Source organism: Nicotiana tomentosiformis, chromosome 4, assembly GCF_000390325.3.
Source record: "Nicotiana tomentosiformis chromosome 4, ASM39032v3, whole genome shotgun sequence".
NCBI lineage: Eukaryota > Viridiplantae > Streptophyta > Magnoliopsida > Solanales > Solanaceae > Nicotiana > Nicotiana tomentosiformis.
In genome coordinates, this window is record NC_090815.1 from 15,790,739 (window position 1) to 15,934,520 (window position 143,782).

The 143,782-nt window shown below is 36.2% G+C and overlaps 10 protein-coding genes across 17 annotated transcripts; 6 read left to right on the plus strand and 4 right to left on the minus strand.

Moving 5' to 3' along the window:
* Positions 1-19,200: 19,200 nt before the first annotated feature.
* Positions 19,201-23,837, plus strand: LOC104105745 (hsp70 nucleotide exchange factor FES1). The gene is made up of 8 exons (XM_009614133.4): positions 19,201-19,546; positions 20,068-20,159; positions 21,011-21,161; positions 21,601-21,728; positions 21,887-22,045; positions 22,132-22,317; positions 23,173-23,379; positions 23,450-23,837. Exons 1-8 carry the CDS (start codon positions 19,360-19,362, stop codon positions 23,468-23,470), a joined length of 1,131 nt encoding a protein of 376 aa, XP_009612428.1. The 5' UTR covers positions 19,201-19,359; the 3' UTR covers positions 23,471-23,837.
* A 12,391-nt stretch (positions 23,838-36,228) lies between these two features.
* Positions 36,229-41,841, plus strand: LOC104105746 (DNA repair RAD52-like protein 2, chloroplastic). The gene is made up of 4 exons (XM_009614134.4): positions 36,229-36,683; positions 37,397-37,434; positions 39,711-39,802; positions 41,485-41,841. The coding sequence occupies exons 1-4, from the start codon at positions 36,307-36,309 to the stop codon at positions 41,614-41,616; spliced, it is 639 nt and encodes a 212-aa protein (XP_009612429.1). The 5' UTR covers positions 36,229-36,306; the 3' UTR covers positions 41,617-41,841.
* An 8,136-nt stretch (positions 41,842-49,977) lies between these two features.
* On the plus strand, positions 49,978-59,776 carry LOC104105748 (transcription initiation factor TFIID subunit 15). Its single transcript, XM_009614135.3, has 8 exons — positions 49,978-50,115; positions 51,761-51,920; positions 52,057-52,421; positions 52,553-52,747; positions 54,268-54,351; positions 57,598-57,679; positions 57,775-57,904; positions 59,338-59,776. The coding sequence occupies exons 2-8, from the start codon at positions 51,801-51,803 to the stop codon at positions 59,529-59,531; spliced, it is 1,170 nt and encodes a 389-aa protein (XP_009612430.1). The 5' UTR covers positions 49,978-50,115; positions 51,761-51,800; the 3' UTR covers positions 59,532-59,776.
* A 5,896-nt stretch (positions 59,777-65,672) lies between these two features.
* Positions 65,673-70,428, plus strand: LOC104105750 (BTB/POZ domain-containing protein At3g19850). 2 transcript variants are annotated; one of them, XM_070199581.1, is made up of 3 exons: positions 65,673-65,855; positions 66,076-67,224; positions 68,361-68,524. In XM_070199581.1, exons 1-3 carry the CDS (start codon positions 65,787-65,789, stop codon positions 68,373-68,375), a joined length of 1,233 nt encoding a protein of 410 aa, XP_070055682.1. In that variant the 5' UTR covers positions 65,673-65,786; the 3' UTR covers positions 68,376-68,524. The 2 variants fall into 2 exon arrangements, with proteins under 2 accessions (XP_070055682.1, XP_009612434.1); XM_009614139.4 differs by lacking the exon at positions 68,361-68,524 and adding an exon at positions 69,807-70,428 and having other exon boundaries at positions 65,676-65,855.
* Positions 70,429-70,608: 180 nt separating this feature from the next.
* On the minus strand, positions 70,609-79,497 carry LOC104105749 (uncharacterized). 4 transcript variants are annotated; one of them, XM_009614137.4, is made up of 12 exons: positions 78,759-79,497; positions 78,238-78,354; positions 77,956-78,148; positions 77,625-77,791; positions 77,363-77,534; positions 75,968-76,029; positions 74,115-74,196; positions 73,844-73,901; positions 73,569-73,669; positions 72,351-72,434; positions 72,189-72,259; positions 70,609-71,101 (listed from the first exon to the last, which is right to left on the minus strand). In XM_009614137.4, exons 1-12 carry the CDS (start codon positions 79,217-79,219, stop codon positions 70,975-70,977), a joined length of 1,695 nt encoding a protein of 564 aa, XP_009612432.1. In that variant the 5' UTR covers positions 79,220-79,497; the 3' UTR covers positions 70,609-70,974. The 4 variants fall into 4 exon arrangements, 3 of the variants coding, with proteins under 3 accessions (XP_009612432.1, XP_009612431.1, XP_070055681.1); XM_009614136.4 differs by having other exon boundaries at positions 75,968-76,032; XR_011415278.1 differs by having other exon boundaries at positions 71,069-71,101; positions 72,351-72,462; positions 75,968-76,032.
* Positions 79,498-80,416: 919 nt separating this feature from the next.
* LOC104105751 (histidinol-phosphate aminotransferase, chloroplastic) lies at positions 80,417-87,523 on the minus strand. Of its 3 annotated transcripts, XM_070199583.1 has the most exons (11): positions 87,354-87,460; positions 87,202-87,297; positions 86,871-87,112; positions 84,816-84,899; positions 84,544-84,698; positions 84,318-84,415; positions 83,589-83,697; positions 82,034-82,191; positions 81,579-81,721; positions 81,301-81,441; positions 80,417-80,986 (listed from the first exon to the last, which is right to left on the minus strand). In XM_070199583.1, exons 3-11 carry the CDS (start codon positions 87,090-87,092, stop codon positions 80,855-80,857), a joined length of 1,242 nt encoding a protein of 413 aa, XP_070055684.1. In that variant the 5' UTR covers positions 87,093-87,112; positions 87,202-87,297; positions 87,354-87,460; the 3' UTR covers positions 80,417-80,854. The 3 variants fall into 3 exon arrangements, with proteins under 3 accessions (XP_070055684.1, XP_070055685.1, XP_070055683.1); XM_070199584.1 differs by lacking the exon at positions 87,202-87,297 and having other exon boundaries at positions 87,371-87,523; XM_070199582.1 differs by lacking the exon at positions 87,202-87,297 and having other exon boundaries at positions 84,812-84,899; positions 87,371-87,410.
* A 1,811-nt stretch (positions 87,524-89,334) lies between these two features.
* On the minus strand, positions 89,335-94,382 carry LOC104109347 (uncharacterized). The gene is made up of 4 exons (XM_009618613.4): positions 93,906-94,382; positions 91,735-91,899; positions 90,576-91,060; positions 89,335-89,844 (listed from the first exon to the last, which is right to left on the minus strand). The coding sequence occupies exons 1-4, from the start codon at positions 94,192-94,194 to the stop codon at positions 89,470-89,472; spliced, it is 1,314 nt and encodes a 437-aa protein (XP_009616908.1). The 5' UTR covers positions 94,195-94,382; the 3' UTR covers positions 89,335-89,469.
* Positions 94,383-95,208: 826 nt separating this feature from the next.
* On the minus strand, positions 95,209-100,143 carry LOC104109355 (uncharacterized). Its single transcript, XM_009618622.4, has 6 exons — positions 100,003-100,143; positions 98,105-98,396; positions 97,748-97,882; positions 97,274-97,330; positions 96,088-96,222; positions 95,209-95,562 (listed from the first exon to the last, which is right to left on the minus strand). The coding sequence occupies exons 2-6, from the start codon at positions 98,378-98,380 to the stop codon at positions 95,497-95,499; spliced, it is 669 nt and encodes a 222-aa protein (XP_009616917.1). The 5' UTR covers positions 98,381-98,396; positions 100,003-100,143; the 3' UTR covers positions 95,209-95,496.
* A 9,560-nt stretch (positions 100,144-109,703) lies between these two features.
* Positions 109,704-114,705, plus strand: LOC104109366 (protein S-acyltransferase 11-like). The gene is made up of 4 exons (XM_009618637.4): positions 109,704-109,913; positions 111,545-111,770; positions 112,349-112,647; positions 113,805-114,705. Exons 1-4 carry the CDS (start codon positions 109,833-109,835, stop codon positions 114,291-114,293), a joined length of 1,095 nt encoding a protein of 364 aa, XP_009616932.1. The 5' UTR covers positions 109,704-109,832; the 3' UTR covers positions 114,294-114,705.
* Positions 114,706-116,773: 2,068 nt separating this feature from the next.
* LOC104109370 (DNA-directed RNA polymerases II and V subunit 6B-like) lies at positions 116,774-119,755 on the plus strand. Of its 2 annotated transcripts, XM_009618657.4 has the most exons (6): positions 116,774-116,953; positions 118,741-118,774; positions 118,871-119,046; positions 119,136-119,187; positions 119,339-119,393; positions 119,481-119,755. In XM_009618657.4, exons 1-6 carry the CDS (start codon positions 116,922-116,924, stop codon positions 119,498-119,500), a joined length of 369 nt encoding a protein of 122 aa, XP_009616952.1. In that variant the 5' UTR covers positions 116,774-116,921; the 3' UTR covers positions 119,501-119,755. The 2 variants fall into 2 exon arrangements, with proteins under 2 accessions (XP_009616952.1, XP_009616963.1); XM_009618668.4 differs by lacking the exon at positions 119,339-119,393.
* The last annotated feature ends 24,027 nt before the right edge of the window (positions 119,756-143,782 follow it).

Sequence of the window (143,782 nt, forward strand, 5' to 3'; positions counted from 1 at the left end):
CCTGACCACGGAGGAATGTCTTCTTTTGATTGCTTGTTCTCCGGTCGGGGACTCCGAGAAGAAGCACTTGCACCAGAAAGCAAGCCCGGAGACACCAGTTCGAATAAAAGCCTCCTGAAACAGCCTCGCCGCATCAGTAGGATTAGTCAAAACGTTCTCCTCGGGGATGACAACTGAGCCCTGGGGTAGACCTGAATTCAACAAGAGAGAAAGGTTAATCAACTTCCTAATACAAAACGTAAAAACAAAATGAGTTCGATTTACCATGATTTTTGGCCTTCCACCCGTATTTAAGGGCTAGTTCTTTCCATGTGCGGGTCTTGGGCGTAGTAACGTCCAAAATTTTCTGGATCCACTGGTCCACTCCTTCAACCCTAGGTGGTACACGCCGAGTTGCTTAAATGAGCGAAAAAAGAAAGGTCAATAACGATATGGAACGATCTTTAATAGAAGAAAAGACAAATAGTGAACTTACGAGTGCGGTTCTATAATTCCGGAAAGGATGAAGCCGCGGATGGAATGATGTCACTGGTGGCAACTGCAACGAACCGTTCCATCCACCCACGGTCGTTGTCATCATTCAAGCTGGATAGTAGAGCATGGGGGCCACACTTGCTGAAATTTATCATTCTCCCTGTCACACCTCCTTTTTACTCCCCAAAAGAGATATAGTTTATGGATTGTTGTGGGTTAAAGAGTTTTCCAATTAAAGTGACAACTTTGAGTAGGGATTATTTTATTTACATAGTCGCCACTTGGAATTAATTTTTTAGGTGTTCTAAGTCACCTTTTATTTGAATCCCTAGTCAAAGAAAGGTTTGACTCTATTATTATTGGTCTGCGAAAATAAAGTCCGGGTAAGAAATTCTATTAACCGGGGAGAAGGTGTAAGGCATTCCCCGAGTCCTGTGGTTCTACCACGGTCGCTTTATTGAATACAACTTGGCTTGAATTAATTTTGGATAAATTATAATTTATTTGATTTTCATATTTTATCTATCCGCTTTTAATTATTAAAATATGGAATTATCTTTGAAACGAATCACGTGTGTGAATCCGTTTTGTTTACTGTGCCAAAATCATGTTACGCGTACGTGTACATAATTAATAGCATTTTATTATATTAAGATTGTTTTGGCCAAAGTTGCGCGAACACATACTTCGGTTTTAATTTTGGAAATCATAATTATGCCACGCGAACGTATACATAATCGCGATAAACTAATTAAAGGTGCGCCTAAAGCACTCTAACGATGTTCATTGTTCTTCCCAAACTTTGAGATTATTGTAAGGTCATGAATTATGGAATTACTTGTGGAAGAAGTATATGATTTTAGATATTTGAATAAATAAACCATCATATACCAATACCCTACGGCCCAGCAATTAAATACCATATTTCCAGAAACATGATTAAGCATATACCATATTTTCACTGGATGCACCAGAACTAACCCGATTAGCTTTTGAAACAAACTTGAATATGATTCATCAATATGGGTGAACTAATTTCTTCTGAGGGACTCTCTTGAGCGAAGAAAATTTGGTTGGGGATTATATGGAGCTCAGTTGGGACGTGCATTTTTGGGATGTGGAGCTCGGTTTTGTGTATAATGATGTGGCCGCATGTAAGGTTGCACGTTCATCACCGCATAGGGAGGCGGTTCCACGGCATAAGCAATATCTTGATGGGGATAATAGTATTGTGGGACCTTAGGAAGCATATATGATTGGTTGAATGGCCTGCGGGCCCCCTCGAGCTCGAATCCATCATGGCTCCCTCTTCCCTCCTATTTCTCTTCATCAACCCCTTCCCCCCGGAACCATTCTAAACGGTCTGTGATGTGGCCTTAAAGGCAGCATGACTCAAGATTCGGCCTCTTTTTAAACAATTTTCGACCATCTCCCCAATTTTGATAGCTTCGGCGAACGGATTACCCACAATGGGCATCATGTTCTAGATGGTGTCCGCCTCTTGGGCCTGTAGAAAGACCGTAACCATTTCTGTTTCTTCCATTGGAGGCATTACCCTGGCGGCTTGCTCGCGCCATTTGACAGCATACCCACGAAAACTTTTCGCGGTTTTCTTTTTCAAATTGGACAAAGAGTTCTCTCTTTTTTTGAATTTTTTCACTCTTGCTTTCTTCTTTTTTTCTTTTTTTTTTTGGGTTGTTTTTCGCTCTTTATTTTTCTTTGATATTTTTTTGTCACTCCTTTCTTTCTTTTTCTTTCTTCTCTTTTTTTCATTCGGTTTATTTATAGGCTATGATCGAGTCCGATGAAGATTGCCTACGTATCATGACACCACATGAATCAGATCATTACGTAGTTCATGATACCAGGAATGGAGTAAATAAACTAACTCTTTTTTTTTCTTTGTTTACTTTTTCTTAAAACTCAAACCATGAAAACTTTTAGAAAAAGAATATATATATTATTTTTTTTACTTTCATTTTTATTTTTGGAATTTTCGATAGAAAGGCTTTTAAAGACAAATGAAAATATTTTCGGTTTTTTGGTTTTGATTGTTTTGTCTTTGAATTTTTCGAAAAAAGGATTTCTAAAGAAGAAAGAAAATTGTTTTTGGATTTTGAATTGTATTATTTTTTCGTTTTTTTTTGTGCGTGTGTGGGGGGGGGGGGGGGGGGATTTTGAGAGAAAGAAAATATTATTTTTTTTTGATTTTTTTTTTTGAATTTTTGGGAGAAAGATTTCTAAGAAAGATACAAAATATTTTTGGATTTTGATTTGATTTGTTTTCTTTTTTCGAATGAAAGACTCCTACAAAAAAAATATTTTTGAATTTGATAATTTGTTTTTTGGATTTTCTGAGGAAAGAATTCTAAGAAGGAATTAAGGAAAGAAAAAATATTTTTGGATTTTCTTTTTCGAAAATTGGGGCCGGAACCGATGAAATTTGCCTACGTATCTCACATCCGGTGAGAATCAGACCTACGTAGTTCGATAATATTTCAGGAATGGGATGACGCTTTTTTTGGGGGGGGGGGGGAGGGGGGAGGGGGGGGGGAATACAATCTTATTTTGTAATAATCGTTTTGGGGTAAACTTTTGACATGATTTTTGGATTTTCAAATACCGAAATTTTTTACATACCAGGTAAATTTTCTCTCTCCTATTTTCTTCCTTCTGGTTTTCTCTCAATTCTTATTTTTATTTTTTAGAAGTCGGTCAACATGCACAAACAGAATCAAACATAATGTACATGTAGCATATAAGATGCATCAGGATGGTCTTGTAATTTTCAGGTACACCTGTCCTTGACAGACTCAACCCCTATGTTGAGTCCCCAAAGTCAAATGCATGTGATACAAACAAACGTTCCTACCAGGGATCCGGCATTAGGCTATGTTATTCTAGGTTTAAAATTCTGGGGGAGTGTTTTAGACTTGGCTTACCCAAGCAGAGAGCTCGAGCCGAGGTGGGGCAACGTACCGGGAGCACAAAAGTCTACCCAGCCTAGTTACTAATCCAGCCTCGTTAAGGTATGACCTTTAACAGAAAAGTGGGCCACGCGCACGTGTGTACCATAAATTCAGAAGACTCATAAGGGAGGCGTAAGAAGGCAGTTTATACAATTCAAATAACATCAAAGCGGTAAATGAGCTGTAATTAGCACATTGGGCCTACAAATACAGTAATATCAACAATCAAGAAAGCCAAGTATAGATCACGTTACAAGCTCGAATTCTGAACCCTGAACCAGAGATTCTGGGTTCGGTCCCCAGCAGAGTCGTTAGAGCTGTCACACCTCCTTTTTACCCCCCGAAGATATATGTTATGGATTGCTTTGGGTTAAAGAGTTTTTTCAATTAAAGTGATATTTTTTAAGTAGGGATTATTTTATTATTCAGAGTCGCCACTTGGAATTTGATATTTGGGTGTTCCAAGTCACCTTTTATTTGAATCTCTATTCAAAGGAAGATTTGACTCTTTTATTATTGGTCTGCGAAAACAAAGTCGGGGTAAGAAATTTTATTGACCGGGGAGAAGGTGTAAGGCATTCTCCGAGTTCCGTAGTTCTAGCATGGTCACTTTATTTACTACAACTTAGTTTGAATTAATTTTGGATAAATTGTGATTTATTGGTTTTCATGTTTTATCTATCTACTTTTAACTATTAAAATATAGAATTATCTTTGAAACGAATCACGTGTGTGTATTTGTTTTGTTTATTGTGCCAAAATCATGTCACGTGTATGTGTACACAACTAATAGCATTTTTATTATATTAATATTATTTTGGCCAAAGTTGCGCGAACACATACTTCAGTTTTAATTTTAAAAATCACAATTATACCACGCGAACGTATACATAATCGTGATACACTAATTAAAAGCGCGCCTAAAGCACTATAACGGTTTTCATTATTCTTCCTAAATTTTGAGATTATTGTAAGGTTATGAATTATGGAATTACTTGTGGAATAAGTGTATGATTTTAGGTATTTGAATAAATAAACCGTCATATACCAATACCTTACAACCCAACAATTGAATCCCCAAACTTATTAGGGTCCAAATCTTCCCAATTTTAAAGCAAGTTTGAATACCATATTTCCAAAAACATGATTAAGCATATAGCATTTAAGGACTAATTTATATTATTATTTATAAAGTTTAAAGGAAAATAAATAAAATCACACGACATAATATAAAAAGAACAGGGGAAAGAATAAACCTTTAATGAAAATTTTCTAATTAAATGAGTCTCCAAAAACAGGTACAATAACTCAGACGAACGTCGAACAAGCATAAGCGAAGAAGAACATCAAAGCTAGTGAACGGAGCTCCAACGGAAACCTCGACCTCGACTATTGACTCCACTGTTTGGCGTGTAAAAAAGGATGTTATGAAGTATTTTTGTTGGATTTTGGGTGATGAATTGCTGGATTTTTCGAAAGAACGACGAAGAAAGAATGATACGAGTAAAAATTTCCTTAGCGTAGAAAAAGAAAATAATTTTCTCTCAATTCCCTCCTCTCGCTCTCTTTGTTTTTTCTCCCCTCCTTCTCTCATTTTTCACTTCTATTTATAGAAAAAAATTGGAATTTTTAAAATTATTTTATTAGTTTTTAATTAAAAAATTCTCACTTCGCATTTTCCTTTTTTTTAAAAAAAAAAATCCCTACCTTCCTTTACTTTTATTTTTTAATTTTCTACTTTCTTTACTTTTATTTTAATTAAATTTTCACTTTCTTTTACTGTTTTTTTTAAAAAAAAAATCCACTTTTTTTTTTACTTTTCTTTTTAAAATTTTCACTTTCTTTTACTTTTTTTTTTTTTTTAATTTCCACTTTTTTTTACTTTTCTTTTTAAATTTTTCACTTTCTTTTCCTTTTGTTTTTTAATTCCCACCTACCTTTACTTTTATTTTTTAATTCTCTACTTCTCCTTTTCCTCTCTTTTTTAATCCCACCCGAAATTTTATTTATTTATTTTATTTTATTTTTAATTTAATTTTTTGGTTTTTTTATTCTAAAAAAATAAAGATAAAAATAAAATAATAATAATATTTGACATTTTTTAAAAACTAATTTCAAATTTTTACCCTATAAAGAAACAAAGCTAAAAATTATAGATTAAACCCCTAAAAATATTTATATAGTAAAATGTGAAAAAAATTTAAATATGGTCAAAAACTAGCTGCTCACACGCCCGCGAAAATTTTTGGGGGAATAAAGATTCATTAATCGAGTTAGGGTTAGCTCCTCTCCCGTCTCCTGGCACATACGCCGAAGACAAGCGACAATCCTCCATACAGAAGGACCTACTTGTGCCAGGCATACCTGGTAGCGGATGCAGAACTCCACAATGACGGAGTCAAGCTCTCCACTCAAAGAGAACGACCCCAAAGTGAAGGGGTACGTATAAAAATACGTAAAATTCTTCTTGGGTAAGGTTATCCGCTCCGCCAGATCATGAGCGATAATGTCTAAATCTTGACAATGGCAATCTTACTTCATAGTAGGAATACTGGAAGGACGGATGAAAGAAGGGTATACGCTAACGGCCCACGTGCGAGGGTGAGCGGAAGGATACTTCTCTTCGAAGTCCTTAGTTGTGACAAGACTATTTGGGATGATGGTGCTCACCGTAGGAGAAGCAATGTCATCAGCTTTACCTTTGTTCTTTGAAGAACTAGGGTTTCTGGAAGAAGAGGCCATTTTTTATCAGAAAAAGAAGGAAAGTTTTCTCTCAAGAAGAAGGTTAAAGAAAGTTTGAAGACAAAGTACGAGTTGAGTAAAGAGAGTTTGAGAAAGTTTGAAGAATTATGAAGTGTAAATGAAGAAGTTTGATGCGTATAAGTAAAGGAATAGGCGGCTTAAATCGTGGCCATAATTACCTCGATAACCGGTAAAAGTGATGCTGAATCGTGGGATGATGCGTGTTCGGGTCTTTAAGTGCGAAGAGACATTAGTCCAATCAACCGTTAGAAACTTTTTAGAGGGGGTCAAGGAATTTTTCGCCAAGAAAGGTATCTCTACCAACTTCCCGGTGACACAAAGTTATGCCACCGGAAAAGCAGGTGGACTATTTGTATGTGATAAAATATATTCATATTTAATAATCGCATGAGAAAGCGATACGTGGAGTCGAAGACAGAAGACATTCGAACCCGAAGGAAATAATCTCGCTTGTCATCGGAAAGAATGATATCCATAAAGGCAAAGTAAATGTCTGTCATCAAGTAGCATTCAATGAAGAATATTCTATAGCATTATGTGCATGATCCGTTACAGAAAATATGGTATTCACTGTCCACCGTTATACATTCTTCAATGGCCATCATAATTGTCATTAAAGAGGAGTTTGATCCTAGGACTTTGTTCCCTATGTACAACTATAAAATAGTGAGCTTTATCATCATTATAAGGCGACGGATTTTCTGACAAGCATACACTATATTCTATGAAAAGTTCAAATAACATTTTACTTTCTTGCTTATTAATATTGTTCTTACTGCCTTCGGTAGCTCTGCGCCCGAAATTAAGATATTTGTCGTTTCATTTCAATTTCAAGGCTAAGTCTTACATTTTTGTCTAATTCATCTATTATTTTTTGGATCAAATTAATTAACTTGTCTATAAACTACTTATAAATTCAACTGTACTATTTTACGGATAAACATGTACTCAATTATTTTTTCTCTAAAGTTGCTACTGATATTCGGTGCTCAGTTAATATATTTATATAAATTACTAGTTTTTCTATCTAAATAATAATGTTTGGTTCTAAAATTAATGGGTGCATGAGCACCCATAACCTTCAATGTAAATCCGCCATTGAATGAGCACCTTTTGAGCTGTGCTTTCTCACTCTACTATCTGGCTTAGCTTATCCAGAACGAAGGTGAATTAAAATATAAAGAAGTTTGCAATGCAAAAGAACACTCCTTCTTTCTGGAGGCCTCGGGCAGTGAACGATGAACAATCACCAAAGCATAACTAAAAGAAAGTGAAGTAATACTTGATCAATTCCCCATTATTCATTAAAGACTTAGCACGTATTCCTCTTATTCTTTTTCTAATACTATACTAATGTATTTAGTAGTTATGTCTTCAAAGTTATTTTGAAAAATATTTTTCTTAGTCGATGGTTTATCGAGAATAATTTTTTTATCTCATATAAAATAGGGATAAGATTTACGTACACCACACCTTCCCCGTATCCTATATTTGTAGGATCATCCAGGGTATGGGTATGTTGTTGTATTTTATAGTTATTGGTGAAATAGTACGAGAATTATTTTCTATGATACATTTTCAGTTGGTGTCCTACTTCTCCATTAACTTTTCCCTCCCTCATTTATCCTGCCAAAAGCCAAATTGCCAATATAATAACTAGTGGAGTACCTATTACTGTACCGCTTTAACATTCTTTTTGGTTTCTTTTTCCCGACGTTTAGTACTTCTCTATTACATCACGATAGCTTATGAGACAGAATGAACTGAGCTGCTTTTTTCTTGCAGATTACCTATTTTTTTGGCCTCTACTACTTATCTTCTTTTTACAATTCCGAGAAGTATTACTTTTTGGCCTCTATTAATTTATGTTTTACGCCATTCCTTCTAATTCGTCAAAAAAAAAAATGAAATCTATATGTTTGAAAATAATTTGATTTTAAATTTTAATTTGTTTTTCAATAAATTTTAATTTTATTTTTTAATGAAATTTTTTTATAGTTAAACAAAGGCTATGAGTCTATGACATTTAAAATCAAAGTATTTTAAAAAAAAAATCTATCTTATGCAAAATCAATTTATGTCACATAAAATTGAACACGCACCAACTTCTGTTTCTCAACTCTGCTAGAAATCAAACGCCCTTTTCTTTCTTTAAATATTTAAAAAAAATAGAGTTGAAGTTGAGGTGCTATTGTTTTTTTAATATTGGCTGACCTTTTGTTTCTTAAACTTACATAAGCCGCGCATCTTATGATACATCATATTTATCCACCATTTTCCTCTTTCAACTTTCTTTATAGTTTTATGTTGTTTTCCTCGTCAACTTTTGCTTCAATTTTTTTAGTGAGTTTCTGCCCGTTTTAGTCCTCCTTTTTCGCGAGGCTTACAATAATAACAATAAATATCAGTGTAATCCTACAAAGCAGGGATTCGGGAGGATAGTATATATGAAAATTTTATCCTATTTTGTAAAAATAGAAATGTTATTTTTGACAAATAATCGGTTCAAGAGAGATAAAAATAATTTCACGAGGCTTTATTCATCTTTTTTTTTTGTCTCCGATTCTTTTATTATCTTTGTTTTTTCCTAGTGGAGATTGTTGTATAACTTTTGGCTAAATTGTTAATTGGATATAGTAATTGGCGGAACTTGAATAAAATTCTGACTAGGCACATTTGTACTAAATGTTTAATTTAATGATTTTATTGGTGTGGATCTTAATGTATCAAACACAAAATGAAAAGTTCTATCCAGCCAGTCGTTTCATTGTAATTTACTCTTTAATTTATCAGCAAAGTACATTTAACAGCTCCATTAATACTTGTGACATTGTAACTAATCTCTTTAATTTATCAGCAAAGTACATTTAACAGTTCCATTATTACTTGTGATTTTCACTAATTAAGTGGCTTAAGTAGCCATCTATTAGCTTACCCGTAACCCAATGACCCTTGGGTTGCTTGTAAGGTTAAGGTCATTTCAACTTTAGATGGAGTTAGATTTTAAAAAGATATTGAAAATATTTACAAAACCAAAAACTAAAAGGTGTTCGATTAAAAATATAAGGTGAAAGGAAATTGTTTTCATTTTATAAACTTAAACCAGATGAATCAAGCTGATTTCATTCCAAATCCAACTCTAAAACCTCCAAAACCGAGAACATAAAATTTGATTTAGTTTATTACTTTGTGAAAATATAAATATGTAACGACCCGGCCGGTCGTTTTGAGTATTACAGCCTTGTTCCCTCATTTACTGCTTATTTTGTGCTATACAGTTGTTATGTGACTTGTCGGGGTAGTTGGTTCGGATCCGGTGAGGTTTCAGAATGAATTGAGACACTTAGTCTCAAGGATGAAAACTTAAGTTGAAAAAGTTGACTGGATATTCACTTATGTGTAAACGATCCCAGAATAGAGTTTTGATAATTTCAATAGCTCTGTATCGTGATTTTGGATTTAGGAGTGTGTCCGAATAATTATTTGAAAGTCCGTAGCTAAATTAGGCTTGAAATGGCGAAAATAGGAAATTTAAGTTTGAAAGTTTGACTAGGAAGTTGACTTTTTGATATCGGGGTCGGAATCCAATTCTGAAAATTGAAATATGTCTGTTATGTCATTTATGACTTGTGTACAAAATTAGAGGTCAATCGGACTTGATTTGATAGGTTTTCGGTATTGAATGTAGAAGTTGAAATTTGTTAGTTTTCATTAGGCTTGAATTGGGGTGCGATTCGTAGTTTTAGCATTGTTTGATACGATTTGAGGCTTCGACTAAGTTCATATGATGTTTTAGGATTTGTTGGTGTATTTGGTTGAGGTAGCGGGGGCCTCGAGTGAGTTTCGGATGGTTAACTAATCGAATTTTGGACTTGGAGTTTTGCTGAAGTTTTTCTGGTGCATTGTCTGGTTTCCTTCTACACGATCGCGTGAGAAGGTTCGTGATCGCGTAGACTTGACTGGACAGGGGGATTTTTTCTACGCATTCGCGAGAAGGAGGCTGCGATCGCGTAGTTATGGGATATTATGATTCGCGAACGCGTGACTAAGGTCGCGTTCGCGTAAAGTATATGATGCAGAAGCTGGGGCCACACGATTTGTTCATCGCGATCGTGTGGACAAGGCCGTGATCGCATAGGTCTGTAGAGCTGATGATTTGCGATCGCGTGCACTTATCCGCGATCGCGTAAGGTTAATTTGGGTGGTGGGAGATTTGTGCTTCACGATCGCGTAGAGTAAATGACTGGGCAGCATAACTTAAGTTCTAAAAATGGGACTTCGTCCCATTTTCTATTTTTGACGATTTGAAGCTTGGGGAGAGCCGATTTTCAAGAGATTTTCAAGAAAAACATCTTGGTATGAGTTCTTAACTCAATTTTGGTTAAATTGCCCGAATCTATTATTATTTTTAGCATTTAATTGGTGTTTTAAGCTGAAAAATTTGTGAAAACCCTTAGGTTAAATTGAGGATTTTAGGGTCGAGTTGATGTCGGAATTTGATAAATTTGGTATGGTCGGACTCGTGGTTGAATGGGCGTTCATATTTTATAACTTTTATCGGGTTCTGAGATGTGGGCCCCATTGACGATTTTTAAGTTGAATTTTCAGATTTTTGTTAAAAAATTAGTATTTTCATATGGAATTAATTCCTATGATTTGTGTTGACTGGATCAAATTAATTGTGACTAGATTCGAGGCGTTCTGAGGTCGATTCGTGAGGCAAGAGCATATTGGAATAAAGAATTACAAGGTTTGATATAGGTAACATTTCTAAACTTGGTTCTAAGGGTATAAATCCCTGAATTACGTGTTATGTGAATTGTATGGAGGTGAAGCACATGCTAGGTGACATGTGTGTGGGTGTGCACCATAGAAATTGTGACTTAAATATATTATGTGGAGTTGTATAATTAAAGAATCATGTTATTATTCACATATCCTCCACGTGTTAGAGGAAATTGAACTGAGACTCATGTTGAAGATCATGTTTAGGCTACATGGTGATATTTTAGGACCCATAGGTTCGTGTTGTTGTTGAATTATTTATTTGAATTTATAATTTTTTACTCAGTCGCATTCATCATTTTCTATCACATCTCAGCCTTTGTTGTCATTCATTAATACATCATATCATCATGTCAGGTTGATTTTCATGTCATTGAGAGCCCGAGAGACTGAGATTTTGAGTGACATTATATGGGATCGGGTTGCATGCCACAACATATTTTATTTATATGCCTGGATCTGGCTATTATAGCACTTGGGCTGAAGGAGCCCCTCTGGAGTCTGTACCCCCGACAGTGAGCGCAGTTCATTTATATTGAGGGATGGATCTTCCATTGACATGGATCTTGTTTGAATCATTTATATATGGGAGTGGATCTTTCCGGGGCTGGATTGGTCGTATACATTACTAATTGATTGACTGTTAGTTGATGAGTATATATATATAGGATGGATCTTCCCTAGGCTGGATTGATCATATGTAGTACTGAATGATTTAGTATTTGAGATTGTGAGAATACGAGGTTTCCACTGAGGTGCATCACATAGATCATGTACATTGGCATGTAGATATATAGATGCCATATTCCTCGTATCATTCAGAATTGATCTATTTTATTTGTACTGAATTTAACTGTTGAACTTAAAAGTATGCCTACATTTCTGTACTGTTATTTCTATATTAGACTGTACTTGTGGAGCTCGTCACTACTTTCAGCCCAAAGGTTAGTCTTGTTACTTATTGAGTACATGGGATCGGTTGTACTCATACTACACTCTACACTTCGTGTGCAGATCCACGTACTTCCGGATACGGCGGTTGCTAGTTTTTGGGAGATTATCTGTTGGAGACTATCGAGGTAGCTGCTTGACGTCCGTAGACCTTGACTCTCTTTCCTTTCAGTTATTTGTATTGTTCTACATTTTCAGATAGTGTTTGTATTAGTCAAACTATGTTATCATTTAGATGCTCATGTATTCAGTGACATCGGGTTTTGGGAGTGTATTTATATCAGTATGTGTGAAATTTTCTATTAAATTTAAATATTATATTTTCAAACTTTAAAAAATTATGGTTTGTTAAGGTTGTCGGCTTGCCTAGTATTGAGATAAGCGCCATCACGACATGTGAATTTTGGGTCGTGACAGAAAATAAACCTTCTAAAACCAAACATATAGTATATAATTAAATTTGGTGGTACCCTTCTTATTATAATGCTCCTTCATCTATTTTATGTGAAAGTGTTTGATTGGATATAGAGTTAAAAAAAAGATTAACTTTTCAAATTTATTGCTTTAAATATATTATAACATTTATATCACTATAGAAATCATGTCATTGAGGAGAAAAATGAGATGCTTAAAACTATATTCTTTTTATGTATATATAGATGTCATTTCTTTTGTACAGACTAAAAAGTAGAGGTGGATACATGATTTAAAGTTTATGAGTTCTGAACTTATCGTCGAACCCAAGCTTTTTTTAGTTACTGAATTGACAATTAAATATCATGCATATGTAATGTATTTACTAATCAAATGCATTGGGGTCTGAGCAAAAATTACTGAATTCTTTCGAATCTATACCTAATATTGTAGCTTCTCTCATGCTAAAGAGGAACGCGTGTATAGAAGGAGTAAGAGTGTTAGCGAGCGTTTTACCTGTAATATAAGATTTTTTAGTGTGAATCCAAATCTACTCGAGCCTCAATATAAATACCGAGCACCATATGAAATGAAAAGAAAAGAAAAAAAAGATAGGAAAAGTTGCTTGTACTGTGTGGTGGCTAATCAATGCTTATTTCCCACCATGTTATAGTGGAGGTGTTTTGATACGAGGATATGGAGTATGTGGTTTAATGAGTTTTAAAGCCTTAAATTAGAAGACAACTTCTAGTGTGCAAGTAAACAAAAAGATCCATACATTTTGTACACGTAAATATGAACTTTTGTAAAGTTCTGCATTATTTTATAATTAGATGTTATCTTTTTTTACCTAAATTGGATGGCCTAAACATCGTTCTTTATCATGACGATGTCGTGTCATTTTCATGTTGTACCTTTACTTTTTGGTGGCATTTGTCTTCGATTAATTATGCAAAAAGTTGCGGATTAGGTTATTTTCTCAAGAATAATTGGTTTATATTATATTGTTTTAAAAAATAAAACGTGTTTTTGAAGTTTATTTTAAGTTGGATAATTTGGTTTCTAAAATAAATATTACTCCTATTTTTTATCTTCTTCTGGGAAAGTTAGTTTTCTTCTTAATCAACGCCGCCTATAGATTTTTGTTTAATCGTGCACACCCATTACCTCTAAATTACTTTTAAAGTTTAATTTCCATTATTTTATTAGTGAATAAACTACTTTTAATTTTTAAACACAAGCATGTTTATTAGAAGCGTAACACCATTCACCTAAACATATATGTATGTTCATATTCTTAAATAATAAAAACGACAAAGGGCAAATATACCATTATACTATGAGAAAAAAATTTAAATATACCATTCGTTAAACTTTGGGTTCAAATATACTTTTGGCATAATATTATTTGTTCAAATATATTTCTCTTCTGTTAAGTTTGTCCAATCATACGTAACACTAATATTTGACGAGGTAGATGCCACCTCAGTGCCCCTAATCCATATATAAAAGACTAAAATTTAAAATACAATATATTTTATGGTAGCGATAATGGTGGCAATAGTGGTGGAGAAGAAAATTTTAGCGGTGGAAAAAAATAAAAAGGAAGGGATAAATTGGGTTAGGGGAGCTGAGGTGGCAAGCCATGTGCCATTCACCCCATCAAATGTCAGTGCCACGTAGGATTAGATGTCCACTTTGAACAACCACAATTGAAACGGGGTATATTTGATTTAATAGTATAATGACATGAGTATATTTGGACTTAAAATATAACGAGTGATATATTTAAATATTTTCAGATAGTACAATGATATATTTGGTTATTTTCCGTAATAAAAATAAGGAACAAATAATGAATATACAGGTTAACGTCAGAGACGACGTACCACTCCATATTAATTTCAGTGTTTTATAATGATCGTGCTTTCTACTTAATTAAATTTCATCACCCATGGTAATTATATATAAAAACAATTTGGTTAAGATCTATTTGAATTAAAATTTGTTAAAACTAACTAAAAAGCATGTAATAATACTTGAAAGTGTTTTCCTCAGTTTTTTAGCTCCCATTGGACCATAAATTTTGTCTTTATTTTTTTAATTTTTTTTGAAAACATTGTTTGTTTATGAAATATGATCATATTTTAGGGGAAAAATAATTTAAATATTTCCAAGTTCCTAGTTTTTAGATAAATTTTTTTCTTTCACTCATAAAACTTCAACTTTCTTCAAATAAAATGCATATTCAAACACAATTTCAACTTTTAAAATTTATTTTTCAACACAACTTTAAAAATTATTTTTTTCAAGTTTCAATCAAATTTATATTTAAACGCTAACTTTATTTGCAGTAGTTTTCACATTTTAAAATAAAACTTTTGAAGTAAGACAATAACTTTAATATTTTTGCGACTGAAAATTTTGATATCTTTTCCCCTTTATGATTGGACGACTGCCCCTTGGAGAATTCTAAAGGTAACACTTTCTTGTTTCTTATCCAGAAGAGATATGTAATACTAGATTACTATAATAATGTTGCTATTTATAAAAAGATAAAAAGAAACTTTTAATTTCTTATCCCACTCTAAGAGAGATTTATAAGAAAATCACTATCCTTTTCTCTTTGAAGATGAAATGGGACTTCTTCAACGTGCTATAACCCATAATTTTTAGAATTCTTTTTCTTCTCCAAATAGAAATTGTTTCGAAGAAAATTTCTAACCAAACCCAATAGGATTCTTCATCAACTTGCAAATTGGTGTTTAATTGTTGAACATAAATTGAAGTGAACTTGAAAATTATTCTTTTAAGTCGAAGTTAAAAATTTGAAGGTATATATTTAATGTCTATTTGTAGGTTTCCTTCGTAGATAATGGTATTTTAATTTTCAAATTGGCGTATTTTATGAAATTAATAACTAAATTTCAACTTAAACTTGAAAAAAAAATTCAAACTAAAATGGGTTTAAAAGTGGATTTCGATGAAGTTTATTATTGAGAAATTTTCACAAACCACTATTGTTTAGTGATTATTAGCTAGCTATAACTATCTTTTACTAAATTACTTCCTATAACTATGTTTTCAAATTTTATAGAGTGTATTCGATGTATTTAAGCTAATATATTCATGAATACAGTAGCAAAACTCGACGTAAAATAGGGGAGTCCAACTAAGCAACGATTGTATTCGACTGTATTCATGAGCTGTATTCGTGAATACAGTAACGTAAACTGCGTAAAAAAAGTCTTTTCAGCTGTTTAAAAATGGTAAGTGAATCAATTAATGCGATAGACTCCTAATATAACTCAACTAACTCAATTATAACACGCAGAATCTGTATTTCACGTTATAGAAAACACTTTTCAGCCGAAAAATACCACAAAACAGAGCAATCTCTAGATTTTCAATCCTTCATTTTTCTGTTGCTATCGTTCATGGAAGTTCTGTTTTCAACCAATAAAATTCGAGATTCATACAATTATATACAAAAATCGGTATAATTTAATTTTACATATGGCAAGTTTAACCGTGCTACTGTGTCATTATGGCAAATAGAACATTGAGAGTAACTATGTCGATTATTCGATCGAGGGGATACTGATAAAGGAGTATGCATCATACAATGATTTGGTTGCTTCAATTTCGAAGCAACTCGACATAGATTTAAGCTCAAAGTCAATTAAAATTGAATACAAAGTAGAAAAAAATTGCACGCCAATAGAAATACACAATGACATGGGTTACACGGTGTATGTAGAGTTGAAAAAAAGAGAACAAAGAATTCGGAATGTATCCTTTGTGTATAACAACAATGGACAAAGAAGTTGTAGCTGGAGCCGGTAGTTTAATTCAAGGCGACCTTGTGCTCAAATACATAAGTGCTCAAATACTCTACGTATGCCGCGACATGCAACTCACAATCCCTGAAAATGTAGATTGACACAATTAAATAAAACTCATATTATTAGTATTATAAATGATACAATAATACAAAAAGAAATGAATTCATACATGCTCCCAACCATTTATTGAGGCACATTCGAAATAAAATCAACTGCAAAGGGATCAGTTTGTGCCTTGTCATTGTATGATGGTTCACGAGACCAATCTATTCCTTTCTTATCTATGTAGAAACCACTGATCGATAGATACAGAGGTACAAGCTTAGCAAGCTTATCTATCTCAGTGCGCACATAAGCACCATGGCCTGCTGATCGGTAGGAGTCATATACCTTGATACATCTCTCCTTAAATGAGACAACTGCCAATATCCAATGAAGTTTGTCCTTCAAGTTGACTGGTATCAAGACATTATCAACTGTATGCCCTGATACATTAGCTAGCAATCTGTATCCCCTTATATATTCACATACAATATCTTCTTTCGCGGCTACACTTGCATTACTATCTGTATCACTATACTTGTCGAATATTTCGGCAACTCTTGTCTTGAATATACAATCAAGAGTTGTATATTTGAAGTTGGTGGTATGGTTGTACTTGCCCTTCTTCTTCAGGTGGTAGAAGATAACATCAATATGATGTATATAAAGTTGAATAAATAACGTCAGTAAATGTTGAATACATGTGAAAGTCACTATAATAACTATTTATTAGTAAAATACAGATGAATACATGTATTTGAAATACATAATACATTTATAACTACAACAGTGAAAGTCACCTAAATGCATCAAAATATATCTAAATACATCTAAAAACAAATAATGAAAGTTACTGCAATAAGTATTTATCAGTGTTGGAACTATTGAATACATATAAATACATTAAAATACAGAGAATAAAAAAATAATGTATATGGTAATAGTCGTTGTATTAGGACTAAAATACATATAAATATATCTACTGTTACCTTTTCGCTCAGTGTTTTCGAACTAATTCCTGTATCGACCTCTTTTCCCTTAACCCGTGAATCGTCACCCATGAGTTTCCTTCTCTTTTCTGCATCATGAAGTGTTGATTCTTTCAAAAATTTCTCAAATTGGGCTTGTTTCGATGTGTCATTGCGTATTTTTGTTCTCTTTTCCACAACTGTATTTACTGTTAAACCTGCAAATACATGTTCCGCTTGAGTGATTTGCAAATCGAAAGATGCCCCTTCGAATTTGAGCGCTTTGGTTGGTATACCTTGGATAACCCTCTTGTAAGGAGTTGAATCAACCATTGGAGAAGAAAATTCGAGTTTTCTGTAAAAGCATAACACTAGTGATTGTTTTTAAAAAAATAGTACAGATATACAGAAGAATACAGGTGCCAGCGAAAATCTAACAAGTTTAACACTTACCACAACCTTTTTGAGCAATCAATTTTGAAACTTGAGAGAGAGAAGCTTGATGAATCAGTTGATAATGGTGGTTGTATTTGTGGGGAATATACTAAGTTGGGAGAGAGATAGTGGAGAGAGAACGCGGGTTTAACAAAATTGTATACAATACCGGTGTTATTGGGAGAGAGAGAATAGAAAGTATGAGAGAGAAAAATATTTATTTCACAGCGTATTTAATGTCTTAACAGTAAAAAGTGACCATAAATACATAATTTGCTATAAAAACTAAAAGGTAGCTATAAAATATAATTTTATAAAAAATATATTTATTTATAATAAATAATGTGTAAAGATTTGCTATAGGAGGTAAAAATTCCTTTATTATTCTCCCACATTCAAAAACTTTTCTTTTCTAATAACGAATACAACCAACAAACATATTTTTATGAATTTATATGGGGAGGCATCAAAGGGTGGTACTACTGTAATTTGGGAACGCTTTGGGTCACTCATAAAAATTCTACACTCAATGCATGGAATACCAAAAGAATTCCAAATAGCCATAGCCTTAGAAGCGATATGGGCCTCTAAACATCTCGAACCTCAATTTGACTATTAAATAAAGACTTGTGCACGAACAATGACCAGAACTTCTCGAATATTTCATATGTTATTATTCATCCACTCTATAACAAATTCATGAGCTCTGTGACCGCTATTAGAATATAAGCTCATGAGGTAATAAAATATTTGAAGCATGGATATCCTACTACGAGGCCTTAGTAATATGTGAGCCAGTGTTTAAATTTTTCCGTCTAACTAAATTAAGTGAATTGCTTACGATATGAAAGATAGTACCAAGCCTTGTTAGTCTGGTAAAACTTGTAAATAATTAAATAACATAGACAAAATTTATCAGTACGGTAAGACTAGTGAACAATTTAACAAAATAAGTTAAATTATGATTGAACCAAAGTTAAACACGAAGCAAGGCAATATTTTCCAATCCTACAAGAATTCTAAACAAATTTAACAAAATAACTAGAATGAAGATCGTAACAAATTGTGCCCCATCTGACATAACGTATGAACAAGGCAAGATTTGCCGATCCAACACGATTTGTGAACGATTTAACAAGTTAGGTCCAAAGCTAACCCAACATAACTTGTGAAGTGTAACTTTTCATTCTTCCGGTTTTGTAGCGCCGAGGCTATTTTGGCACAAATTTCTTAAACGGCTATAAAATGTAAATAATTTCTGACGCGCTCCCTTATTTCAAGCTTGGACCTTAACGGTTGGGCCAATACCCTTCGACTTATGTTCAAGTTGGGTGCCCATAGCACTAAAGTAAATTGATAAGATTATGGGCCACTAACTTCGGCCCATTTGATTAGGGTCCATTTAAAAAGACAGTGACGAATAACGACCACGTGGATGCTTCCCATTGGACAAATTTGTCCGATTGACGTATATTACATCAGACTAATAACCCATAAATTAGATTAGTGTCCATTTATTATTATTATAAAACATAAACATGAATTACGACTACTTGGATCAAAGCCAATTGGCCAAACTTGTTAGATTGACGGCGAAACAATTATAAACATTTCTTTTTTGAAACATTTATATATATCAATTTAACAACCTAGATTTTGTACATTAATTAAAAAAAATTGTTCTATAGAATACACAGAGCTGAGGAGTGAGCAATGAGGCGGTTGATTTTTATAGCAGTTTTGTTTGTCGTAATTGCAGAAATTGCAAATACACAACTTGTTGAAGTACCTGTAGCTAAGGAGGAGGGAGATGAATTGGGGGATATGGGTTTTAATTTCAAAGAGGAGGAGATTGATGGTGGTTTCTCTTCTTTAGATGGAATGTTACAATGGGCTATAGGTAAGTACTTCCCCTTCTCCTTTTTACTCTTTTGCCTTTAATTTTAAGCTCAAATTTGCTTTTTTTTTTTGGAGTCAGTGAACTAATTACTTTATTATCATTATCAGTTTGAGCATTTTTATCGAAACACGTAATTGTTTACTTGTTAAATCAGTATTGCATATCAACGACTTTTAATCAGCTAAGGCAAACGGGCTCTTAGTTGGGTTGGATATCTATTCAAAGTCAAATCAGTATTCAGATGATTCATTCGTAATTCAACAAGTAAAGCTAAATCCTAAGCTAGTTGGAGTGAGCTGCATAAATCCTCAATACCCATTTGACCCCATTTAGACCTATTGCATTCTAATAGTAAAAACTATCTTTTTATACAGATAAGTTGTAAAAATCTTGTGTTTACTATATATTGACCCATACGACATTATGATCAAATAGAATTGAAAGATAAATTTCTTATGTAATTGCTTTTATGATTATCCATGCTAAGAATTCGGTTTATTGTTTAAATTTACATAACACAGGCCATTCTGATCCTGGAGTACTAAAAGAAAGATCAGAAGTTTTTCAACGCATGTCTCCCGAGGAGCTAAAGGAGCGACAGACTGAAATAAAGGTGTGGTTAACATGCTTGTGATTCTTCCCTGGTGTCTTAGTGTTCTTAATACCTCTTCGTTTTGAAGTAATGTGTCTGCTATGAGCTTTTTCTTTTGTTCTTTTCATATGTGCATTATTCATGATTTATGTGATCCTAGGACCACACAATTTTATATGAGCCTCCCAATGGTGACCACTGTTTATGTAAATGATGAAATAAAAGCCAGTTTGATGGAAGAAAATGCATATAAATGTGGAAAACATTCAAGCTCATATTGTTATACTCGGAACCCAATTAAGGGACTCTAACATCTAATTTAAGCACGGTTTCTCATACTATTTGTTTGAACTCATTACAATTTATTCTTGCATTGCCATTTTGCGTTGGAATAATAAATGATGAAATAAAAGCCAATTTGATGGAAAAAAATGCTTATAAATGTGGAAAACATTCAAGCTCATAATGTTACTTGGAACCCAATTAAGGGTCTCTAGCATCTAACTTAAGCACGGTTTCTCATACTATTTGTTTGAACTCATTACCATTTATTCTTGCATTGCCATTTTGCGTTGGAATAAAGGAGGGGATTATATTAAGTAGTATGGGAAATTATCTTGTTTCTTCCCTGATTCCCTCAGTATAAGCTAATTACAACTAGGTTTTGAGGTTTTAGAATAGAAAAATAATAAAAGGTAGTTTTGTGCTATTGGCTCTAATATGGTATATATAGTTGACGAAGACCGATAATGTTGCCCTTCAGCCACCCTCCAATTTGCTTGCCACCTCTTGCAATTGTATTGAACACCAAAAGGTCCTTCATGTTAATATGCTTATGTTTTTCATTTGGTCTTATTTTGTTTCTGTTTTAGGAACTGGTGGAGAAGCTAAAAATGCCCTCAGATGCGCAGTTGATGCAGATTGCAGTTAATGATTTAGATAATTCATCACTGCCTCTGGAGCATCATCAGCGTGCTTTAGAGGAGCTGTTGGTACTTGTTGAGCATATTGATAATGCAATCGGTATGTTTAGTTCTCCGCACTTCTTTTGTTACAGATGTTTATTTTGCCTCTTTCAATCTTGGTTTTGTGCTGCTTCTTCCGACTAATATCAACTGCAGTATTTGATTAGCATCTATTTTTACATAGAAACAGTATTCCAAAGATAACAGGCTTCCGAGACCTTATAAGACTGTAATCAAGTCTTTGGAGGCTCGAACTAGCAGCTGCGTAATTAAGCACCGACTCTTAGGGAATGAACTAGCAGCCTTTCTTGACCTTGGTGTTATGAACTTCTAAATGATGTTTTATGTGTAATGTGTGATCATTTTAGTGCTATGAGGATTCATCAATAGTGTTCCTTTATACTGGCATCAACAGATTTCTCACCATTCTTCCCATTCATAGAAACCTTGGATGCACATGTATATTTTTCTTGATGCTTACATGGTTTTGTTTCCAGATCTGCATAAACTTGGAGGCTTCAGTGTACTTTTAAGAAAGCTTGATCATTTTGAACCAGAAATTAGGACTGCTGCTGCATGGGTTCTTGGCAAAGCCAGTCAAAATAACCCAGTTGTTCAGAAGCAGGTATTGCGATAGGCATGTGTTTTTACAAGTTCACAGTATACAAAGTCTGGTCTTTGGTGCATCAATTTCTTCGTGGCTGTCATCTGTGCATTTTCTGTATTTATATTCGAAATTTATTGGCTGTTGGATTAATACTATGTCATAACTTTTGCATTCAGGTCCTGGAGCTTGGGGCATTGCCAATGCTGATGAAGATGATGAAATCTCACTCCACTGAAGAAGCATTAAAAGCCCTATTTGCTGTTTCAGCACTAATCAGAAATAATTTGATTGGCCAAGATATGTTTTATCAGGAAGCTGGACATACAATGCTTCAGGTGATCCAAGTGAAGATTGTGTCAAGCCATCATGCAAAACTAGTCTAATGCTGGCAGCCCATAATTATCTTTCTCTTTGTATGCAGGAGGTTCTTAGCAATTCAAAGCTGGATATCAGGTTGCATAAGAAATCACTGTTTCTTATTGCTGATTTGGCCGATGGTCAACTGGAGAATGAGAATACCGCGGCGGTACCCTTTTTCAGCAACCGGTTGTTACTGAAAGCCGTGGTTGATTCAATGGCGTCGAGTGATCTTGATCTCCTGGAAAAGGTTTGTGTAGTCTTTGATGTGAATGAGCATTAATTTCAAAATTAACATATTGTATAAACTTCAAAATGCCGGGTAGGTTTCATGTTAGGGCTGATCCTCGCCCTCGGCAATTTTGTCCCCTTTGTCAAGAGCAAGTGTTCTTGGTCTTTTTCTATATAAAGTCCACAGTTGGATCCATTATCGCGACAGTCATATACCTCCAAAGTTATAAACTGACATATCCTCCACAGGACCTTATTCTTTAACTAAACTAAATCACCTACCTTCAACTTTTGCAAATGGCTATATCAGTCTGTTGGACTGTTGGTTAGATGGGAGAAGTAATCAGTAAAAGAGATTTCTATCTCCAGGGTTGTTTTCATTGGGAATCATTCTTTTGGGTTAAATTCTTCTTCCGATAAGTTCAGGTCAAAGTCCAATCAGATGATAGTGGGTTCACTTCCGAAGAGGAAATTCTACTCTGATAGAAATTCAACTGTGATTTTCTTCGTAGGGAAAGTGTGGGTTGGTTATGCAGAAACTTATCAGAGGTAAACCTTAGTGGATACCAGTCAGCTGGGTGAGGAGGATATCTGTGGTCGTGATGGGGGCTCATTTTCATCTTTAATGGTGGAAAATATTCTTGTATTTTGGTGAAGGGTTAGGTGTAGACAAACAGAAATCATCTATTCATCTTTTGACTTTGTTAGGCAGGTCTTTCAAACAATATATATTTATGTCGATATACAACCTAAATGGGTGTTTGTGCATATAAAAACTTGTTTCATTTAAAGCTTGCTGGTGACATCTTTATCCTTTTATAAAGTATGCAAGGGGCTTGAGATGTAATCTATGTCTGATATTGTTAAATTGCAGGCTCTTTACGCAATTAAAAACATACTACTACTTAGATCGGCTGAAGTTCAAGTTTTCAAGGACTTCTGTAAATTGAACGAGGCACTTGAAAGGATGAGGCAACAGTTGCAGCAGTTTATGGTAGAAGACGACCTTAGAGAATACGCAACAGATTTGGAAGGTCTTCGAAGAGAAGTTGAGCTGACTTTCCTTCAAAAGCTGGATAAGGTGCGCAAAAAAATGAATTTACACTTATTTTCATTTGTACTTGGATCATTGCTAAAATGAAAATTGGCAGGTTACACAAGCTGCAAGATGATGATGTATTCTCATGGCAGTTTTTGGCTTGATCTGGGTTTTGAATTGTATGTTATTGTGTTCTGACTCGGTATGACATCTTCATGACACACCATTGGTTTAGCAGGACAGGAAAATTCTCACATGCGATTTTAGTATTACATAGGACTAACTGTTGAGTACATAGATCTGGATTTCGTTAATGGCGCATTGTATTGAATTTAAGCGTTATGAAAGCAGTTTTGGCGAATCATGAAACGCGGAACAAGTGAGAGTAACAATTTTACAGTTAACTGACACAATTGGTTGTTTCATTTGTCTGATGTAATTAACAAGAGTTACTGATTGATATGAACTATCGGAAACAACCTCTCTACCTTTCCAGAGTAGGGTTAAGGCATGCATATACATTACCCTCCCCAGACTCAACTTGTGGGATTTCACTAGGTTGTTATTGTTGTTGTTGATGATGAAGAACTAGTATTGGAATGGAATGGATCCGAATGCTGAAATTACTCTTACTGCTCCAGAAACTTGACCCTGCTATCTGGCACCCACCTATCACCCTTTTTAAATCTAATTTAGCTGAAGCCTCATTTTCCTATTTTTCTCCCCATGTATTTCCTATTTGCCATTGCATTTTCTTCTCAAATTGGAGGGCGGGCACCGTATATTGGATTAAATTTGAGACGAGTTTATCCCATGTTTGATTGAGATAAAATCGCATTATAACTAATTCCAGGATTAGTTATCTCTGGATTGTAGTGTTATTTTGGGAGGGTGGATAACAATCCCGGAATAATTAATTCTGGGATTACTTGTTTCACAACCAAACGACCCCTAAGGAATCGCAGTATTTCAATAGACAATAATACCATAATTCAATATGTATGGTGCCCCCCAAAAAACTTGCTCCATGTACAAGGAACATATGCACATTGAGATCTCAATATAGTATGATAACTACTACGATTCAATCTTAAACAAGTTGGGATCACTATTCTCCATGTATATTCATCTCAAAGCCAACATTATACAAGCTCGAGTGAAGGAGGATAATTATAGTAAATTGACAACCAATATAAAGCTAGTCAATTCTTAATGAATCTCCGAAGTAATGTTTTTAAAATATAAAAGTTCACTATCTTTCCAGGAATTAATTGTTAAACATGATTCCTTTTTGTATAATTATAAATTAATATGTCAATTTCTAGATATTCAATGGAACAATAGCTAGAAATAACTACTACTACCCGGAAAATTGAGTGTTCACTCCAATAAGGACCATGGTCCCCTCACCATTGGCAATGCCTCCAAAAGGTCTCTTTTTTAAAAAAAAAATTAAATCCCTCTCAAATTAAAAGGATCTATACAGTATTTACACTTCTCCTTCAACGTGACTTGAACTCAGAATTTAACGATCGTGAGCGTATGTGCTTTTGCCAACGGAACAAGCCTCACTTCTCCAAAAAGATTTTAACTTAAAGCATATGTGTGCGTGAACCTTTAAAAGTTGATTTTATGTAAATATTTATAAGGCCTATTTATAATGGCCCCACCGTTTACAATTCACGTGGTAGGTTCGAACTTCCATTGACATCCATTGCTTTCTTCCTTTCCCTCACCTACTCGTATGGCCTCGTTCCCAAAGATTTTAATGAAAAATAAACTTTTTTTGTTGATAATCAAAAAATAGTTTAAGTTATATATATTCTTTACACTGTTAGATCACTTTTACCGCACGTAACACGTCATCTCCGAAAAAATCCTCAAGGACTAGTGCATACAGTTTAAAACTTAATGAATAATATGTTTGTTCATTTATCGTTTTCCACTTAAATACATATCTTTTATTTGCAAAATAATTTTATCATGTAATGTGCGTGTTTACCCGACAAATCGGATATAGTTGAATTTATAAGTAGTTCTAAGGATATGTGATATATCCTAACATTAATCGTATGTAGAAGTGGAAATGTTTGGATTCTTGGCTATAGAAATGAGATATAAATTATTGAACTAGAAGAATGAGTATGTTGAGTAAAACAAACTTAAGAGATTTATTCTTCAATAAATAGTAGTAGCCTTTTCTTACAATGTGTCCGCCTCTTGTGCTTACAAGGATTCCCCTTTATAGTAGAGGGATATTACTTTATTTATAATAAAAAATATATAGTGGAGAACCTATGATAAATTGTCTCTTCCTTGAATCCTGCCAAGATTCTCTCCCCTAGTGCGGTTGCAACAACTCCTGTCTGCGATCTCGATACGGGCTCGAGCTCGGTATTGGATCGAGCTCTCGACCTTGAGTTCGAGTTCGACATTCGGGGGTGGGTGTCAATCGGTTTATGCATCTCCGACAACCTTCTCTTTGCCCTGCGGTTCGATTTGGTCATGGGCTTGATAATGATACCAAGCTGATTCCTCGATCGGTCTTGGAGCTCGAGGCTTGTATGTACTATCCTCGGAACTCGTCTTGAGCTCTCACTTTGATCGCTACCATTCAAAAACGTATGGAGGCCGAAATCTATTTCGACCGAATACAGATAGTCCCCTCGTTTCTCAGGAAGAATGTGGTGAGAAGCGATATGATTTTCGACGATTCGATCAGGTTATAAGCTGACGTTTTCACTGGGCTCGATCGTGACGTATGTGATAGCTGTCCCGTTGATTTAGTCTTTCAAGATATTTAATGCACGTCAGACGGTGGTCGGCCACCGCTGATACTTAACCGCCACGGTATAAACCTATAAATAGCCCTTCCATTTATCATTTACCGCTTTTACATCTTCAATCTCCCAAATTTTCTTACTCTTTCTGCCTCTATTTCGCCGCTTGTAGAGCCACCTTCATCGGCGTTTGGCGCCATCAACCTTTCATCTTCCTTCGCTTTTCTTTCTCTTACATCAATGGCAAAAACTTCAAAAATTGTACCTCAGAAGGAGAAAGCTTCCTCTTCACGGCCGTCCGGCGACAAGGAGCCGGTGGAGCCGCCTCCCCATGAGTACATTCCTGGCCCGTGTACTCTGAAGATCAATTTTAAGGTTGAAAATCCTTCGTCTGTTCCAGGTCGATGTGAGCATGTGCCGATGTACATGTGCTCGATAACAGAGGGCCATCTCGAGGATGTGAGGAAAGACTTCAACTGGGGTTCCGAGGTTGTGTTGCAAATTCCCTCCCCCTAAGAGAGCGGCATCACTCATGTGGAGGGGTTTTAAAGTGTTTATACTTACCCCTTCACATTGGATCCCGTCGACCCAGTGATCATTAATTTTTTGCAAAGATATCAGGTCACCCTCGGTCCAATTCATCCTTCTCTATGGCGTATAGTAACCTTACTTCGCTTCTTCTCCAATAAGGTCGGGGGGGCTAGATTTTACCCTAAATCACCTCATACGATTGTATCGGCCTCAAATATTTCAAGGACTAATGGAAGGAACCAAGTCCCCGGTCCCAGAACCGGGGAAAGATAAGAAGCGAAAAGCTGTCTCTCGGTCAGAGGACCCCAAGCCAAAAACTCGAAGGGTCAGGAGGAAGGAAATCTCTCTTTCGACGGACTTGGTCCAACGACTGAGAGAAGAAGAAGAAGAAAAATATGATTCCTCGGCTCTAGTGATCCGATCTGCGAAAGCTATCGAGGTCGCCAGACCTTCTGAGCCGATGACGGCTATACCAGTCGGGGTCGGTATGACATTGGGTCATTTGCCTTCTCTTCCGACCTTTTATGAGGAGGCGTTAAAGGAAGCTCGAGAATTGAAGACCCTCGATATGGGCGGAGGCTCTAGTGTAGGGAACCCTTTCGGGATTGCTTTACTGGAGTCGATGATGCCTCCGACATTAGTGACGCTTCTCCTCTCCTAGAAGAGGCCCAACGTTTCATTTCTCGGGTAATGATTTTACTGTGCTTGGTTTCTTCGTTCTTTTCTAAACTTGACTTGTATTTTTTCCCTACTGTGCAGGCCATTAGGAGGTTTCGAGTCGACCTCGGCCAGTGTGAGGTCGAGCTTCAGAAGGTCTCGGGGGAGAGAGATGCTCTACAACTTCTTTGAAGCCAAAAGAACGAGGCCAAAAAGGACCTCCAGGCAGATTTGGCTAAGGCTCGCGAAGAATAGGTCGAACTAGATAAGCATGTGAGCCTCGTTCTGTTAGAGTATGGGTTTGACCCAACTGTGGAAGCTAACCCTTCGTTATCTCAGCTGCAGCAAAAGGTTGAAAAGATTGGGTTGCTTCGGGAAGAAGTCGATCAAATCAAGGTCGAATGTAGCCGGTGGAAGGAGACTATCGACCGCTTGGCTGCAGAAAAAGAAACCATCTTGGCCAAATTATTATCGGCCGATGTTCAGCTTTGAAGCGTCAAGCAAAAAGGTCCGGCTCAGGCCAAGAGGATCGAGGAGCTTGAAACACGGCTTGCTGAGGCCAAGGCGGAGGTTGAGTCGTCGAAAGTCATGGCGGACAAGTCCATTGCCGTGTATCGGACTGATGTCGAGGCTGCTCAAATAGAGGCAAGAGAGGCGGCGGATACTACCGACACTCGAGCATATTGGGTTGCCGAACTTGCTAAGTGTCGGTCTCGGAGGGAGTCCCTCGAGGAGATACACGTTTAAGGTTTTGACCTTGCTGAAAAGATAAAAAGGGCTAAAGAGCTCGAAGCTGAAACTGAAGCCTTGTCTTCTGATGGCGATGATGATGGTGATGATGATGGTCGCAAGAGAGGGTCCGAATATGGGGGGGAGCCCGGTGGAGAAGAGACCGCTCTCGATGATAACCCAGAATCTTAGCCCTTAGCTTCTTCTATGTTACATTCATTTATGTAAACCACCCTTGTATATCTATATAAATATCTTTTTCTTTTACTGCCTTGCTTCGTGAAGATTCATGCCTTGCGGATGTTTTTATGAGAATTTAGGTGATTTCATCGAATGCGGCCTTCGTAGCCTTTATGGCCGAGTGAGTGTTCGCTTGAGCTCAAACTAAAAGTAGACCACAGGCTTACTGGTCGAGTGGGCGCTTGCCCGAACTCGAAAAATAAAAGTAGCCCACGGGTTTAGTAGTCGAGTGAACGTTTGAACTCGAAGCAAGATAGCCTTTAGGCTTTGGTAATTGAGTGAGTGATTGTTTCGAACTCGAACTCAAAGTATATTAGACCGTAGACTTTTATGATCAAGTGAGTGATTGCTCGGACTAGAAGTAAAAATAACCCTTAGGTTTTGATAATTGAGTGAATGATTGTTTCGAACTCGAACTCAGAATATCTTAGCCCGTAGGCCTTTTATGACCGAGTGAGTGATTTCTCGAACTCGAAGTAAGATAGTCTTTAGGCTTTAATTTGAGTGAGTGATTGTTTCGAACTCGTACTCAGAATATCTTAGCCCGTATGCCTTTTATGACCGAGTGAGTGATTGCTCAAACTCGAAGTGAGATAGCCCTTAGGCTTTAATTTGAGTGAGTGATTATTTCGAACTCGAACTCATAATATCTTAGCTTGTAGGCCTTTTATGATCGCTTGTATAAAAAATCCCTTTGATAACGGTTGGCCTTTAAGCCTCTTTGAATCATGAAGCAGGAAAATCTTTTCAAAGTGTGAGATATTTGAAAATGAAGTTCTCCTTTATAAGTCATTACACATATGTTTGTATCTTGTGTCAGAGTTCGAGCGAAACTACGTGGGCATGGTTCGTTTTGACCATTTGGCCCTTACACTTTTCTCTATCGAGACCACGTTTGTCATGAATTTGATATGGAGCAACTTTCTTGTGTCGAACTTGATTTATTCGCTTGGTAGCTCCCCAGTATTCGAGGTTGATTATGAAGGAGCCTCGGATACTATTGATTTTTCCCCGAGTAGCACATAGTTGTTGTCTTATTAAAAACCTTGTCGGAAAAACCCATTTGGGATAAAAATCGAGCTTGAGGGAAAAAGAGTACAACGCGTGCTTTGAAAACAGAGGTCTTGATGTTTTTCGTCGAATTCCTGCAATGAGTTAGTGTCGAATGTATGGATATAGACGATAGGGGAGAGAATCATACCTTAATAGTAATATCGTTTGAGAAGCGATATGTTCCAATTGTTTGGTAACGGTTTTCCATCCATTGCTCCAAGTTTATAAGACCCTTTCCCGACTATATCGAGGGCTTGATAGGGTCCTTCCCAATTTGGGCCGAGCTTCCCTTCATTAGGATCTCGAGTGTTAATAGTGACCTTCCTTAGGATCAAGTCCCCGGCCTTGAAATGGCGGAGGTTGGTTATTCTGTTGTAGTACCTTTTGATTCGTTATTTTTGTGCAGCCATTCGAAACAGTGCCGCCTCTCATTTTTTATCTAATAATTCGAGTCTAGTATTCATTGCCTCGTAGTTCGATTCTTCCGATGTATGTCGGAACCTTGCGCTTGGTTCCCCGACTTCGACCGAAATTAGAGCTTCAGATCCATATACTAGGGGAAATGGGGTTGCTCATTTACTGGATTTAGATGTTGGGCAAAATTTCTCTCCACTTTCCTTTAGCTTCGTTCAATCTTTTCTTTATGTTTTGGATGATAATCTTGTTCGTTGATTCGGCCTGTCCGTTCCTGCTAGGATGATATGGTATAAACAGTATTCTTTTTATTTTATGGTCTTCGAGGAATTTAGTCACTTTATCGCCGATAAATAGTCTACCATTGTCGCATGTTATTTCTGCTGGTATCCCAAATCGACACACGATGTGGTCCCGGATGAAATCTATAACCTCTTTTTCTCTCCCCTTTTCGAACGCCTGTGCTTCAACCCATTTAGAGAAATAGTCAGTCATAAACATAATGAATTTAGCTTTACCTAGGGCTGATGGTAGAGGGCCGACGATATCCATTCCCCATTTCATGAATGGTCATGGAGAAATAACCGAATGAAGCTACTCTCCGGGTTGGTGGATCATCGGTGCAAAACTTTGAAATTTATCACATTTTCGAACGAACTCCTTAGTGTCCTTCTCCATGCTATCCAGTAGTAACCTACTTCGATGATTTTTTGAATTATTGGTTTGGTGCCGGAGTGGTTTCCATAAGTGCCTTCATTAACCTCTCGTAAAACATAATCGGTGTCTCCTGGTCCCAAACATACCGCTAGTGGTCCGTCAAATGTCCTTCTGTATAATGTTCCATCTTCAACCAGCGTGAATCGAGCAGCCTTGGTTCGTAGAACCCTCGATTCCTTAGGGTTCGATGGGAGTTTTCCGTTCTTTAAATATTCAATATACTTATTCCTCCAATCCCAGGTTAAGCTCGTGGAATTTATTTCGGCATGCTCATACTCGATTATAGATCTTGAGAGTTGAACGACAGTCCCCGAGTCGATCTTATCTTCCTCGACCGATGACCCCAAATTTGCGAGTGCGTCGGCCTCACAATTTTGTTCTCGAGGCACATGTTGTAGGATCCATTCTTTGAAACGGTGTATAGTTACCTATAATTTGTCCAAATACTTTTGCATCCTATCTTCTCGAACCTCGAAATTTTTGTTTACTTGGTTCACCACTAGTAAAGAGTCACATTTGGCTTCAATGACTTTTGCTCCCAAGCTTTTAGCTAGCTCGAAACCTGCAATCATGGCCTCGTACTCGGCTTCATTGTTAGTTAATCTAGAGGTTTTGATAGATTGTCTAATAATGCCACATGTGGGAGGTTTCAGTACGATGCCAAGCCCGGACCCCTTTACATTTGAAGCACCATCTGTGTAGAGGGTCCAAACCCGACGACGTACCCGATTTTAACAAGAATTCTTTTTCAAATTTGGGTACGAGGGTTGGCGTGAAATCAGCCACGAAGTCCGCTAAAATTTGGGACTTGATGGTCGTACGGGGTTGATATTCGATATCGTACCTACTGAGTTCGATGACCCATTTGGCTAGTCGACCCGATAGTTCGGGCTTGTGCAAAATATTGCGAAGTGGGTAAGTGGTCAAAACGTATATGGGGTGACATTGAAAGTATGGTTTTAACTTTCTAGAGTAGTGCAAGTGCTAATTTTTCTAAGTGAGGGTATCTAGCCTCTGATTCCCCTAAGGTCTGACTTACATAATAAACACTAAATTGTGTACCTTGCTCTTCTCGAATTAGGATGCCACTTACCGAGATTTCCGATACCGCCAAGTATAAGTACAGCTTCTCATCTGTCCTCGGAGTGTAAAGTAGTGGTGGGCTCGATAGGTACCGCTTCAATTGTTCTAGTGCCTGTTGGCATTCCGGGGTCCAGGCGAAATCGCTTTTCCTTTTGAGTAGGGAGAAGAATTTGTGACTTCGATCTGATGACCTCGAAATGAATCGGCCTAAGGCAGCTATCCGCCGGGTCAGCCTTTATACTACTTTCACGCTATCCACGATGGTGATGTCTTCGATGGCTTTAATTTTGTCGGGGTTGATCTCAATTCTCCGATTCGATACCGTAAAACCAAGGAACTTGCCCGATCCAACCCCGAAAGCACATTTCTCGGGGTTAAGCTTCATGTTGTATTCCCTTAAGATCTTGAACGTTTCCTGCAAATGAGTCAAATGGTCCTCTGCGCGCAGGGACTTAACTAGCATGTCATCAATGTAAACTTCCATTGACTTACCTATTTGTTCTTCTAATATTTTATTCACTAGGCGTTGGTAAGTAGCTCCTGCGTTTTTTAGCCCGAATGGAATTACATTATAGCAATAGGTTCCGTACTTGGTGATAAATGAAGTCTTTTCCTGGTCCTCCGGGTTCATTCGAATTTGATTGTACCCGAAGTAGGCATCGAGAAAAGTAAGGATCTCGTGGCCGGCTGTGGCATCAATCATGCGATCAATGTTAGGCAGTGAAAAAGAATCTTTGGGGCATGCTTGTTTAGATCTTTATAATCTATGCAAATTCTAAGTTTGTTCCCCTTTTTAGGGACTACAACTACGTTGTCTAGCCATTCAAGGTATTTTACCTCCCAAATTGATCCTATTTTGAGAAGTTTAATTACCTCATCCTTTACAAATGTGTGTTTTACCTCAGACTGAGGTCTTCTTTTTTGCTTCACCGGTTTGAACCTGGGGTCTAAGCTCAACTGGTGTGTTGTTATTGATGGTGGGATCCATGCCATATCTAAATGGGACCAAGCAAAATAGTCTATGTTATCAATAAGAAATTGAACGAGTTTTTCCTTGAGTTCGGGGGTCAATCCCGTTCCCAGGTATATCTTTTTCTCGGGAAGATATTTGATTAATATAACCTGCTCCAGTTCTTCGATCGTAGATTTGGTGGCGCCAGAATCGTCGGGGATTATGAAAGCTCGAGGTGTCAGAAACTCTTCCTCGTCATCCTCTATTTCCTGTTCCACTAGTTCGGTTGAGATTGGTGGCTGTGATTGCTATTTGGTTGCTCGTCTATCTTTAGTGCTCGATCTTTCCGAGACCGATAGCATTGGCATATGTGTTACCTCATCGACCGCAAACATTTCCTTCGCAGCATATTGCTCCCCGTATACTTTTTTCACGCCGTCCGACGTAGGAAATTTCATTACTTGGTGGAGGGTCGAAGGCACTGCCTTCATATTGTGGATCCAATGTCTTCCGAGTAGGGCATTGTACCTCATATCCCCTTCGATTACGTGGAATTTGGTATTTTGGATGGTTCCAGCTATATTCACTGGTAGAGTAATCTTCCCTTTAGTCGTTTCACTGGCCATATTGAAACCGTTTAAGACCCGAGCTGCGGGCATGACTTGATTCTGCAACCCAAGCTGCTCCACTACCCAAGATCGGATGATATTCGCAGAGCTACCAGGATCCACTAAAACACGCTTAACTTGAGCTTTATTTAATATGATAGAAATTACCAGAGCATCGTTGTGAGGTTGAGAGATGCCCTCGGCTTCTACAATTCCGAATGATAAAGTGCCCTCGGGTACATAACCTCGAGTTTGTTTTTCCCCTGTGGACGGTATCTTGCAGTACTTGAGCAAGGGGCCTTGCGGAGTATCGACTCCACCGATGACCATATGAATGATATGCAGAGGTTCCTCTTGTTTATCCTTTTTGCTGGTGTCCCTTTCTCTAAAGTGATTCCTGGCTCGGTCACTGAGGAACTCTCGAAGGTGGCCCTCATCGAATAGGCGGGCTACCTCCTCTCTTAATTGTCTGCAATCCTCGGTCCTGTGGACATGCGTGCCATGATACTTGCATATCGAATTCAGGTTTCTTTGGGGAGGGTCAGTTTGCATGGGTCTGGGCCACCTAATATCTTTGATTCTTCCGATCGCCGATACAATACCCGATGCGTCGACGCTGAAATTGTACTCCGATAGCCGAGGTGCCTCTATAGGATCGCCATATTTTTCGAAGCCACTCTTGCTCATAAGCCCCCGAGAATTTTGGCCTCGATCACTCTTTTGATTGTTCCGAGCAGAATTGTGCGTTGAGCTATTGTTCATTCGATTTACGACGTATGGTTGATATCAGTCTCTATTCAACCTTCGTTATCTGTCGATATCCCTCTAGTTTTTAATAGTTGCCATGTTCTGGTGCATGGATCCGGAAGGAGCTCCCAACTGGTCGTCTTCGACCCTAATTTTTGACTGATATCGGTTGTGTACATCCGCCCAAGTCATTGTTGTACTCAATCAAATTTTGCTTCAGCCGACGTGATGCTATTAAACTTTGAACTTTCAACCCTTGGGTGAAAGCTTGGACGGCCCAGTCGTGTGTGACCGGTAGCAACTCCATGCGTTCCATTTGAAATTGGGACACGAACTCCCTCAGCATTTCATTACCGCTTTGCTTTACTTTGAAGAGGTCCGATTTCCTTGTTGCAACCTTTATGGCACCAGCATGTGCCTTTACAAACGAATCCGCTAACATAGCGAAAGAATCGATAGAATTTGGGGGCAAATTATGATACCAAATCATCGCTCCCTTCGAGAGGGTCTCTCCTAATTTCTCCAATAACATGGATTCAATCTCGTTGTCTTCCAAATCGTTACTCTTGATGGCATACGTGTAAGAGGTGACGTGTTCGTTGGGATCAGTCGTACCATTATATTTGGGAATTTCTGGCATACAGAATTTTTTGGTGATTGGTTTTGGGGTTGCACTCGAGAGAAAAGGCTTTTGGATGAATTTCTTCGAATCCAGCCCTTTTATCATTGGTGGAGCTCCCGAGATCTGATCGACCCTGGAATTATACGTTTTTACTTTTTATCGTTGGTTTCGACTCGTTTTGTGAGTTCCTCGAGTAATTTGGTAATTTCGGGAGTAGTCCCCGATTCTTGCTCGTTTGACTTCACTATGACTGGCTCCGTTCTATGGGTGATTTTCCGAAGCGGATCGGGCTCCGGCCTGCTTTGTACCTGAGTTTGGCTCCGTAACTGAGCTATCGCTATTTGCTGGGCTTGTAACATTTTGAAGATCATCCGTAAGCTGACTTCGATCTCCTCCACGTTATGGGCATCTCGAGCTACGGATCGAGTACCGCCTTGAATGCTCTTTTCCGGTTCAGAACGTTGATTCGCCTCAAGAGCCACTTGTGAATTGACATCTAGTGGTACTCCGACTCGGATTTTAGGTACTTCAACTCGAGCTTCAGTGACATCGTTAAGTGGCCTTCCGGCCCTGGGTATCAAGTTGTTGGTTTCATCCTGAATGTCGGCTTCGTGGTCGATAGGTAAAGCCATGAATCGAGGGTTTGCCATTACTGATTCAGAGTTGTAAACTGGTGCGTATTGTGGATTTGTATCAAATAACCACTGTTATCCTTAGACCCACGGTGAGCGCCAAACTGTTTACCCGAAAAATAAGATATAGTTGAATTTATAAGTAGTTCTAAGGATATGTGATATAGCCTGACATAAATCGTTCGTAGAAGTGGAAATGTTTGGATTCTTGGTTATATAAATGAGATATAAATTATTGAACTAGAAGAATGAGTATGCTGAGTAAAACAAGCTTAAGAGATTTATTCTTCAATAAATAATAGTAGTCTTTTCTTACAATGTGTCCGCCTCTTGTGCTTACAAAGATTCCCCTTTATAGTAGATGGATCTTACTTTATTTATAATAAAAAATATATAGTGGAGAACCCACGATGAATTGTCTCTTTCTCGAATCTAGTCAAGATTCTCTCCCCTAGTACGGTTGCAACGGCTCCTGTCTGCGAGCTCGATATGGGCTCGAGCTCTGTATTGGATCGAGCCCTCGACCTTGAGTTCGAGTTCGACATTCGGGGTGGGTGTCAATCGGTTTGTGCATCTCCGACAACCTTCTCTTTACCCTGCGGTTCGATTTGGTCATGGGCTTGATAATGATACCGAGCCGATTTCTCGATCGGTCTTGGAGCTCGAGGCTTGTATGTACTATCCTCGGAACTCGTCTCGAGCTCTCACTTCGATCTCTTACCATTCGAAAACGTACGGATACCGAAATCTATTTCAACCATATAAAGTGCGTCTAACCTACAAATTACGTGCATTGCGTATAAATGGTCGTGATTATTATGATTATATATTTTTATGAAAACCAAACACCACAATAGAATACAAGAAGTAAGTTATATAAGATTAGTGTAAAAGTAATATAAGTAATAAAAACATTAAGTTAATAATAAAAACATTAAGTTATATACACTGCAATATAGAATAACAATAATAAATAATTTAAGTTATATGCATGATATTTTAAATATTTTTACGATAATAATTAATTTTAACTTGTGATAGCTGATTAATTATTATTTTATATCAAATATGATGATTATAAAATTAGTCATAAGTAGTACTTAAAATAAGTAAAGCAATCCAAACATGGCTTTAAATTAGAAGTCCACTCGCACAACTTTGAAGCAACGTTTACTTTTCCTCGACGAAAAAAAAGGAACTCAAAATGCTTGCGCATTGCACAAAGTCCACCTTCCCATCGGCGGAAGCTTACCTAACAACTCTGCGGTTCCCAAATCCACGGCGGAGACCGGCGGCGGAACTTCATTTTAGTGCGCTCAACAATTTTCCTACTAGGGTATCGAAACTGCAAGTTAAGGCTTTGGACCGTAACAACAACAACAACAGCGCCGGGGACGGCGGCTCTAGTAAGAACGCCGTTTCATCGTCTTCGAATACGAACTACGTGGTGCCGTTAGATAAGTCTTCATCCTCTTGCATTACTCGTCCTTTAGCTGAGATCTTACGTGACCTCAACAAGAGAATTCCTGATAACATCATTAAAGCTGATGATGGTGATGATCATTCCACCTTCATCCCCTGGTAGTAATTTCATTTCTCTCTCTTTTTATGTGTAGCTTTTTGGTTTTTGATTTTTGATTGCTGATTTTTGCAAACACATTTTTAGATTTGTTTTTGGTTTAAGAAATTGTGATTTACATGATTTTTATATGGTAGTTTCTAAATGAGTTTTTATGTACACCATAAGGAATTTTTACACCATTTCACTTTTACCTGTTGTAGCAGGCTTTCTATCCGATTTTAAAGATTACAAATTCCATATCTCAAGGAAGCTTACTCGTAGATATCTTTTGGTGACCTAACAGTGTAAAAATTACTTTACATAGATGGTGTATATAACTTACACTTTCCAAATATGTACTCCTTCCATCACAATTTATGTGTGATTGTTTGATTAAGCACGGAGTTTAAGAACCATACTTTTGAAACTTTGTGGTTTTAAACAAGCCATAGACATTTGTTTGTCTATAAATCGATGTTATTAGGGGCAAAATTGAAAGCTCAAATTTATATTGTTTCTAAATATAGAAAGGTGTCATTATACTAATTGAAAATGAAAGTGTGACACATAAATTGGGACTGAGCAATTATCTAAAAATTAAGAATTCACACGAATCGTATCAGTCTTTTCTGAATGGAGGAAAGGAGTATTTAGTTTAAGCCTGTGTTAGTGATAAGTCAGCTGCCATGATTTCTTTTCTTGACCAGATAATGATGAAATTGTTATTCTTTAGGTACCACGCGAACCGGATGTTGAGCTTCTATGCTCCAGGTGCGGTAGCATTTTTGTTTAATTCTTCTATTATTTTATTGTTGTTGTTGTTATTTTTGTTGTTGTATGGAGTATAATTTATGGTTGTCTTATTAGTTGTATCATCAGTGAAATAGGATGGAGAAAGTGTGTAACTTGGTCATGCAGATGACATTTGCAATATTTTTTTTTGACAACCAAGAAATCCCCTAGGGTTAGTGGCGCACGGTTGGAAAGTCGGTGGATAATGTGCTGCCCCTCTACCCTTCTTCACTTAAAACCAAGCTTTTGTCCGTGGCATGTTTCCAACCCGTGATGTGCGTCTAACCCACACATTACAAGCTAAGCTCTTACCACCACACAAAAGCCTTGGGAGCGAGATTTGCAATATTTTTCTTTTGCCAATATTAATGGAAAAGTTTTGACATGAAATTTGGTGGAAAGGCTCTAATTATTTTGTGTGTCTGTGGTTTGCAAATAAATGCCGAGGGTCTATTGGAAACAACCTCTCTATCTTGACCAGGTAGGGGTAAGATCTGCCTACACACTACCCTCCCCAGACCCCACTTGTGGGAATATACTGGGTATGTTGTTGTTTGTAGTTTGCAAATAAATAGATTCTGTAATAAAGGAATTGAGATATTCTGAAGATGGTGGTTAAGGACCAGAAGTATCAATTCTTTGAGCATGGAACAGAGAAGTGGATTTAGTAGAGTACTACAGTAGAGAAAGGGTTTCTGTCATGTCTAAGATGCTTACCTGTTGCATTTGTTCATGTTGACTCCTCTCCTGGATTGACAGCATCTTAAAACTTGAATTGGAACATTTGTAGAAATTGCACTTCTCAACCTTAGAGACCTCTTCTTTTCTTTTCTTATTCTCTTTTTGTTGAAAGATGGCCTTCAGAAATTTCATTTACTTAAATTCTTCCACACGGCTACTTGTTTTTCTATATCTCCATAAGAAGATAATAAAACAAATAAAATAAGACTAATTCATTGTGCATCTTCATACCTGCAACAGGAGTAGCTTCCAAAGCTTTGACATTTTTCACAACCCAACTCAATGAGCTTCCTAGTATTCTGTTTCATGGTTCCTTCTCCAGTTCTGTATTCCTTTCCCACAGCATGACTGCTACCTTCAGTTTTGCCAAACCTTTGGCGAATTTAGGATCAGGGGCTTAGATGTTATCGCTCTTGAACTTATTCCTTCAATCTATGATAGTAACTTCCTCTGAAAAGCTTGTTTTGTCAAGGTTTGTTATTAACTGTTGATTGTATGCTGTAGAATGTCTTTTTCTGGAGTTGAAGCTAAAACTACTGGTTCTAATTAACAAAAAGTCACAAAGATCATATTGTTATGTCTTGGTTCGCACTTCTGATTACTCTCCAAATCCTCTTGCTTTTTAAATAGTTTAAGTTTCTGCAGATTTTCTTCAGTCAAAACAACTTTTGGCTAAACTGAACATATCCTGTATCTTGCAATCTTTAGTGCTTTTCAAAATTATGATACAGTAGTGTGGCTATCTTCATTTCATTTTAAACTCTAATATTGAGATCAAACTTCTTATCTCTCTGGGCACATGAGCTTGGACTAGATATAAAATTGTAGCTCTAATCTCCACACACCCCTCCCTCCCCTCTTAAAAAAGAAGAAGATAGAGAACATTTATTTGATGCAAAATACAAAGCCGAGAAGGTTCTGAGAGTATTACTGGTTGGAAGGGCATCCAAATTCGCAGCTAAACTAGCATCTAGATAAACTTCACCCTTAGACGTTATTTTAATCTTCTAGATGAATTGGGAAATATGGGATATTCGATTGGACAACAAGCAATCTTGAAATTCTTATCTACCAATATTTCATTAGAAACACCTAGAGTTGCACCCAAGGGCTAAGGGTATGGCGTAGTAGTCAATAAAGTGGGAGGAGAACTATAAAGTCTCGTGTTCTAATTCCAGTGGAGTCCCGTCTGCATCAGCCTTGGTGGGCGAGTTACCCGATATTTGTGCTGGTGGAAAGTAGCAAGTACCAGGTGGAATAGTCAGGGTGCATGCAAGCTAGCTCTTGTAACTACTATGACACATATTACCTTTTTCTTATAACATATATTCGGCAGATTTCAGCAGAATGGTTTATTTGTTTTGTAGCTAGCTTTATATTCCGTGAATTGTACTGGAAAATGCGAAAAAAAATATGTAGAATTGACCTCAATGTGGCATATCTGGCAACTGGTGTATACACTGAAAAATTGATTTTGATATTAATATATGTGACAGTTAGATTTCTTTTAACAGGCTGGTGTGGAGAAGTGAGAGATGTTATTTTCTCAGATAATGGAAGTGTAACAGTTGTTTATCGTGTCACTATACGAGGATCAGATGGAGAGGTATGATAATTCTTCCAAACAAGTGCTCTTCTTTTTTTCCTTTTCCCATTTTCCATTTTTTTCCAACTTTACCATCTCTGGATATGCTGCTATACACTTGAGTATCACCAGCTAAGAGGCTTGATCAATGAATTGATTACAAGTCTCACAAATCATATAAAGGAAATAGTTGTGTAGCCAATACGGCCTTGCTTACTTCTGTTGCTCCTACCTGAAATGTCCATTCTTTATCTTTCCTTTATTGCAATTCATTTTGATTGCCAATTGATGGAGTGGTATAGTAATTGAGAACAAGATATGTAAAACTTATGTCCCGCTCAAACTAAAACCTAAAGTACAAAATCATTCCCATTAGGATTTGTAAAACTAGTAAGTGGAGTAATATAATTAAACAACGGGAGTTGAGATGTATTAGGTCAAAGCTAAATAAAAAGAAAAGTATTACGCTATTAACAACCTCGAAAGGTCTTTTGATAGACTAAAGGGGGGATGGACTTCACCTACATTTTATAGTCAATATATCTATCAATACTAGTTTGAAGTAGTAACTTCCATGAGATAGAATCTTAATGTCCTTTCAGGTAGAATTGAGTCAGTTGACTGCCTTGAATAGAATTTTTTAACGTAAATTTTGATTAGTCTTCAAGTTGCATATGTATCTGTGGAATTCGTGTCAGTTAATCCTCTCTTGGTTGAGATTTTAACTGACCACGCGAATATCCTAAGGCCCCTTTTGATTGGCTAATTCTATTTATGGGAGGCCTTATACTTTATAGTTAGCTTCAGTGTTGGGGTCACATTCAAGAACCAATTTATTCAGAAATTTATAGATAGCTTCTTTTTTCGAAACTTCACTTTGCTAAACACATAAAAAGCATTACAGTCAATAAGGCACACTCTTCTTGAAAAATAAATGTTCAAAACTTATCAAAACAAAAATTTAAGTCGTAAGTATTGAGTCCATTTATCCCTAACATAAAAAGATTCTTCCACACTAGCATTTAACAAACTAAAGAGAAATTAAAAAGATGTCTCCATACTAAATACAAGAAGAGAACTAGAAGGAAGAATTCGAGTTCTACTTTTTTAACTCAGCTATTCTTCTCTTGGCCATCTTCTCCTTCTCTTGGTTTTGTTCCTCAAGATTTTCTCTCTTTTCTTTGAAGGTTTCAGCGGCCTTCCGCGATTCATTGATTTGCTAACCCTTTAGTGCTCTATTTATTGCGTAAAGAATTGAGATCCTTCCAAAATTATAGACCTTTACCGGGCAGACGTAGGTTTCCAGCGCCGTGATGCTGTCTCTTCCAAACTACCTTACCACCTTCTTCGTTTGGTGTGGCAGTGCCCACTCTCTGCCACGTCTGCTCTGAATTCAGCTTGTTGCCTTACCACCTTCATCGTTATTTCTTTGTCTGAAAGATATATATAAGACGAAACTCTTTGTTATGGTAATTGGTTATCAAGTTGTACACAAACAATTGATCTTGCTAAACTTTTGGAAAAATGTGCAACCTTGGTCTAGGTTCGTGTGCTCTCCAATTTTCATTTGTATGCTTTTCAATTTAGCACCTAAAGCTTCAAGTTTTAATAAACATTTATGCTGTTGAATTCGTCTTACAGTAGTCGCATTGGTTTCTCCTTTTTTTCATTACTTTTTATACTAATGTGATAAATTATTGTAGGCACACCGCGAATCAACTGGGACAGTATCACCAGGCAATGGTCCTAGCACAGATCTGGTTGCTGCTGCTGAGGAGATGGCATTTTGCAGAGCATGTGCTCGTTTTGGGCTTGGCTTATATCTGTATCATTAAAATAGTCGAGTAGATGCTACAAACTGGACAATTTTGAAAATGCTATTGAAGGTCCTTGTACACAGAACAAGAATCATGTAATATCTATTCCGCGGATGATGTAAAAATATTATTCATGAGGATGGTTATATGCACTGTGAAAGTATGAAAATATGGTCATGGACAATGAGGCATCAAAAAATATTTAAAAAAATAGTAAATATACAAAAGAGATATCAGATACCATCTGCTGCTTTATGTTTAACGTATTCTCTCCTGTTGTTCAACAGGATTGTATTGTGTATATTTGTTAGATTGTAAGGCCTCAGTAAATGGTACTACAACATATTATTTCTTCAGCATAACAATGTTATAGAACTTATGATGAGGCAATAATGTGAAAGGAGTGGTTTAAGGTTTATAAGATCACTAATTGTTTCGAGGGGAAGGATCTGAATTCTATCTAATAGTGGTTCCTGATTAAGGTAGCAGAGATGAGGATGTTGGCCAGTCAAGATCGCTCATGTACAGAAGATGAAGATAGCAAATATGAGGATGTTGAGATGGATGTGCGGTCACACCATGTTAGATAGGATCAGAAATGAGGTTATTCGCGACAAGGTGGGTGTGGCCCCTATTGAGGATAAGATGCAGGAAGCGCGACTTAGGTGGTTTGGTCATGTGAGGAGGAGGAGCACAGACGCCCCAGTGAGGAAGTGTGAGATGTGGATATTGGAGGGCCTACGGAGAGGTAGAGGTAGGCCAAAGAAGAAGTGGGGAGAGGTGATTAAGCAAGACATGGCGCAACTTCAGCTGACCGGGGACATGACCCTTGATAGGAATGTATGAAGGTCGAGGATTAGGGTAGTAGAGTAGGTACTCTAGAGTGTTCATAACAGTAGTATTGGTACGTAATCTTGCTTTTTGTTGGTAGTAGGTTTTTATGACTAACCGTTGTTTCTTTCATTGTTGATCACATTACTGTCTTGTTGTTTTTATTCTGTTTTTATATTGCTTTTTGGTACTGTCCCTCCTTGTCTATATTTTCATTAATGTGGTGCTTATGCTTTCTTGAGTCGAGGGTCTATTGGAATTTGGAAACAACCTCTCTATCCTCACAAGGTAGGGATAAGGTCTGCATACACACTACCCTCCCGTTCCTGATTAATTAAACCTATGTTTCCATCACTAGATTGTTATAATCATCATATCACAATCTTGAATACCACACCACAATGTTTTACAATAGTTATTTTATTCTACTTTATTACTTCTACGTTGCAAACCAAAGCACACTTGTTAGAATTAGAAGAAAAAAGGAAATGATGTGAAATATGCCAAACAAAGTGAAACATTGACAACATACACTTCCCCAAAATAGCTGGCTACATGGAATTTAGGACAAAAATTTAATCGGGCGTCTCTTCTTTAAGCCACTTTTTTTTTATTTTGTACCTTTCTTAAGTTTGTTAATAATCTCTATTCGAAAATATATCCAAAAACCAGTAGCAACGTAAAAATAGAAATGTAGAAGAAATAGAAAATTAATTCGAGCCCACTGAATTCACAATGTTTTCTTAAGAAAATTAATCCTCTCCTAGTACCCGAGGTTTATGACTATTTCCTCCCAGGATAAAAAAGATTACCCTCACTAGTGTAGCGATACTTCAAAACTCAGTGACCAACGAACTCAAAGATCAGTGGCAAATCATAGTTACTGCTTTCTTTTTATTAAAAAAAATGCAGAAGGAAGAAGGAGAATTCAGAATTTTCGTAAGAAAAATCTGCGGGAAAGATCATGTATTTATAGCCAAAAATTTGGGTAATACCGAAGATTTGCAACTCTTCATGTAAAGGTTGCAACTCAAAATTTAAATTCTGACGGGAAATTCAAAACAGATGAAAAACATTTTACCGTTGACCAAATCCAAAGCCGATCCGAGCGAGCGACGACGACGGCGCGAGGCTTGCCTTCTTCTCAACTCTTTAAAGGTTAGAAGAAGTGCAATTTTATGTATACCCATCAAAACTCTTTTTCTCCTTCAATATGGGACAATGTCCCTTTGTCAAAGAGAGAAATTTAAAAAAAAAATATTTTCCCCTCCATTCTCATTCGCTCTATTTTAAGCTCTCACAAGATTAAAACCAACAATCCCCCACATGAATGGGGAATGGCTATATCACGAAAATATGCATGAAAAACTGTATGATTTACAAACAAGGATTAATCACATCTGGTTAAGTAGGTTTTTCTTTGAACTTTCCGTAGTGAACTTATGTCGGATATACTCAGTCAATCGGTAGATTTGATATCTTAGAACCGTCGAACTTTGGTGTATACCTAGACAACCATAAGTCACACAATTAACCCGTAACCATCTTTGGTTCTCATTGTTGTGTTCGTTTCAGCCATGAACACCACCCTATTTCATAAGTGTGTAAAGAACTAGCCTTGTAAAATTCTCCTTGAAGCGGCTAACAATCCACACTTACATAGGTGACTCCTAAACCTGTCATCTCGTAGATACACTATTTGATATACCTCGTATCAAATTTAGAAACCATTAAAAAGCCTTAATGTTTTATCCTTGATACTGAACATTGTCTCATCACGAGAATGGACCAAAATTTTAGTTGACAATATTGAACCGTCATTAATGACTTTGTTTGATATCCTTGAACCTAGATCTTGGGATCTCCAGTCTTCTAGGTAGAATTGTTGCCACAATGACTTGTCTACGGCCATAGTCCCATTCCCCTCGATGATTTTTCAACTACCTCTCTAGTTAGGCCTTTTTAAGAGGATCCGACACATTATCACTTGACTTTACGTAATCAATTGTAATAATCCCTCTAGAGAGTAGTTGCCTGACGGTTTTATGTCTTCGTCGTATATGACGAGATTTACCGTTATACATAACACTCCTAGCCCTTCCAATTGCCGTTTGACTAATGTATGCATATTGGTGCCAACGGTTTGGGCCAAAATAGAATTTTTTCCAAAATATTTTGGAGTCATTCAGCTTCTTCACCGGCTTTATCGGTTATGAACTCGGCCTCCATTGTAGAGCGGGCAAGACAAGTTTGTTTGGACGACTTTCAAGATATCGCTCCTCCACCAGTAGTGAATACATATCCACTTGTGGATTTAGAATCAGTTGAACCAGTGATCCAATTTGTATCACAGTATCCCTTAATCACCGCAGGATAATTATTGTAGTGCAAAGCAAAGTCTTGGATATGTTTTAAATATCCCAAAACTCATTTCATCACCATCAAATGAGATTAACATGGATTACTCATGTATCAACTCAATTTACTTATAGCACAAGCTATATCTGGTCGAGTACAATTCATGATATACATTAAATATCCCAACACACGAGCATAATCCAATCGTGATATGCTTTGGCCTTTGTTCTTTACGAGTGCCAGATTCACGTCAATTGAAGTCTTTGCAACTTTAAACTCTAAGTGCATAAATTTTTCAAGTACTTTTTTAATGTAATGAGATTGCGATAATGCCAGACCTTGAGGAGTCTAATGGATCTCAATACCCATAATTAAATCGGCAACTACCAAGTCTTTTATATCAAACTTTTTAGTTAGCATACACTTAGTCGTATTTATATTGGCAATGTCATTACTCATAATCAACATATCATCCATATATAAGCAAACAATGTTTATGTGATTTGAAATATTTTTAATGTACACATATTTATCACATTCTTTTATCTTAAAACTATTTTACAATATTATTTGGTCAAATTTCGCATGCCATTGTTTGAGTGCTTGTTTTAGTCCGTAAAACAACTTAACAAGTCTACATACCTTCTTTTCTTTACGTAGAACCATAAACCCTTCAGGTTTTTCCATATAAATTTTTTCTTTCAAATTTTCATTTAAGAAGGCCGTTCTAACGTCCATTTGATGAATTTCAAGACCATATACCGCAGCTCGGCCATACTAGGCTGTATATCTCGGCCATGCTGGGCTTGCTCATAGGCGCTAGGCCGCAGTAGGCTCAATATATAACTTACCATATGATCAGAGGTTGCCCAATAAGGGCTTGCCCACCGATTATAGCTCGATGGTGGTGAAAATACTGTAATATTGTATATATATATATATAGACCCTCTGCTCTCTGGACTGGAAGAAGACAATACTCTATTGAATATAAAGTCCTACTAACGTTCGTATGGACGTAATTTATGTAGCTGGAGAGTATGTATCAAAATAGTCAAGACCTTCTCATTGTCTATACCCTTTGACCACAAGTCTTGCCTTATATTTGTCAATAGTACCACCATCTTCCATTTTTCTCTTAAAAATTAATTTAGAACCCAACGGTTTATTGCGTGGAGGAAGATCAACCAATTCCCATGTATGATTGTTTAATATGGATTCTATTTCACTATTGACTGCCTCTTTCCAAAATAATGATTCGGAAGACGAAATAGCTTCTTTAAATGTTTGAGGCTCATTTTCTAATAAGAAAGTCACAAAATCTAGTCCAAATGAAGTAGATGTTCTTTGACGTTTACTACGTCTTGGATCCTCCTGATTATACGTACTTTGTTTTGTTTCATCCCGAGGTCGTTTAGATCATTCACCAATCGACTCACATTCCTTTTTATACGAATATATATTTTCGAAGAATTTAACATTATCTTATTCTATAACCGTATTATTATAAATGTCGGAATTTTCTGATTTATGAACCAGAAATTGATATGCTTTACATAGGTTGCATATCTTATGAAAATACAATTAACAGTTTTTGGTCCTATCTTTACCCTTTTGGGTTTAGGAACTTGCACTTTTGCCAAACACCCCCACACTTTAAAATAATTCAAGTTGGGCTCCCTTCCTTTCCATTTTTCATATGAAATGGACTGCGTTTTGTTGTGGGGTACTCGGTTTAGTATCCAATTAGCCGTAAGAAAGGCTTCCTCCCACAAGTTTTGTAGAAAACCAGAACTTATCAACAAAGCATTCATCATCCCTTTACTGATCGATTCTTTCTTTCCGCAATCCCATTGGATTGGGGCGTGTAAGGGGCCGTTGTTTGATGAATAATTCTATATTCCAAACATATTTCTTCAAAAGGAGGTTGGTATTCAACACCCCTATCACTTCTTATCATTTTAATTTTCTTATTAACTTACGTTTCAACTTCATTTTTGTATTGCTTGAATGTATCTATTGCTTCATCTTTACTATTGAGTAAGTAAACATCTCAATATTGAGTACTGTCGTCAATAAAAGCTGTGAAATACTTTTTCACTGCGAGATGGTATTGATTTCATGTTGCAAATATCTGTGTGAATTAAGTCTAAATGATTTGAATTACTTTCAACTGACTTATAAGGATGTTTAACATACTTAGATTCCACACATACTTGACATTTTGATTTGTCGCATTCAAACTTAGGCAATACTTCCAAATTAATCATTTTTTGCAAGGTTTTATTTTTGACATGTCCCAAATGTATGTCATAAATCATTTGACTCAAGTAAGTAAGAAGACGCTGAAATTTTATCATTGTCAACAACCATTACATTCAGTTTGAAAAGGCCCTCGATAAGGTAACATTTTCCTAAATACATTTCGTTCTTACTTATTACAACTTTGTATAAAACAAAAACACACTTAAACTCGTTCTTGACGAGAGGTGAAATAGAAACTAAGTTCTTTCTTATTTCAGGAACATGACAAACATTGTTCAGAGTCACCACCTTGCCAAAGGTCATCTTCAGGAATATCTTTCCATAATCTTCAATTTTGGATGTTGTAGAATTTCTCATAAAAATGGTCTCGTTAGGTCCAACGGGAGCATATAAAGCAAATGTTTCTCTAACAGCACAAACATGGCGGGTGGCTCCAAAACTAAACCATCACTCCTTAAGATTTCTCACTAAGTTGCATTCAGATAACATAGCACACAAGTCATCAATATCATCATTTATTTCAACCATATTTGCTTGACCTTTTTTCTTCTTTTCTTTGGAGCACGACATTCTGCAGCTTTCTGCCCAAGCTTTTCATAGTTGTGGTAGTTTCCCTTGAATTTCTTCTTGTTGGGATAGTTCTTTGGTCCAAAAAACTTCTTCCTCTTTTTCGAATTAGTTGGAGCAGTCTCAATAATATTTGCTCCCATAATTGTTGAGTTTCCACGTGTCTTCTTTTCTGCAACTTTATTGTCCTCTTCGATTCTCAATCGAACGATGAGATCTTCGAATTTCATCTCCTAGCGCTTGTACTTATTTCAAGTAGTTCTTAAAGTCCCTTCATAAAGGAGGCAACTTCTCAATCATTGCTGCAACTTGAAATGCTCATTAATGACCAAACCTTCAATGAAAATTTCATAATTAGTAATATAATTAATACTTTCGACAGAAGCATTAATTCAGCTTATACCTTCAACGAGGAGATCATGAATTATAACTTGTATCTCTTAAACTTGGGTAATGACATGCTTGCTATCTACCATCTTATAGTCTAAAAATTTGGCTACCACAAACTTCTTCAAACCGACATCCTCGATTTTATACTTATTTTCCAACGCACCCCATAGTTCTTTCGAAGTTTCCACATTACTATAGACGTTGTAAAGATCATCCTCCAATCTGCTAAAAATGTAATTCTTACATAAGATTAATGAGAATAATCTAATTCTATCTAATAGTGGTTCCTGATTAATTAAACTTATGTTTCGATCACTAGATTGTGATAATTCATCATATCACAATCTTGAAAACCACGGCACAATGTTTTACAATAGTTATTTCGTTCTACGTTGCAAACCAAAGCACACTTGTTAGAATTAGAACAAAACAGGAAATAATGTCAAATATGCCAAACAAAGTGAAACAATGATAACATACACTTCCCCAAAATAGTTGGCTATATGGAATTTAGGAAAGATCATGTATTTATAACCAAAAAGTAGGTAATACCGAAGAGTTGCTTCATGTAAAGGCTGCAACTCAAAATTTAAATTTTGAGGGAAAATTCAAAACGGAGGAAAAACAATTTATCGTTACAAAAAAACGGCTAATTTGGATTAAAATAATATTATATTAATTTAATATTAACAAATAAATTTGGTCCAAAAAATTAATCAATCAAATCATTTGACTAAATCCGTATCCGAAGCCGAGCTAGCGATGACGGCGACGACGCGAGGCTTGCCTTCTTCTTAACTCTTTAAGAGCTAAAAGAAGTGTAATTGTATATACCCATCAAAACTCTTTTCCTCCTCCTATATGAGACAATGTCCCTTTATCAAAGCGAAAAATTCAAAAATTTTACCCCCCTTCCCATTCACTCTATTTTAAGCTCTAACAAGCTTAAACCCAACAAATAATGTTAGCTAATATAGCCTCCATTTCCCAAGCAGTATAAACATAATTACCTCTCTTCTCAATGCTCTTTCTCCTCGTCCTCCTACTTATTTTGCATTAAGCTTAACCACATAATATAATTGTTCTTAATTGCAAGTCTTTCTTAATATCTTGTTGTTGTTGTTACTACTGGTTTTTACTACTTTCTTTTCATATTTTATGGAGTCGGGTCTTTCGAAAATAACCTCTCTACTTTCAAAGTAGGAGTAAGGTCTGCGTACACACTACCATCCCCAAACCCCACTTATGAGATTATACTGGATTTTTTATTGTTGTTGCAAGTGTTTAATTTTGCAATGCAAACCAAACAAAGTCGCAACTCTAACCTCCTCTATATTGAATCTCTTTTCTAGTTGGATTTTGAAGAGATGGATAATGATTACCAGGCATGGAGTCAGTATAAGATAGAACATGCAAAATAATTTCATTAGTGCCAACTGCCAACTTAATGCATGATAATTAGTTGTTCAAAGGATACAAAACTTGCATTCCGGAGTGTTTTGCATCCCAATTCAGACTAAACATTAGACCATAGTTTGAAGCAGTAGAAAAATTTAAATTATTCATAAAATAAATTTATGATGTTTGGGAGTTCTTGTTGAGGCTTTTCCATAGCACCATATTCTCAAGTAGCTAGCTGAGTAGAACACTATCGATTGACATGCGTACACAAGTTCACTAGGAGCTTTAGACCAAATAATCTGAAGTTGTAGAAGAAATTAAATACCTACCTATAAAAATATTTATGATCAAACTTTATGACCAAATGGTAAACTTCCCATTTTTCCAATTGTGAAGCACGAGTTATGTTTGCAAAATATTTACAAAAATAGGGACGAAATATAAACATGGCATCAGAAGGGGCTATTTGAGAAAATCAGCACTAGGCCCTATTGGATTTTGAACTTAAGGCCCAAGTTCCTCTAACGGGTCAAATGGACCAATCCAAAACCTATTGATATCCCCCCCCCCCCCCCCCCCCCACATTACGGCATTACGCCAATTCTACGGCTAAATTGACATCATTCTCCCTCGGCGGCGAAGTTGTTCCTCACTATCTCTCTCTCTCCGCTGAACTCCGGTGGATCTCTCTCCGGCGAAATCGAGCTGTAAGTTTCTCTAGATTCCTTCCTTAATGGAGTATCTCTCATGAAACCAAAACCCTAATCCCATTTTCAAATGATTTGCGACGCTTTGTGTATACTTTCACTGCATAACAAACCCTAGGCTCCGATTTGTATAGTTCTTTGCCATTTGTACTGGAATGTGTATACGGTTTTGCTAATTACCTTTCCGTTTCCGTATTGCTAAATGAACTTGCAAATAGCTGTTAGTACGCTAAATGAAAAAGAGAAGAAATCCTTAAAGATCATATTTCTTTCCATTGTATTGTTGATGTTCAGCTCTTGGCATATGGTGTTTTGATGAAAGGTAAAATTATATATTTAATGAACTGTACCAAGAGGTACTGAACTGTAAAAGAGATCATAGAGCAAATGGCCTGCTCCATTTAATTCAGCTCTTGGAATGTTTCAACTCGTTTGGACAATATTTGATTGAAGTTGAAAGAAAAGTTTGTGGAAGTTGACAGTTAACATGTTTGCGGAAGTTGGATATCTATCAAGTAGTGCTCAAAATTATTGGTAACATGTTAGGGAAAAGTTTCGTATCTAAGCATAGATCTCTCTTCTTGGTCTATCAATTATCTACTAAAATGGGCTCCATTTGCGGATAGTTGACATGCGAAATTTGTTAGTAGGCCAGCTTTATTTTGTTGTAGAACTACAGGGATGACTTTTTGTGTGACTCAACCTGGTTCTGTAAAGTATTATTTAAGCAATATAAATTGGAGTTCATAACTCCTCTATCTGAATTTCGTAAAGTATAGCCTGTCCCAAGTTAAAATGAAGGGTTGCGATATATTGACTGCTCCCATAAATAGTTTTACTTTTTCTATCGTCTGAATACTGAATTCATGGTGGCATAGGTGATCGATATAGAAGGGGAGCCTTGGAGCAACGGTTAAGTTGTCTCCGTGTGACTTATAGGTCACGGGTTCGAGCCGTGGAATTATCCACTGATGCTTGCATCATGGTAGGCTACCTACATCACACCCCCTCGGGGTGCGGCCCTTCCCGGACCTGCCTGGATGCTTTGTGCAGCGGGCTGACCTTTTTTTATAGGTGATCGATATAGAGTGGAATAGATATATAGGATCATATAGCCAATACCGATTAGTTTGGGATGGAGACTTAGTTCGTTGATTGATTGATAGATCATAGTTCTTGGTAAATTTTTCAACATGTGCTGTAAAGAAATTAAAGGCTGCTATATGTGAAGATCCCTGGCAATATTCCCAAATTGTGTGTCCCTAGAAAGTACCGTACACAGAACACGAGATTTATCTCATTGAGCTAGAATCCTGTACTCATAAAGGACCATAACCACTTAGCTCTTTTCTAATTTTAATACAGGATTACAGTAAGAAAACATTAGCTAGCAGCCTTTTTGGCAAATTTTCCACCAAGTGGCATTTGTTTTCTTCGTCCAAACCCCCCCAAAAAGTGCTTCGTCCCACCCCACACCCTACCTTATATCAATTTTCGTCCTTTGTTGTCCTTTGTGTTGTGCTGGTTTGGTCCTTTGACTTACCCATACTCTGGTGCTTTTCTCACTTGTTTATTATTGCCTGTGGTTTCTTTTAGGGACAGGGAAACTGTAGCAGGACTAATACTAGGTTGTTGCCTATTGCAGGTCTTGTGGTTTCTTTGAATTTCATGAAAGTGGAGCATAAATGGCAAACTATTCAGGGAAAGGATCTCCACTAAATGGTTCTGTGTATGTCTGTAACTTGCCCCTTGGTACAGATGAAGATATGCTAGCTGAATATTTTGGCACGATAGGGGTGCTAAAGGTATGGTTGTGATCAGGTACTTAAAATTATGTTTGAGAATTTTTCTTATAAGCTTTCTCCCCCTTTCCCCTTCTCTGCTTGTGCAAGCTTTCTTTGTCTGCTTTTTTCTAAGGAATGTTTTTGCTTCATGCTGTAGAAAGATAAACGAAGTGGTAGGCCTAAGATATGGTTATACCGTGATAAAGTTACAAATGAGCCCAAAGGAGATGCTACAGTCACATATGAAGACCCTCATGCTGCATTAGCTGCTGTTGAATGGTTCAATAACAAGGACTTTCATGGGTCAATAATTGGGGTATTTATTGCAGAGTCTAAGAACAAAGACGAGGCTTCCTATGTCACAGGGAATCAAATTAGTGACCCCAATCTGAGTAGTGGTCTCGATGTGCTGGAAGAAGGTTCCAAGGATATAGATGGAGGTGGTGGAAGAGGTAGGGGCAGGGGAGATGCTTCTGCAAAGGCATGGCAACAAGATGGTGACTGGATGTGTCCGAATACAAGGTCTGTGATGCGATTATTGGTGAGCAACTCTTTCTTGCTCTACTGTATCTTTTTTTGATTGTCTGCTTGTACTTCGAATAGTCCAGTATTTTCCTATGCTTACAGTTTTTCATAATTTATTTTGATAACAGTTGCTCTAATGTAAACTTCGCATTTCGTGGAGTTTGCAACCGTTGTGGAACTGCTCGACCTGCTGGTGGTGGTGGTGGTGGGGCTGGAGCTGCTGGTCGTGGTAGAGGACGTGGTAGCCAGGAGCAGGGAGCCCCTGCTCGTGCAGTAGGTGGTCCTCCAGGCCTATTTGGTCCAAATGATTGGTCTTGTCCGATGTAAGAATCTTCATTTGCATTTGCAACTTATTTTATTAAAAAATAATGTTCTCAAAAATAAGCTGTCAGCTCATAATCAGACTTGGAATCCCCTCTATTGCTCTCATCTTGAAATTAGTAACTCTTCAGGTGTTTTGTAGTCTTTTTTGTTTTCATTATGTATTCTCCCATAAAGCCGTGCTAGCTCGACTTTCCTTTTTGGACAAGTTACTTACCTCTACTTTCAACTGCTACATTGGCTTTACTTGGGCGTTGAATTCCTAGCCCAGATTATGATTTGTCATACAAATAGCTACCTAGTCGAAGATGACTCGAATTAAAGTAATAGCTGGAGTTTTGAGACGGGCTTGATATTGATGTCATTCTTTCTATTTTAAGGGTGCATGGGTCGGTGCAGTTCTTTCCCCAAATTTATAACCAAATCCTTGCTATTTTGGAATAAAAAATGAAATTCCATCCGAGAAACTTAGGGACTGTTAACTCTGTGTTCAGGTTTTGGTTCGGTTTATTTGTTCTGGTGAATTTTAATCTCTGAGTATTTCATTGTACTTGACAGATATTTCCAAGGTATAATTTTAACTCTTCATATGTGGGAATCATTGCTTTGGTTTTGGCAGTTTAACACCTGATAGCCTTAGGACAAGGAAAGGCATCACCAAGCATCCAAGTTGTGACCTAGCAATTGATGAAGTGGGCTAAAATAATGAGACTCGGGTTCAAATTCTGGTAGATACAAAAAATGCTTGGTGCTTTCTTCCCATATGTCTAACCTTTGGTGGACAGAGTTACTTGGTACCTGTGCTGGTGGGAGGCAGTAGGTACCTGATGAAAAAGTAGAGGTGCGCGGAAGCTTGTTCGGACACCACCATTGTGAAAAAAGAGAGAGGGGAAGACATCCCTGTGCGATCATTTCCTGGTTTTATCGATGTAGTAACTAAGATTTATATAGGAACATTAACATAGTCATACAGAGGAGTAGATTTTTTGTTTTTGGCAGATGTCATTGTCAAATGCAAAGCCAAATGGCATCATTTATTTTGGCGTCTCCAACTTAGCCAAAACCAATCATTATATTATCAAATTATTATCCGGACCCCTTTTTTTCAGTTCCAAAAAATGGGGTTTGCCGTGTGACAGTTTATCTCTGGTTAATTCCTCTTCGTTGTTTAAAGGAATGGGGAAGAGAAAAGTAATATGAACCTTTTCTGTGAGTGGAGGAGATAGAAGTGGTGATCCCTGTTCTTTTGTACCTTTCTCTTTTAGGCTTGCCTCTTCTCTTTTGGGGCTTTAGAGAAAGGATGTATCCTAGAAGAGCAGCAGGGTCTACTGATGGTAGAATTTCATCAAGTAAGAGAATGACCATTAGAATCATACTTGTCATTCTGAATTGAGGATCAGTGTCCTCCATCATTTTAACTAGCTTGGAACGAATTGCTTTATTGCTATTGATTGGCATTTATTATGTTGCCCTCTTTTTGATAGGTTGAAATTTAATATATTGTGTTCGCCCTATTGTTCAGGTGTGGCAACATAAATTGGGCTAAGAGGAACAAATGTAACATCTGCAACACCAACAAACCTGGGACCAATGAGGGTGGTGTGAGGTATGCATAAGAGGATGCAACATTGAATGTTTATTAAGATTTCTAAGAACTGTTGTTTTCTCTAACCGCAGTCTGATTGGGTGAATTAATTTGGTTGTGTATGGTTTTCACCATAGATGTCTTGCTTATTTTTATTGCAATTGCATATTTCTTGACACTAGGTCTTGAGGCCCTCCCTTCCCCCCTTCTCCTTATTGCTCTGCAACAATTAGTAAGGAATTTGCTGCATTGCTAGCAGCTGGAAAAGGAACAGAGGTGCACAAGACATTATGTTAGGTGGTCTTAACTTAATGTTGATGATTGGCGGTATTGGAGCTACTGGTGCTTTAGACTAATGTGCTACATGAATTTTATCTAAGGAAATGTTCTTTACTTGGGATCTTATATATGGGATGTTCTTATCAAGATAATCAGTATAGCTGCGTTATAGGCCTGTTGTTACAATTGAATGATTGCTATGTTTTTCTTTATTTTGAAATGGTAAGTATTATTGATATAGCACAAAGATTGTCCTGAATACATCTCCAAAAACCCAAAAAAGGAAAACCTTGACCTGACCTATCTATATAAGGTTTCTATACATTTTTTTTTTGAGAATAGTAACAGTAATATAAGCTTTCTAGTTTCTATGCATTGTAATAAGGTTTCCACCAGTGTTTTGGATAGCGTGTGGCGACAAATAGCGACGAGGGCCCGCTTCACTGATGCGAGAGGCGCGCAGCGAAGCGCTCGCCTTTTTGATGTGAAGCGATAGTTTATACAAAAAAATAAAATATTATATATATAACTAAAAACTCAATAACAATAATATATTAATAAATATATCAATTCACAATATGCAATTAATTCTACTCTATAACTGAAAAAGGAGGAAATTTCAGGTTTGAAGTTAGAAGTTCTCTGCCTCTGCCTCTGCAAAAACAGGGTGCAGTACTGCTGCTCAATCAAAAACAGAGCCCAAAAAAAAAAAGAGAAGATAAGAAGAAGAAGAAGAAGAAGAAGAAGAAGAAGAAGAAGAAAGACGAAAAAATAAAACAGAGCATAAACATACTCTCTGTTCTGTTATTTGCTGCACTGTTGCTCGACAAAAAACAGAGCAAAAAAAATAGAAAGAAGAAGAGAAGATCAGAAGAAGAAGAAAAACTAAAAAAATAGAGAGCAACAGACTCTCTGTTCTGCACTGTTGCTCGACAAAAAACAGAGCAAAAAAAAATAGAAAGAAGAAGAGAAGAAGAAGGAAAAGGAAGAAAGAAAGAAAGGAGAAAGAAGAAAGGAGAAAGAAGAAAGAAGGTTACTTGGGCTGGGTGGACTTGGCTGCTCTGTTGTTTGAAGGTTGAAGAAGAAAGAAACGTGAAATCACTGCAAGCCCTAATGTTTTAAGTCGCTGGTCTTTTTTTAAAAATATCTGTGCCTTTTTTTTTTCCTTCAAAAAGCGACGCCACAGCTCGCCTCTCGCTACACAGGCAGAGGCGCTCGCCTTTTACAATCGCAACGCAACAGAGCCAAAATAGCGCAGGCTGCTCGCCTCGCCTCGCCTCACGCTATTAGCGCTGAGGCGAGCGCTATTTATAACACTGGTTTCCACATCATCTACAAAATCCATATTACACCAACTGGCTAAGTTGCTCGGTCTCTTCATTTCTGGTGTCGCACCCGTGTCGACACGACGTGGGTGTGGGATCCGTACCGGATCTGGTCAACTGATTTTGGGTGCTTTGACCAAAATTGACGGAGGAATTCGGGACAGATACAATGATTTTTGAAATCAAACGTAAGATAGGGTGAAATTGAAGAAAATGGAATCTATGTCAGTCCTTTCCTTTTATCTCCTTCTCGGATTCTCCTCCCGATTAACATTTTCTCCTTCTCGAAATACCTTGTAAGTTTTCCACCTAATGTCTCATAATTTAAACATATTTTTATAACTCTATTTTTAGATAGTTGAATTACTTTTAGCCGAATACCCGCACATGTATCCGTTCCTGGATCCATACAACCGAATCTTAAAATTTAGATCGTGAAGGATCCGATCTCTAGATCCGCACATGTATTGGATACCCGCACACGAGTCCGAGCAACTTAGTCAACTCGAGAGCAAAAAAAATAAAATCAGATAGAATATTCAGTATATTACTGACTTGTCCTTCAAAACATCTTCTATTCCTTTCCTTCCATAGACACCACCAAATGCATGCTGATATTGTATTCATATGATCTTAAAAGAACTTTTCACTTCTTTCCTGCTCCAGCAACTTAAAAAGTCTAAAGTTGATCTTGGCATCACCTAGCTTATGCCCAGAATACTATTAAACAGCCGCTACACCTGTGTTGCAACAGGACAATGCAAAAATAGGTGGTTGATAGTTTCTATGTTTCCATCACACATCACATTTGTTGCACAATTGGTAACCTTTCCTTTGCAAATTATCTTTGGCAAGACATGCTCCTTTGGGCACCAACCATACAAAACACATTGACCTTGATAGGGGCCTTTGACTTTGCTATCTGTTTCCAGGGGTTCGAAAAGGAGAACAGTTGGTTCCCTGTTTGCACTTTGTAACAAGACTTCACAGTGAATTGTCCATCTCCATTTCCCTCCCATATCAGTATGTCTACATTGCTATTGAGTTCCTGTCAATTGCATAACACTCTGAATATGTGATATCCTCTAACTCCCAGTCCTTCAGATTTCTCCTAAACATGATATTCCATGAGTTATTGTTTCTGTTCTGAGACAGTCCTATCACTGCCCTGTGCAGGCTGAAAAAGTGAGGGAAATTGGTCTCTTAAAGGGGAATGACCAAGCCAATTGTCATGCCAAAGGATAGCTTTCTACCATTACATTACAATTTATTGGTTTATGTCAATCTTTTAGTTTTAAAATACTTGAAAACAGGAAAATCCGTCCCTAAGATTGTGCGCACCCCCCAAAAAAATACCAACATATTTTTTAGACAATTTTGGGATTGCTTTTTTTTGTGTGTTAGTAAGCATATAAAATATAACTCTTAAACTAGTGTTCTGATATGAAAATAAATATATTGTGGAAGTGATTGAATACAGTTTAATTTGATGCCATATTTATAGTTTGTGCCTATAATCTTATGGCTATGACAGCTTCGATTTGAGGAAAGTGTTTGGTGATTTAGCATACTCTATCCAATAAATCCTTTTCTTTTAGCAACTCGTTCTTATAATTTCGCCTTCTAGGTATTAACTTTGATCTGTTTTTATTGTAATCGATAGAGGAGGACGTGCTGGAGGTTATAAAGAACTCGATGAAGAAGAAATAGAGGAAACTAGACGTCGGAGGAGAGAGGCTGAAGAAGTAAGATAAGAATAGCAGAAGTATATGAGTTATATTGCTTTATCCCTGGTGTCACTCTGCCTGACTTTCTGGTAAAATTTTCATCTCAATTACAGGATGATGGTGAGATGTATGATGAGTTTGGAAATCTGAAAAAGAAGTTTCGTGCTAAAATGCAGCGAGCAGAAGCAGCCCAGAGCCTCCCCCCTGGAGTAGGACGCGCTGGATGGGAAGCTGAGGAATTAGGTAGGGGCAATAGTTTTGTTGTATGTGTTGTCCATAATGAAGGATTTAAGGTTCTTCATTTTCTCTGTCTATGTTTTCCACCCAGCTTCTACAGTATCAACCAGACTCCATAGTATTCCTAGGTGTGTCAGCAAGCAGTATTTGCTGGAGTTTAAAAGTTCTATGCATCTTGTATAATTTGTCTTAAAGGCATTGTCTAGTGGATCAGACTGGTTCATTTAGTAGACGGATTTCAGCTAGTGTCCGCAAGATTGGTTGGCTTGATCCTATCCACCCAGTTTTGGGATTAAGGCGTAGTCAACTAGTAGTAATATTCTTGTTAGGCAGATTATTAAAGGAGGTTTTGGCTCAACAATTGCTAAAGACCTTCACTAAAAGCTACAAACTTAACCAAGAATTTTTCCCTTACATGCCATTGGAAGAATGTTAGTGTGGTCAGCTGAGGAACCACTGCTTGAGAGGAGGGTAATAGGAAATTCCCACAATGGAGTTTGAAACGGCACCCACTAGTGCTGGAGCTGTCTGTTACTGGCTTCTGGTGTTCTAATCGAGGCCTTTGGGTGATGAAGGTTAAGTTGATTCTCTTACCTATGTATAATCTTCGTTGAAATAAAATTCTTTGTTAAAATCTTATTTCAATTTCTTTTATTTTCCTCGTTCTGGTTCTAATGCTCAATTGTAGGAAGTTTGGTTACTTTGCTTTAGCTGATTTAGATGAGTTTGGATCTTGGAGCGTCTTAGAAGATGATACGATGACATAGCAGTGAATTCAAAGCATATATAGCTGTTAATTATTGATATGACTAGAAAATGGAATTATTGATGTCTTGAGCCACCACAGCAGGTCATTACGATGGGATAGAGACTGCATATTACATTTCAGCCTTGGTTGTGTTGGATATAAATAAAGATGCAAAGCTTTGACTTATCTCCATTGTTTTCTGATCCCCTCGCGTGCTTGTTTCTAATGTTAGATGAGCACCATGTTATTGCCTAAACTGGTTACAAAAGAGAGTGGTAGAATTACCTTTCTACCCTCACATAGCCAGCATCTAACCTCCAATAGCATGTGAGGAAGCATTATGCAATTCGTCGTTAAATTTTCTGTGTTTTAGTATGGGCATCAACAATTGGAAGGGAAGAGCTTGGATAAACCATGTGAGTTTCTGTGCCGAGTTCAACGAAAGAGGGGCATAAGTTGGAGTTTCATACAAGTGGGGGCACTAAAACCTTACTAAAATCTTCTTTATCTGATTAAAAGATGCCCAGTTCTTTCGGGTGTTGGTCCTCACTAGTTGCCACCTTCTTTTAGCTTGATGAACCGTTTACACCTGAGCCTCAAGAGATTCCATATGAAAGCGCTTAGCGTGCTTCTGAAACGTAATTGATGGAAGACCAAAGTGTTCCTGACTGATTACTCTTTAATTTGGCAGGTGTGGCTGACCGAGATAGAAAGGAGAGAAGCAGAGAAAGATCAAGAGATTATGATGAGAGAGAGAGATCTAGGCACCGGAGCAGAAGCAGAGAGAGGGATAGGGGAAGAGACAGAGACCGCTCCTACGACTATGATCGAGACAGAGAATATGGCCGTGACCGAGACCGTGAGCGGAGCAGGCATCGTTATTGAAGGTTGTGTTGGTGCTTTCATGAAAATGTTGTCCAGTTTTGGTATTCGTCTAACTTCATTTGTCTCATGTTTACATGGGCTATTAGTATGTCACCTTGTTGAGGTTGCTTCCCCTTTTGTCAAATTCATATGTTTGACTATTTGACTTCATCTTGGTTATCTTTGTCAAACTCATATGTTGGATATTCGTTTCAGTACAGCACTTGTTTCTAAGGAGGCAATCAACTTTCTTCCCTTTTTGTTTATCTTTTGATTTCTTTCCATCAACTATCAACTTGAAATGCTTGGGCTGAAAGTTGAAATGCTTGGTTTACCTGTCTGAGAACAAGCTCCTGTGCAACTTTACCGTAGAGGGGATTGTAAGATTGTATACCATCAGGGACGTGGGCTGAAAGTTCCCGTTAATGATTCATATAGTCGATCACAACTAGCTAGGGATTGAGGCGATAGTGGTGTCGTCTCTCTGAAATCCAAATATTATGTGCTACTCCAATTGGGGAAGCCCTCTGCGTTTTCTGTTCATAGGGATGATGTAATTTTCTTACATCAACCTGCACAAAATGCTATTTTAGGACTCAATTTGATTTTCTACTTCATGAAACTGAAAGTGGTTAACTGGAGTTAAATTGATCGATGTTCCTTGTATTGTATATCCTTTCCTATCTGCTTCTATGAAATATGGAGTAGTAGGGTACAATTAGTTTTGATAAAAGAGTCTCTCCGTATGTAAAAGAGAAAAACAATGTGAGGATAACTTCTGAAGCATAGACGAGTTGTTTTGTCTCTTGCTGTAATAAGTTTTCTTTTTTTGGTTGAATATTAGTATATGTCATTTTCCATGTTACAAATTCACTCTTCGTAATGTTCTTTTTTCCATCCGGCGTCTGGCACCTTGGCATTCCAAAATTCCAACTAATCCGGATTCTCGCCGTAAGGCTAATTAAAAAGAAAAAACGCTGTTCTTTTTTCCATCTGGTACCTTGGATTTCGACTAAGTTGGATTCTCGTCATAAGGCTGATTAAAGGGAAAAGTGCTACCTACTAAAATATGTTTTATTTCCAAGGTTAGAATGCGAGATATTTGTTTTTTTCCATCTGGTACCTTGGATTCCGACTAAGTTGGATTCTCGTCATAAGGCTGATTAAAGGGAAAAGCGCTACCTACTAAAATATGTTTTATTTCCAAGGTTAGAACGCTAGATATTTGATTAGGAAGAGATAAATCCTATCCATTTACCACAACCTTAGGCGGTCACTCTTCGTAATCTCAGTATTATCATACCTCATGTCACAAACCCAATTCATCAATCTATAACATTTCTAATATTGTTAATTAAAATGCAAGTTGTCGGTTCACAAGGAAATACAAATGAATTTGGTTACTTAATTAATGAAATGAAGTAATTGCTATATTTATTTATTCAATTCAAATCATATAGGGTGTGTCCTGTGACATTATTTTGTGATTTTCTTAAGGGGGTCCTAGCTCACATGTCCAAGAAATGCCATGCCAGATAAATACAAAAGGGGGAAGGTAACCAAAGACGACCAAAAAGACAATAAGATTTTCCAATTTAATTATTTGATAGCTATAGCCTTTCTTTTGACTTCCAGAGTTTGTCTTTGTCTCCTACATCAGACAAATTCTCCACCCATTCTTTGTACCAACTGTTTTTTTTTAATTTCTTTCTTTTTGGGCTTGCTTTTCTTAACGTTATAGATAATATCTCTCCTTCTTGATTAAAGGTTTCGGATGTAAATCCTATGAATGGCAATAATTTTGCTAAGGAAACACTTTCTTTTTAATAAGCCTTATCGCCTAAGTTGTTTCAGAACCGGAAAAAGATGCGATTTTTTCGCGCAACTTACTCATAGTGTAGGTGAGTATATCGTATTTGGGAAGTCATGACGCAAATCCAAATTAGTCGTATCAAAGCATATTACCGAAGATCAGCTAAGTAACAAAAAAATATTTTTTCTTCCCCCCTCCCCCACGCCCCGAAATGAGAGGAAAAACTCGGTTGCACGAACGTGAAAACATCTTATTTCCGCCACGAATTCAGACGTTAATTCCTTAATTTTTTTAATTAGATTTACATATTTAGAATTTATAGAAAAGGTAATCCAACACATTTTTTATGATTAGAAATTTATGAAAGATGTTTGAGAAATATAGTTTAAGAATAACATCACGTAACATAAAATAGAAGGAGTATAAAGAGCTTTTAGCATTGATCATTCAATTCGATATCTTTCCATTCCTCTCGAAAAATCTATATCGTTGGATTTGTGGGCCTAAAAGAATCTTAGCTGTTATAAATAAAACTCTTGGCTTGACAACAACATAGCATTTTCATGCACGTAAAATTAGTACAAATTGTCACATCTTTTGTTTCTGGCCAAACACAGTACATGTCTTCATTTGTAATTAAGTGAAAAAATATTGTTTCATCAAGTGCAACTAGAATTTGAAATTTATGGATTTTAAAGTTATCATCGGAATTATAACTCGTCTTAATTATTGAGTTTGTAATTAAATATTTATATATATTTAATAAAAAAATTTAATACAAATACAGAGTGTGAGACTTTAAGCAAACATTATTGAGTTTATCCGAACTCGTACCTAAACGTTCCCTGTTGACCTTGTATTATCTAACAATGACGAGTTTCAAGAATTATTTGAACTTTATAATTTGAACAGAAATTAGAGCAAACATTGTGCTTATATATTTCAATGTGGAGAATTTATATTGACATAAAAAGTACCAACTAGGCAACGGCCTACTATTTTGGAATTATAAACTGCCAGTAGAATTTTGAACTATAGTTTTTTACTTTACCCAACTACAATAGACAAAATAAGGGAAAGTTTGAAAAGCTAATATCTTTTAACTTTTTTGCATGTTTCAAAATTGTTAATGAATCAAACATAGTTATACTAACTAAAAAACATAGACTAAATTCAATCCTAAATCACCATATCTAATCTTGGAAATATTGCTAGGATTAATTAATGTATTTTTCTTGACGTGTGTTTTAGGGTAAGAGACTCAAATTCTTTTCCCTTTCTGTCAACTTTGACATTCCACTAATTCCGAAATTATGCCTCAATTTCAAGCAAGCAAATATCGGTTAAATGAAGCTTTACTGATTATGTCGGTGTATTTAAGCTCATCTCACCGATATTATTAAAAAGAAAAACATACAAGAGATTTTCTATATTTCAACTAGCGTAGCTGGTATATAATTAAATTTCTGACGGGACTAAAAGACTATTAAAAAACACAATAAGCAAAATTTACACGGATTAGCTATAGTGCCTTTCTCAATTTGGATTCCATCAATCATAGCTGAGATTGATGTGTTATATAGAGAAAACTACCATCTATAGCACCTCAAAATTTTAATAGCCCATGTTTATGTTTATTGACAAAAAATGGTAAAAACAGCACGGGCTAGCTAGTTTTCGGACTGGTGATTCAAAAATATCCAGCGTTTGCCAAGTCATTGAAAAATAGTCACTATTTTGCTGCAACAAAGACCGGTCCAGCATAATATACCGGGGTTCGGTGCACTTGTGTATGAACTTCCAGCATATTATGCCGGAACTCCAACACGTGAAAAGTTCCAGCATAATATACTGGAGATTCGAGCACCCGTGTATGAACTTCCAGCATATTATAGTGAACCGTTATACTTTGCTGGAACTCCAATATATTATGCTGGAGTTCTAGTATACTTATGCTCGAACTTCATTATATTATGCTGGAGTTCCAGTATACTTATGCTGGAACTCCAGTATAATATACTGGAGTATTTTTCGGATTTTGAACAGTGTTTTCGTTCAGATTTATCTTTATATGAAAAGTGGCTAAATTTCGATTACTTTGAAAGTGTGACTATTTTTGAATGACCTACTTGTAAATCTAGCTATTTTTGAATTTCTCCCCAAAAAATGGCCTTCCGGCCCAAACATATTACATTTAATAGCCAAAAATATTTATTTTATATATTTTTTATATAGTGACAGTCTATTTTGTATATTTGTTATATAGTGACAATCTATTTTGTATATATTTTGTATAGTAACAGTCTATTTAGTACATATTTTGTATAGTGACAGTCTATTTTGTATATATTTTGTATAGTGACAGTCTATTGTATATATTTTGTATAGTGACAGTCTATTGTATATAAATTATATAGTGGCAGCCTATTTAGTATATTTTTGTATAGTGACAGTCTATTTTGTATATATTTTGTATAGTGACAATCTATTTTAGTATATTTTTTTGTATAATGACAGTTTATTTTTGTATATATTTGTTATAGTGACAGTCTATTGTATATAAATTGTATAATGACAGTCCATTTTGTATATATTTTATAATATACCAATATTCAAATCTATTTTTACCGAAATAAATAAATAAATAAATATTCATGTAAATATATACTAATGGTGGGCCTGAAATTATGATTCTCATCAAAATCAACTAATGACATATATGTGAAAATTGGTGAAAACCAAAGGATTTCCCCAGCAAAGAAAGTTAGCCCAGAAAAAAGTGAGGCAATAAGAGAGAGCTTGAGATTTTTATTCAAAGGGTGGTTGCCCCTCTCTTTTAGCCAATGATTTTCCTTTTCCACTTTTAAAACAAAATCAAAGCCCTTGAATTCCTGGAAATACGTATTACTATACAGTCATTTCTTCAGCATCAATCAACAACATCTAGATCTCTCTTTCTCTGTATCTGTTTTTGTGGTTTTAGTTCCTCTTTTTTGGTACATAACAATTGAGACAATGATGATATTTTATTCGGATTCTGGGCTAACTGGATCGGGTATAGAGACTATATGGCCCGTATCTTGGCCAGGCAAAGCACCAGACAACCGGAGATTCAAAGGTTTTTACTTGCAGCCATGGCGTGGTCGCCTCTCTTTCAGCTATCTGTCTTTGCAGATATGAGCCTCTTAGTTAAATACTTTTGGGCTAGCCACTAGAATTACTTTTGGGCTATAAAATGGATATTGTAATTTTTGGCTATCGGGTATTAAAAGTTTGGATCGAGTGGCTATAAATGAATTTTATTCTATTATATAAAAGAAAGTGTATATTCACATATACAGACAGAGAGACAAAAATACCCTGTATATTTAATTATTTATCCATTAAAAAATCCCTATGCATATAAAAAAAAAAAAGAAAAAAAAAACATAATTGTAGGGACAAGTAGAATCAATTTACTCATGTATTTGCTGCCATAAAGTACAGAAAACTGAACTCGTGATGTTTCTAAGAATCATAACACGTAGCCTCCTTTTATCTTTATGCTTTGAAGTTTGAACTGCTCCCCCACCCCACCCCACCCCCCAAACATGCACGTACTACCTAAAGGGCAATGATGTAGCGGATTCAGGATTTGAAATTGACGGGACATTAATATTGAATAAAAATTTGAACAAATTGTAAAGTGAGTCGAATTCGGCAGCGCACTAAAAGTCACGTTGTGCCCCCCTCCAAATCTACCAATATAGCTACTTAAGTTTTGAGTCTTAGGGTACTAATCAAAATATATACCTGATATTTCAAATATATATACATATATACATATGTTTTTCTCAAAATTATCGGGGCCAGTGACCCCCTATCCTAAGTGTAGATCCTCCTTGTAAATATATAGTTAAACTTATATACAATAACAGTACAAAAAAAAATTACACTATCAAATTACCTAAAAATAAATAATCTGAAAACATAAAACAAGTAGTGGCATGCTTCATCTGATAATTACTATGTGCAATATAGCAAAAACAATTTTTTTTGTGTGTATATAAACTTTTGAATCCTCTTTAGATTTTAAAAAAAAAAGAAGCTTTTAGTGTAGTAGCAAAGGTGGATTTAAAATACTACATGTAGCATTTTGGCATTTTGGTGAATTTACTTGTTAGAATTGCTGGCTTGGCTACCGAAAACAAGTTAGTTGCTACAACAGATTAAGATACTCCAATAGCGTAAAGATTCTTTATACTGTTATTATATATTCATATAAATTAAATCCATATACATATGGGTGGGGGAGTATATCAATCCTTTCACATGTAACCAATTGGGGGGGGGGGGGGGGTTATATAAATTCTTTCACATGTAACCAATAGCTTGTGAGAGGCTATTTGTATCTGTCAATTACTAAATTCAAAGCACTGTTCTTTTTTTCACTTGTCTTGGTTTCATTCAGTGCAAAGTTAGCCATGCCATTACAAGGTCTCTGTGATCTGCAAATCCATGTAAATGGTCAACACACATTCTTTCTACACCAGGTAAACAACCAATCTTTTAAGTCTGTAGCGAAATCAAGAAATTCAATAAGAACGTTCAAATTTTAAACTCCCCGTGTTCAAAGTCTATCTTTTTATTAATAACAAGTAGTATTTTACGGTATAATTTTTCGACAAAGGGTGTTCAGTTGACCATCCTTGCCCACGTATAGCTTCGCCCTTGAATTAAGTAATTTACTAAACAATTTTTTTTTTTCTGCAGAAAGTCATTTCAAGATTCTCTGGAAAGCTGAAGAAAATAATCAAACAAGAAAAGAAGAAAACTCAGATAAAGAATTCAGGAATAGAGATTCTTGATTTTCCAGGTGGAATAGAAGGCTTTGAATTGGTTTCAAGATTCTGTTACAACAATGGCAACATTAAAATCACAGTCTCAAATGTGTGCTTACTCCACTGCTGTGCAAATTTTCTTGGAATGACAGAAAAGTTGTCAACTTGCAATCTGTTGCATCAAACAGAAAGCTTTTTTGAAGGATTATTTTACTGGTCATGGCATGATATTATAACATCACTTAAGAGCTGTGAATCTTTCTTGAATTATGCAGATTCTTGTGGTTTAATTCAGAAGCTTATGACTTCACTTCTAGCCAAGATTGCTCAGAATTCAGATATTAATAATCTTTTTGGTTTAGCAACTTCATCAGCTTCCTCTTCTTCATCTTCTGAACAAATGAAGCCAAGTTCAATATCAACAAGCAAAGTTTGGTGGTTTGAGGATATGACCATTTTATCTCCAACAATAATAGAGCAGTTTTTGAGGACTTTAGGAGCTTTTGGAAGTGACAATAACAGCTTACTCCTCACAAGATTCCTCCTTTATTACTTAAAAACAGCAGCCCAATATTGCAAAAGTCACAACAATATAGACAATAATAGTAGTAATTGTCACAATCTGATTTCAAGAATTGAGTACAGTGGACTTGCTGATACAGCAGTTAAAGGTGTGGTTTTGATGGGGAAAACAGCATTTTCTTGTAGAAATCTTTTTTGGGTATTAAGAATTGTTTGTGGATTTGGGATTAGCAAAGAATGCAGGGGTAATTTGGAGAAATTGATAGGTGGGAATCTTGATCAAGCAACACTAGATGATATTCTTGTTTGTGGACATAATGGAGGTGTATATGATGTGAATCTTGTGCTGAGATTGATTAGAGTTTTTGTTCATATTAATGATAAAGTTTCTGTACAAAAGTTGAAAAAAGTTGGAAGATTGATGGATAAGTATTTGAGAGAAATTGCACCTGACCAAAGTCTTAAAATTTCAAAGTTTCTTGGAATTGCAGAGAGTTTACCAGATTATGCAAGGGATTGTTTTGATGGGGTCTACAGAGCCATTGATATCTATCTTGAGGTAATTATTACTCATTTCGTCTCAATTCAGGTGATACTCTTTCTTTATTAGTACTCAGTCCGTCTCGAATAATTTGTCGTGTTTCTTTTTCACATGTCCGTTAAGAAACATTAGTGAGAAGGTGTTTTAGACTATTTTACCCTTGTTATGTCCTAAGATATGATCTTTGAATATTTACTTTATGCATGTGCTATCTTCTTTTTCAAAAAGCAAATATTATTAAGGTTAAAATGAAAAAATATAATTTATTTTGTCTTGAACTTTTAAAATGATAAATAATTTGAGACAATTATTTTTAAAAATTATGACAGATAATTAGATACAGAGGAGTACGTTAAAAAAAAAGTCTCCTTTCCTAATTTAGAAATAATTTACACCCAAATATCTATTTGTTTGTTTTATACTACAAGTTTCAAAAATCTTCATTTTTTTCTTAAACTCTATTCTAAATCAAACATCGCCACATAAAGTGGAATGAAGGGAGAGGAGCCGTGGAAACAACCTCTTGCAGAAATACAGGGTAAGACTGCATACAATATATCTTTGTGGTCCGGCCCTTCCCTGAATCCCGCACACATAGTGGGAGTTTAGTGCATCTTGGTGCCCCTTTTTTCCCTTCTTATCCATGAAATAATATCTGCTACTGATTCACTGGTCAATAGTAGTTTAAGATGCCTTTAAGATGAAAAGTCTTTTAAGGTTTGGACAAAAAGCTAAAGATATGGGATAAGACAAGAAGATGTCCTCCCATAAGGCAATACTTTTCAACTTTTGCATCTTTCTTACGGTGAAACGTGTGTCTTTGTGGAAATTTTTTGAATCTTTTTGGGAAAACCCCACAAGTGTGCAGAAAATTTCAGTTACTCCACTTGTAAGAAATGCAAGATTTTTTCTTTTTCCTATTTTTCAACAGAAAAATATGCTCTAGTACAATTTTAGCTTTAGCTAGATGAGTAGTACATTTTACTATGGTAATATACTGACATGCATAACATGCTGTGGGTCCTTACAATCATACTTATGGATTTATCTCTTATTGCCTTACTGTGAACTGCAGATTTAACATAGTTGTCATGATATGAATACAATGCAAAATATACTTCTCTTTTCTTTTTATGTTTTTTCTTTGTTGGAAGGTACAAGGCTTTTAGCATATGACAGAAATAGCTCATAATTCATTAATAAGACATCTATGTAAGATTGTAAGTCGTTTGGTAGGATGCATTAGAGAAAATAATATATGTATTAGCTTTTGGTATTACTAATCCATTGTTTGGTACAATTTTCAATCTATGTATTACTAATGCAAGTATTAGTTATACAACATATTTGATATTATCCTATGTATAACTAATACATAGCAAATCATGGTATTAGCTATACCAAGACTATTAATACATGCATTAGCATGGTTAAAGATAAAATTATCCTTAAAGTCCCTTAAAGCTAAAGAATATGAAGGGTATTTTTGTAAACAACTAATTTTCTTAAATATTGTGTAATGCATTTTAATTTTTAATACACCACACCAAACAGTGAATAACAAATAATCTCGGCATAACTAATGCCTGCACTACTAATTCATACATTACTAATTTCTGCATAACTAATACACCTTATTCAGCACTATTCGTATAGACGACCCCATAGCATTAATGAGAAGACTCAAATGTAAAGCATTTGAATTTAGCATAGCATTTGATTTTTGGACTTAAAAGGAAAAGTAGTAGGGTCATTATAAAAGTTTGTCATGGGAACTTGTGAACTCATTAATTCATGAGTACTTTTATGTAAACCAATCAGTGATCTACATGGGACCCCCAAAATAGTTGCTGCAGCATCTTTCATGGACAGTCTTGAGTTAAGTTATTGTAAGATTATTTGTACTAGAAACTGTTTTAGGTAGTTATAATTGATTTTCCTTTGTCATTGTGTTCTTTCTATTTCTTATTGCCTTTGTCCTTTTATGTGCTGAATCCTTTCTATAAATAACTCTTTCATTCTAAAGAAATTTCCTCCATCCTAACATGATTGAGGTGCCATTTGCTAATTATGTAGTCCTCCCATTTCATTTTGTATTGTGGTGTTTTGATTGAGTATAGAGTTTTAAAAAAGAAAGAATTCAGACACATACGTTATTAGAACTTGTGATCTTAAACTGTAAGCATGTCACTAAAGATAAAATGTGAAATTTAAATTTCAAGGATTTTGAAATATAGAAGAATGTCATTCTTTCTTAAACATATTAAAAGGGAAAGAAAAGAAAAAAAGAACAGCTCGGTGCACAAGACATCCCGCATTCGTACAAGGTCACAAGAAAGGTAGCACCCCACGGGGTGTGATGTAGACAGTCTACCCTAATGCAAGCATTAGTGGCTGCTTCCACGGCTCGAACCCGTGACCTATAGGTCACACGGAGAAAACTTTATCGCTGCTCCAAGGCTCCCCTTTTAAAAGGAAAGAGCGTCATATAAAATAAAACAAAAAGAATAGTGTTTCTGCAATCATTCTTCTTTTCATTTTGCCTTATCTATTATGTTTCTTGCATCTGAGATGGCACATTTGGTGTAAATTGATTGCAGTCTCATCCAACCCTTTCACTAGAGGAAAGATCAAGACTCTGCAGATGTCTCAACTATGAGAAACTAAGCCTTGAAGCATGCAAAGACTTAGCAAAAAATCCAAGAATTTCACCAAGAATTGCTGTCCAAGCACTTGCTTCTCAGAATTCTTCAAGTATCCCAACAACAGACAACAATTTTGTTAAGGAAACAAAAGTCAGCAATAGCCAAATGGTTTTGTACAAGAAAAACAAGAGTGACAGTTCTAGTTCAAGTGATCAACATATCTTGCAAGAAGAGGAACATGAATATATGAGGCTAAACTTGCAAAAAATGCAGTGGAGAGTAGTGGAGTTGGAAAAAATTTGCAAAGATATGAAAGGCCAAATGTCTAAAATGGTGAAATCTGGGGTAATGGTTCCTCCTGCTCATACTAGAGCTTTGCCTAGGCTTTGTAGAAGTCAGGACTTCTGAAAAAAACAAAGCGAAAAAGGGCATATGTAGATAATTCACAAGTGGAATCCATCCTTTCCTAGTTTTCTACTGTAAAAGAATGAAATATTAATTTCTTTCTAGATTTTTTGCCTGTAAAGTTGTCCTTGCCAATGTAAAAGTACTCAGAGCAACAGATTTTTGAGAGAAAGCTGTAGCAAGTAACAAGCGATTTAATTTAAAATGTCAACTAAATTCTGAATCTAAGAAGGGTCAGATATTTACCTGCAAGTGATCAGTGATGAATACAACAGCAACAATAGGGTACAGGAAAGGAAGCTAACATTTTATCTGCACAGTGAACCAATGATGAATGAAACATAGAGGAAACTGAAAAATATGACAGGGCATCCCCTGTATAGCCCTATCATACAGAGAGATTTAACAAAAATGAATATTTGGCTATACATGTGGAAAATAAGCGGCACTGCACTACAGGGTATCGGAGCCACCTTGTTATCCTCAAGATGATCTCTTTCTAGGGTCTTTCTTTAACAATCTTATACCAGCAACTATTAAGGATTTTCCGATTTTGTCAAACTATGAACCTCTCTCTCTCTCTCTCTCTCTCTCAGCAGAAACATGTACCGGTAATTAGGTTACAGGAAAAAAAAAGTTACATCTTTAAACTTGAGCAGAGTACAGAGGGGCTCGCTCCTACAGTATAATCCACATGGAAATTGGTCGTGATCATCTATCAGCTACTGTTCTGAACTGTCTGTGACTGGCATCTCTCATCTGCTTCCTGGGAAGGACCGATCTTACGCAGAGACCGGTACTGCAACCGGACATTTTCTCCACTGTCAATAATCTTAAGCAAATACCTGCAGGAAGTGAGAAGATCATTTTAGGGATCCCTAAACAAGGAGAACTATACCTCACTCTCAAGAAGGATAAATATTCCAGCAACTTTTGAAGCATTACCAGCGCATTTGTCTAAAAGTATTATTGTCTCAGATATCCAGCAAACCAGTCAAGGAACCAAATAGTTGTTTAACATATCATTGTGGCACCAAATACTTGTTTAAAACATACCGTAAGGGAAATGGTATTAATCTCTTATGGCACTAGAGGAATGAGAAAATTTGCAGGAACTAAATATTACAAGCAGCTGAAATGTTTTAATGTATTAATCTCTTATGACAGCAAAGAAATGAGAGAATTTGCAAGAACTGCATTATCACTAGCAACTGAAATACGACTCTTCAATAAAATGCAACAACATTTTTTCAATATAATGCAACAACATGACAAGCTAATCGCTTTTATCTCAATTACTTTATAGATATAGAACGGACGAGAAGTCTTCAGATAACACACATGCTTTCACTGAAAGATTCATTTTGTCATATTGGACTAAAAGCTCCTAAAAACTTGATTTCATTGAAAATTTTAGATGATAATTGTCGCTTGAATATTTCAATTTGACATACCAATACACACTTTTCCTGTAATAAGGTATATCTATTTCTTATGTTATTATAGATATGTGAATCGGACAAAATTGAATGACAGGATATGTCTGTAAACTTAAGTGGTTAACTATGACACAAACATGACCTTGAGTACTTGATAGACTTACAATGATTCACAGATTACAACTAGCAAAAAAATATCCATAATGTCTATCATATTTTTTCTAACTAATGCAAGACACCATAAACTACAATTGAGACTTCCTTGCAGACCCAAAGACTACTCAAATGATGTCAAAATAATAGCTTAAGTTTTGAGCTGTCAAATTGGTTACTTCCTCTAAATAGGATAGCTCTTGCAGCAGTATCACTTAGATTTCAGTAATTTAAGCTAAAACACTGCACCGGATATTCCATGCAACAAGTGTAATGATCTAAATTGACATTCATATTGCAGTAGTACGCAAAATATCAAGGAAATGCTCCGGTAGCTAACCAGCCATTAAGACACTGTGACGTGATTACAGCTTCTTTTCCAACAAATTTATCTGGTGTCCTCCTATTTCCCTGCACAGTTTAGCATTCTCATTGCTGTAATTCAGTGAATTCTTTCCTATAGCTTTGAAGAATTTAAAATGCAGAGTCACAATGATCTCACCCTTATAACAACTTTCTCATTCACCGAGTATGGATACTGAACACCTTTATGGGGTCCATTTTCGGAAGGAACCTCGCCATTTTCCTGGAAGGTTTGAAGTAATGAGGATTTTCTACGAATCATTAAGAAATTCAAATGTCAAACGTTTATAGGTAAATGAAGCAAGAAATTTGAGATTTGCCCGAGACATCTCCGTACGGTACTCCAATGCATTAAGTTCAGCTTGCTATTGTGAAATATGATTTTATCTAACTATATGTTACAGAGAGATGATAGATAGCAATTCAAATGACAAATTTCCAACCTCACAGGATCATTAATTATCAGAGATTCAATAATACTTTCAATCCACCTCCCTAAGGGGGAACTCCGAAAGTATGGGCAGTGTTGTGCCGGTGTTTCAGATTCCTAACCATTCCAGCACTAGCTTAACTGGGGAAAAGCATCCCCCTTCCCCAACTACTCGGTGAAGGGGAACACTACTCAAGGAACCTCCCAAGAGTATGAGAACGACCTATCCTTAAGTTAGGTAAATGACATCACTTATGAAGAAGTCAATTGTCGAAGAGTATTATAATAGGTAAAAGCAACAGACATAGGACTGGTGTCTAACCTAGAAAAACAGATTCGTGAGCACCAGTGTCCTAGTAGTTCAGCAGATTATTCAATTAATTGTGTGTCTTCTGTGGTTTTCCTTAGTACCTAATCTAGAACAGAATTCAAATATGGATGAAGATCAATATCATTAAATCCAAACTTTTTTCTATGCCAGAAAAGGATTGCAAAAGCTGCATTAGACTTGCTTTCTCAAAATCACCTATGAAATCTGTCAAAATCTACCAAAGAGAAGTCCTTCAACTAAGTTTCTTTCTTTTCTTTTCTCTTTTATGGAAAGTCCTTCAACAAAGTTTTGACTTTACCATTAAAGGAAAAAGATATAGCTGAGAAAAATACATATAGAGGAACGTGATGCCATTATACTTTTTTCCAGGTACATAATCTACATTACCATTTTTCACTTGGTGATTTCAAAATACGTAATCTTGTGTGCACTTGAGACGTAAAATTATCCAAAAATCGACTAGGATATGTTAGTTGTCATGTCATTGCATAAAACCAGATTAAGATAGTTCCTTTTACCAAAAAGCTGAAGACAATGAGTTCTAATTTAGCAGTTTGGAGGAAAAGCTGCAGCAAAATGGGAAGATCAAAGCTTACCCTATTGTCTCCCACTTCTTTTCGGCGCTTTCTAAGAGCTGCATTGTGGAAGAGTCTTCGCTCATCCTCGTGCTTCACCGCCGCAGCCGCAGCTCTTAATACTAAAGATGAAATCCATATTGTAAATCAGATTGCAGAATCAATAAGAATCATCATAAAAAATTTAATAAGAGTTGCCAGAAGAGAATCCGGTAGAGTGCATACGAAAATACAAAATTTTAAAAAAAAAGCCTGGAGGGAAAAAGATAGCAGGTAATAAATGAACATGAGCTCACCAAGGTTAGGAATTAAGGAACCACGCTCAATTTCCGCATTGCAGAGGGTACATCTTGCCTGCCATGAAGAGATGAATGTGATCATGTTCTTGACTCATTCATCAATCACCCATGCAAGTGAAGACAACAGCATGAAACCAAAAAGGAAAATGATTTCCAGCAAGAGTGGCTTTGTAACGAAGCAATTATGCCATTTCATAATCTCCACCTTCTAAGGAGAACAGGAAAAAGGCTAGCTAGAAACAAAGTCAAAAATCATGCCAATTCCTACCATATCAATAACCCTTTTCAGCATTAGACCACCAAAGGAATGTCCACATGAAACAAACATAGCATCTTCAAGGAATGCGCCACTGCAATGTTTCACATTGTAACAACAAAGTTATTATATTTGGCAGATGAAATAACCAATATTCAAATTAACCATTCATATGTAAATATAGAAATTGAACGGAGCAAGAAGAAGACACAGATAAAAGCTGGTGAAAGAAACAAACAAGAGATTACAACTATCAAGTTCAATAATGAGGTCTACAAACTTTCTAGATCAAAAATTGATTGGAGCAGTTGATATTAACATGCTCAGTCTAACCACAGCACACAGTGGTCATGCACTAGTTTACTAGTTTAAGAGCCAAAGAAGAGTAGGTATTGTAGCTTTTCTAGAGAACAAGATACTCCTACCTTTCCATAGGAAAACACAGATTCATGTTCCAAATTCTTTATCTACTTCTTGTCCTTATTCTGGTTAAGTCTCAGAATAACAATTGTGGTGTGCAACAATGAGAATCAAATATGTGAAATTTGGGGATACAGGAATTGACATATCCTTTTTATGCTTGAGTTCCTCAGGGCCTCATCATGAGTGAAGCCACTAGAAACTTGCAAAAATAGCACAGAAGATCATCTTAAGGCTTGTTGCAACATCTCACAACTAGTATGAGATATTTGTAGCCTGTAACCTTCGGTTCTAGACATTCTGCAACATGTAATAGCTCTAGCAATATACATGTTTTAAAAATAAAGCTTCACAATTGAAGATGCAGCTTTCAATTGTTTCTTAAATTTTGCCAAAAACATCATTTCACTTTACTTAATATCCCTCCATTTTCAGATGGCAGAAGGAACTCACAACAACTCAACTAATGGTGGTAGAGGTTTTCACTTATCTGCTTATTGCTTTTCCGTTCTTGGGGGTAATGGGGTGTGAGCCGCAAGTAAGTGGGACTTTGTTATACCTCTTTATTAACTCCACATAATCTAGAGTAACAAAGGTATCTGTAAATATTTCAAGCATAAAAAACTTTTCTATGGAACTAGCTCACTTCCATAGAGTCGTGCATGTTTGTTCAATAGCTCATAGCTCCTGTAACCAAATCGCTTTTGTTATAAGAATACCATTTATAAAGGGCATTCCAACTCTTTAGACCATCTTAGTGGTTCTGTTTGCAAGTATAAGGCATCTACGCGGTAATGTTATGTCTCTGTTAGGATTACAGATGTCTAGCATTTTTTCCCTTCAAACATCCCTTATCCCTCTCTAGCCAGACTGTCCATATGATGCATGGAGGAATTGTCTTCCATATATTCTTTTGTAAAATATAAATGTTCACAAAATTTATGTTTTTGGGACAAGGGAGACTTTGTAATTAGCATGACAGAGATTATGGATTTCTTTAAGGGCAGAGATTATGGACTTGTTTGACTCTAATTTTTAGTGGAGACCAAGTCCTGATTTTGTACTATCTACAGTACCCTCATGGTACTGTTTATTACTAAAATGACTTTATCACTTAAAAAACAAAAACAGTTATCTAGCATTATTTTCTTCCTTTTTTTATTTTTTTGATAATGTTGTCTAGCATTATTTTCTTTGCATATTTTTGAAAAAATATAAACTTGAAAACTTCTGTTTAACCTTTAGTCAAACTAGGAAACCTTAGTAGAGTAGAGAAGTGTTTGTTGAACTTCTTGCTATAAGTGGAAGTAAAGGATGTCCATTTACTATGTTAAAAATTTGAGACTGAGCAAGTATAAAATTTTTTATTTACTCAAACAGTAAATATGCTGCTATATCTAACCAGAAAAGAAGGGGGAAAGTCCACAAGACAAAATAAAACTTACGATAAAGGATCCGAAAGAACACTTCTGAGTGATGGTTCCTTATTTAAATTGTCTCGAGTTACCTGCTGATCCAGACAAAGAATGAGATGTCTTCTTATGTTGTATGCAGATCAAGATATCCATTGTCCAATTCATGTGGTATGCAATGAACGTAAAGAATATCTAACATCAACTGCTTTTATTTGCATCACAAGGGGGAAAAAATCACTTTTTTATGCAATTAGAAAACATGTGTTATGTACGGAAGAGTATATCCAACTGAAGCTTCATCCATATCAAAAGACAAGGCTATCCCAGGCCTAGTATGTAAAGAAATAGACAAATTTAGAACTTATGAATTGATATTTCCTTTTTTAAGATTGTCTCGAGCCACATGTTGGTCTTGACCTCGAATGAGATGTCTTCTCTTCTCCTAAAATGAGATGTCTCTTCATGCTGAACTCAAATGAAGATATTCATCCTCCAGTTCATGTGAATTGATCAGCAAACAAAGAACTTAATCTTCCAGTGATTTACACCCATCACAAAAATATATTTCAATTTTTCGTCTGATTATTATCCAAGGAAGAATATTCGTCCAAATAAAGTTACATATGTAGCAAGAGAGAAGTATCCCCATGCCCAGCATGCAAAAGGAGAGAGACGTTGAAAGAGAAAAAGTGACTTGGGAGACAAAAGCCTCCTAGAAAGTGTCATGTTTTTGCTGAGTGACTACACCTGAATCATGCTTAACACTAGATGCTCATGTGTAATGAAGCTGTTGAAGACAACTGTTTTTAAACTTCTTTGGGATGTACTGAGTCGCCTAGCACTGTAAAAGAAACTTTTTGAGGATGGACTGGTTACAACATCATGAACGGGATGAAAGAGCAGTGGATTATCCTTCTTGTGGTATGCTTGGTGCTAGGGAGAGAAAGAACCAGAGGTGCTTTCAAGGGAAAGCCACACTAGCACAGTTTCTGAAAAAGTACCTTAATGTTCTAGCTCTCTGCTGGTGTAAATTAATAGATGCAGACGATGAACATAGTTTCATTGACGTCACTAGTTAATTACAGGGAGAAAAATGATTGTTTAAGGGTGTTTTGCAACCAACACAATCTTAGTGCTGGCTTTTGCCATGTTAATGAGATATTTTGTGCACTGATCGAGAAAAAAGTTGATAAGAAAAAAGGAAGAGATTTTGATTATGAGGCACTCGCATCTATATTGATTTTTTTTTTTCACATTTAAAGCTTCATGTGGATGTAAATCCATAGCTTACTTCAAGTCCATCTAAATTGAAATTTACTCAGCACAAAACCAAAACAGACCCCAAAGCATTAAAACTTAGCAGAAAAACTGTGCCATTGACTTCAAGAAAAACAGTTTGATCATATGTAAAGAAATACTACTTACATAAGCATTATCAGTATTACTAAGCATGTCTTCCTCGGCAGAAAGGTCATCCATAAACTGGCTTACAGAAATTGGCACGTAGCTCTGAGGAATAACATGACCAGCAGCTGCAATCGGAGAACAATCCAGTATCGCATTGCTCTGAGGTATAAGCCTAAATGCCAGGGATGTCCTACAAGATGTAGCTCTACAGCTCAATAATTGAGTAAAACTGAAAATTACCCTAGCAACAATTTAAAATCTCTACAACCAATGTCACTACCTTCCACCACAAACAGTGCCCACATAGTTATCAGCTGCACCCCTGTATACGGCTGCAGGACGAAGGCCGGCGGTAGCATGGCTGAGAGCCTTACCAGTAAGCAATAGTAAATCCCCAGGGCTCAAGCCACTATCTGCTAGATACCAACGACCATTGGGATCACAAACCTAAGGATAAAGAAGAAATAAACAAGGAAAATGATTGATGGCACAGAGGATCCAGAAAAAAAGTGATTTTACAACGAGGAGTCAGAAAAGAAGTTATAATGTATTAGTTGGAAGCTATGCACAATCCAAAACTCAAACTAAAGATCTGGAATTAACAGGAATACCTGAAGACCAGAAGCATCAGATGAAATTAGTGTCAACAGCCCCTTCTCTACTTCACCATTTGCGACTTGCTTCCCTCCACCAATAGCTCCTTTCCCATTTTGAGAGGCGGTACCGGAGAAGGTTGCAAGAAGAACGGACGAAGAGGCCTCATTAACGGGCAATGGATTATCATCAAGCAAGTGATCGAAAACACTGCAGAGCACGACGTGTTTGGTCAGAATCGCATTTGAGACATAAAGAGGATTTGAATGATATGATAAAGCCTAAACAAAGTTCCTTACTCGCTTCGCAAACGAAGGTGCCGTGCGATTGCACTTAAAGAAGCACGAGCTGCCCTTCCCATGCATCGGAAAACTTCAGTCATGCATGGGGGAGAAGAGTCCATGTCTTCTAAAGGCCTAACACGTAAGAAGCTGATTATCAAATCTTTAATCCCATAAGGAAAAGCTTGTAACATCTAACCTTAAATTTGAGGAGAAGTTTGAGACTAATAAAATCAAACTAGACAGTCTTAGAAATAACAAGAATGTACTCAAATTCAAATAGAGGAAACCTTTAAATCGTTGAGTTCAGAATAGGGGAACTGCTGAACTGCGTTGCAAGCTAACAGTCCATGGCTTTAGGTACTTTCTATCGTTTCGAGCAAGTAAAAATGGATATATTTTCTACCGGTTTCACTATATTGATTTTTAGCTTCATCATGGAGATCTCTCCTCGATATTCATATTCTTCCAACATTGTACTGACGGGGTATATAATTTAGACACAATCAAGAAAAATCACATTAGCTTCTAGTCCTTACCTTCCTGCCCTGTATATATAAACCCCACGACCACTCTTGCTACCAGTGCCGGCCCCACCATTCTGAGCTACCGCCCTCGTCTTAAAAAAATACCTAACTGACTCCAGCCCACACCGTAGAACCGCCGTGCCTTCGCCGCCGAGCTCAATCACTGCCGCGTTGTGCCGCATAAGCGATCCGGAGAGAGCCTCCACGGCTCGCAAATAAGGCCCAACCGGAGCTCCATCGTAAGGTGCAATATCGGAGAGTTTAACTCGGGCCAACGGCGGCAACCCAAGTTCTACAGAAGGCGGCCCAATTGCATGGTCCCGACCCAAAGAAAGTGGTGAAGGTGAAGGAAATTGAGTAGTAGCAGCGTTGGGGGATCTAAGAGCAGGTGGAGGAGTGGGATTGATTGGGTGTGGTGAGGGTGCAGTGGACTGATGGTGATGCTGATGCTGATGCATCATGATCATAACCATCGATCATTTCCGTATGTGCAGAAGCACTGTGTGTGTGTGTGTGTGTGAGAGAGAGAGAGAGAGTTGAATTAGGGTTTATGTAGTTGGAAAGATGAATCTTGTAGCTGGAGAATTCTGGAAATGGGAAGTTGTTGAGATTTGTTAAAGGAAAATTTGAGAGGTTTTTGGCTGCAGAAAACTTGAAATGGAGTTGAAGCGCTGATAGTGGTGAAGAAGACGAAACTGTTCCTCTTTTGAGTTCTTTTTCCCTTCTTTTTTTTCTGTTTCTTTTTTGTTTCCATTCGTATTGCATTTGGGACCCAACTAATATCCTATTTGGCCAAGGTTCTTCCATCCTAAAATACTTTTTTTTTTATTTTCTTTTCAAATTTAAACCTTTGGTCAAGCTTTTGAAAAGAAAAAAAATGTTTACAAGAAGAAACATAAACCGTTTTGGAAAAACAGAAAACCTTTTTGGGTCAAACACTAATTATTACTCATAAGTATTTTTTAAAATTAATTAGTCAAATACCACTTGCTTATCACCATAAGTACTTTTGAAGAAAAAAAACACTTCTCAAAATAAACTGATTTTTGAAGCTTGGGCAAACGGGCTATAAATTCGAATTCGCCTTACAAAATCCCACATCCCACTTTTGATTATGATTCAAAATTATTTTTAAATTGAAGTTCTATTGGGACCAAAAGAAAATGAATTTTTCTTTTTTGGTAAAATATAAAATTGATCGGTCGGCTGAAACTAATAGCATTCGCTATCAAAAAGTATATATATATATATATATATATATATATATATATATATATATATATATATATATATATATATATATTATATTATATAATATACATAAATACCAAAAAAAAAAAAAAATTTACCGCTATATGGAAACGACTAAAAATATACATTTTTTTTTTTCTAACAGAGTAAGTCGTCAACAGTTTAACGGATGCAAGATTACTTAATTTCGATTAGTAAAGGGAAAATTTGACCCTTCTCACTTTTTTCCTTAATTCTTGATAGTAATTGCTAAAGTTGACAAGTTACCATTTTGACAGTGGTAGTCTCAATACTTGTGATAAATTGACAACTCGCAATCTAGCATAATACAACTAATTATGTCAGTATGAATGTTTTAGATACACAAAATCTGCATAATCGACGTGAACTAATATAACTTTGAACAAACTGCAAAAGAATTTTAAGAATCTTACTTTCTTTCTTGCATAAGTAAATATTTATAATTTTTAAGAGTCTACTTTTACTGCTTATTGCTTGCTTCTTTCTCGTCTTTCTTGAACCGAGGATCTACCGAAAACATCTCTACCCCACAAGATAGGGTAAGGTATGCGTACACACTATACCCTCCAGACCCCATATGTGGGATTATACTGGATTTGTTATTATTGTTTATATATAAAAAAAACAAGTTTAATTCAAATCTGCCACTTATCAGGGAGCCTGGAAATTTCCAGCATAATGTACACTTGAGAATCAAGATCACTCTATAACTCCTCCAACACAAGAACTGAATTCTGAAGAATGACTTGTTTGCAGTTAGCATAAATAGCAAAGAGTAACTCCCAGTTCGTCTTCATCTTGAGAGGACATAACACACTTCAGATTTCGTCACAAGATCAATAGAAGTGCTTGAGGCATTTCATTAATGCCTCAGTGTGTTCAGGCTTGCCTACAGACACACGAACGTATCCCTTCAGTTCTTTGCTATTGTAGTGACGGATCATCACTCCCATTGTCGCAAGGTCCTCCTGCAACACAAGTTTTTACCGTTAAAATGTAGGAGAAACAGGAATGCATTATGGACTTGCCAACCACTTCAAAAACTCGGAACAATCTTTCCGTAAACAGAAGATGATAGAAACCAGGTAGTTCGTCAAAATGCTTTTATTTAATTCATGTTCTTTAATACGTCATTCACCTTGGTGTCAAGCTTCTAACATAGTGACGTTCAAGCCAGAACGAAAAGACATGAGGCCAAATTAAACAATAAAATGAATTGGAATAGAAGAAGCGACAGAATTGACTTTACAAGAATGGAACTTAGTGATACAAGTACTTTTACCTTCAATTTCTTAGCATCCATTCCAGACGTAACCTTACAGAGAATGAAATTAGAATAGCTAGGGTATGGATCAAGAAATGGGACTTCTTTCAAGAGATTAAATAGCCTCTCTCTTTCTTGCACCAGTGCCACTTTCACATTCTGGCACAAAAACGACACAATAATCAATGAAGATTTCAAGAAAAAGGTATGATTTTCTTCACCTATTAAAGAGATTAGAACATTTGGGCAAAGTTATTCAACAACGCTCAATGTGAATGTTCCATATCCTAAAGTACCTCCAGATAAGCGGGATTCTTTAGTGCAGCACATGCAGCAACTTCAGCGGCAACAGACACATTATATGGTTGCTTTGCTCGCCAAAGGAATTCAATAATACTCTTTGGAAAAGCTCCATATCCTACTCTGAGTCCAGCTAAACCTGAGGATTGGGATACCACTTATATTAGTCAACTATACTTTTAACCCCAAACACCCATTTATCACACCACTTGTAAATACTAATTTCGGGAATAGGAACACACTGGAAGTCTTCATTACTATTACAATTTGATTATATGACAGGACCGATTACAATTTGATTATATGACAGGACCGATTGAGATGAACATGTAGTAGCCACAAATGATAAGATTTTGCACTAATCAGCAAAAAACAATAAGGGGCATATGGGTTTTCAAAGCACACAAATTGAATATTTTCATACATGTTAAATAAAAAAGAATGAACCTACCAGCTCTTTTGCTGAATGTGCGAAGAACGATTAGATTCTCATGCTTCTTCACCCACTTCATCTTAGACTCCATTCCAGAAAACTCAACATATGCTTCATCCAGTATTACCAATATGGGCAGATCAAGTATTTTCAATAGCGTTGCATCGTCAATTATACTGTTCAATAACAAGATAAATTGTCACATTAGAACGACAACAATTAAAGGACGTTGGTATTAAAATGTATAACGGCAAACAAAGCATAAATAATAAAAAGTCAACACATTGGAAAGCGAGCAAATTTACTGTCTAAATAGAAAATAAATTTCGATTGTCAAATTCCCTGAGGTGCAGAAAACATGCGAAAATCTGGAAAGCGTCCAGAAAAATATGTGTAACATACTATTTGATTATCTCAATAATAAGTTTCTAATCTTTGCTCATTTTTCTTCATAATTGCTAGTAGCTCCTTTCACACCAACGACGTCATTCTTTTAACTCTTTCATAAAGTGCATTAATTACTTAACTAATCAACTGTTTAAACAGTATGCTGTGCAGAACAACAATGTCTTCAAGCTACATAACTTAAACTAACACCAATTGATGAGAGCCTTCTAATCTCTTTTGAAGTCCATCAGAGTTATCCCAAAGAACAAGGCATAGACATAAACCATAAAGAAACCAAAAACACTACCCAACACAGTAGCAGGACGCATATACTATCTTAAACAGTCACAGGTTCCCTCAGTCCAAATGCTACAGACAATTGCTACATGCACTCTTCCAAAGACCCTTCACTGATAAAAGTCATTCCAGCCGGTAGAGTATTCTTCGTCCGCTTAAGATACCAAAAGAAGGCCACTGATTATTTTGTCCTTGCAATGCACATGTCCATTTCAATACAAGTTTACAATTGCTACTCCTTGTTGAACTTAATATTGCTTATTGTGCCCAATCAGCTGTAACACTGAGATACTGTAGTCAAGGACAATACCAAAAAGACCTCTTTTTATTGGTAATAAAAAAGGCCTTTTTGTCAAGGCTATAAGCTCTAGAAACTAGTAATAGTTACCTTTCACAAAATTGGCAACAACAAATGTTTTGGGTGCAAGTGTAATCAATCTATATAAGGCTCAAGACAAGGTAAAGAATGACCTTGGCAATAAAATGGGGAAAATGGAGCAAAGAGAAATTGAAGGAAAAGAGCATTTTCGCTGGAAGGGGTGTGTAGAAGCTTCAGTGGAAAATGATGCTTCATCCAGAAATTACAAAGCCACCATTTATGATGTGAAATACAAGAAAAGGATTTTTCGCTTCCATATTTACAGGGTGCAGTATAGAATTACTGGCTAACTTGAAATTCTAGCAATAATTTCCTAGTACTCATTTTCTCCATCTCGTGGACTTAGAGAATAATGAAAAAAAAAAGAAGAGAAGGTGCAACTGAAAGTTTTGAAGATGATTTTAACTTAGACAGGAAGAAAAGCAGAGAGAGACTCTCACAGCAGTACATTCAAGAGAAGCAAAGTACAACCACAAAGAGAAATAGACCAGAAATACAATGCAGCAATACCTCCCATCAGGATTATTAGGCGATGTCAGAAATATGCACTTTGGTTTCTCATGTTCAACCACTTCGGCAATCCGTTCTACATCCAGGCTAAAGTCTGGGTTCCTAGGCACTGCCAGTTTGACATAGCTACAGATTAACAATTATCGATGAAAGACTCAACAATAATCATCGCATTGAAGAAAATTAGAAGTATCATTTTATTTCATTTTGCTTCCATAGTTTAAAACATTGCTTTGTCTGAATGTAGAGTCTCTGGATTTTTTATTTTTTTTTTATAAGGTAGAGTCTGGATTTTAATTGTACTCACTTCATTTCTCGCTTAAACTAGACATTTTCACAGTATAATATTACCAAGCAATACGTCATTGATGGGCCAATGCAACTACTTGTTAAGAAAACTAGAAGTCCACCAAAAGCACTTAAATAATCAACTTACGTCAACAATGTTGAAAGCTAGGATTCCAACATTCTTTGGGGTGAAATTATTAGATTCCGGTAATTGTTTCAGTAATCAAGAAGAGCTGGTACCAAACTATAAATAGAGGTCATTAGATAATGTCAAGTTTTGGTCTTTCTGTATACCATTTATATTTCTAAGATCACTGCCAATTATATTTTCAACCAAAGATTATTTGCTGCACGAAAACAAGTTCAAGACTCCTCTAGAAGAGGAAGGAACTAAAATTCGGTATGATAATAATAAAGAACATAAGTAAAGCTCGTATCTACCTTTGATGACATGTGCACCATTTACAGCTGCATCAAATTCATACATTGTGAAGGTGGGTGGACAGTCAAGAATCTTGTCACCAGGATCCAATACGCACCTGCAGCAGAGAACAGTTAGATATCTAAACTGTAGGTCAAACAAGGACTATATCTCAACATGCCAAATACTTAGAGTCAGCATTTAGTTAAACTTTAGATAAAAGGGTAGTCTAATCATAATGCTTACCGCATTATCAAATCAATGAGTTCATCTGCACCGCACCCAGCAAGAATATACTCAGATTCAAGGCCAGAGTCTTCAGCAAGGGCAGCACGCAAGGTACGGCTTTCAGGATCAGGATAAATATATGGAAATTTCATAGCACCCAAAGCCTCGATTACCTGAAAGAAATTCAGCAGCTTAAAATTGAGAAGGCGGAAAATAACTACGCAAAAAGGAATGTCCCAAAAGAAATCTTTTCCATTAAACAGTTGGCATTGCAAAAGATACTAACTTGCCTCTGGAGGAGGGCCATATGGATTCTCGTTAGCGTCTAATTTCACAATGTCCTCTGGCTTTCTACCAAGACGAGTGGATAACACCTGTTCAATTGCAAGCAATATTTTACATGCAACAAGAATATAAAGAAAACATCACATTTAACAGATTATTACCAATCATGTGGTGGTTATTTATTCATTATATCCCAGATAAATGAGAAGGAAAACAGCAAGTATATCAGATTTTCACCACAGCACCTTTTCTTTATATAGCAAACACATGATTCGATCCTTAAATAGAAACCGTATATTTTCGGGAGAAAGAGAGATAGCGAGAGAACTTTACATGTCATGTCTACCGAACAAAAGGAGAAAAAAGAAATGAAAATTATGAAAAAAAATTTGTAAAAAGAACTTCTCCATAGCCTTTTCGCCTATCTAGATAAGTAAAGAAAAAAGTATCTAGACTAGTTCACATACAAAATAGAAACATGATATAATTAATTCCTCTGTGCCTAATGATTCAAGACTCAAAGGGTCTTTACTTATATATAATTTTTCAGCCCCTACTCGGTGCTTTATTGTATAAAATTTAGCTAACTTCTCAGAAAATCATTCAAGACCCAAAGGATGATTACTGGAAATTATTGTGCCAACAAAATACATTTTTCATTAGGTAAACTTTATTACTGCAAATATCACACATTTCAATAGCAAACAGTTAGCAGCACGACTTGATATCACAAAACCTGCTAAGCTGATAAACCAACAAGTACCTACTAAATAGTGGAGAACATCTGATGTCCCTAAGGCTAAATGTAACAGAAATAGATAGACAACATAGTTAATGACAAAGATCGGATGAAAGGCGGTAAGCTACCCCCCCCCCCCCCCAAATCCAGCATAGAAACCTAGTTTTTCACATTTTTAAGTTTTCATCCTTTCAAACTTCACAAGTTTCGACGGTTTCCTTTTAATATATGCCCTCCTCCTTCCCCAAGAAAGCCAATGTTTCAAAGTTTTCCTTTACTCAACTTCTTAAACACCCCCCCCCCCAAAAAAAAGGAAATCCTAGCTGCAGGATTGAGTAATTTAAGTAGTGAATTCAAGCCTTGGGAGTCTTTTTGGTTTGAATTATTCAAACCTGATTTACTCAACACAACACTCAACTATAATTGGTGCATTTTCTCTTATAATACAATCAACTAGGGGTGGCAAACGGGTCAGATAGGAGCGGGTCGTAAACGGGTAATTAAAAAAAACGGATAAATTATCCGACCCGACCCGTATTTGATACGGATAAAAAAACGGGTTATCCGGCGGATAATATGGATATCCATATTATTCATGGCTTCTTGAATATGATCACTTTTGGGAGAATTCCTAGCCTCCCAAACTTGAGGAACCCTTTACAAATGTAAAAGTTAAACCAATTAGTTATCCATTGGTTATCCATTTTCTAAGTGGATAATATGGTTCTTATCCATATTCGACCCGTTTTTAAAAAGTTTATTAACCAACCCATTTTTTAATGGCTAATATGGGTGGATAACTGTTTTCTTTTAACCATTTTGCCAACTCTACAATCAACTTAAACTCTTTCGCCTATAAATGTAGTAAATGTATGTAATCAACCATACAGAAAGAAAGTACGAGATGGTTCCTGCTTATTCATCTCAAGAAAATAAAAGGTCCTAGCTGTAGAACTGAGCATTGTCAGTAGTAAATTCAGGTCTTTTGAGTCTTTTTGGTTTGAAATATTTAACTCGATTTATTCAACAGACCGCCATGGGATGGATGAGAGTCATCCATCTTAACCAGAGGTCTCAGTTTCGATCCATGGGAAGGGAATGGAGAAACTCCTAATGCTTCCCCCTTTATAGGCCCTAGTCAGAGCGAATCTGGATTAGTCGGGTCAGTGAGTTTTGGCCTATACCCCCAAAGAAAGATTTACTCAGCACAATATAAGGTCGACTATAACACAATTAACATACTCATTCACCTATAGAGAGAGTAAATAACATGTAATCAACCATATAGAAACAAAATAAGAAAAGAATCCTACATATTTACCTCAAAAGGCAAAATGGGTTGATAAGGTGACAATTTAAGAAGATGGGGCCGGATAAAAGCATCCCCGGTCACACTTTGTTTCTGTTGACTTTCCTCTTGCACTGGCACTGAGGCAGCCATGCAAATGATTCTCCTCCTCTGATTTTTTTCAATTAAACAACAACTGGGTTTTGCCCTACCAATGCAAATAGATGAAGTGTTGCATAATTCAATTACACCCATCAATTGAGACTTTTTATTCCCTGCATTCAAAAGTTTATTCTCAAAATTTTAAAGCAGAAAATGTCAAAGTAAGAGCTAAAAACTAACAACATAGTGATAAATATTCCACCTTTAAGGTCTTGTTCTTGTAAAAAATCACAACGAACTATACAAATTGGAGTTGATGTTTTGCAGCTGAAAATATCACGAGAAAAAGTATATATATATATATATATATATATATATATATATATATATATATATATTTATAGAGAGAGAGAGAGAGAGAGAGAGCGTACAACTCAATTCGGCGGTGGAGAGGAGCAAAGTTTTGCAGCCAAGGGACAGTGGCGTCTGACTTGGCCAAAGACGGCGTGAGTTGAATTTGGGTTTAGTGCACCAGTAGCCACTTTTAGGATTGTTGTTTAAAACATAATCAACATTTGCAATACATTAAAAATATAGCCACAATATAAAAAGAATGGCACATACCCGTTTCTTCCGTTCACTTTTTTCATTACAAACTTACAACTTACTCGGGATAGTGTCCTGAATTCAGTTCTTACTGTTCAACAACAACACAACCCAGTATAATCCCACTAGTAAGGTCTGAGGAGGGTAATGTGTACGCAGACATTACCCCTACTCTGGGATAGAGAGGCTGTTTCCGATAGACCCTCGGCTCCCTCCCTCCAAGAACTCCCCATCTTGCTCTTGGATTGACTCGAACTCACAACCAGTGGAGGGTGCTTACCACTAGAGCAACCCACTCTTGTCTCAATTCTTACTGTTCAAATTTCTGAAATTCAATTCTGGTATGATAATTCAAAATATTATAGTATTTTGACTTGATAATACAGGTAGTTCAAGGTATCTAATATATGAAATTTATAAGAGAAAAATTACACAATTTTGCTTTTTGTTAGAAGTGGCTACATGATCTTCTTTTGATATTCGGTCAAGATCTCTGGTGAGTTTGACAAACATAATCCAAAAAATATATGATACTCTGATAGCCCGTTTTAACTTCTCATTATTTTGATTATTCTTCACTTTGGTCTGTTATGGGGGCAATGCACTTAGCGGAGTTTTCTCCTAATACATTGCATATAAAAATTAATGATAATATAATGATTAAAAAAAAACACCCCGTAAAAAATAACTTATACAGAAGAAGATTAATTAATTTTAAAATTTAAAGGAAAATATGCCAAAACTTTTTTATAAGGAAGTAAAGTTGATTAAAACTATTTGAAAATATTTCAATAAAAAAACTTCCTTTTTCCATTAGTTTCCTATGCTTGAGTTCATTTTTCAGAATAGTTGTCGTGTGTGGAACAAGTAACAAATTTATTGCATACAATATTGTTCATCCTAACAAAAAGAAAGAGAGTTGTTACAAAAGCATAGACGTTACCAAACAAAACCGTGATAAGGAAAAATAATAAAATCCACATAAACTAAAATTATGGACTTGACACTTCTAATTTCTCATTCCTGATAGCCTCTTGGATTATTCGACTTCAATTCATGCAAGGAAAATATCTTTGAGACCCAATTTAATATTCTCTTTTCAGACCATAACCTCTCTCCAACATTTCTTTACAAACCAAACAAGGGAAATAAAAATGCAATCATCTTCCTTTTGTTGAATTCCAAAAAAAAAAAAAAAAAAAAAGTAAGGCAAATTTTATTAAAGTGGAATTGGAAAATTAAAAGTTTTGTTGGCCCAAATACTTGTTTTACTTCCCGTAGAAATTTAAAAATAGCCAGATTTACAAGAGGTAATTGAAAAATAGCCACAATTTCAAAAGTAATCGAAATTTAGCCATTTTTCATGTAAAGATAAATCTGAACGAAAACACTGTTCAAAATCCGGAAAATATTCCAGCATATTGGAACTCCAGTACTGGAGTTCCAGTATAATAAACCGGTCCAGCATAATATGCTGGAGGTTCATACACATGTGCTCCAATCTTCAGTATATTATGCTGGAACTTTCCGCGTGTTGGAGCTCCAGCATAATATGTTGGAAGTTCATACACAGGTGCACCAATCTCCAGTATATTATGCTGGACCGGTCTATGTTGCAGCAAAATAGTGGCTATAACTTTGCAAACGCTGGCTATTTTTGAATTACCAGTCCGAAAGCTGGCTAGCCCGTGCTATTTTTACAGTAACAAGTCAATATTAATATCAGATTAGCTTATATTTCATTAGTTTTAACAGGACCTTCATCTTCATATCTACTGGTTTTCAACCATACTATATACTTTTGGCTTTTATTGAGATTAAAATCTGAAACAAGAAGTGATTTCATTTGGTCATGGACGTGTAAAAACACTGTGCATTAAAAAAACTTGATACAATCTCCAGCTCCCTTCATAAAGTTTACATTCTATGTCACCGCAACTGAAACTTCTCCACTCCAACTACATGAAGCAACAACATTAGGCATGATAGGATGGAAGGCGACATCGATACAAGCTCCAACATATACCTTGATCCTTCTGATGAGCTCACAAGATTTCGAGTCGTAGACATAAATGTATCCATCAGAGGAACCAGTGATTACTTTCTCACCATCCAAGCTGAAATTGCATTTTATAGGGAATCCAGAAACACTATGGCCTACATATCGCCTGTACTTATCAAGTCCAAAAGGAGGCTTGGTAGAGAAAATTGCTATGTAGTTTCCATTTGACTGTGCTATGAATTTTGGATCAGAAGGGTGGCATCTTATTGAGGGACAGGTATACGCTTCACTGTAAACCTGAAATATGTTCACAAGATTAGACTTTAAAAAAAAGAACAACACAGATTAGCATAATTTGGCATATACGCTATGACTTCCTTGAGATTGTAACTGTGGACGATTGAAGTGTGTGACATGACAAAAGACATACTTCAAGATATCTGCAGATTAACTTATATATTCACCACCAATCTATTTTGTAGTTAATCCTATCAATCCCTTACTTTCTTAACGGCCATGGATGGGCGCAATTTCTACTAAACTTAGACAAATATACAAATGAAGAATACAAAGATCGTGTATTAGAGCAGAGAAAAAAAAGAAGGGAAGGAGCAATAAAGAAGACGAGACTTTGTCAGAAAGAATGAGAAGATTAGAAGACAGGAGCACGGGGAAAAGGACTACGATGGTCAACTGGGTAATAGTGAACTTAGCTACAGTTAGAGAATTGGAAAGGTCATGTACGACTTCTGCACTGACTCAATACATGGCAGATCATAGCAACATGATGAATTTTTTTCTTCTTTTTTCCCTAATAGGCATGCATCTGCAAAAACATACATGAACACCTTCAAACGTTTTTTTATTGTATGAGCATTTCTAACAAGCATTAAGATGATGAAAATCACTCATGAAATGCGAAGGGAAATATTATCTTGACATTTTCACCTAATGACTATATAAATCATGACATGACAAAACCTGAAGCATAAGAAAACAAATCAAAAGGCATTAATGAAGAACTTTACCTGGTTAGATAGAGGGATTTCCCGTGAGACATCCCAAACAATGACTGAATTTTCACTAATATTGCTTTTGGATACATCACTTGATGAAATTATTCGCTTTGCGTCAACTGTAAATTCAGCATCAAGGATAGGACCAAGATTTCGCACATATTGATGGACCACCTTCCCAGCTCTTATATCCCATATTTTAAGATGACCTTTCGAACCTCCAGAGAGGAAGAGATTGTAATTATCTGGATGAAATTTTACCACTCCAACAACTTGATCCTCATTGAAAACCTGAGTTTCTATTCCTTTTTCAACATCAGTCAACCTTGATGTGCTGTCATATCCACAAGAGAGCACAAATAAACCATGTTGTGACCACTTCACATCTTTGACAGCCGCATGGTGACAATTAAGGACACGTGCTTTCTTCTGATCTCTGCTCCAGACATTCCATATGCAGACAGTTTGATCCATTCCGGCAGATGCTAGAAGGTGAGCTGCATGGCGAATAGTGTACATGAACATCATGAATACACGTATGCTATTGAATCATCAAAGTACCACACATCCAAGTTATTGACCCACATCATTGTAATAAAGTGAAAATTATTGAGCTTTGTTTTCAAAGCATTCTTGGTTTTTGAATACCTAAAGCAAAAGTTTTTCTTCATGTTTTTTGAACAGAGTAAAATTAACCCATTTTTCTCCTAAGATGGCCCAAAACACTTTAGCCATTCGATTTTTCCAAAAAGTTTTAAATTTTTTTTTTACGAAGTCTTGATTCATTTTGAAGTTGAGTAATTAGTTCTTTTCCTTATTGTTTTGGTTAAGGACAAGAAAGCAAGTATCTATCTGATCCTTCTTTCGGTAAAGCATCTCCCCATTTGGAAAGAGTGTCCATCTTTATTGATACCACAAGTAAATATACAAAGTGCACCAAGACCCAAACAAATATTTGGAGCAATCAATGTAAATTGATGGTCCAGTCTCATTCAAATAAATGCATAAAGTGATGCAGTACATTTCACTGTGAGGTCAAATTTGAAGGGATTTGAAAATTACAAGGGAGTTCCGAATCTATTTCAACATCAGAGGCAGGAATTTGGATAAATATGAATATGGAAAAAGGGACTAATATGAAACAAAAATCAATAGCAGTGATTCCACTTACCATGACTTGTAGACCACTGTACAGCATTAACTGATCTCGTGTGTCCATCAAGAACTACAGAGAGCCTTTCCGGCGTATGGCTCAAGTGTCCATGGACTTTAGTTTGATTTCTCAAAGCTGACAAAATATTATGTGGCAGAACTGAATCCAAAATGTTCCCTAAAACTGACGAAAAAAGACTTTACTCCATTAGGTTGCAGATAAAACTCAACTTGAATGCAGAATTCAGAGAAGAAGTGATAACTATTGCACAAAAATATCATAAATTTGCACAATAAGAGAAGTTGCCAAGAAGTTCCTAGTTGCTTTCATGTTAGTAAATCTTCATATGCCTCCTTTGACACTTTGCATGACAACTTTAGTGACATCATCTCAAAACAAAAGTCTTCCTCACAAAGACATCAATTGCAATAAAAAAGTTGATGACTTGCTTAAAAAACTTCTTTCACTAGGGTGAATGTTTGCCAAATGTCAATCACTGGGTCCAGTAAATTTTTATACTAAGCACTTTTCACACTAAAGCAGCTGTTTAGATGATGTAATATAAATCGAACTGCAAGAGAATAAAAAGCAAAAGTTTGCTAAACATATGTGATGAGTGACAAGAAGATAAGCCCATAAAGTTCACTTGTTATTTCCAATCCTACCCGTATTTAAGTAGCAAAGGGATTGCTCCGGAGTTTATTGAAGTATGACCGAATTCACAAGCCAAATTAGTCATTTTCTCAAATGGTTCTAAATTATCAGCTACCATTCCACTGTCAAGTCCACTTCCTACAAACTAGGTTTCGACAAATCCACCGCTGATTATAACTTATCTGGTTATGGTTTCCTTTTGGTTTCCATGGACAGTAGCCTCCTAACTTGGGTAGTTACTCTTATTCTTAACAAACAGCTCACCAAGGCTGGCTAGCAGCTAAGCGAATGGAGTAGTCATCTCAAGTAGATTGCTGATAGTATGCATAAGTTTTAATCTTATATACATTACAAAAGAAGCTTCGGGTTACAGGTTTCTCAAATTTTATCTGGTAACGTAATAGTGAAGCATAAAGCAATCAGCAATATAAAGGCGGCTGGTTATTTCGGGTTTCAGTTGTAATAAGCAATGATAAGTCAAGAGCAGGCACAGAGTTCCCGGAAGAGTCAGTCTTCATTCCTCAATGCATCAATCTGCCAAAAAACCATCAAAGATAATCCTCTCTTTTTCTCCCCCTCTTATATTATGCTGTTCTCCTCCACCAGGATCTGTTCAATTCCCTAGTTCCTTGGATTAAGAAATGAGCTCTTAATATGCTTCTCATCAGTAATAAACAACAGCTTGTTCTTTCACACAAAAATAAAAGTGCTTTTTTTTTTCTTGGCAGCAATTACACATTTTCAATTCATCAACTTCTATTTTGCTATGATAGTGGTATCACATCAATTTGCGAGCACTTCGACAAATCCACCTATAATCCTGTTTACCAAGGTTAGAGCAAATGAGCTCACACTTAAACTGAACTGAACCTGAATCGCTAGGCTGTAACTCCTACTCCCATGTCTCAAGCATTAAACCATCCCTATTGCAACAAATTCATCAATTTCTTCGAAATGGAAAGGATCACAGTGAACCTTTTGGGCATAAACAATATTTCGGTATTTCTTCAATATTCACAAATACTAATTGTTGTTGTGATACTAATATTGTCTTCCTTTTTGCCCTTTTGTCTTTTTGTTTTTTTTGAGCCGAGGGTCTTTCGGAAACAGCCTCTATACTCCGGAAACAGCCTCTCTACTCCTTCGGGTAGGGGTAAGGTCTGCGTACACACTACCCTCCCAGACCCCATTAGTGGAATTTTACTGGGTTGTTGTTGTTGTAGTTTGACTATGAGTATTTGCAAGTAATTGAACTTCAGGTAAAATACTGAATTATTGGTTTGAACTAGTATTCAAGTAAAATACTACTCCCTCCTCTATTTTTCTTTTTAGCCCGTCCAAAAAAGAATGATATCTTTTTATATTTAGTAACAATTTAACCCACAAATAAATTTGAAACCACAAGTTACAACTTTTTTTCTAATCACATAAATTGGGAGGGAGCGAGTATTGGTTTTCACTCACAAACCTTCAACTTTAACAAACTTTATTTTTTGACACGTGAATTGCATGTCCAAATTTTAACATCCACAAACCTGGTGAAGTATTAGGGTAAGGCGGTGTGCTGGGCTCGTCTGGAACTTTTGCAGCTGAACCCATAGCAGCTCGCTCTCGCTTAGAAATGTACCTTCCTGGAAGAGAAACTTGCGCTGAAAGATTCGTGTTTGGATTGGACCTATAGAGGGGCAAAGGGTTGTTAACTCGGTTAAAATTCTCGAACTTGGCCCGTTTAGGTGGTGGCAATATGGGTCTAGAAAGTTCCTTTCCACCATTGTCGTCTTCTTCATCAGATGTTCCGCCATAGACTTTACACAACAGGTCCATTAGTTATTCTGGAGCTCAAAATTAATTAATCAAACTAATAAATCAATCGAACTCGAACCCTAATTGATGCAAGTCGAGTTAACACTTCAATGGCAATGAAATCGAGCTAAACTTAGGGCAAAACTAAGATAATTCTTCAATTGATATTACTAAAGTTTGATTACAGGGTAGTATATAATAGCGCGAAATGATCTCGTTGCATCCTAATCAACAAGGATAGAATGGGGAAATAACCAACAACTTAGGGGACCTAATTGTAATAATAGAAACCACTAATATTATTCTCGATGGACTGCAGTGTAAGGAAAAATAACTTTTGGGGCCTGAGTTCCTGCTTTTAGTTATTACAGCAGCATGTTTGGTCTTTAAGAAAAATAATCTAGGTAAAATTACATTGTATAGCCCTCCCAAATATAATAATCGATAAAATATATATTTTATATATATATATATATATATTAAAGTATACCTTTTTTATACTTAATCACTATATATTTTTTGTATATTTGGCTAGTGGATATAATTATTTTTGACCGACCGACCAAATATATAACTTGCCCTCCAATTTATATCAGTTCGGTCTGGTATATGAATCTTCTATAGGCATTTCGCTTGGTTGGGTGGAGTTCGCCATCATTGCATGACACACAATCATGATTGACCATATCGTACATCAAGTCAATCTTCAACTATGACACGCCACAATAACTTAAACTTTATTTTACTGCTTTTTTATTACTTTTTGTCTATTATTACTTCGATTTTGTTTGTTTATTATTGCATTTATTCCACTCCAAATGTCCTTTCCTCTAAATCGATGGATTTTTAGCATCCACTATCGTGATGAAAGAGAAGGATCATTGTCCATTGACATCAGAGTAACAGGAGTCTAACTATAGTGATTTAATTGAATTTAAATATAGATACTTCAGTATTGGAACGAGATGTACGAGTCTACTATAGCATAATGGATAATATAGCCGATTCCAACTGGTTTGTGCCTTTGTGGGATCATTTGATCGAAGTTGAATCTCATTTGATGGAATTTGCCCAATATAACATTCTACATTACATGCCCTTACTAGAAAGGACAGAGTGTCACATAACTATGGTGTAGATAAGAGAACGACAAAATTACACGAAAGGGGCCTGCCATCAAATGGAAACATTAAAAAAAAAATGGATCTGAACAATGAAATAATAGAAAAAATATAAGTGCTTCTTCAACTTTGTACTGCATCAATCTGTCTGTGTATAGCTAACTATCAAGTATCAACTGGGATGGGGCTACAATGTATTGGCCTACTTGTAAATCCATTCATTTGCACGGCCGCCAGATTCGTCCATATCTATGAAAATGCTCACTGCCTGTGGTTTATAACAAGAGAGAACAAGATTGAAAGCACACTTAGATGAACATTTACGTCGGATTGGCTGAAAAATTCAGACGAGTAACTCAACATCTGTCAACATAACCACCTTTGAAATGCAAAATTTGATATTATCTTCCTTTAGAGATGTGATTCATAGACGTCACAATTGCTTAATCCGAGAGTTCTTATAAGCTTATGATAGAGGTTTATGCAAAGCCTTAATACGACTAGCAAACAATGAGAGTAATCTTTTATTGTTGGAATCCTATATCATATGCATAGGATAACTGACTGAATAATAAGTGTTTGTTTGGTTTGGATTCAAAAATAATTCATGATTAGTTAGATAAGTAATAACTGATTAAAATTTTATCAATTTCTCTAAAATATAGCTGGCTATTTGTTAAGATTTTAAAGGTGATTCTTTTCAGAATAACCAAATAGTGATGCAGGTAATGAGATTGATATAATCAAAAGTTCAGAATAAGATGGCCTCAAGTATCAGCTAGAACTAATTTACCTTCCCTATACGAGGCCGCTCTTTCAACTTCTCAAGGCTATTTCGAACATGCGAAACAGCTCCCCAACATTTCAATGTGTTTGCCACATCATCTAGCCTCAGTAGGTACTCTTCTTCAGTTAGTGGAAAAGATCGCTTTAAAACAGAAGCATGAAGGCACATTAGATGGAAATCACGGAAACAATTTAGTATTCTATATTGATTCTCAACACATGCTACCACGTAAGATGCATGATTTGTGTTTTAACAGATTTCAAAGGATTTGAAAAAAGGTTTTTTAAAAAAGGTCACTCGAACATACTATCTCGTTTCTCTCAACTTCTCACGGCAAGTAATAAACTTCATTTCCAAAGCCAAAAGGTTAGTTAATTTCTGAGTTCGACATTTGCTTTACTTGATCACTGCATAATGACGAGTATAATAACAGACCCAAGTCAGTCCAACTATTTAGTGAATCGGCAGTATCTAATTAAGCTAAAAAATTTATCAGCACCTTATCTAGTATATCAGCAGTATCTAATTAAGCTAAATTTAGAAGTTCTTCTCTCGGTCATTAGGTCAATGTTAACTGTTCAAATTTTCCCCCACTTGAAAGTGATTCTAATATAATTTAAGGAGATTTCTGCTCAATATCATTCCAAGTAATCTCCTATAATTTACTCCTCTTTCTGTATTATAAGATATATTCATCTTCTAAAACACTCGAGTAAAGGACTAGAAAGGAAAGTGCAGCATCACATCCGATATCATGCTTCTGACATGTTCCGTTAAATATCCCAACCCCAATTATGACAAGAAATCAAGACGAAAACTAAAAGGAGGAAAGGACAAAATGCAAAGTCATCGGTGAAATTTAGTTTGTTGGATATAAGATCTGAAGCATCTGAAGAACAAAGAAATTCAGCCATGGGTTTCAACGATTAGAGAATATTGAAGCGGATTTGGATCTTTAAGATGTTCAGTGTCTTTAGAGTGCTGAGATCTCCCAAGTGGAAAGTATAAGAGAAATAAACATTGATTCTTCACATACTGAACCTATGTCATGTTACACGTAGCTAAAATAAATTTGCTTTAGAGTTATCTATCACACTGGGAACATTTTACAAAATATTCATCAATCAAATGGAAGAAATAATTTAATGACAACCACCAAGTTCATTATGGAATGCTAGAGATATCAGCTCACCTGCTCCCTGTATTTCCACATAACGTTTAACGCAAGAAGATTTTTCCCCATGAATTCCTACATAAAAGGCATATAGAGAAACTAAGTTAAGCATCTAAATGATGTTATAGATTAACTGCAGAAAACCTTGCAATATCAATTGGAATTGTTTGAACGCTCTTTCTCTAGTCAGCTTTAGTGGTTAAATTGTCTTAAAAGAGCTGCCCAAATAATAAAAAGGTCATCTGAGTAACAAGTATAGATTGGATACCAAAAACTCTAAACCTAATAGACATAACTTTCTTTTGACAAAGAACTTTTAATTGGACTTGAAGCCAACAATATCTTTTAGTTGTTAATAGCATTAAACCGTCCAATAGATTTTTGAAAATTGAAATTATGGAGAAGTTGCATCTAGATCTACTGTCAATCAAATAAGTGTAAAAGTTATAGATAGATCAGAAATGCTTTTTAAAGAATAAGAAAAGCAAGTACCTTCTTAATCAATTGAACATCATAGGACCTTCCATATTTATTCCTTATCAGAGCTGCAAGGTCTATTCCACTAAAAGCAGAGTCATCTCGCCCGATGATTCTTTCAAGATTATTCCTTAAAATTTCACTATTTACCTGACAAACTAAAAATTAGGATGCTTGTTTGACATTCAGACAATCAGAGACATGCATAGACACGAACAGCCGTATAAGTATATGTTGTGTGCATTATATTCTATATCCAAACATCTCTTTATGATTTTTTTTATTTAGCATTCAAATAATTGAAGTGTAATTAACAAGTATAGGAAGCCAAGCAATGATGGAATTGCAACAGCAAGGGCATTTTTAACTTACAGATCCAGTTTCACTTTCTGTCGGTTTGTTACTATCTTCTGAGTCATCCGGATCCTTTGCATCACCAGTTGCAGCAGAAAAAATTGACCAGTTTTTTCTAGTATTTAGGTGGCGATAGCTAATAAACTTCTGACCTTTTGAAGGAAGCAATTCTTTCCAAGAAGATTCTACGTCTGTATAACGAAAACATGAAAATTTGCAACTTCTTTCCTTCAAAATATGCTCTGGACCTCCTAATGAACAGATACGAGGGTGCGTCCCCAGAGAACTCGTCATTCCAAAAAGATACAATCTGTAATTCCAAAAGACATGAATGACCGGACATCAAATTTAAGCTTGTGTTTGTGTAGCATAAACAAAGTTATCAGAACGCACAAGATAGGACAGTTGGTTAAAGTAATTGAGAACTAGTAGCTTTACCAATTCATTATGTTAGTATATAATAACTTTTTACGATAACAGGTTTGTGCAGAATTATTTCAGTTTCATAAAATCTAACCGCCACATGTTGAAAACAGGTACCATATAGAACTAGAGGGCTTTAAGATGCAATTAGGCCATACCTCAATGTCTAAGTGAAGAAAAGATTTTTTTGGCTTAATCAAACGTTGGCACAATAAGCTCATATTAGTCAAAGTATTTGGATACTTTTACACTTTCTTGATTCATACAGCCAAGAAGTTGTAGATATTTCGACAAGAAGAAACTCTGGACTACTCAGTATTGACTCATGAAAAGAATCATCTTTAGGTTACACTAACTATGTGTAAGTCTAAAAATGATTCACCCTATGTATCAAGAAGATGTTAGTCAGATGTCATACACAGCGATTTTCATGCTTATTATTGTATCCTTGCACCTCCATCCAACACTTTGTTCATATAGACATATGCTATATACAAAAGCTTTGACAACTTTGACAACCATAACACACACCCAATGTCCAATACCTGTACTTAATTCAAGCTAGTACCAGGGCGGATGTAGAGTGTAAGGTATGGGTTCATCCGAACCCAATTGCTTTGGCTTGGACCCTATATATGTATTTACAAATTTGCTAAATAAGAACAAATAATTGATTTCGAACCAAATACATGAAATGAGTTGTGGTAGAATCTCCAACTCAAATCTATAAAGTTCAAATCCTGGATCCACCTCCAGCTATAGCACAGACTCAAACATAAGGTTCACTGAAAAATCTGATCATAAACCACAGCTTCTTTAAGAAAAATGTATACGATCAACTCATTCTACAAGGAACCCACCCTGCACCTTCTGGATAAACATGAACTAACCATGGAAAAGTTTGTTCCTCCAAACTTTTCTTGCTCTTTCATAAAGTAGGACGCTGTAGCCACTTCGATTTACTCATTTCTAGGCTAATGTATATCATTCGATTCATCATCAAGTTTCCCTTATAGTTATCTTATGAAAAAAAGAAGCAGCTATAGCGACCTTCTCCCAAGAAACACTTCCAATATTTCCTACATCAATCAATTTTTGCTCTACTCCTCCATATCAACATGCCATTATCAGGGGCGGACCTAGCATATAAGTTATGAGTTTATCTGAACCCAATAACTTTGAGTTAGACCTTGTGTATTAGTCCAAAAATTCACTAAATAAGTACAAATAATTTATTTCAAACACATAAAGTTCAAATTCTGGATCATTGTAATCTACACATAACCTGGTATAATACAGAGTACTTATATAAGCTCTTTCTTACCAATATAATACACAACCCCTTTACAAACACTAAGTTAGACCAACACCTACAAATTATTCATCAAAATTTCCCCAAAAAAAGGGAAATTCAGAAATTAAGATTATATTCAAGATACATAACTGAATAATATTGACAAATAAAGATAAAAAAAGTTGGGAGAGGAAAGGACCTGGTGTAAGCAGCAGAGTCTAGCGTTTAGCTTTCAAGCTGTGTTGTAGTGAGGCCCAAGAAAGAAAAGGAGTTAGTTAAAAGGCGTAAGAGCTTTAAATTATGGTTGCTTTTGCTTCTACAACTAAAAATGAAATGGAAATTGTTTTCTCCTTTGTCACATGTGGATGTGGAGCAAAATGGATATGGACTCTAAAGTCTTATGGTGTGAGATCGTTCTCCCTTTTATTTTCATAGAACTAATTAATATAATTGTTATTTACACTAATATTTGGTTTTGTGTAAATATTAAGTGCAAATAAATATTTATCTTGGACTCGGTGTTTGCATATACATTTTTATATTTTAATTGTGTTTAATTGATATGTATTTTCAATTTAGTTTATAACTACTAAGGTTAAACAAGGAATGTGAGTATGACAAAATTTAATTATTATACATTTGAAAAAATAAATGAGCTTTGTGGAGATATTTTATAATGCATATATTAATAACACGAGGGAACTAGATATTATGCTGAGATTAATTTCCTCTTTTTCCAGTAAGATGGATTTCAGTTTAATTATTTCACTAGAAATTTTCCTTTAAATTTGAAGATAAGTGACTTTGAATTTTTGCAATTATAAATGGAAAAAAGGCCTCCCGATCATCAGGGGCGGCCCAACCTCATCGGAGGCCTAAAGCAAAATCTTAATAAGAGGCTTTAATATATATATATATATATATATATATAAATATATATATAAAATTTAATGAACATCGTTTTTAAAAAAATTAGACAAGTGAGGATGTGGAATTAAAAAAAATGAGAACTTAGTTTTATAAAATACAAAAAATTAAATAAATTTAACGTTGATTGCATCACAACTGACATGGGAGAACCCAGAAACACACAAGTGACTCCTTTTTTTTTAGTAAGTCCCTTTCTATATTTGGTAACAATTCAACTTTAGATTTTTTTTTACCATTAATGATTTCTAGCCCAAAAATTTTTATGATTTATTTAAGATTACAAGTTTCAAAAGCCTTCATTTATTTCATAAAATTCATGTCCAGTCAAACACTTACATATAAATTGGGACGGAGAGAGTATAATTTATGTAAGAAAAATAAATAACAAGTTAGATTATTAGATATAGTTACGTGACCAACTAATGAATATAGAAATATAATTAAGTAAAAAAAGTAAAATAAGATTGACAGAAAACTATTTTAGTTATATTAATTAGAGGAAGAAATCGAGTTATTAAAAATTAATATGACAATAAAGAAATAAATTTATCAATAATAAAAGATAATTATATACTACTATATATAGAAAATACTAGTAATTTTGGGGCCCTTAAATATTTGGGGCCTAAAGCAAGTGAAAGGGTTGGGCCGCCCCTGCCGATCACTTAAAATTGTACCTGATTGTCAATCCGGTAAACAAACTTATAATTTTACCATTTGAACACTTTACTTGACGGAATGAATATTAATAAATCACTTTGACCGTTGAATATGCTTATGTGGCAGTGACATAGGTAATATGGACAAAATGTGTGTCAATCACGCATAAAATACGCGTGAACAAAATAATCTGATTTAAAATAAATACTAAAATCAAAAAAAAAAATTAAAAATTACAAAATGAAAAAGAAAAGGGAAAAATTGACCCCTCATGTACTATTTTTCTTCTTTTCACCGGCAACCCCTCTGTGTTTATCTTCGCCAATCCACTCCTTATTTTATCCAGTTCTTTTCGTTCTCTTTCAAATTTTTCTCATCTCATTTTCTTATTCTTTATCAAATATAGTGAGTGGTTTGAGGAAAGAAAGGTTATGAGTTTTGAACTTAAGCAAGGAGAGAGCACCTTAGAGTTTTCGGCCAGATTCGATCTGAAGGCGTGTTATTTTATTTATGATTTGGGACTTTTTGAAAAAAAGATGTAGTCATTGGTTGGTCGCCGACGAACTAGAGGTGGCAGCCATGAGTTTTACTGGCGGTCAAAACTTATATCCCTAATTGAATTTAACAAAATTAAGAAGAGAAGTAGGAAAAAGGATGAAGGAAGCCAACTAATTTCTTGGATTTGGGATTTGTTGGAGGCTTTTTCGGTAGTCTATTAATTTACTGGTTTGGCGGGTTGGGGGAGGTGTTTGAGTGGAGAAGACAAGTAAAAAATAAAATAAATTTTTGATAAATTAATTTTAAAAATGGGACCCACAAATAACACATGTCACACAATAAATAGTCTATCATATGACGTACTTGATATGTCATCTCAATTGATATACACGCTCGGTTGGATAGGTTTATTAGTATTTATTTCGTCAGGTTAAAGTGTTCAAATAGAAAAATTGTAAGTTTATTTACCGACATGTCAATCAGGTGCAAGTTTAAGCAGCCAGGTGGCCTTTTTGCCAGTATAAATTGCACCTAACGTGGTACTTTTGAAAAGAAGGGAATAATAAATTGCAAATAATTAAGCCAGTTTAAACCCGAGATCTTATGACTTAGAAAATCACATATTCTATTTTGTTGTCACTTAAATATGAATATGAGATTTTATGATTTTGCTTCCACTTCATTACCACACCTTTAAAAAATTTAGGTACTCCCCTCTTCTTCTATTTTTCCTTTTGAAAATGGTCCCATTATTCATATTATCACTATTTGACATTTCAATGAGCTCTTTTTTCTGGTGAAGTAAAAAAAGAGAGAAAAAAGCTCTTTTTTCTGAAATTATAATGTTTTAAAAGTTTTTTTTCCGCAATGTTTTTAACATTTTAGTTATTCTTTACCATTTTTTTAATTATACCTCGTACTCTGTATCAAATGCAAAAGAAGTATATTCTGTTATAAGAAAAATCAAATTATGGTGGATGTCTACTCTTCCTCCATGATCTTCTCAAATGCTTAATGACATAATGACATATTTCTATGCTTAATGACATATTCAATGACATATTTTTCATCACTTTTCATGCCTATATAAAGGTCTTATAATAGATAGGAAAATACACACAATTGAAGAAGAAAACTTCTTCCTTCTCTTTATCTCCATTTCTTGTTTATGTTTTACTAAATTGCTTTTATTTCATAACAACATGTCTTGTTCATGTTTTACTAAGTTATTTTTATTTCATAACACGTTATCAGCACGATACTCTAACCAATTGAGATTATGTGCTTTAATCGAATTTTATCTTCTTTCAACTAGAGGTAGTCAAATTTCTTTTCGATCCAGTAAGCTTTACTTTTAAATTCTTATGTCAGCATATGTTTGCTAATTCATGTCTAGCTTTGAGTTTACACTTATATGCAATATGACAACATGATAATCAAACCAAAAATTTTAATCTGCATATATGTGTGACACTTAGCTTCAATTATTTTTTTATGCCTACATGGTTAGAAAAGGAAAAGAATTCCTAACACTTGTGTTCCATATATATCTGATTAGAGCACTGTTGTCTTCTTATATCAAAAGTAGCTTTAATGTTTAGTAAAACTTATTTGTGGATTGAGCAGGATAAGTAGAAAATTATTTTTCACTGTTTTAATGATTCATGCCATTAAAATATAATAATAATAATAATAATAATAATAATAATAATAATAATAATAATAATAATAATAATAATAATAATACTCGTAACTATTTTATTTTAATAAGATAAAATATTAGTACAAGAAGTATGTACTTCACCAAATTTTTTATTTGTGATAGTTCTTATCAAATTAATACTTTGAATCATTTCTATATGGAAAGTATATAGTAGTAGATAGTAGACAGAGATTTATCCCCTAATTTTTCTTTGATTCCCTGATTAACCTAAAGGTTTTGCTATATCTCTTTATTTTTCTAGAGAGCATAATACTTAGTTTCCACAAAAATATATGGTAACTAGTAGTACTATATTATTCTATTTGATACATCATTTTTCTTTAATGTTTTGGTCATATCACTTTCATCTTGAAGTAAGCTTATTACAGCAAAGACCACATGTGAATTTTTAATATTATTTTATATTTTCATATATCTGTTTGACACTAATTACTTAGCTGATTTGAGTAAAAGAAAAGTTTATTGTTGAGAATTATATCCAAATGACATTATGAAGAGTTTAACTCAAAAGGTAAGCATTTCTTTTGTATTTGAAATTATTTTTGTCCTTTGCTATTAATGATATCAATTTCAATGAGTTCAAGTCGCAATGAACCATGAGGGTAAGATATCAGGATCAAGTCTTGATGCTCCATGATGATAAGAGTTGGGTTTGAGGCACAATTCATTATGGCCTAACTGTCTTTATATTGGCAAGATATTAGGTTTGAGTCCCACTATACCATATTGATGATATAATAATGACTAAAGAAAAATAATATATTTTTTATGAAAAGGCATGAATATTGCCCCACTTGATTTGCTCCATTCTTGAAGTGAATGTGGTAGTGGCGCATAACAAGTCTAAATGAAGACAAGTGGTTGAATAATGAACGCGGGCATTCCAAAAATCAAAATAATAATAATTATCACTATGATTATATAAGGAGAACAATAAGGGTTCTCAAAATAGTCCTTCAAAATGTGAAGGCAATGTTTACCATCAAATTGATATGAAAAATAATAAAGCACGGCGCTGATTATGATCCAAAAAGAATGTGACTTGTGATAAGCATTAAGAATGCAGACTCATTCCTAAAGGTGAATGTGGCAATATATGATAAAAATAATGAATAAAGACATGCAATGCATGATTAGATGAATACCACACAACTCACCTCTGAGGGAGGTTTGAGTGAAATAAAGAGAATAAATATTATTGTGTGATTACATGAATATGTCATTGGTCGCGTACATGTGATACGCCAAAAAAAAAAAAAAATTGGTGTGCCTTATAATAGGTTATTAAAGGCAAAATTAAAGCTAGAAGTGATTTTGCTTATGATGATTTTAACCATGACAATTTATTAAGATATAAGCTTCTCCGTAAAGGAGACATTTATCATATGAATGGTGTGACAAAAGATCTTGTAGTACAAAAATTATTAAGAGCTTCGGAAAAATTAATTTGTTACTACCCGGATGAATAAAATTATTCACGACATTGATATTGTAAAGTCTCAAAAGAAACTTTTTGAGTTTCAAATGTATAAGTCAAAGTGGTTGGCATTTTGAGACTATAAATGAATGAAATATTGAATATCTTCATATTTCTATAATCATAACGGGCAAATATAAAAGATTACCTGATTTTTTTTCTATTTGTACTACACAAATATAAGCATGATGATGGAATCATATGTCACAAGTAAACTAGAGGTTTACTGAAATAAATATTAGTTGGCATGACCGGTTGACCATCTCGGTTCAATTATGATGCGAAAAATTAATTGAGAATTACATTGGCATATATTGAAGAAATATAAGATTCTTCAAGAATTTTTCTGTGTTGCTTATTTTCATGAAATACCAGTTAAGGTTTGGATTGAATCCCTTGATTTTTGGAACGAATAAAAAGTGATAAATATATGGGTCCAGTCACCTTCCACGTGGACCGTTTACTATTATATGATTTTAATAAATATATTTATTCTATGGACACATGTGCATTTGTTATTAACTTACAGTTTGGCTTTTGCAATATTGATTGCTCAAATTATTAGAGCACGATTCCAGAATATAAATTATGATAATTTATCTTGATAATACTGATTTAAATCCAAGTTAGTTTAGCAGAAATTGTATGCCTCCAATTATATCTAAACCATTGGTTATGAAAATAAAATTGCCAAAATAAAATTTGGTACGTGATGTATTATTTAATATACAACAACACTTATACGCATCTAGCCAAGTTATGATAAGTTCTCCCTATCACAATCGGTTCAGGGTCAGAAACCAAATAATTTCTATCTAGAAATATGAATGTGCTATATGATTTAATTATTCTACCACAATACACAAAGATGGATCCCCAAATAAGGCTAGGGATATGTGTTGGTGATACCAACAATAAGGGGAGAAAATGGGCAGCTGAAAAAGTAATGCATGTAATGAATTATTATGAGTACATCTAGATCCTCGTACGACAAAATGTGAACTTGAAGTTCAAGTGATAATTCATTTGTAAAATCTTGTCAGGCGTATTTGCTGACTCAAAACTAAATATCATATTCAGCTGCTAATGCTCCAAATAAAATAAAGTTCATAATGAATAGAGTCTATGACATGCGTGAAGCATAATAGACTAATCGGTTCCAAAGATAAAAATCCTTGAAGAAATAGAGGAGCAAATGTTCAAGATGGTCATAATAAGGAGGCAAGTGCTCCAGAAGAGCACCACGACATAATACTTTATAAGACCTCGTGGGAGAGGCTCAGGTACCTGAAAATAATAAGATAAAGAGATCTCAATAAGTTATGTCTTTATTGGGTAATAGTAAAACCGATATAAAATGATCGTCGACGATATTGTTAATATAATGTAGCGCTCAATATTATTAATATTGACGAGGATCTTTAGCTCAAATCTGTCATGAAATTTAGACAGATAAATGATTGGCCAAATGAAAAATACGCAATGAAAATTGATTTCACCTGAAAAATATGAAGTTGGACGGATAGTCCCAACACCTGAAAGTATAAAGCCAGTGGAGGTATAAATGTGTTTTTGTGCGGAAAAAAAAAGGGTCAAGTCGATAGACATAAAGACGACTTGTGTCACAAGAAGATTTGTAAATATCCTGACATTGATTATATAGAGACATGTTCTCTTGTGGTGGATGTCGCCATTTCAGGTTTTAATCTGGCAATACAAGAAAAACGTGATATGCGTATAATGGAAATCATTGAAGGATTTAAATTGTTCTGAAGCATATTAAGGTTTCCAAGAAATTTATTAAATAAAGCTCCAAAAATCCTTATACGGATTGAAACAATCAGGGCGCACGTGGTATAATCGCCTGAGTGAGTACCTGTTGAAAGAAGGGTACAAGAATGATTCAATTTGTCCTTGTGTCTTTATAAAAAAAATCTGGATCTAAATTTGTTATAATCACCGTGTATGTTGATGATTTAAATATTATTGGAACTCCTAGGGAGCTTCCTAAAGCAGTAGAGCTTCCTAAAGTAGTAGACTATTTAAAGAAAGAATTTGAAATGAAAGATCTTGGAAAGACAAAATTTTGTCTTGGTCTACAAATTGAGTATATGAAAGATGAAATTTTTGTCCATCAATCAACATACACTAAAATGATTTTAAAGCGATTTTATATGGATAAAGCACATTCATTCCGACCTCATGAAAATAATGAAGAGCTTTTTGGTCCCGACGTACCATATCTTAGTGCAATTGGTGCACTAATGTATCTTTCTAACATTACAAGGTCTGACATAACTTTTTCAGTTAATGTCTTAACAAAATATAGCTCTTCTCCTACAAGGAGGCATTGGAATGGAATCAAACACATATTGCGGTATCTAAAAGGGACTACCGATATGGGATTATTTTATGGCAATGATTGCAGTCCTGATCTTATTGGTTATGCCGATGTTGGGTATTTATATGACCCACAAAAAGTTCGATCTCAAACAGGCTATGTGTTTACATATGGAGGCACTACCATATATTGGCGATTGACTAAGCAATCAATCGTGGCTACTTTATCTAATCATGCTGAGATAATTGTTATTCATGAAGCAAGTCGAGAATGTGTATGGTTGAGGTCTATAATATACCTTATTCGAGACAAATGTGGTATGAAGTGTGACAAACTACCAATAATTTTGTATGAAGATAATGCAACATGCATAGCCCAGTTGAAGAGAGGATTCATAAAAAGGGATATGACAAAGCACATTTCACCAAAGTTATTTTTCACACATGATCTTCAAAATAATGGTGATATAAATATGCAACATATCCGTTCAAGTGATAATATGGCTGATTTGTTCACCAAATCTTTACCGACATCAACCTTCAATAAATTAGTGTACAAGATTGGGATGCGAAGACTCAAGGATGTGAATTGATACTCTCACCAGGGGGAGTTAATACGCGTTGTACTCTTTTTTCCTTATAAGGTTTTGTCCCACTGGGTTTTCTTTGCAAGGTTTTTAACGAGGCAACCAAAAGGCGTATTTCTAAACATGTGTACTCTTTTTCCTTCACTAGGATTTTTTTTTTCCTAATAAGGTTTTAACGAGGCACATTATCTATGGACATCCAAGGGAGAGTGTTATAAGAAAAATCAAATTATGGTTGATGTCTACTCTTCCTCCATGATCTTCTCAAATGCTTAATGACATAATGACATATTCAATGACATATTTCTATGCTTAATGACATATTCAATGACATATTTTTCATCACTTTTCATGCCTATATAAAGGCCTTGTAATAAATAGAAAAATACACACAATTGAAGAAGAAAACCTCTTCCTTCTCTTTATCTCCATTTCTTGTTTATGTTTTACTAAATTGCTTTTATTTCATAACAACATGTCTTGTTCATGTTTTACTAAGTTGCTTTTATTTCATAACATATTCCAATTTTGTTTAAAAAATGGAAAAGGCCAACAATACCCCTAACGTATTAAAAATGACTCAAAATACCATCGGTTAACCTTTTGGTCCGCATATGCCCCTAACGTTTGTTTTTGGGCTCAAACTTACCCCTATATCTAACCGAACTAACCTGGTCAATTTTTTGACTTTAATTTCGCCATGTGTTATTTTCTTAACCTGCCACGTGTATTATTTGTATTAAATAAAACCCACATGTATCTTTTAAAATACTTAACGACCCTGACCTGCTCCTATATATTTGGACGGTCAGCTAAAAATAATTATATTCGCTAGTTAAATATATATATAAAAATACACATTGGTTATATATAAAAAATATGTATATTATACATTAATATTTTAATATATATTTTACATGACATTATTTTTAGGAGAAATTATATGGTATAATTTTTCCTATTAATTATGATTTATAACTCGAATTTATTAAGCAAAATCTGACAATGGAAAGACAGCTTTTGCTAATATTTTAGCTCTATCATTATATATTAAAACACTATTAGTTCCCATTGAAAAGATAAAGTGAAGTCCATTAATGTGTTAAGCAGTTGGATATGTATAGAATTAATGATTTAAAAAAAATTCTTTCTATTTGTTTCTTTGCTTCTCCTTTAGAAGATCATATAAATAGAACATTATCATTTTTATGTTTGCAAATTTAAATTTATATTTGTTTAACTTGTTAAGATCTGCAAAATTTGACAGAAAAACTACACCGTATAACTTCTCCTAAAAATAATATCATGTAAAATATATATTAAAATATTAATGTATAATATACATATTTTTATATATAATCAATGTATATTTTTTTTTATATATTTAACTAGCAAATATAATTATTTTTAGACGGCCGTTCAAATATATAGGAGCGAGTCAGGGTCATTGGGTATTTTAAAAGATACATATGAGTTTTATTTAAAACATATAATACACGTGGCGGGTTAAGGAAAAGTGTCACATGGCTAAGTTAAAGTCAAAAAATTGACTAAGTTAGTTATGTTAGATATAGGAATAAGTTTGAGCCCAAAAATAAATATTAGAGGTATTTACGGACCAAAAAGTTAACGAAATATATTTTTGAGCCATTTTCAATATGTTAGCATATTGTTTTCCCTTTTCCGTTTAAAAAATTAGAGAAAAGCAATTCCAGAAATTAGAACAAGAAATTATTATGTTGTTATACATTTCGGTAGGACTTGAACAAACGGTCAGAACAGAGCGGTTGACGCCGTGAAAGGTGGTCGGAAGCATGGATTTTGCGGACTCCGCCACCACGTCAATGACGGCGATCAGGTCCCGCTCCTCCCCCTCCGATGACGTCGTATCTCCGGTACGTTTACGTGCATTTCCGTCACCGTTGACGATCATTTCTGTCTATATAAACCAATTTTATTTGTTTTTATGTCATATTATACAATGCTTGATCAGTTGATTCGACTGAAAAAGAAAATTGGATTTTGTTCCTTTATGTAATTTTTGAGCAATTAATTAAGATGTCGTCTTTTCTTTTGTTGTGTGTGTGTTTAATATAGGAGGTTGGAATTGTGTAGGAGGGATTCCTTTTTGCCTTTTTGTTTCCCTTTTTTTATTTTTTGAAAAGGTTTATTACACCACTTAGACTATTAACATTTATATCTAGTGACATTGTATTTTAGCCTCTTATAGCAGATTACTTACCATTTATTGTAGGTTATTAGTGAATGATTATTAAATATAGTCGCCTGCAATTTCTTTTTAAGTAATCAGTGCATAGAAATTAAACATTTTCTCTATAAGACTAATGTAATTTAACCTGTTATAACGGGTTACTTACCATTTATGGTAGGTTACTAGTGAATTTTTATTAAATACGGTCACCTGCTAAGTTTCGTGATTATTCTATACAATTAGTGCATAGAACAAAAACACTTCCTCTATAAGGCTAATGTAATATAACCCGTTGTAGCAGTATGCTTACCATTTATTGTAGGTTACTAGTGAATTTTTATTACATATACTGCAACTACCTTTTAAGTTACTCCACTTGATTATTCTATACAATCAGTGCATAGAACTTAAACACTTCCTCTATAAGGCTAATGTAATTTAATCCGTTATAGCAGGATGTTTACCATTTGTTGTAGGTTACTAGTCAGCTGCAATTACCTTTTTAAGTTACCTGATAATTTTACACAATCAGTGAATAGAACTTAAATACTTTCTTTATAAGGCTAATGTACTTTGACCTGTTATAGCAAGTTACTTACTACTTGTGATTTCTTTTCTAGTATATTCACCTGCAATGACCTTTTAAGTAACCTGGTTATTTTATACGATCAGTGCATAGAACTTAAACACTTTTTCAATAAGGTTGCGTCTGACTAGTTGCACATTCTTCTACTATTTCACTTTGTACTTGCATCCTCCTACTAGTACCTCAAACTCTGTCTGACTTAGGGTAATGGAAGGAGATCGCATAGCTTTTATGACTCTGCTGACACCACTTGTCTACTTTTATACTTGAGATGTGCTTTTGGAAAGCCCAACTTATTGATGGAAGCAGTGACAAAGTGAGCAATTTATATAAGGAGATAAACAAATATATTAAAATATCACATTTGGGATTTGGATTTGTGATCTAAAGCAACTTTTGAATCCTTTCTACCACTACACTAGAATTTTTCTTTATGTCAAGGGGATTCAACAATTTATATATAACCAATTTTTTTTTTACCTTTACCCTATTTACATATTACACAGTATAGTTTTTCAACGAATAGGGTTCAACTAGCTCCACCGCTGGTTGGAGGTAGAAACAACTTACCATATGAGCAAGTTTCACTCATTAACTCAGCAGCATTTAATGTCCTTTTGAAGTTCATTTAATTAATTTTCTACTTTTTTCTTCGAACTTGGAAATTTTAGACATGCTTGAATCAATTCAATTGAATATTTTAGTTGCTTTATGGTTTTCTATTGTAGGAGGAGCATAATGTGACATCTGTAAGTGAGGATCATGAGACGACGTGTTGGGGCTGTGGGCTCCGTGTACTTGTTTCACCGCATGTACCTGCTTTCAAGTGTTTCTGGTGTGGAGCTATAACCAACCAGAATGCAATTAAACATGAGAACCAGAACTTCAGGTGGAGACGATTGCGAGACCGGTGTTTCGTTAGCATCCTCATTGTCTTCATGCTAATTGTAATATGTAAGTGATCAAACATCCATCATTTCCCCTTCATTCCTCTACAGGAATATTTGATTCTTTCCACGACTAACTTCTAGTTCCGTATGGTTATTGCATTCTCTGCTTTTATCTTTTTATAACCCTTGCACCATTTATATGATTTTCATGTCAGAGTTTTAAATGGGGGAAGAAATCAATGTGTACGTATCTTTTTTGTGTGTTGTGTGTTTCATGTCTACCTCTGGTTTTGCCAATTTAAGCCATTCTGCTACTTTTTCTTGGTCCTACTCGATGAAAATGAAACACCATGGCTCTTAATTTCTTATTTAGATGTGTAAACAATTTGTGGCCATACTGCTAATTTACCTTTTTATCGTTTCTAGTCATTAGATGCAACAATTCCTTGCTAATTGCATCACAGAATGCAATAAATTCCACAATGTGGATTTTGGTTTCTCTTACTCTTTTCTGTATACGTATATTTTCTTGTATGTCATTGTGTTAATTGTAGGGGTATTTCTTTGCAGTTTTATATCAACTTGTTACTGGATATAAGACTTTATTATACGCAAGCTTTGATATGTTTGTTGGTATTTCAGGTGGCGGTATTTGGGCCATTTATCCAGTAGTATTTTCTGCTGGTTACATCTACGGTGGTGTTCACATTTTGATTGCTATAATATTGTCCATATCTACCCTGTCTACATTTAGCCTTTCTGCATTTCGATCTGCTGGTGCTCCACCAAACATACTGTGGGGTAGCTATCCGGCCGTGACAAAAGGAGCACTTGAGAATTATAGATATTGTGAATACTGTTCAAAGCCAAAGTCACCCAGGGCACATCATTGTCGTTCTTGTGGAATGTGCGTATTGGACATGGATCATCATTGTCCATTTGTAAGTTCTCGTTATTCTTTTATGCTTTGGATAAGATGTCTGTTTTCCAGAATGTCATGCTTATAAATTGTAGTTGAGAAATTTTAGAAGCTTTATAGACAAGGATAATCATGTGTCTGCGAGTTTAAGCCTAAAATTGAGCCTCTGAAGGTTTTCTTTATCTCACAAATTTTATATGGATTGCTGGATCCTATGTCGTAGAAATATTAGGTGGGTGATATCTATCTGCTTGATGACTTTTTTCGAAAGAAAAAAGAAATTTGCTTATGGATGGTATTGAGCAGTTGTATATATAGGCCATTTGCATGATTATGCTTTGTTGTTTCTTCACTTGTGAAGATCTTTGATTCCGATGGACCTTGTAAGATGGATGATCTTATTGTAGATCACCTGGTCAAATGAAAATGTTATATTTATACCTCAATATCAAATTTTAATTTTGACTTTTGAGATCTAGCACTTAAACACCCCCCCAAACAAAACCCACCCACCGACAACAACAACAATTAAGCCTCAGTCTCAAACAAGTTACGGTCGACATATTTATTGTGAGGATTCATCATGAATGCTAATTTTACATTGGCTGCTAGCATATCCCAACCCTCCTCTTTTATTCAGTCTTGGGACCAGCAAATATGAGCAAGCTCACATGGGCAGAAGCTTGAATATTTCCTGCTGAGGCTTCTCTTCCTTGGGTGAACATATATAAGCATTATCGATTCCATTCCAGTCTCCACCAAAAGCTGGCACCATAGCTTGTTTGCCACTTCTCATTGTAGTAATAGGTGATCCATGATTTCGTCCTCTTTCTCACACATAAAGCAACAAGCATATTGATCTCCTGTTTCTATGGATTCTATCCAGTGTTATCATGGCTTGATGAGCCGCAGTCCAGGCAGAAAAGAATTTTTAGGGCCCTTTGTCTTCCATCTAACTTTCTTTGGAAATAGAACCAACGTCCTGTTGTTTTTCAGGACGGGAAATGGTAACACATATACTGAAAAATTGCCTGATTTCTCTGGCTTCCCCTCTTTCATCTGGCTGCGCATTCATCTCTAAAGTCTGTGTACTTCCTGCACAGATTGACATGAACAATATGGCACAGTTATCATATTATATTCTCATGATAATAATTGCTTATTCTTTTATTGTACCAGATTGGAAACTGTGTTGGTGCAGCAAACCATCGGCACTTTGTCATGTTCCTCATTTCAGCAATCATTAGCATGGTTTACGCATCCATCATGTCTGCCTATGCAGCTTATCATGTTTGGCCACCACTAAACAGCTGGCAAGTCCGACTTCTGAATGGGGCTGTTGGTCAAAAGTTGCTTTTGAAAATGTTAAGAGAAATTTTTCTTGCATTTGGCAGTTCTATGTTGTTTCTACCAGCGAGAGGACTTGTTCTCGTGTACCTCTTTATTGCTAGTGTCTCTATCGAGATAGGTTTAAGCGTGCTTTTATGGCAGCAACTCTGTTTCATATATGAAGGCAAGACCTACTTGAGTCACATAAGTGCATCCGGAGGTGACAGTACTGCAGTAAAAGATTGCCAAAATTTCAGCCGATTCTTTGGCTGCCCTTATTATACTACAACGAGGTTGTTGCCGAGCTTCTTCAGTTCTAAGAAGAGACACAAAAAATGAAGCTTCAAAGAGGTGAATCAATTACTCCTTGTTTGCTCTCCATGCATCAACATAGAATATATAGGTCTCTTTATTGATTTTCTTAGAGCCATTAGTGTGCAGGAAGTTTTGAATTCTCCCAAATACTGATTTAGTTTATGGTATCTAGTTGGGAAGTTGTCCCACTTTTATAAGCTGAAATTTTTCTTAGATCATGTGCTTATCTAAGAAAATACTGCGTTGGCACACTGCCTTCAGATTGAAACATTTCCCCCTTGGGTCTTTTTTGGCAGTGTGCAACATAAGAATCAGATAACAGCTGTGTTTCATTTTTTTCAAAGAATGTCTTCTTTGGGTGAATTGGGAAGGATCTAATTTGTTTTCGAACCTGGGACCTCTCCACCTATCAATCTGTTAATTTATTTTTTCTTAATTCTTTATTTTTTAATCTTTTATTATGTAGGATGGTAATAGAAGTATACTCATTGTTTGCAAGTTTGTAATTTGTATACTGGTCTTGTAAAATTTTGCTGAAAGTTAAAGTGAAACTACAAACATGTCATATTTAGATGCTTCAAAACATGAACTTGAACTTGTGCTTATATAAACCTGCTCTAGGTAGAAATCGAAACAGACGCCTAGGGAAGGTTTTTTTTTTTTTTTTTTTTTTTCTGTGTGTGTGTGTGGGTCCAGAGGACAGAAAAGGGCAGTCCGGTGCACTAAGCTCCCGCTATGCGTGGGGTGCGGGGAAGGGCCGGACCACAAGGGTCTATCGTACGCAGCCTTACCCTGCATTTCAGCAAGAGGACAAAACTACTTATATTAAGTTAAACATTGTATAGTACAAGGAGTTAAAGATAAGGTAGGTGTTAACCTAAGGGAGCGACCTCGTGATGGGTCTTAACAAAAAAATTGATGGTAAAGTAGATGGTACAACTTGTCTAACAAAAAGCGTTCCTAGATGGTAAAGTAGATGTTCTATGATATATCTCCTACTTTTGTAATATCTCTTTCAAAAATAATTATTTAGGTACATGTATTCTATACAAATCGAGTTATGTACTACTAAACTTTACTAATAATAGTACTAGTTTTTTTGACAAAAAGGGAACTAAAAACAACTGAGAATTATATTATTTGCCTTTCAAAGTACAATAAGTAGTTTTCACTTGAGTAAAAGTAATACTACTTGAGATGCATTTCAATATTAACTATTTAATATTTGATCAACTTAAAAAAATCTAAATGTTGTGGGTGTTCTAGCTTTTTCAATGAAATGATTTTTCATCATCAGTTATAATTTGAATAATAGAAAATGACTCCTAATTATCTCTAATATTTTATTTATCGATCTCATGTGTTATGATTTATTTATCTTATGTGGAAATGGATATAACTAAAGGTACCATTTTTGGATATAACTAAAGGTACCATTTTTGAATAGCAATCAGATCGATCTCCAATCTAACTTTACGATTACCAAATTCAAGTTGAAAGTTATGAGTAGTTTATAAGGGGATTCGCATTATTTTACTTTCTTTCTGTTAAAAATGAGCTTCATTTTCAACTTTTAAATAGTTCTTTCGAGGACATCCGATAAAATTGGTAACATATAGAAAAAACAAATTATCTAATCAACAACAACAAAAAATTCAGTGAAATCTCATAAATGGGATCTGGGGAGAGGTCTTCTATTTGAATCTTTCATATGTTATGTTCATTTTGATTTCATCAAGTGCGTCTCGACGAATTCAATGTTTAGAAGTAAGGATATTCATGAATGAAGGTCTTGTCTAATTAATTTTCTCACTAAGAAAACGCATGTGGCCTAAACTTAATTACTATTATTTATTACACAAGTTTATAAACAAGAACTTACAAAAAAATAATAATTATTATACAAGTCTATGAACAAGCGGAACCTATAAAGTATAATTATTTCATAAGTCTATAAATTACGTTTCCTAGATTTGCTTATTCATAGATTTGTATAATAATTACGTTTAAGCCACGTGGGTACTCCAATAATAACAAATTAGTAGTTTTTCCGGTGTTTGCCAATGAAATACTATGGACAAATATCTTAGGAACTATTTTTAAAAGAAAAATACTGGAATGTACTTGTACTAATTAGCAGTAGACTACTTATTTGCGAGCCAGGATAACGCACCACAACCACCTTTCGTACTGGTATCTTTTTTAACCAAAAAACAAAAAAAAACTAAGTGGTCAAGTCTTTCGATTATTTTTACATTGATTGGTTTTCGTTTTTTCTCCACATCGATTCAACTTTCTAGAGCTATTATTTCTTTTCATTCATTAATTTAATTGGAAAAGATTTTTCCTTTCAAAAATTATTTTAATTATCTGGTAAAATAGAGATTACAATTGAAAAGAATCCCTTTTTCCCCAAGAAGAATATAATTAACTGGTACAAAATTGAAAATTAGAAAATGATAATGATATATTGCGAAGATTTTAGCTACAAGGGCAATTTTGTACATCCATTTTCTAGAGGAGAACCTCTGGAAAGTTCGGTATTTTCAGAATTCTAACTTCTATATTTTTAGAGAGCTTCCATGTTTTCCTCCTCTAGCTCTTGCCACTTCAACTTTGAAGGTAAGTTATAGCTCTCAATCGGAAGCAAAAATGGCTGACGAGGATTATGATATGGACGGAGGGTTCGTACATTTTATTTTTTTCATATTGAATTTTTTACGTGTTTTATGTGTTAGTAATACTTTTTTTTTTCCAGTATGTACTTTTTTCCCTCAAAAGGTTATGCAAAAGATTATCTCTTTCTTTTCCTGATATAGTTTTTGGTGAAAGAGAACCCGAAATTGTTGAGTATTTGAATGAAACGGGTTTAAATGAAAGTAAACCGGATATTGACACTCACGTTGTAGTAGTAGTTATTTTACTGAATTATTTTTCTTTGTATTTTATTTGGTTATACAATTATCATCTGTGTAGAGCTTCGTGTTAAGTTTTATGAGTTCGCGTATTAGGGTTTATTTAAGGTTTATGAATCAGGGTTCATATATAATTATGAAAAAAGTCATCTTTTTGGAGTGGAGAGACTCGGGACTCTCAAAGGAGAAGCTTTTCTATTTGGGTTTTCCTCCTGGTGTGTGTTACCTGCTTTCGGGCCCAACTAATCCAGGTTTGTGGCGGGAAGTCCGATTTTGGGGTAAAGCGCTCTTTAGCAAAAGCGACTACATTCCTAGGGGTCGCTATCGAGACCTTTGTTTATGGACGAGGGAGAAGTTGTTATTATGATTTTAAACCTTTTGATCCTTGTACAACGTGGATATTTGGTACTTTGGTAGGCGCACGTTACGAGTTTGAAGCTAGAAAAAGTGGATTTCTCGGTTATATAAAAAAAAATTTGGGCCTTTAGTTTGAATAGCAAAATTCATATAAATAGTTTTTTGGTGCATAGTTTGAAACTCAGTGTATAATGGGCCCGCCCCTCTCCACTTAAATACCAAACTTCTGCCTATGGTAGGGCTCGAACCCCATGATGTGCGCCTAACTCACCACAAGCTGTACTCTTACCGTTAGGCCAAAGCTTGTTGGGGCTCATATAAACAGCTGAGAACTTCTTTATTTTTCCTCTGAGCCTTTTATTTCTTTCTTTTTGAGTTGGAAATGCTTATGCTGCATGGAAACAGTCTTAGTGAAGGACCTTTAGGATAAGGCAGATAGGGGGTGCTCTATAGTGGTCCTAGCACTAAGGATGCGCAGTTACTGTATTTCTGGCTAGATACCTGCCTTTTATGGATCATCCCTTTGGCTCAAAGTGATTACTGTGTCTCTTAGAAATATTGGGGCTTCATTGTGGTGTTTAAATGATTCTGTGTTGGTTAACTAGCTGCAGTCAGATAACATTCACTAGTGGGGGACTGAGAACGGAGGGGCAGCTGTGGGGGTGTTTGGCCGTGGGGCTTTTGATTTTGTAGGGACTTCCTGACACTGCTTGAAATATGATTTATAGCTAATCACATGCTTGAATATGCCAAAATTCAAAACGTTAACTTCTTGGGTGTGAATTGAGTTTTAGAGGTATTTTTTGGGTGGGTTAGAGGGGGTGTGGGGGGTGTTAAGTGCAGATCAAGATAAAGTCGTGGAGTGCAATTGGCTAAAGGAGTTAAAAATGAAGTTAACTTGCTAAAGTTTCTTAAACCTTCTGTATGCATATGCGCATCTCATGGAACCATGAATTTACAAATTATGGGGATTATGCTATCTAGCATTGGTGGGATGACACTTAACTTATGTATCAGTATTGTTTTGATCTTGTTAGCTCTACAAAAAATTACTATCTTTTATGGTTAAGCATTATCTTACTGGTTTCTTCTTGTCGTCCCTTGCTTATTTGGTTATTGTGGAGATGAATTATGTTGGATCTGGGAAAAGTCATTTGGTATCTTCTATATTATATATTTAACTGTGTACATTGATGCAGATATGAGGATGAGCCCATAGAGCCCGAGCCTGATGTAAGATAATTTCGTTTCATGCTCCTCAGTATTGGAATGTAATTCGTGTTGCGTAAACAGTACTAACTATCACACATTATTGGGTTTCATTGTCAGGAAGGAGCAGAGGTCGAAGAAGATAATGTCAACAATGAGGAAGTGCCAGACCCCCTTTTGGGTGAAGGTGAGGAAAAACCAGAGCAGGAGCCTGTGGAACGACCTCGGAAAACATCCAAGTATATGACAAAATATGAACGTGCAAGAATCCTGGGTACTCGAGCGCTCCAGATCAGGTCCTTACCTTTTACTCCCCAATTAGCCATTTTGTAGTTTGAAAAATTGGGGTTTTCATAACTTGTGAGTTCTTTTTGTGCTCATGCAGCATGAATGCTCCTGTTATGGTTGAGTTGGAGGGTGAAACTGATCCACTTGAGGTGAGACTGTCCTATTTTTGTTATTTTACCTGCTCTCAGTGACATATCAAGAAAAATTATATCTGAAGTCATGGCAAAACAAGAGTCTGTCTTATAAAGTTTGTATAATGTCGAGTAAATCTTCTTTATGTGCATCTGATTGCAATGAAAGAGCTCCGAGAAAAGAAGATACCTTTCACAATTCGTCGATATCTGCCAGATGGAAGGCAAGACTTCCTATTTTATGCTTGGTATCTTCTGTTGTCCTCTCACTACCCATTGTTCCTTTCTTAAAATAGCTTTGTTTTTACCAGTTATGAGGATTGGGGAGTAGATGAATTGATCGTTGAGGATACATGGAAGAGACAAGTCGGAGGAGCTTGAAACATGTTTACATGCTGTCTGAATTGTCTACCTGTAGGCTCGTGAAGAACTATTCGGTCGATCAACTTATTCTCTATGAAATCCCAAACTAGTTGTGCTTTGTGAACAACTATTGATGTAGATAAATGCTTGTGTACTCCCTAAAGATATTACTACTGGTTGTCACCTCTTTGTGTTTAATTTAGACTGCAGCTTTTAGTTGGTATCTTAAAATGGTATTCTGCCATTTATCTTCTTGGGAAAGCACAGGTGCTTACGCCTGCTGGCTATGGAACACGAGAAGGTTTTTAATGAAGGATAGTCAAAGTATACCAAGTTTTTAAAATTTAGTTGTCTTAGAATTGAACTTCTCAGAATTAAACTTCAGACATTCGGCTATGAAGTTTGAAACTTTAGACCTTAGATCTAAACTTTGGTTGCAGTTTAATTTCAGACCTCCACGCGGATGTTAGTAGAGGTTAATTTATTGAGTTTATAGATTTTGAATTTTATATAAGGTTAATTATTGAGTATTGGCTAAAATATTTTTACATAACTAAGTGGACTTCTGAATACAAATACATTATTGTGGCCAAAGATCTGAATTTTGCGGAATCCGTAGCTAGCATTTTAGCTCCGTTTCTAGAAGTTAGGCTCTCCATAGTCTTCTAACTTCAGATTCGAAAACGGCACAGGGCCAAATATATCTCTGTATTTTTGAAAATTGTCTAAGAATATCCCTCGTTATATTATTGGGTTATCTATACCTCTGTCGTCATACTTTGGAACAAAAATACCTTTATTTTGGATGGAGTGCCACGTGGCAACACCAGATGAAAGCGACCTATTTTTTTTATCCGATCCATTTAAAACAATCTACCACACGACCCAATTTTCATCCAAGGCTAAACTTAGCATCTTTTGTTCTAAATCATTTTTTTTGTAAAAACTGAAAAACAATGCTTTAAAAAAATATTTTTCAGCATTTTTTAAAGTATTTTTTTTGTAAAAACTGAAAAAAAAAGATTTTGCAAAATATTTTCGTTTTTTTTAAAACTAATGCACCTGTAGTCCACTACTTTAGGAAAGTCTTTTTTTTTTTTCCTTTTTTGCAAATTTTTTTTTTTCTTCCAGTTTTTACAAAAAAAAATTCTGTTTTTACAAAATATATGCTTTAAAAAATCAGAAAAATATTTTTTTGTAAAAACTGAAAAAAAAAACTTCCCTAAATATTGCAACATACAGTAAATGTAAATTAAAGGTTGGAATCTACATACAAATACGTAGCATGATTACATAAAACTTTTTACCTCAAGATCTTACATAAAATTATTTGAAAACCAATGCGATTTAGAAGTTTCTATGTTATTAGCTTTTTAAATGGTCTTTATCTTAATTACTCACATTGCTTTCTTGAACTTTTTATTAATTATTATTACTCTAAGACTTTTCATTAGAAACTTGATCATGCAAAGGAATTGAGAATTTATCTATCTAAATTAGTTTGTATCTCTATTTTAATTTTTTAAAATATTTTTGAATGAAAGTGTAGACAATAAATTTGCGTCAAGAAAATAATATCAAGACCGAAAAATATTGCAACAATCGTAGTATTTTATTTCATATAGTTTGAGTGTTACAATCTCTATGATTTCTCTGATTCTTCTTTCTCAATATAAATTCAAGGGCCTTTGAGCTTGATCTTGAATTTGAATTTGATTTATCCGTCGCGAACACTTTGGTTGTTGCCACGAATTGTATCACGAACAAGTAGCTTTGATCTTGAATGTTGTATTTAATTTGACTTCGTTCTTGTTCTAGAATACTTGAAATCTGTGTTGAAGTGCTTGAATGCTTGAACACTTGCAGTTTGCAGAGAATTGTGGCCTTTGATCCACAAGCTCCCTTGTGTCTTCTTGTTATAACTTCTGGTCTTTTTTTCTGGGTTATGAAGACTCTATTTATAGTTGTGGGAGGGAAGAGTAGTGATGAGAACAAACTCTTTCCGACCAATCAGATTGAAAAGTGATAAGGCCCCATTTGATTGGTCAGAACATGCCACTTGCACACGTGGCGTGATTTCATTGGGCTTTTAATTTGACTTGGCATGCCTTGTTATTTTGACACGTGGTACGATCCTATTGGATCTTCTATTTGACTTGTCATGCCACGTCATTTGACACGTGGCGCCAAACTAGGCCTCTAGGAAGATGGCATATTGGGCCTAATAAAGTGTGCTCATCATTTGTAGCCCAACTAAATAGACTAGCCCAATGAATTTTGACTTCTTTATTTAACCCATATATATTGGACTTATATAATTAATCTAATTATATTAGCCCATAATATTTATTTGGACTGAAATATATTTAATTGAGATTAAATCAAATTTTTTTATGGATTTAAATTCAATAAAATTTCGATTGCCTACAAATGCCCCCTACTTCAAGACTTGCAAAATATACATTTTGATGAATTTGGAAGACAAGGATTGAAGTAATATCGAAGCGTCATTCCTTCTCTTTTTACGTAAAACTCGTCCCAAATCATCTTACAAATACGAAACACTTGAAACACTAAAGTTCTAATCCTCAGTCACGTGAGAGTTGTGATTGTTTGCTCATGTCCCCTTTGATTTTGGAGATTCAAAAGAACTCTTATTTTTATTAATATTATTTTAGTTCAGAACTACACTTCACATGTTTAGTACAGCTCATGTAAGGCCATAAATTGAAATTCAGCTCAATTCATAATTAATGCAATTTAATTGGCCTTAAGAAGTTTTCACCTAACTCAATTCCAAGCTATTTCAAGCTTGCTTTACCATGAATATTTGTCTTTAGGAGTTGACCAGGAATATTTGTCTTCAAAGTTTGCTACCGAATCCTTGTTGATAATAAATTCTTACTGCCGTCTTTCAACTATCCAAGTCCTTTTCAAAGACTAATTGTCGCAACGTCCCATATTGAAATCACTATATGACAACTACCTTTTGCTTTTCCTATATATATGGCATAATGCTCTACGCTTGTCATCATTAATTTGCTGCCTTTGCGAGCTATTTTGAGTCCTCTTTTTCTTTTGGCGATTCTGACTTAGCTGCGTCACGGTAATTTCTCCTCCTTTTACTTTGCGTTCGTTTCTTTCCCTTTTGTAGGTAATGGAGATATCTTCATCAACAAATTATATATATATATATATATATATATAGAGAGAGAGAGAGAGAGAGAGAGAGAGAGAGAGAGAGGGAGAAAAGGATAAATCCACAACAACTTATAGAAAGATCAATCCACAACAGCATATAGAAGGATCAACTCCATAACATCATACAGAAGGATCCAATCCATAACCGCATATAGAAGTATCAAAAGGAGTATCAAATTTGCAATAACATATAGAAGGACCAATTCATGGTAACTTATTAAAGGACAAATCCTCAACAACATATAGAAGGATCTAATCCGTGACGAGACCAACTCAAGGTACAAAGGGACTTAAATATCCACCTTAAGGGACTGGAAATCATAGTTCCTTTTAAGGTCAAACGTGCAAAGAGGCCAACTTAAGGTGCAAAGGGACTTAAACGTTTACCTTAAGATTGGAAATCATAGTTCCTTTTAAGGACAAATACGCGAAGAGGCCAACTTAAGGTGCTAAGAGACTAACATATCCACCTTAAGATTGAAAAATTAGAAAGCTTCAATTTGAAGACTTGGTGGACTTGACGACATCGACTTGAACATTTATCGGACTTTGAAGACTTGGTGGACTTTGCAAACTTCAAATTGAATATCGACAAACTTGAAGATTTGACGGACTTGAAAGATTCGACGGACTTTGACGCTTTGGCCTGAAGAGCGGTGGACTTTTAAACTTCAATTTGAAAAATTAGCAGACTTGAAGACTTGGAGGGCTTAAATAATTCAACTTGAAGCCGACGAATTAGAGGACTTCAACTTGAAGATCGAAGGACTTGAAGACTTCAACTTGAAGATTTGGAGGTCTTGAATACATTAACTTAAAGACTGGCAAACTTGCAGACTTCAACTTGAAGGACGGTGGACTTGAAGACCAACAAACTTGAAGGTTTGGCGATCATGAAGACATAACGAATCCCCGGACTTCAATGCAAATGCTTGGAAACCTCCTAGAAGATATTAATCATTTCATTGAAGACACCAATTTACCATAGCGGCTTGCCCCCTTTAAATCAAATGGGATCTAAAGTTTAGGAGAATGAATTACATTCCGTCGTACTTTATTCGGACAATGATTAGGGGATTATGTATCTTTTGAACTTATGCGACTGAACTCAGAATGAAACTCTAAGCTGCCTACGTACCTCGGTGAAGAGGATCAAATCATACCGTAGTTCAGAATGGGTGATTTTTTTTATGTCCTAACTTTTGCCTAGGCCGCGTCTTTTGCGGTTTTCAAGCTAGCGGACTTTTTTTTTGGGTTAGACTTATACGGGCCAGGAGTGTAGGAACATGCAGTTTAGGCTCGTGCATCAAGGAGCGTAGCGACTTGCAATTTAAACTCGTGTTTTGAGGAGCTTTGCAACTTGAAGATTTTTGCTCGAATTTGAAAAGCTTTATGACCTGCAGTTTAGGCTCATGCGTCCAGGAGCGTTGTAATTTGAAGATTTAGCTTGCAATTCGAAATGATTCGCTACTTTAAGACTTGCTCAATTTTGAAGAGTTTTGCAACTTGAAGTTCTACTCGAATTTGAAGAGCTTCGTGACTTGAAGATTTAGCTCAAAGTTGAAGAGTTTTGCAACTTGAATACTTTGCTCGACTTTGAAGAGCTTTACAACTTGAATACTTTGTCGAATTTGAAGAGCTTTACGTCTTGAAGTTTGGCTCGAATTTGAATAAATTTGCGATTTGAATTCCTTTCTCGACTTTGAAGAGCTTTCAACTTGAGTCTTTGCTCGTATTTGAAGAGCTTTGCGACTTGAACACTTTGCCCAAATTTGAAGAGCTTTACAACTTGAAAACTTTGCTCGAATTTGAAGAGCTTTGCGACTTGAACACTTTGCCCAAATTTGAAGAGCTTTACAACTTGAAGACTTTGCTCGAATTTGAATAGCTTTACACCTTAAAGATTTAGTTCAAAATTGAGGAGCTTCGTGAAATACAATATATACTCATGTACCAAGAAGCATTATAACTTGCAGTTAAGCTCGTGCGTTGAGGAGCATTGCAACATACAGTTTAGGCTCATGCATTGAGGAGCATTATAACTTGCAGTTTAGGCTCGTGTGTTTAGGAGCATTATAACTTGCAGTTTAGGCTCATACGTTAAGGAGAATTACAACTTGCAGTTTACGCTCGTGCGTTGAGGAGCATTACAACTTGCAGTTTACGCTCGTGCATTGAGGAGCATTGCAACATGCATGGAATCTTCAGTTTTATCTTCTGATGAATACTTTCTCCCATTCTCAGCATCATCTGCTTCTATTTCATAATGAGGCTCAAAGCCAGGAAACTTTTGATATCCACTTATAGCTATACTCAATTCTATATCATATGCACGGGTTGCTAGTTCTTCAAATGTTTTTGGCTTTATGCCTTGTAAGATATATAAAGACTCCAGTGCATGCCTTGAATGAACATTTCTATGCCAGAAGTTTTGTTAAGGCAATCTTTGTAGTTGAGGCTTAAGCTCCTCCAGCGGTTGATGAAGTCAATAACTGGCTCATCTTTTCCTTGATGAGTGTTTGTAAGTTTAATCATGCTTACGATGCATCTTGTGCTATAGAAACAATTGAGAAACTCTTGCTCCAACTGCTCCCAACTATCGATAGAATCAGGTTCGAGATTTGTGTACCAATAGAATACATTACCTTTGAGAGAACGAACAAACTATTTGATAAGATAATCACCGTACGTTCCAGCATTGTTGCAAGTTTCAACAAAGTGCGCTACATGTTATTTTGGATTTCCCTTGCTGTCGAATTGTTGCAATTTAGGATGTTGATAACCAACATGCATCTTCAAGTTATCAATTCTTTGCTTATACAACTTTGCATATGTGATCGATAATTTGGACGATGACTCAGGCTTATTTTTGATAGCCTCCATGATGAAGTCATTTAATTTCTCAACGAGAATCAGACCTTCGACGGAGACTTGGATCTCCTTGGCTGTCGTTGCTTGCTTTTCTGAAGAGTCTCCTTTTTCTTGTGACCTTTGAAAATTTAAATGTGTTTGTGTTGATTCTCCTTCTACCATGCTATCCAATATATTTGTTAACTTTGAAAGTGTAGCATCTTGATCATGCATGCGCTTTGATAGGCCTTCAACTGCTTCCGTCAAATTTGCAAGTTGTTCTTCTATGGTAGAAGCTTCAATAACCATTGCTTGCATGATCGACGTAGAGGATGAAGAATGATATAGGTCATTATTGGGATAGAGCTCAGAGGTCGCATTAATAGAGGTTATAGTAGATCCAGTGCTCAAATCATCATCATCGGCTTGCATGAAGGGTTTCATGGACTTAGATAAACTAAGTTGGGCAAGAACCTTTTCAATCACTTCGGCGACGTTGTTCCCTTTTGGGTCGTGTTTATAGAAGATCTCACCCCTTTTGAGGATGAAGATCCTAAAATAGGGTTTGATACGGATGACACTTAAAGTGCTTGTTGTCCTGAAGAGCTTGCTTTGCTCCTTGTAACTGGCTCGAAGATTTCAAAGGTAACATCGAGTATACTTTCCACATTAGCATAGAACTTGGAATTAACAGCCTTAATGGAAGTTGATTTGGAGTTGATTTTCTGTGAAGCCATTTCGATGTTCTTGAACATTGGTGATTGAAAAGTTGAGATGAGAGGTAGAGATTGTCCCACTGGGCATGCCAGAATTTGTAGACAATAAATTTACGTCAAGAAAATATAATCAAGACCGAAAAATATTGCAACAATCGTAGTATTTTATTTCAAATAGTTTGAGTGTTACAATCTCTATGATTCCTCTGATTCTTCTTTCCCAATATAAATTCAAGGGCCTTTGAGCTTGATCTTGAATTTGAATTTGATTTATCCTTTGCGAACACTGTTATTGTTGCCATGAATTGTATCACGAACAAGTAGTCTTGATCTTGAACGCCTTGTATTTAATTTGATTTCGTTCTTGATCTTGAATACTTGACATCTGTATTGAAGTGCTTGAATGATTGAACACTTGCAGTTTGCAGAGAATTATGGCCTTTAATCCACGAGCTCCCTTGTGTCTTCTTGTTATAACTTTTGGTCTTTTTTTTGGGTTATGAAGACCCCTATTTATAGTTGTGAGAGGGAAGAGTTGTGATAAGAACAAACTCTTTCCGACCGATCAGATTGAAGAGTGACAAGGCCCCCCATTTGATTGGTCAGAACATGTCACTTGCACACGTGGCGTGATTTCTTTGGCCTTTTAATTTGACTTGGCATGCCTTATCATTTTGATACGTGGCATGATCCTATTGGCTCTTCTATTTGACTTGGCATGCCACGTCATTTGACACGTGGCACCAAACTAGGCCTCTAGGAAGATGGCATATTGGGCCTAATAAAGTGGGACCATCATTTGTAGCCCAACTAAATGGACTAGCCCAATGGATTTGGACTTCTTTATTTAACCCATATGTATTGGACTTATATAATTAATCAAATTATATTAGCCCATAATATTTATTTGGACTGAAATATATTTAATTGAGATTAAATCCAAATTTCTTATGGATTTAAATTCAATAAAATTTCTGTTGCCTATAGAAAGATCTTAAGATTGTTAGATGACTTTTTTGTATTGATTATAAATATTATACGATGCTTGAAATTTTTAGTTGAAACCTCAGCAATTCTTGTGAGCTTGAAACCAGTGTTTTAAAAGGTGTGGGCGTAAGGCGAAATATTTTACATATGCCTTAGCGAGGTGTAAGCCCCGCGGCACGGGGCGTAAGCCCCATAGGTATTTATTTTTTAATATTTTATAAAATAATATAATTACAGTAAATATTTATAAATATGTAAAATTACATAAAATTTGAAAAAAATTATAAATATGTGAAAAATATATATATAGATGTGTATATATATAGAGTCAAAATAATCAATTATACGCTACTTAGAAGCACAAATAACTTGAGTCAAAAAGAATAAAGTTTTCTACATAGAGGAACAAAAAGGATGACTAACCTGCAATTTGAACTTTGAACTTACTGTTATGAAGGAGAATATAGTCCTCTTTGTATTTGTAAAAAACAAATTGAATATTCGTTGCTTTTGGAAGATATTAGCAGACTAGCGGGCAAGGTAAAGAATTGAGAAAGATCATGAATTAGGGTTTTAATCAATAAAAAAGGTCTTGACTTTTGAATTTAATACATTTTAGTTCCTTTTTAAAACTTTTGAGTAATTACCAAGCTGAATTTTGAGAATTTGGGTATTATATGAAAGACTTATTCAACAAATTTTGTTTTAATTTGAAAAAGTCTCTAGAGCTTACACCTCACTAAAAAAATGCGCCTCAAACGCCGGACGTACGCCCCGAATTGATGGGCGTACGCCTCTTGAGACTTTCGCCCCACACCATCGTCTCAGAGCGTTTTTGGTGCGCCTGGCCACGAAAACGCCTTTTAAAACACTACTTGAAACATTAGAAATTAAAAGCCGAAGTAAGTGACATTCTATTCTACCATTGTTTTTCAAACATAAAAAGATTGAAAAATTAATTTCTGGATAATTTTTTTCCACAAAAGTCAAATAAGATTTAAATATTAGATGTTCTTATAGATGTTTAACAATCAATTGCTTCTAAAAATTAAAAATAGACTGAGACAACGATGTTGTAATAGAGAACTTTAAATGTATAAAATATAAAGATTTATATAACAGAAGAAATATAAGTGAAAATAAAATCATACATCATGTAACTACTTGCATATATTAACATCTCACGAACATAAATTAAGTTATAAAACTTATTAATATTTTTTAAATTGGATCAATTATTTAACACATAAACAGATAGATAAAAACATTATAAAAGTAAATCTTGGATTACAATACAATCTGTGAGAGAATAAGAGAATAATACTTAGCACAACATCAACTGCACGATAAGAGATGAAGAAAAGAGTAGTTTCCTAACACCCTATAGCCTCTCGAAGATAAGTACGGACGTCTCCGCACCAATCCGCAAGACTCTATTAGGCATGCTCATAACTTGTGAGACCTACATGAACCTAGTGCTCTGATACCACGTTGTCACGACCCGATTTCTACTATAGGCCGTGATGGCGCCCAACGTCGCCGCTAGGCAAGCCAACAATGAACTAACTACGTGATTACCCCTTTTAGTAGATTTTCAAGTAATTAAATTCTATTTATTAAGTGATTTAAGAAGTAGAAAGTTTAATAAATAAAACGGAAGCAACTGAGTGCAATCATAGATATAAAAATACTCTGAAACCATAAAGTCTACTAAAGTGTGTGCCAAGACCTGGTGTCACAAGTGTTTGAGCACTAGTAGAATATACAAAACTTTAACTACTGTCTGAAATAAAATAGACAGAAAATAAGTACAAAAGAAAGGCTCTAGGTGCTGCAGAACGGATCAGGAAGCAGCTCACCACTAGTCCTCAGGGTATCAAGGGTGCGCGCCGGTGTGTCCGCCAGATGCACCTGCCTCAGATCCTGCACGGTTAGTGCAGAAGTGTAGGATGAGTACATAAACAACATATACCCAGTAAGTATCAAGTCTAACCTCGAAGAAGTAGTGATGAGGGGTCGACATCGACACTTACTATGGGCTAACAGTAAAGAAATACAGAATTCTAAATAAGCATGGGTTATGCAAATAATAATAATAATAATAACTCAATAACAAGCGAAACGTAAATATTTCTTTCACGCATGGTAAGTCCCAAATAAATCTCCGTGTTATATAATTTTAGCCTCTCAAGCCGAGGAAAGGTATCAAATATATAATTACACTTTGAGTGTTATCACGCATGATTATGCCGAGGTCGTACGGCCCGATCCAGAATAATGTGTACACTGCTGAGGGTCGAGCGACACGAATCATAGATGCATCTATCTACTGCCGTGGCGTTCGGCTCGCTCCACAAGAAGAGAGGATACTTTATGAACAACCAATTTAAGAGATAATACAAGGCTAATGTACAACGAAATACAATTCTTATTAACGGTCAAGTAACCCGCCAAAACTCAATAAGTGAAATTCGGTCTTTTACAATTCCTCTAACAAGTTCCAATATAATTTAGGCACTTTAATTAACAAGTAAGGTACAAACATTACAAGTATTTTATAATTCGGGTCCTAAGCTACCCGGACATAAGCATAGTTAGTAGCTATGCACGGACTCTCGTCACCTCGTGCGTACGTAGCCCCCACAATTAGAAGGAAATAGCAATTTAAATCACCTATGGGGTAAATTACCTCTTACAAGATTAGGCAAGAGACTTACCTTGTCTCAAAGCTCGCTTTCCAGCCTCAAATTCACCCTAAAGCCTCAACTCGGTGCCGAACAATCCGAAACTAATCAAATGTTGTATAAATTAATCAATATACGCTCAAAAGTTAATGATTTGTCTATTAGAGTAATTACCCAACCCAAATTGGAAGATTCTTAAAATTCACCCCGGGCCCACTTGCCCGGATTCCAAAATTTTTTGAAGAAAGTTGTTACCCATAACCTCACGAACTAATAAAATATACTTTGCACTCAATCCCATAACCATTTTTGTGGGTAAATCCCATTTTTATCAAAACCTAGGGTTATTAATCTAAACCCATAATTTTCACAAATACATGTTAAAAGCCACTCATAATCTATGTATTTAACTTACATTGGATAGAAATTACTTACCTCCAATAGCTAGGTGGAAATATCTCTCTAGGAAGCTCCAAAATCACTCCAAGAAGTGAAATAAATAAACCAAAAATGACCTAAGTCCGAAATAAATGGACCTCACTACCTCCAGGATTTTCGCATCTGCGGTCAATGGGCCGCATCTGCGGAATGTTCATCGCATATGCGGTCCTCTCTTGGCTGGCCTAAATCCGCATCTGCGGAAGAATGGCTCGCTTCTGCGAGCCCGCTCCTGCGGCGCGCGAGCCGCACCTGTGCCCTTCCTCGCTTCTGCGGTCGCGCATCTGCGCCCACCGTGGACTCGTCTGCGATTTTTGGGCTGCCTGTGCTGGGCCGCTTCTGCGGCTTCTGGCTCACTTCTGCGAGCTCGCACCTGTGGCTGGCCCTCTGCTGGTGTGATTACACCAGAAGCCTCAGCTAATCACCCAAGACCAAACGACTTTCGTGCATCGTCCGAATGGTATCCGAGGCCCCGTCCAAACATACCAATAAGTTTGTATTCATAAAACGGACTCGCTCGCACCCTTGGAATTCGGAAAACAACATTAAAACTAAGAATCGCAACCCAAAACCAATAGTATCAACTTATGAACTTCGAATTCTTCCAACTTACTCCGAATGCCGATTCATACTTAAACTACTCGGAATGATACCAAATTTTGCGTGCAAGTCTTAAATCACCATACAGAACTATTTCTAGGCTCAGAATCCCAAAACCTACTCCAAACCAAATTTGAAAAACTTTTAAACCTTCAATAAGCCAACTTTCAACATTAAGCGCTGGAACGCTCCCGGGTCATCCAAAACCCGATCCGAACATACGCCCAAGTCCAAAATCGTTATACGAACCTATTAGAACTGTCAAATCCCAGTTCTGAGGTTGTTTGCTCAAAATGTTGACCAAAGTCAAACTTAGCCCTTTAAAGCCAAACTACAGAACCAAGAGTTCCGATTTCAACCCGAAGCTTTTCAAATCCCAAACTAACCATCCCCACAAGTCATAAAATAGTAAAAGCACATACGGGGAGTCTTATTTGGGTGAACGGGGATCTAGAAAGCAAAACGACCGGTCGGGTCATTACATTCTCCACCTGTTAAACAAACGTTCATCCTCGAACGGGTCTTGAATCATACCTGGAGTGCTGAATAGGTGTGGATATCTTCTTCGCATATCCTCCTCGGCCTCCCAAGTTGCCTCCTCGACTGGTTGGCCCCTCCACTGAACTTTTACCGCATAAATCTTCTTGGACCTCAACTGGCGGACCTGTCTGTCAACAATGGCAATTGGCTCCTCCTTATAACCCAGGCTCCCATCTAGCTGAACCGTGCTAAAGTATAACACATGCGACCCGTCGGCATGATACCTCCGAAGCATAGACACGTGGAGAACCGGATGAACTCCCGATCGACTGGGGGGCAAAGCGAGCTCATAAGCAACCTCCCCAACTAATCTCAACACCTCAAATGGACCTATAAACCCTGGGATCAACTTTCCCTTATTCCCGAACCTCATGATTCCCTTCATCGGCGAGACTTTCAAGAGAACCTTCTCGCCCACCATAAATGATAAAGCACGCGCCTTCTGATCCGCGTAACTCTTCTGTCTGGACTGTGTTGTGCGAAGCCGCTCCTAAATCAACTTTACCTTTTCCAAGACATCCTTCACTAAATCAGTACCGTATAACTTAGCCTCGCCGGGCTCGAACCATCCGATGGGCGAAAGACATCGCCGACCATATAAAGCCTCAAATGGAGCCATCTCGATGCTGGACTGATAACTGTTGTTGCAAGCAAACTCGGCCAAAGACAAGAATCGATCCCACTGCCCTCCGAAGTCAATCACACATGCTCTGAGCATATCTTCCAAGATCTGAACTGTCCGCTCCGACTACCCATCGGTCTGCGGATGAAAGGTTGTGCTAAGCTCTACTCGAGTGCCCAACTCACTTTGTACAGCCTTCCAGAAATGCGAAGTAAACTGAGGGTCTCTATCTGATGTAATGGAGACAGGCACACCGTGCAACCGAATAATCTCCTGAATGTAAATCTGAGCCAACCTCTCTAAAGAATACGTGGTAACAACCGGAATGAAGTGTGCCGACTTGGTCAACTTGTCGATAATGACCCAAACTGCGACAAACTTTCGCAAGGTCCGCGGCAACCCAACTACGTAGTCTATAGTAATGCGCTCCCATTTCCACTCAGGTATAGTCATCTGCTAGAGTAGGCCACCTGGCCTCTGATGCTCATACTTAACTTGCTGGAAATTAAGGCACCTCGCTACATACTCAACTATGTCCTTCTTCATCCGCCGCCACCAATAATGCTGCCTTAGGTCGCGATACATCTTCGTAGCGCCTGGTGAATAGAATACCAAGAACTGTGTGCCTCCTCTAGAATCGTTTCCCTTAATCCATCAACATTAGGGACACATAGACGACCCTGGAGTCGCAGAACACCATCCTCCCCGATGGTAACCTCTTTGGCACCACCCTGTAGTATCGTCTCTCTGAGAACTAATAAGTGCGGATCACCAAACTGACGAGCTTTGATCTGCTCGAATAGCAAAGACTGGGTGACAACGCATGCAAAAACTCAGCTGGGATCTGAAATATCCTACCTCACGAGTCTGTTAGCCAATGACTGAATGTCCAAGGCTAGTGGCCTCCCCTCTACTGAAATGAATGCCAAACTACCCATACTCTCCGCCTTTATGCTCAAGGTATTTGCAACTACATTAGCCTTGCCCAAATGATAAAGGATGGTAATATCATAATCTTTTAGTAACTGCCTCAAATTGAGATCCCTCTGCTTGAAAAAATGCTGCAAGCTGCGATGATCACTGAAAACCTCATAGGACACCCCATAAAGATAATGCCTCCAGATCTTGAGAGCATGAGCAATCGCGACCAACACCAAATCGTGTACGTGATAATTTTTCTCGTGGGGCTTCAGCTGACGTGAAGCATATGAAATAACTCGCCCCCCTACATCAATACACAACCCAAGCCAACACGTGAAGCATCGCAATACACTGTATACATCCCTGAACCGGAAGGGAACACTAACACTGGTGCTGAAGTCAATGCGGTCTTGAGCTTTTGGAAGCTCGCCTCACAATTATTGGACCATCGGAACGGAGTACCCTTCTGGGTCAATCTAGTCAAAGGTGCTGCAATAGATGAGAAGCCCTCCACAAACCGACGATAATAACCTACTAACCCCAGGAAGCTCTTGATCTCAGTCGCTGTGGTAGGACGAGGCCAACTCTGAACTGCCTCGATCTTCTTGGGATCTACCTTAATGCCCTCGTCTGACACAACATGTCCCAAGAATGCCATAGAATCCAACCAGAACTCACACTTGAAGAACTTAGCATATAGCTTTTGTTCCCGCAAGGTCTAAAGCATGACTCTCAAATGTTACTCGTGATCCTCCATGCTATGTGAGTAGATCAAAATGTCATCAATGAAGACAATGACAAACGAATCAATATATGGCCTGAACACCCGGCTCATCAAATCCATAAACATTGTCGGGGCATTAGTCAAACCAAAAGACATCACTAGAAACTCATAATGGCCATATCTAGTCCGGAAAGCCGTCTTCGGAAAATCGAAATCCCGAATCTTCAGCTGATGGTACCCTGATCTCAAGTCGATCTTAGAGAACACCCTAGCACCCTGCAATTGGTCAAACAAATCATCAATACGCGACAACGGGTACTTGTTCTTAATGGTAACTTTGTTCAACTAACGTTAGTCAATGCACATCCGCATAGTCCCATCTTTCTTCTTCACAAATAACATTGGTTCACCCCAAGGCGACATACTCGGTCTGACAAACCCCTTTGCTAGCAACTCCTCAAGATGTTCCTTCAACTCTTTTGGAGCCATGAAGTACGGTGGAATAGATATAGACTGGGTACCTGGATCCAAATCAATACAAAAATCAATATCACGATTGGGTGGCATACTTAGAAGATCAGAAGGAAACACATCGGAGAACTCTTAGACCACGGGCACTGAATTAATCGCCGGAGTTTCTACAGTAGTACCCCAAAAATATGCTAGATAAGCCAAACAACCCTTCTCGACCATGTGTCGAGCCTTAAAAAAGGAGATAACCTGACTAGATGTACTGGCCGATGAACCCTTCCACTCCAATCTAGGCAACTCTGGCATCGCCAAGGTAACATTCTTGGCATGACAATCAAGGATGTCGTGATATGGAGACAACCAATCCATGCCCAGGATGACCTCAAAGTCGGTCATATCGAGCAACAGAAGATCCGCTCGGGTCTCATAATCACAAAAAGTAACAATGCAGGACCGATAGATCCGATCCACAATAACATAATCTCCCACTGGTGGACACATAAACAAGAGTACCCAAGGACTCACAAGGAACTCCCAGGAAATGAGCAAACAGAGATGAAACATATGAATATGTAGACCCTGGATCAAATAGTACCAAAGTATCTATACCGCAGACATAAATAATACATGTGATCACGGCATCTAAGGCTACTGCATCTGGTATGGCTGGAAAGGCGTAGAATCTGGCTGGAGCGTCTCCTGGCTGGCCTCCACCTCTAGGATGGCCCCTACCCACCTGCCCTCTGCCTCTGGGTGGCCGTATGGCTGGTGGGGAAACTGGTGATGGAACCATAGGCTGCTGACCCTATTGCACTGCCTTTCCCCGAAGCCTGGGGTAGAACCTCCGCACATGACTAAGGTCCCCGCACTCGAAACAACCTCTCGGTACGGTGGACTGCTGACCTGAAGTCTGACCCTAATAGTCTGAATACCCACTGGAGGAACCTTGAATAACTGGTGGGTGGTTGGAACTCTCTGGCATGGCACTAAAATAAAGTCACACTAGAGCACCCCGAGAAGGCGACGATGCTGGATATGTGGTCCTGCTAGACTGACCCCTCACGAACTAACCCCTGCCCCCAGTCAGGGCACCACTGAACCCTCTAGAATACCGAAGCCGCTTATCCCTCGTCGCCTACTCTCGGCTCCGCTGACATACACCCTCGATCCTCCGAGCTATCTCCATAACTAGCTCGTAAGAAGTCCCCATCTCTAACTCTCAAGCCATAATGGCCTGGATACAAGAGTGCAGCCCGACAACAAACCTCCGCACTCTCTCTACATCGGTAGGAAGTATCATAAGTGCATGGCGAGACAACTCAGAGAATCTCGCCTCATAGTCGATCACCAATATCTGGCCCTGCTGAAGCTGATCGAACTGCAATCGTAACTCTTCCCTCTGAGAGGGTGAAATATATCTGTCCAAGAAGAGGTGTGTGAACTGATCCCAAGTCATAGGAAGAGAACCTGTTGGTCTGGCAAAAAGATAGGACTGCCACCATCTACGGGCCCTGCCCTCCAACTGAAATATGGTAAAGTCCACCCCGTGAGACTCCAATATCCTCAATGTTATGCAGTCTTTCCCTGTACTGATTAATAAAGTCCTGAGAGTCCTCATTGTCGCTCAATGTTTTCTCGTAAAAGTGGGTTTCGACGTGTGACAACTCTTTTAAATGGGTATTAAAAGAGAAGAATCACCACCTAATGATTTTTAAGGTGCATTGGGGAACCTATTTGCGAATAACTCTATTTTAACTAGTCCGTGACATGAAAGATTGGGTAAGGGCTCAAATTACCTCAAAGAGAAAGTGTTAGGCACTCCTCGAGGTCCACAATTGTGGGTCTCGGTCGAACTTTAAACTATGTGGATTATGAAATTAGACAAGATGATCAAATAAATAAAGGGAAATTTAGAAGTCGAAGAGTCTTATTATGGCACGTGAGAATCGACACGAATCTGAATGACTACAGAGATACAACTACATTGATCTATGTTAAATGACTAAGTATAAATAACAAATACATAAAGAAAAGGCGGGAGGGTCCTAAGTTTTTTAGCCTAAAGGATCACCCCATGCAACATAAATAATACTTCGCAACTCCTTTGAGGTAGGGGTTGCTCATATTATTTAGCGGGCACAGACTATCATCTCCTACTACCCGATTACTATGTTAAAGTTGTTTACCTAAAGGCGCTCTAATTCAATTCTAGGTCGTACCCTATGCGTGGCTACCCGTCCCATACCTATGGTCCAGGAGGCTTTGGACCTCTATTTGGGTGGTTCTAGACTTCCTTTAGGATTCTCAAAATGATAAAGCTAGCGCACATTCAAAAACATGTATGACTACACATAATTACAATTAAAGGCTCAAGTTAACCTCCACACATAAACAACAAATGCACGCGGACAATTAGGTAGTAGACAATTTCAGACGCATTAGAGTCATTAAGTCCTATAGGCATAGTTTCTATGTGATTCTGATTTCTAGCATTGTACAAGCAACATTGCAGCTTTAAACTAACAAATTTGCGAATTAAAGGTATTACAAACCTATAGGTATGACATCTACATTATTCGTGCGATAAGGTAGTAAGGCTGTTCAAAATCTCAGAGTTTACGACACTGATTTTATAAACATGTTTCTTAGGCAAGTGACAGTATCCTATTGGCATGATTTCTAATTATTGAAAATTGAAATTAATTTTATAATGCTTTATCCCTCGAGGCATGTCATCTAAGGCGGGGCAGTGTGGTGAGAGTAATGGGAGTAGTCGATTGATTGATTAAGGTCCTATAGTCATGATATCTAGACGAGCAGTATAATAAAAGCAATAGAGGCGATTGATTGATTGATTAGTTGGATCCTTATAGGCATGGTGTATAGACTAGCTAAGCACATTCTATTGCATCCTATAGGCATGCTGTCTAAACGTGCATAATGAGAAACAAGTACAACAAATGCTTAAACTAACATGCTTTGAATGATGTACAATTATTAGACAAGTTAAGTAAAGTGTGTGATTTCCTATAAGCATGCTTTCTATTAGTGTACAACATACTAAACTAAATAACATATAAGGCATGCTGAATAGCAAATTGAACACATAGACCCTATATGCATGTTTTCTACCCTTTTATGCAAACATTAGAATACATCAGCCCCTTTCATTAACTTCCCCATCATTCATTATCCCAAGTTATTACAGCCCAAATGAAATAATTCAAATTAAAAATGAATAACTTCAGAAGAAGACAACTATAGGCCCAGTTCAGATAACCCAGTGCTTTTCCTAGGCCTTTGACAGCTCCAGTAGACTCAAGACCCAGCTCATAAGACCAGTAGTAAGTCTGAATCCAACAACCAAGCCCAACATCACATAGAACAGACACCAAGCCCAAACGAAGGATTCACACATGATTACAAGCAACAGACTATATGTTGAACTAACTAAATAAGGAAGAAAGTCCGCATACCTATTTTTTAGGACTGTAAAGCTAATTATCACCAGGACGTATTGACAAATTCATGTGACAAGTTGGAAAGGCACACACAATACGAGTTCACGCTTGCATTTTTAAAGTTTAGGGGACATGATTGATTATCACAGGATAACAGACTACTTCTAAAGAAGTTTCAAACATTAATATGGTCAAAAACAGCTTAAGGCAATTTCAAGCAGGGGATTTAATTGAGAAAGCTGAAGGATCAATAGAGAACAACCTTAATAGAGTCATTTTAGAAGATATTGCCAACTTAAGGTCAAGCAGAGCAGACAGATTTCAGAACTTAAACCAGTCAACGAGGCACTATACAGAAAAATAAGTGTATTAGGATTCAACAGGGAACCTAGGCAATACTAAAGAGCACAGAGTTTGCTAAACACCACATTACAATTCTTAAAGCCACATGTTTGGTTAAACATTGCGACAACAATTATGGTTCATGTAAGTAGATATAAAAACAGAATTCACATAAAGGAGTTATCAATAGAAGTTCATTAAGGCAAATTCTGGGTAAGAGACGATTCCCTAGGAATCTCAATACGAGAATCCAAAACAAGGCATGAGAAAAACTCATAATAAACAGCAGAACAACAAAGCAAACTTAAAGATACAAAGCCATTCAAGCCGAACACATAGGAGTTTAAATAATTAGGCAAGTTGTGACACTAGAAGATTTAGAACTGTAGAATAGTTATAATTTAGGTAAAACTACCAATGATTACAACACAATATTAGAGTCATATTGGTTCGAACAACATGGATATATGAAGCACTAGAAACAGGCAAAAGAGGATAAAATTGCAAAAGTCAAGACACTCACCAATTTGCAGATTCAACAAATAAATAGAAGAGAAGACTAAGTGTCAGAAACAGCTCGAATATCACCAGCAAAGAGAACACTCACCAAGCAATGCTCGCACTAGGGAGGTCGTTAGTGAGGGTTCTGACGGCCTTGGCTTTCAGCCGGTCAAGAGCAGTAGATTCAGAAAAGTATCGAGTGAGTGAGAGTATAAGAGAATAACAGTGATTAAAGTCCGTTGAAGGGGATTAGGGGAGGGATTTATATAGTAGTAAAATTGAACGAACAAATAAGTAAACACGGTCGATCAATCATAATAAAGGAAATAATAGCATGCAGAATCGATTTAGAATCGGATTAGGAGAAAAATTAGGTAAACCCTAGCTCAAGATGGATAAAAAAAATCTCACTGAATCAGACCCATATAACATAGTGGTGAATGTATCCAGTCAAGAACATGGCGATAATACAGAATCGGAGTTGAATGAACGTCTGTTGATGAATTACCATAAAAAGAATTAGTACCAAACACATTGTAATGCTTAAGATATGGTTAAAATCTCCGTGTATGCAAGAAAGGAAAGGAAACGCGGAAGATTTTCATGTGATATCAGATTGGGGCTGTGATTTGAGTGAGGCGGCCAGGGTTTGTGAAGTGAGAGGGGGTTTGAGAGAGTATAAAAGCGGTTGTTGAGGGGAAAATGGGATTAGGGTTTGGGTGAGGGATATAAGGAAAGGGGTTGGTTTATTATGGGTCGTTGATCATTTGAGATCAACGGGCAGGATCAAAGGGGAATCAGGGGGTTATTTGAAGGGGTCCGACAAAGGGACACTTGGTTTGGGTTGTGGGAGTATTGGGCCAGCTTTTGGTTCGAAAATTGGCCTAGTTTTGGGCTAGATTTTAAATAAAAGAAATTAGGGAAAAATAATTTAATAAAATAACTAAATAAATATAAAAAGTACTAGTTGTGAGACTTAATATTTTAAAATAATACTTGAAGATTCAAAAATATAAAAGATTTTTTTTGACCCTGAACAAAATGATAAATGCAATTAATTGTAAAGTATCGGCTATTATTGAAAAATTATATGAAATAGATTTAAAATACAACTATAATTATATAAAAACAAATTAACATATTATGAGACATATTTGTGGATGCAAATGAAAACTTTGGATGATTAACTCATCACAAAATAATTTAAGGGGTAATTAATGCATATTCAAGTAATTTAAATGTAAGAAAATCAATTTTAAAGCCTAAAAAATTATAAAAATACTTTATAACTCTTGTAGATTAAGTAAAAAAAATGATATTTGTACTATTTGAAAAATTTGAGAGCAAAATTGGGTATTAACAGCTGCCCCTCTTTACCTGGGAATGATGAAAGAGTTATCGGGTAAAGAAAATGATGACTAATTTTTGCCCGAATTGAGTGAGGAATGATTTTTTTTAAAACAATGGGGGCCAAACCCTGGTTCTTGAGTTGCCTACATCTCTCTGGTGTTACGGAAATCAGACCGTGTGTAGTTCTGGATCCAACGACGAATAAAACCAATAGAGTATTTATAAGAATGGTCATATGATCCGAAAAGGATCTTTTGGGTAGGATAGTGTCGTAAGTAACGAATGCGAATTTGAATGTTACGGATATATCAGGAAAATATTTGAACGGTTATAGAACAAAGGGTAATCAATTGTTGATCATGGGTTGCATTTGAGGTGATCGAAGGATGTGAACATTGTGAATGGAAACCGGAGCGAGAATTGCTCATGTTTATAGAACGGTTACCTCCCGAGTTACCTGCAAAACTTAAAACACGGTGCATGCGAATATATATGGGTTATTGCAACAATTTAAACATGATGCAAATTCCCTTTGGACCATGAAGGACGCTTTCGGACGATGAGGATGATGCCCTTAGACCATGACGTCCTGGGCAATGAAGTGTATGACAAGGGATTCGCCGGCCATGGAATGGTTTCCTCGGTCCATGAAGATGGTGCCTCTGGACAATGCCGCGTTTGAATAATGATATGCAATTTCGAGAGATCCTCTGACTATGGTATGATGTCTTCGGGCTATGAAGATGATGCCCTCAGACTATGATGCCTTCAGAAAATATGGCGATGTTTCAGCCCATGAGATGCAAAGATGCGGCAATATCGATCGTTTGAGAGAAGAAATAACTCATTTTTAGTCATATGCGAGAACGAGACAAGACAAGGTTTAGTCTTGTGTGAGATGAGGGCAGTGCTTAGCCCGATGCGAAGAGCGGAGACAATATTTAGTCTCATGCAAGGAAAGGCAATTCCTAGCCTTATGCAATAATGGAGGCAATGCTTAGCCTCATGCAAGGAATAGAGACAGTGTTTAGTCTCATGCAAAGAAAGGCAGTTCTTAGCCTTATGCAATAGTGGAGACAATGCTTAAATAATGGAGACAACGCTTAGTCTCATGCAAGGGAAGGCAGTGCTTAGCCTTATGAAATAATGGAGGCAATGCTTAGCCTCATGCAAGGAATGGAGATAGTGTTTAGTCTCTGGCAAGGAAAGGCAATGCTTACCCTCATGTAATAGTGGAGACAATGCTTAGCCTCATGCAAGGAATGGAGACAATGTTTAATCTCATGCAAAGAAAGGCAGTGCTTAGCCTTATGCAATAACGGAGGCAATGCTTAGCCTCATGCAAGGAATGAAGACAATGTTTAGTCTCTGGCAAGGAAAGGCAATGCTTAGCCTCATGAAATAATGGAGGCAATGCTTAGCCTCATACAAGGAATGGAGATAATGTTTAGTCTCTGGCAAGGAAAGGCAATGCTTAGCCTCAAGCAATAACAGAGGCAATGCTTAGCCTCATGCAAGGAATGGAGACAATGTTTAGTCTCATGCAAAGAAAGGCAGTTCTTAGCCTTATGCAATAGTGGAGACAGTGCGTAGTCTCATGCAAATAATGGAGACAGTGTTTAGTCTCATACAAAGAAAGGCAGTGTTTATCCTTATGCAATGTGAAGGCAGTGTTTAGCCCAATGCAAGGATTGAAGACATTGCTTAGTCTCATGTAAGGAAGGGTAGTGCTTAGCCTTATGTGATGATGAGGGAAGTTCTTAGCCCTATGCAAGAAAAGCAAATGGCTAAATGCGAGAGAATAAAGCATTTCTTAGCTTGATGTGTTTGCGTTTGGCGCCCTTTGTCGATGTGAAGATAGTGATCTTGCTGTGTGTATGTATTTTGCGGACGTTCTTGTTATGTTCATTGTGCCTGCACTCAAAGAAAAGTCATGAGTTTTGCGGGAGAAAGGTTGGTTCGTGCTCTCGATTCCTTGCTTCGCCTTTGCTTTTGTCTAGAGACCCTGCTTGAGTTACCCCGGGTAACGTCTGGCTGCTATAGAAACACAATTTTTGAAAAACATGCATCTGATAAATTGTTTATAAAAACGTAGCTATTTGAAATATGTGATAATATATGAGAGCAAATAATTTTGTTGAATTCATGACTGTGACATGCCTTTAAGACATCGCAAGCTCCTTAACTCGGAATTTTGAGGATCCTCCTCAAAATTCTTCCCCAGTTTAAATGCGTACTTCTGGCGATACATTCCTTGGCGGTTCCAAACATGATGAGATCGGTAAAACTTGAGTTCTTGCCCATGTTTCTGACCATAGGGGAAATGGAGATTTTATTATGATGTGACCGAACCCACAGGGTTGCCTACGTATCCCCTCTTAAACGAGAATCAAGTGAAGCGTAGTTCAGTTGAACTCTATTTTGTGAATCTCTTAATCAACTCTTGTACACAGTGCAAGTATGGAAATATTTGGTGTTCTTCATAGCCTATTCTCCTAGAACCTGGTGCACCAATAGATCTGAATCTTCGATTACCAGCAACTGCTGAACGTTCGTATCAATGGGCAACCTGAGTCCAAGGATGCATGCCTCATATTCTGCCATATTGTTGGTGCACGGGAACTTGAATTTTGCGGATACCGGATAGTGTTGACCGGTTTCTGATACTAAGACAGATCTGATACCCACTCCTTTGAAGTTTATTGCTCCGTCTAAGAACATTCTTCAACCATCGTATACCTCGGTAATATCTTCTTCTACAAACGATACCTCCTCGACGGGAAAATACATTTTTAATGGTTCGTATTCTCCGTCTACGGGATTTTCTGCCAAGTGATCCGTCAATGCTTGCCCTTTGACTGCCTTATGAGTTACATAGACGATGTCGAACTCACTTAGTAATATCTGCCACTTTGCTAACTTACCCATAGGTATGGGTTTCTGAAAGATGTATTTTAGTGGATCCATCCTTGATATGAGATATTTAGTGTACGCACAGAAATAATGTCTCAACTTTTGGGCTTTCCATGTCAAAGCATAACAGGTGCATTCCAATAAAGAGTACCGAGCTTCGTAAGGCGTGAACTTCTTGCTCAGATAATATATCGCCTGCTCCTTCCTTCCAGTTTCATCATGTTGTCCTAGAGCACAACCAAAGGCTCCTTCCAACACAGACAGATAAAACGGCAGAGGTCTTCCTGGTTTTGGTAGGACCAACACGGGCGGTTAAGATAAATACTCCTTGATTTTATCGAAGGCTTTCTGGATTTCTTCAGTCCAGCTTGTTGCAGCATCTTTCCTCAGCATTCTCAAGATTGGCTCACATATCACCGTTGATTGTGCTATAAAACGGCTGATATAATTGAGGCAACCTAGAAAACTCATCACATCTTTCTTATTCTTTGGCGGTGGCAAGTCCTGGATAGCTTTGATTTTTGACGGGTCTAACTTGATACCTCGGTGACTGACGATGAAACCTAACAACTTTCCAGCAGGGACTCAGAAGGCACATTTTGCAGGGTTCAACTTCAAGTTGTATTTTCGAAGTCGATCAAAAAATTTCTCCAGGTCTGCCATGTGATCTGGACTCCTTTTAGATTTGATGATAACATCATCCACGTACACCTCTATTCCTTATGTATCATGTCGTGGAAGATAGTCGTCATGGCCCTCATGTAGGTGGCCCCAGCATTCTTCAAATCAAACAACATCATTTTGTAATAATATATTCTCCATGGTGTGATAAAGGCAGTCTTTTCAGCATCCTATTCATCCATCCAAATCAGGTGGTATCCTGCTAAGCAATCCACAAAGTATTGGAGTTCATGCTTATCGTAGTTGTC

Bases quoted from the DNA above. Each gene is read 5' to 3' on its own strand.
- LOC104105745 (XM_009614133.4), top strand. From the start codon at position 19,360: ATGAGGCGGTTGATTTTTATAGCAGTTTTGTTTGTCGTAATTGCAGAA. The intron at 21,729-21,886 runs GTATTGCGATAG...TTTTGCATTCAG, and splicing joins ACCCAGTTGTTCAGAAGCAG to GTCCTGGAGCTTGGGGCATT. The intron at 23,380-23,449 runs GTGCGCAAAAAA...GAAAATTGGCAG, and splicing joins TCCTTCAAAAGCTGGATAAG to GTTACACAAGCTGCAAGATG.
- LOC104105746 (XM_009614134.4), top strand. From the start codon at position 36,307: ATGCTTGCGCATTGCACAAAGTCCACCTTCCCATCGGCGGAAGCTTAC. The intron at 37,435-39,710 runs GTGCGGTAGCAT...TTCTTTTAACAG, and splicing joins GTTGAGCTTCTATGCTCCAG to GCTGGTGTGGAGAAGTGAGA. The intron at 39,803-41,484 runs GTATGATAATTC...AAATTATTGTAG, and splicing joins TACGAGGATCAGATGGAGAG to GCACACCGCGAATCAACTGG.
- LOC104105748 (XM_009614135.3), top strand. From the start codon at position 51,801: ATGGCAAACTATTCAGGGAAAGGATCTCCACTAAATGGTTCTGTGTAT. The intron at 52,422-52,552 runs GTCTGTGATGCG...TTTTGATAACAG, and splicing joins TGGATGTGTCCGAATACAAG to TTGCTCTAATGTAAACTTCG. The intron at 54,352-57,597 runs GTATGCATAAGA...TGTAATCGATAG, and splicing joins ACCAATGAGGGTGGTGTGAG to AGGAGGACGTGCTGGAGGTT.
- LOC104105750 (XM_009614139.4), top strand. From the start codon at position 65,787: ATGCCATTACAAGGTCTCTGTGATCTGCAAATCCATGTAAATGGTCAA. The intron at 65,856-66,075 runs GTAAACAACCAA...TTTTTTCTGCAG, and splicing joins ACACATTCTTTCTACACCAG to AAAGTCATTTCAAGATTCTC. The intron at 67,225-69,806 runs GTAATTATTACT...AATTGATTGCAG, and splicing joins CCATTGATATCTATCTTGAG to TCTCATCCAACCCTTTCACT.
- LOC104105749 (XM_009614136.4), bottom strand. From the start codon at position 79,219: ATGGTTATGATCATGATGCATCAGCATCAGCATCACCATCAGTCCACT. The intron at 73,902-74,114 runs GTAGGAATTGGC...TCTTCATGGCAG, and splicing joins TGAAAAGGGTTATTGATATG to GCAAGATGTACCCTCTGCAA. The intron at 72,435-73,568 runs GTAAGCTTTGAT...CAAACCTTCCAG, and splicing joins AAGAAGTGGGAGACAATAGG to GAAAATGGCGAGGTTCCTTC.
- LOC104105751 (XM_070199584.1), bottom strand. From the start codon at position 87,092: ATGGGTGTAATTGAATTATGCAACACTTCATCTATTTGCATTGGTAGG. The intron at 84,416-84,543 runs GTAAGCATTATG...TCTCTGCTGCAG, and splicing joins CTCATTGATTTGATAATGCG to GTGCGTATTGGATCCTGGTG. The intron at 81,442-81,578 runs GTACTTTAGGAT...TTTTTGTGCCAG, and splicing joins AGAATCCCGCTTATCTGGAG to AATGTGAAAGTGGCACTGGT.
- LOC104109347 (XM_009618613.4), bottom strand. From the start codon at position 94,194: ATGGACCTGTTGTGTAAAGTCTATGGCGGAACATCTGATGAAGAAGAC. The intron at 91,061-91,734 runs GTAAGTGGAATC...TTCGCCATGCAG, and splicing joins ACAGTGGTCTACAAGTCATG to CTCACCTTCTAGCATCTGCC. The intron at 89,845-90,575 runs GTAAAGTTCTTC...AACATATTTCAG, and splicing joins AAATCCCTCTATCTAACCAG to GTTTACAGTGAAGCGTATAC.
- LOC104109355 (XM_009618622.4), bottom strand. From the start codon at position 98,380: ATGACGAGTTCTCTGGGGACGCACCCTCGTATCTGTTCATTAGGAGGT. The intron at 96,223-97,273 runs GTGAGCTGATAT...TCTGTTTTAAAG, and splicing joins TGTGGAAATACAGGGAGCAG to CGATCTTTTCCACTAACTGA. The intron at 95,563-96,087 runs GTAAATTAGTTC...TATAAACCACAG, and splicing joins AGCGGCCTCGTATAGGGAAG to GCAGTGAGCATTTTCATAGA.
- LOC104109366 (XM_009618637.4), top strand. From the start codon at position 109,833: ATGGATTTTGCGGACTCCGCCACCACGTCAATGACGGCGATCAGGTCC. The intron at 109,914-111,544 runs GTACGTTTACGT...TTTCTATTGTAG, and splicing joins CCGATGACGTCGTATCTCCG to GAGGAGCATAATGTGACATC. The intron at 111,771-112,348 runs GTAAGTGATCAA...TTGGTATTTCAG, and splicing joins CTTCATGCTAATTGTAATAT to GTGGCGGTATTTGGGCCATT.
- LOC104109370 (XM_009618657.4), top strand. From the start codon at position 116,922: ATGGCTGACGAGGATTATGATATGGACGGAGG. The intron at 118,775-118,870 runs GTAAGATAATTT...TTTCATTGTCAG, and splicing joins CCATAGAGCCCGAGCCTGAT to GAAGGAGCAGAGGTCGAAGA. The intron at 119,188-119,338 runs GTGAGACTGTCC...TTGCAATGAAAG, and splicing joins GTGAAACTGATCCACTTGAG to AGCTCCGAGAAAAGAAGATA.